Source organism: Salmo salar, chromosome 26 (assembly GCF_965601325.2).
Source record: "Salmo salar chromosome 26, fSalSal1, whole genome shotgun sequence".
Classification (NCBI taxonomy): Eukaryota; Metazoa; Chordata; class Actinopteri; order Salmoniformes; family Salmonidae; genus Salmo; species Salmo salar.
The window spans coordinates 40,651,077-40,767,006 of NC_138316.1; the positions used below are offsets into that span (position 1 = coordinate 40,651,077).

Sequence of the window (115,930 nt, forward strand, 5' to 3'; positions counted from 1 at the left end):
TTTAGTCTCCTCAACTTGTTCAACAGCCACACCATTCATTACCAGATTCAGCTGAGGTCTAGAACTTAGGGAATGATTTGTACCAAATACAATGCTCTTAATTTTATAGATGTTCAGGACCAGTTTATTATTGGCCATCCATTCCAAAACAGACTGCAACTCTTTGTTAAGGGTTTCAGCGGCTTCATTAGCAGTTGCTGATGCATATATATATGGAGCACCACTGTGCTAAATGTAATCAATCCATCCATACCCATTCTGCCATGTCCTTTCTATGTGCACTGAGCTATAATAAGAACGGCTATTACTCCAGTACAGCAGGTGGCGGTGCAATGTCGGGTACGACGTTTCAGCCAATGAATGAACCATGAAAGAACAGAGGCAGTGTTTACGACTTTTTTACGACAAAATGTTCTTACTTTTCTCTGTTTACGTCCTAGTCCTGTTCAACAGATATATCCCCAATCTTTGCCGTGGCTCAATGTTATTACTTTATTCAACCTAAAATGTCTAAACTACATTCGTTGAATGCGTTTCTTACTGCCAGATTAACTGCGGCAGCTGTGGATATATTTGGGGCAGTGGAGAAGACTATAACAGCGTACCAGGAAGAAGTCTCCAGATCAAAAGTGGAGAACGACCATCTACGGAAGCTGTTGCTAGATTTCGGTTTCAAACCTGATAGAGAATCACAAAGAGCAGGTGTGTAAGATGAATCAGCAACCTATGGTTCTGTAAATATTATTACGATTATTAGCTAGCTAGTTAGACAACTGTGCCAACCATAGGACAAGTTAATGACAGCTGAACTGTGCTGAACCTCAGTTGTTATTAGCTAGCTAATCAGGCATCACAATTAGATAGCGATCACTTCTCACTGCACTCTGTAATGTTAGTGTGAGTCTAGTCTGTAAATGTGTTGCGAGCTAAGGGGAAGAAGTAAAACTGAAGTGTGTTGATATATCTCAATGGTAAGTAACTTCCCCATCTTTCCTTTCAGACCTCCAGCAGCTCACTGTCTCTGTCTCTGGAGAGGAGGTTCCCTCTAAGCAGGAGTGGAGTGATCAAGAGGACACAGAGTCCATATTCATTCCCCCCTGTGTGGAAAGTGCCAGTGATCAGGACTCACCCCAGAGCTCATACCTTTACCAAATTGGGAAGAACAGCAAGAGGGACTCCCTTCCCACCAACTCAACAGAACCGATCAAAACCAATCATGATGGAGAGGACTACGGGGCATTAGAATCAACCAGTAACTCTCAGATCATGTCAAAGTCAAAACATACACAGGCAAAGAAAGGACAAAGTCCTCTTGACACTGGGACAACCAGTGAGCTGAAAGCATCAATGAGGGCTCACACAGGTGATAGACCATACAAGTGCCCTGTGTGCAGGAAAAGGTTTACTAATAAGAACCATTTAAAAACGCATCAGAGAATTCACACAGGGGAAAGGCCACATTGGTGCAAAGAATGTGGCAAGTGCTTCAGCCGCAAGGGGGACCTGGGCACACACATGAGGACTCACACAGGAGAGAAACCGTACCAGTGCAGCGTTTGTGGCAAAAGCTTCAGGCGAAACCGACTGAATGAGCATATGAGGGTACACACAGGGGAAAGACCCTATCGGTGTGCCGACTGTGAGAAGGGCTTTATTTCAGTAAGTGACCTAAAACGCCACCAGCGCATTCACACGGGAGAAAAGCCGTTTAGGTGCGACAGTTGCGGAAAATGCTTCAGTCAGATGACAACCTTGAAAAAACATATGAGGACTGTTCATAAGAAGGTTCAATTGCAGAGCAGTGAGGAAAGCCCAGATCCCTAGCATTAGGGACTCCTGTTCATTTATGTGATAATGACAAACAGCACAGGACATATCTTATGTTAACCTTGGTACCATCTGCGTGTGCTTTAGACAATTTCTCTGACTATCGCTGTCATTCATTCATGCAATTTTGTGTGTTGTAAATCTATTCTACAGACCAGTTGCTTTCTTTTAGGACACTGCTCTAACACCAAGATCTACCAGATGACAATCATCATGTGTTGTTGTTACTTGACATTAAAGTGGATATACTGGGGGCTTTCAAACTCTGTGCCAACATTGATAGAATTAAATAATGATTTTTTTTTTGGGGGGGGGTCTTATTTGTCCTGTTGCACACAAGTGTGTAATGGAAACATGTTTGTTGTATATCCCAACTGCCCCTAAGACACCCTCAGTGAGTGGGGTCATGGCCAGGGTCACCATTGTCCAGCTCCCCTGGAGCAATTTGGTTAAGTGCCTTGCTCAAGGGCCCAGCAACAGATTTTTTTCACCTTGTCGGCTCCAGGATTCAACCCAGTGACCTTTCAGTTGCTGCCCAACACTCTAACCCCGAGGCTACCTGCTGCCCAATTTTGGAACAGTCACAAATCCCTCGCTAAAGCAAGTGCATAAGCCTGCAACTAACTCATTGCCATGACCAAACTCTTGGGGTTGTTTTTACAAATTCAGATTATGCCTAGTCCTGGACCATAACATACTTTCAACAATCTCTCCAACAAGAATGATTTTGAATCCAGGACTAGGTTTAACCTGTATTCTGGAAACTGGCCCCTGGTATTTTCGTTTGAGATGTTTTGCCAGGCCTAATGTTAGGCATATAAATGGGTTGTTAATCAGAGCAATGAACTAAAAGGACATACTGTCCAACACACTGTTTGTCATATCCTGTATGTACATTTAACATTTAAGTCATTTAGCAGACGCTCTTATCCAGAGCGACTTACAAATTGGTGCATTCACCTTATAATATCCAGTGGAACAACCACTTTACAATAGTGCATCTAAATCTTTTAAGGGGGGGGTTAGAAGGATTACTTTATCCTATCCCAGGTATTCCTTGAAGAGGTGGGGTTTCAGGTGTCTCCGGAAGGTGGTGATTGACTCCGCTGTCCTGGCGTCGTGAGGGAGCTTGTTCCACCATTGGGGTGCCAGAGCAGCGAACAGTTTTGACTGGGCTGAGCGGGAACTGTGCTTCCTCAGAGGTAGGGAGGCGAGCAGGCCAGAGGTGGATGAACGGAGTGCCCTTGTTTGGGTGTAGGGCCTGATCAGAGCCTGAAGGTACGGAGGTGCCGTTCCCCTCACAGCTCCGTAGGCAAGCACCATGGTCTTGTAGCGGATGCGAGCTTCGACTGGAAGCCAGTGGAGAGAGCGGAGGAGCGGGGTGACGTGAGAGAACTTGGGAAGGTTGAACACCAGACGGGCTGCGGCGTTCTGGATGAGTTGTAGGGGTTTAATGGCACAGGCAGGGAGCCCAGCCAACAGCGAGTTGCAATAATCAAGACGGGAGATGACAAGTGCCTGGATTAGGACCTGCGCCGCTTCCTGTGTGAGGCAGGGTCGTACTCTGCGAATGTTGTAGAGCATGAACCTACAGGATCGGGTCACCGCCTTGATGTTGGTGGAGAACGACAGGGTGTTGTCCAGGGTCACGCCAAGGCTCTTAGCACTCTGGGAGGAGGACACAAGGGAGTTGTCAACCGTGATGGCGAGATCATGGGACGGGCAGTCCTTCCCCGGGAGGAAGAGCAGCTCCGTCTTGCCGAGGTTCAGCTTGAGGTGGTGATCCGTCATCCACACTGATATGTCTGCCAGACATGCAGAGATGCGATTCGCCACCTGGTTGTCAGAAGGGGGAAAGGAGAAGATTAATTGTGTGTCATCTGCATAGCAGTGATATGAGAGACCATGTGAGGATATGACAGAGCCAAGTGACTTGGTGTATAGCGAGAATAGGAGTGGGCCAAGAACAGAGCCCTGGGGGACACCAGTGGTGAGAGCACGTGGTGCGGAGACAGATTCTCGCCACGCCACCTGGTAGGAGCGACCTGTCAGGTAGGACGCAATCCAAGCGTGGGCGGCGCCGGAGATGCCCAGCTCGGAGAGGGTGGAGAGGAGGATCTGATGGTTCACGGTATCAAAGGCAGCAGATAGGTCTAGAAGGATGAGAGCAGAGGAGAGAGAGTTAGCTTTAGCAGTGCGGAGAGCCTCCGTGACACAGAGAAGAGCAGTCTCAGTTGAATGCCCAGTCTTGAAACCTGACTGATTAGGATCAAGAAGGTCATTCTGAGAGAGATAGCAAGAGAGCTGGCCAAGGACGGCACGTTCAAGAGTTTTGGAGAGAAAGGAAAGAAGGGATACTGGTCTGTAGTTGTTGACATCGGAGGGATCGAGTGTAGGTTTTTTCAGAAGGGGTGCAACTCTCGCTCTCTTGAAGACGGAAGGGACGTAGCCAGCGGTCAAGGATGAGTTGATGAGCGAAGTGAGGTAGGGGAGAAGGTCTCCGGAAATGGTCTGGAGAAGAGAGGAGGGGATAGGGTCAAGTGGGCAGGTTGTTGGGCGGCCGGCCGTCACAAGACGCGAGATTTCATCTGGAGAGAGAGGGGAGAAAGAGTTCAAAGCACAGGGTAGGGCAGTGTGAGCAGGACCAGCAGTGTCGTTTGACTTAGCAAACGAGGATCGGATGTCGTCAACCTTCTTTTCAAAATGGTTGACGAAGTCATCCGCAGAGAGGGAGGAGGGGGGGGGGGGAGGGGGAGGAGGATTCAGGAGGGAGGAGAAGGTAGCAAAGAGCTTCCTAGGGTTAGAGGCAGATGCTTGGAGTTTAGAGTGGTAGAAAGTGGCTTTAGCAGCAGAGACAGAAGAGGAAAATGTAGAGAGGAGGGAGTGAAAGGATGCCAGGTCCGCAGGGAGGCGAGTTTTCCTCCATTTCCGCTCGGCTGCCCGGAGCCCTGTTCTGTGAGCTCGCAGTGAGTCGTCGAGCCACGGAGCAGGAGGGGAGGACCGAGCCGGCCTGGAGGATAGGGGACAGAGGAAATCAAAGGATGCAGAGAGGGAGGAGAGGAGGGTTGAGGAGGCAGAATCAGGAGATAGGTTGGAGAAGGTTTGAGCAGAGGGAAGAGATGATAGGATGGAAGAGGAGAGAGTAGCGGGAGAGAGAGAGCGAAGGTTGGGACGGCGCAATACCATCCGAGTAGGGGCAGAGTGAGAAGTGTTGGATGAGAGCGAGAGGGAAAAGGATACAAGGTAGTGGTCGGAGACTTGGAGGGGAGTTGCAATGAGATTAGTGGAAGAACAGCATCTAGTAAAGATGAGGTCAAGCGTATTGCCTGCCTTGTGAGTAGGGGGGGAAGGTGAGAGGGTGAGGTCGAAAGAGGAGAGGAGTGGAAAGAAGGAGGCAGAGAGGAATGAGTCGAAGGTAGACGTGGGGAGGTTAAAGTCACCCAGAACTGTGAGAGGTGAGCCATCCTCAGGAAAGGAACTTATCAAGGCGTCAAGCTCATTGATGAACTCTCCAAGGGAACCTGGAGGGCGATAAATGATAAGGATGTTAAGCTTGAAAGGGCTGGTAACTGTGACAGCATGGAATTCAAATGAGGAGATAGACAGATGGGTCAGGGGAGAAAGAGAGAATGTCCACTTGGGAGAGATGAGGATTCCAGTGCCACCACCCCGCTGGCTCGATGCTCTAGGGGTATGCGAGAACACGTAGTACCCTGAATATACATACACAAAGACATCTATCAAGGTAAAATAGTTACGTTTTTTATTATTGTTATCTTTATTATTAATGTTATCTTTTTCATTTGTTTCTGTAACCCACTTTATCATGTATGATTTACATAGATAATTGCATTCCATACTTGAATTTTATAGTCTTACTGAATGTTCCCCATTACTTCTGTGCGTGGCGCTATTGTAAACTAATATGTAGTTAATCAAGTTATGTAGGTAAGATTTTGTTCATTCATTACATATTTTATCCTACATCTATTACAGATGGACTTTGTACTACATTATATTAATGTATTCAAATACTAAGTGCATGAGCCTACAACCTCTTGACACAACCAACAATCTTGGTATTTTCCTTAGAGTTTCTTTGCTTTTAGTATGTTTTCATAATCAGAGCAATGAAAAACGACATACTGTGTACAACACCCGATGCATGTACCTTAAATATGCACAAGAGGTCTATGAACTACTTCCCCGACAAGTCATTCTATTGGTCAATTCAAGTAGCAAGACGAGGTGTGAGAGCAAGTATCGTTCTCCATTGGACGAGAGCAACTTGTTGCTTCAAACCGATTTCAAACAGCCAACGTGCGCGCCCCTGTCTCTCCAGCTTCCGAGCGCCGCCGTCCACACCGCGCTTTCGTCGATCCAAAATTCCGTCTGTCTCACGTGCTTTGTGAATATAAAAGCTCTCTTGTTTCCCTTCATCATGTGTAGTGTGTCACCAGACAAACGGCGAAAGATGGAGTCGGCGTTGGAACAGCTGAAGAAACACACCGTGGTCGTGGCGGACACCGGAGACTTCAACGGTACCAGATTGGATTGACCGCTATACACTACTAGCCAAGGCCAGGCAGGCATTAGCTAGCTAGAACAGTGATATAACATGTTGCAAGGTTTATAGTTGCGTTAATGTTATCTACTTATCGTAGTCTGCTCGAATATTAATTCCGATAAACTTCTGTTTTATCTTTTAAATTAATGTTGCTAGCTGTCGTATCATGTTGGGCTAATAATTAACTTACTGCACTTGTGGCTAGCTAGTTATGACCACGGCTCTTGCACGTTTCATGCATTGCAACTTGATCACTAATGTTAATTAACTATGGGAAGAACTATATAGTTATGGATTTCTATTTTCAGGTGTTTCATTTAGACTTTGATTGTGAGCTAACAAACAGGAATTGCAATTTTTAAAACAATGACTTCTGTCAGGGCACGTTGACGCTGTCACCCCCAACTAGTCAACATTGGTTCTCCCACGTGACACTAATGGGTTTAGTTAAATAACACTAAATGCAGAAGACAATTTAAAATGCCACATTCAGCGTAGTTTAGCTACATAGCATTTCTATAAATCATATGTTCACAGCCCTTGACTGACATTACTGTCTCCCAGATTCAGAGAACTGGTTCCTCCTCCGTTTGAATAAGGAAGTAGGAATGATGTAACCCATTAGTTAGTTCCATTGTGGTGTAAACCAAACATTTCCTCATGCTTGCTCTGCAAGTCAGGATGACAAGACAGAAACTGTCTGCCTGCCACAGGGTAATGTTAACCAGGCTGAAGTGGGGCACACTGTAAGTGGATAGGCTTTGATGACATGCTGCTACAGTCTACACAATGTTTCTTCTCAGGATAAGTGAAGGTTTTGGAGCTTCACAGGTTTTGATCCCTGAATTCAGCGGTCTTTAGGACAGGGTTTTTTCCAATGTTTTTGCTCTTTAGAAAATACACTGTTGCAGGAAGACCTGAATAATGTATCTATAGGACCAGTCACTCAGATGGCCTACTCTGATTCTGAAGGTTGACCAAGGTATCTGTGACCTTGCTTCATGCCTCAGCAGTTCAGTTTTTAGACTGGTGAGAGGAACCTCGATGTAGCCATAGGCTGATTTTCATGTTGTGAAAGGGTGCACTTGGCCAATTCCCATTGTGAAAGGACCTCACTGGCGAACTCTTGTGAGATGCAGTGCATTCATTGGTCAACTGTTTTGAAGACTGTGAAACCCTGTTGACTAAAATACTGAAGGACAGTTGAACCACACCAGTTAGTATTGTATGGTGCTACAGTCATTTTACCAGTGGGTCCTGTCAGGATTAAAACAGGAACAATCACTTTCAAACTTGATCAAGTTCAATTAGAAACTCTTGTCTGGCATATTGTGTGTGATATCATATGGATGTTTGTCTGTATTGCAAAGCTAATACCTTGGCTACATTAAGTTATTTAAGCTGATTCGTGATGGCTTTTAAGTGTGGCTTCATTGACAGTCTTTTGCTGGCATGCAGAATGGTGAACAGCTCAGTAAGTTGTACAATTCCTCAGTTATCTCAATGATGAGGAGGGTGTGTATTTAATCTTTCAATGGGATTAATGCGGCACATTACATTGGCACAGAACATGCTTTATCTTGCCAGTTGCTGTCTTTGTTCAAATGGGGTTGGTTAGTGTGTCTTATCTTAGGGTTGGTCTCTGTGTAGGCTTACATGGCTGGACTGATTTCGGATATCATAAGGTGAATGCACCAATTTGTAAGTCGCTCTGGATAAGAGCGTCTGCTAAATGACGTAAATGTCTAAGCCTTATTCCTTCAAGAAAAGACCTCACCAACAGACAAGGTTTTCTGCTATGAGAATTACTAAAAGAAACAAATGAAAAGTGCCTCAACTTTTCTCTAAGGAACACACTTTTGGCATCTTTACCTTCCTAACATGTTGTAAAACCCACACGTGTTATCTTCTATCAAATATTGACTGGTTGCAAGCACAAGCTTGTTCAAATCGAGCAACCCCTGTGAAATGTGTCAGTGCATGGTTAAAAGTGCAACCCTGTACTCTTCCTTAACCATGTGGGAAACACATGGTCACTCTAGTGTTTATGCATGGCAGTCATCTGCTGTGCATAACAAATGGAAAGGAGTATGAAAATTGCAGCAACACTTTAGCCTGAAGTTGCCCTTTTAATATGCCATGTTACTCTAACTACTTTTGTAACCTCAGTGCAATTACTGCACTGTGGTAATTGCAGATGTGGCACATAATCATTGAACTGTAGTGAAAGGACACTGCAACTTCAGTTTGTAATTGGGTGTGTTTTATTAATACATCAATTCTATATAACTACCAGGTATGTGAAGTGTAGGCCTAATCCAAATATCTGACCCCCGGGGTACACCTCAAGATCTCATTGAACAGTTACACAATCTGTCTTGACAGAAAAGTGAATCCAAAGCTCTTGATATGGAGAGGTGTCTGCATGTTTTCCACAAACCCAATATTTTCTGACTGCCTGGTTATCAAGTCTTTCTCAAAAGATCTCCAACAGATAATTCAGCTACCAGCAGTGTGTACTGTTCATCCAAACGGCTTGTTTGGATATGCTGTTTTGGATTGTTAAATCACTGGCAGTAATACATAATGGTGGTAACATGGGTGGCTGTGGGAATGGGTTGCAAATCGCTGCCTGTGACAGATCCAGCCATAAGGACTGGCTAAAAGAGTAGGGTATTTGAACAGAATGAGATGGCGAGAGCCTAGAATGTTTTAGATTTCAGAGAAACACAGAGGGCCTTTGTGCTTCATTGTGTTGCCTACTCCCTGTCAGTGGCAGAAGCTTGGCCAGCTGGTCTAAAGCCCATCGCCACAGGCTTCCCTCACTGTAGCTGACATGGCATATCACAACGAGGGAGTATACTAATCAGAACTGGAGAGTACCCTGATTTTAGGCTAACAAGGCTATAGTAACAGCCCTCCAGTGCAAAATAATTGTAACTTGAACTTTTTGCATTGGACGGGGTGGCAGGTAGCCTAGTAGTTAGCGTTGGACTAGTAACCAAAAGGTTGCGAGATCGAATCCCTGAACTGACAAGGTAAAAATCTGTCGTTCTGCCCCTAAACAAGGCAGTTAACCCACTGTTCCTAGGCTGTCATTGAAAATAAGAATTTGTTCTTAAGTGACTAGCCTAGTTAAATAAATTGCAGTGTCTGAGGAACAGGAAATTGGGTTTTTCATTTAAATTTTCACTCTTACCCCAATGTCACAATCTGTAAGGCACTCTGTATTAGACCTTCACCTAGGATGCTTCACTACTAGGCTACCTCACAGGCTAAAGGTATTTATCCATGAATGTTTAATTTGAACATCGGGTGGCATTCTTCTACTGCAGTGTTGCAGGTAGACGATGGGCTGTTTTTCCTCTTCCCTCCTAATCTTCTGCTTTAGTTGGAAACTGCAGTTGGCTTGTATGTACAGGAGAGGTCACTGTTGGTTGAGACCAGTGCCACTTGACCAGTCCAGCACGTTCTCTCTCCTGTATAAGTGACTTTATTGAAAATTGGCATAAGCAATATATGAATGGACCTTTTTACTGAATTATCAGAGCTGATAGCAGTTATTTCACAGCTAAACATCTCAGGATAAGATTGGTGAATAAAGTTGTCCTATGAAGACTTGTATGTACCTTGGCACTGAAGGTGTCCGCATGCTTCCCAGACCAAACAGTTCGGTTGACTTCCTGCTTATGTTTGTTTTTTTTATTTTATTTTTGTTTTTTTCTGGAGGCGAGCTGAAATTCACAGCCCAAGTCTACGCCCACTTGTAGGTGATTGGTCAACAGAAGGGTTTCTTTAAAGTATTTGTCATTAAACTAATGACACTTTGTCATTGAAATACTGCACCAAGCAGTTGTGAAATTGCGTGACTAAGATCTCCTCAGCAAAAACGTCACTAAGAAATCTGTCACTTAATGTTGCTCAGAGTCATTCTGATTATTTTGAGGAAGTGTACTAGCTACGGTGTCTCAATGGACACTGTACTATGGCCACTTTCTCATTTTTTTATTTTTTTTTCATGCGTAGATCTAGTGAGGATATGAACACCTAGTGTTGTGAGCTGCTCTTAACTTATGTTGTCTCTCCCACTTCTCTGAACAGCCATTGAAGAGTACAAGCCCCAGGATGCCACCACCAACCCCTCCCTCATCCTGGCTGCTGCCAAGATGGCCGCCTACCAGCATCTGGTCGACCAGGCCATCAAATATGGCATCGCCAAGGGCGGGTAAGATGGGCACTCTGAAATGTATGCAACTCTGCACTGCTTCTACACTTGTAAAGTAGTTCAGTGACTCAACTGACCTCCCCTTTAAACAATGGGATTTTGAGTGAACAAAGAACCAGCCGTTTGCCGTTTGCTCATTATTGTTGTCAATGCAGGTGCCCTGAGGGTGCTGGTCAGTCTGCCTTGCCTCGCACATGCCTGCAAATTATACACCCTGTTATGAACATTGTCTTGGAGACTGACAACTTTGAGGTGTCCATTTGCAATGGGCGCTAATCATTTAATCTAAACTACACCAGAGTAAAAAAGAATACATTTCCAAGCCACTAAAGTACATCTGAAGACATCAGTTTTGGACTTTCCTATTAATTATTTGCCTTGTTTAGAATGTTGTATTTCCAAGCATTTAATGCCCTTTAGAATATTAATCGGTGCCAAATTGAGTAGAACTGAGGTGAGAACCATGAATACTGGAAAGTGAATGAACATTTCAAGTTTATTACAGCACATAATAAACGGGGTAGTTTGAGCCCTGAATGCTGATTGGTTGACAGCTGTGGGATATCTGACTGTACCACAGGTATAATAATTTTTACTGTGCTAATTACGTTGGTTAGAGTTTAATAGCAGTAAGGCACCTCTTTGTTATTTGGCCAATATGCTAAGGTCTGTATAGACACTGTCGTGCATTAGAACAGCCCTTAGCCGTGGTGTATATTGGCCATATACCACACCCCCCCTGGGCCTTACTGCTTAAATATACACATTAACAACACCTGCTCTTTCTGTGACTGACCAGGTGAAAGCTATGATCCTGTGTTGTCGCTTGTTAAAGCCACTTCAATCAGTGTAGATGAAGGGGATGAGACGGTTTAAAGGAGGTGGGGGTGCAACTCTATTTGGCTGGTGTTCCTAATGTTTGGTGATTACTTGGTTAATAAATCCTTAGTCTACTGCTGAAAGCTATGATCACATGTTTGCTATGCTTGAGGTATTGCACCTCACCAGTATCCTGTTCTTCTGTCCATCAGACCTGAGGAGGAGCAGGTCACCAACACCATGGACAAGCTGTTTGTGAGCTTCGGCCTGGAGATCCTGAAGAAGATCCCAGGCAGGGTCTCCACGGAGGTAGACGCCAGGTACAGGAAAGCCCCCTGCGCCGCTCGGGCCTACATAAGTAGATCGTGTGCTTTGTATCTGTCGACACCAGCTATCAGAATAACATCCACTCATCAATTATGTTTAATATAAATGTCTGAACATAGCCATGTAGGCACTATCAATTTCTATGGGGAGGGGAATGGTTAATGTGAAATTGCATTTACAAATATGCTCAATTCCACGAAGTTGATGAATGGACTTGTTGCCTCAAATGCAACCTGGAGCCTTTACAGATCAGGGTAGTAAATTGAGCCTTTAACTTGACTCTAGCTCACTGAACACAAGTTCACAGCAGAGCCTCAGACTCAAATGACTGGTGTGGAGTCGACATAAAACGGCTTTACCAAATAGTAATCGTTCATAGCGCTGATATTTAGATTGACTAACTCAACCTCTCCCACTCGACATTAGGCTTTCGTACGATAAGGATGAGATGGTGGCGCGGGCCCTGCGGATCATTGCCTTGTACGAAGAGGCTGGTATCAAGAAGGACCGTGTTCTCATCAAGCTCTCCTCAACATGGGAAGGCATCCAGGCTGGCAGGTGTGAGATGGAGGGGGAGGGAAGGATATGAGTCATCTACCTTACAGGGGCATTTCTTCACCTGTCATCTGGGCCCAGTTTTTCAAAAGTTATCTAACTGGATTTTGCCCACTAGGCTTAAGTGGAATGAGTAGTGCGAGACTCCCAGTCAATGATTTGCCCTTTCTTTGCATTTAACCCTATCTGGAAGCTGAAATTCAGTTAACTTTTGAAGAAATGAATACTGTAGCTGTGTGTATATGCACGTCTTGGAATGTGGACTAAAAACAAATGTGATAATGTTTAGGCGTTCTGTTGGTACACAGTGGAATGTTTTCAAAACATGCTGTTTTGGCAACTGTAATTTGACGCAAATGGTTAAACAATTTACCTGCTATGTTCTGTGTCAATTTACCTCCAACCTAGAAATTATTTTGGTGTCAATTGGTTTTGACAGCCATGGAAGCACAGTGAAGCTCTGCTGTTAACTGTCCTTTGCTGTGCCTGTCAATGTGTGTACCTGCAGGGAACTGGAGGAGAAGCACGGGGTCCACTGCAACATGACCCTGCTGTTCTCCTTCGCCCAGGCAGTGGCCTGCGCCGAGGCCAAAGTCACCCTCATCTCACCCTTTGTGGGCCGCATCATGGACTGGTACAAGGAGAACACTGCCCAGAAGAGCTACGAGGCCCATGAGGACCCAGGTATGGGCTGACTGATCCATCATTTGATAGCATGAGTGTTGGCCTCAACAGTCCCAGACCTTACATTATCAGTATAAATAAGATACCTGGTGACTTGGATGTATTTATTGACTTCATTACTGTACTGGAGTGGCTTTATTACACAAACATCTTTATTTTGTTCTCTTCACTCAGGTGTGATCAGTGTGACCAAGATTTACAACCACTACAAGAAGTATGACTACACCACGGTGGTGATGGGAGCTTCCTTCAGGAACACTGGGGAGGTCAAGGCCCTGGCCGGCTGTGACCTGCTTACCATTTCCCCCAGCTTACTGGGAGAGCTGAGCAAAGACCACAGCACCGTCACGCCAATGCTCACGGTTCAGAAAGGTAACAACTCATTGCTACCTCCTACAGGACACTAGTATGAGCTCCCTGGAACAGTTGGGAATGAACATGATATCACATTGTGTTTGTCACATGTGCTGAATACAGCAGATGTAGACCTTACTGTGAAATGCTTACTTATAAGCTTCTAACCAACAATGCAGTTAAGAGAATATTTACTAAATAAAATAACAATGAGGCTGTATACAGGGGGTACCTGTACTGAATCAATGTGTGGGGGTACAGGTTAGTCTATGTAAATACTTCTGGTGGCCATTTGCTTGTTCAGCATTCTTACAGCTTGGGGTAGAAGCTGTTAAGGAGCCTTTTGGACCTAGACTTGGTTCCCCTGTAAAGCTTGCCGTGCGGTAGCAATGAGAACAGTATGACTTTGACTGGAGTCTGACTTTTTTGGGGGGGGGGGTGGGGCTTCATCTGACACCACCTAGTGTATAGATCCTGGATGGCAGGAAGCTTGGCCCCAGTGACATACTGGGCCATACGCAATACCCTCTGTAGTGCCTTATGATTGGATGCCGAGCAGTTGCGATACCAGGCGGTGACGCAACCGGTCAGGATGCTCTCGATGGTGCAGCTCTAAAACTTTTTGAGGATCTGGGGACCCATGCCAAATCTTCAGTCACCTCAGTGGGGGGAAAGGTGTTGTCGTGCCCTCTTCACAACTGTCTTGGTGTCTGGGCCATGATAATTTGGTGCTGTGGACACCAAGGAACTTGACGTTCTCAACCTGCTCCACTACAGCCCCGTCGACGAGAACGGGTGTGTGCCCGGTCCTTTTTCCTGTCCACAATCATCTCCTTTGTCTTGAGCATGTTGAGGGAGAGGTTGTTGTCCTGGCACCACATGGCCAGGTCTGACCTCAGCAAACTTAATGGTGTTGGAGTCGTGCTTGGCCAAGTAGTCATGGGTGAACAGGGAGTACAGGACTAAGAACACACCGCTGAGGGGTCCCTGTGTTGAGGATCAGCGTGGCAGATGTTGCCTACCATTGCCACCTGGGGGTGGCCCATCTGGAGGTCCAGGATCCAGTTGCAGAGGGAGGTGTTTAGTCCCAGGATCCTTAGCTTAGTGACAAGCTTTGTGGGCACTATGGTGTTCAACTATGAACTGTAGTCAATGAACAGCATTCTCACATAGGTGTTCCTTTTGACCAGGTTTTGCAAGGGCAGTGTGAAGTGCGATAGATTGCGTAATCTGTTGGTGTTATGTGAATTGGAGTGGGTCTGGGGCAAAGTGCGGGCACTTTAAAAAAAAAAAAAAAAAATGTTTTTATATAACCTCTTCTCCCCAATTTTGTGGTATCCAATTGGTAGTTGGTCTTGTCCCATCACTGCAACTCCCGTACGGACTCGCGAGGCGACGGTTGAGAGCTGTGCGTCCTCTGAAGCCCAGCCACGCGGCTTCTTCACACAATGCCCGCTTAAACCAGAAGCCAGCCACATCAGTGTCAGAGGAAACGCCGTACTCCTGGTGACTGTCACAGGAGTCGCTAGAGCATGATGGGACAAGGGAATCTCGACCTGCCTAACCCGGACGACACTGGGCCAATTGTGTGCCGCATCATTGGTCTCCTAGTCACGGCCACTTGTGACAGGGCTTGGGATCAAACCCAGGTCTGTAGTGACGCCTCGAGCTCTGCAACGCAGTGCCACTCGGGAGGCCCCCACAAATAGATTTAACAGACCATTGGTCCCCCAAAAAATGCAGCCCTCAATCTCAAAATCCAGACGTGGCCCTCAGGCCAAAGTTTGCCCATCCCTGGTCTAGTGTTTCTGGGATGACTGACGTGAGCCATGACTGGCCTTTTCAAAGTACTTCATGGCTACCGATGTGAGTGCTACGGGGCGGTAGTCATTTAGTCATCTTTGCTTTCTTGGGCACAGATAAGGATTTTTCTATTTATGTCAGGCCTGGTTTCAAATATGTAATTTGTGTTTGCCTGGCTTAATGAACCAATAGAATAGTCTTAACTGCAAACCCTACCCATATTGCCCCCAAGGCGGTCTAGTGCGAACTCAAAGTATTTGAAGGGTTTCAAATGGTGTTTCATCTCAGGTCTGATCCATGCAGGTGTTAACATGGGTTCATATTCTAAAGGAAATCTCACTGCATCATATGGGTTCAGTGATGCAGTAAATATACTATCAATGTTGTATTATTGTTTGTGACAGAGGGTTACATGTTATTTAAGCACATGGAAGAAGCTCTCTTCCCTTCAACTCTAGGTCATATCTTCAGGACTCCTACACAGTACTGTTTTGAATGTTAACCTGCTCAAAGTGCCAGACAGGGGAACAAGGGGCTGATGGGAGGGATGCGTGTGTCATGCACCAGACACACTGTTTCCTCTGTAATAAAGCAGAGGGTAACCATGTACTGTATGAATAAACACTAATTCAAGCCAAATATTTTGGTAACTTTTAAAAGTTGAGTTCTGCTGAATTAAACTTTATTTTAGGCACATAATTTGAATTGGTTGGAACAGTCATGCAGTTCAAGGAAACCTGGTAAAGCAGGTCTGCTTGGAAGACCCCTGTAGGTTACTGTTACACACTAGCAGGTTAAAGACCAAGTTTGTTTTTGTTAGACCCCACCTAAGGAGAACTTGCTGAGGCCCCTTCAACATTGGCTATGCAGTCTCTTATGAGTAGGAATGTGTCTCGTAACCATGTCTATTAGTCTCAACAATTTCAACCTCGGGCAATAATGGTTCACAAACCTACAGAGCAAAACAAATTCATTGCTTTGTATTTAGGAACTCCTGTGTTTCAATGTCTGGTTCATCTTTTGAGGCTCCTCGTCTTTTTAAGTGGATGCTTGTGTCTCTTACCCTGGGCCAGGTCTGCATTGAAAAGGGTATATTTATCCTGCATCCCAATGCATAGTGTTTCCTTCAATAAACACCTGAAACCATTGAGGGGGATAATGAGGTCCTCTATAGGTAAAACCATAAGCATTCTGGTTGATTGCAGCCATACTACCAGTCCTTAAAGCCTGGGGACGGGAACTACGTAATCACATTGGACCAAGGATGAATAAACTAATGTAAAGAATTGCCATCTCTCACTTTGTCCCGTTTAGCCAAGGCCTGTGATTTGGAGAAGGTTCACCTGGATGAGAAGGAATTCCGCTGGCAACACAACGAGGACCGCATGGCCGTGGAGAAGCTCTCTGACGGCATCCGCAAGTTTGCCGCCGACGCCATCAAGCTGGAGACCATGATCAAGGTGAGACTGGAGCACTGGGGTTGTAAATATTTCTGAATGACCTGTAAAGTATCAGGAGTAGTATGGTGCACATGTGAAGAAAGTCCATGTAGGAACAGCAAGAACTATTGACCCATCTTAATGTTAAGACATGTTTGGAACAAAGTAATGCTGGAAATTCAGTCGGAGTCCTGCGGGTCAAACTTTGACAATTAAGTTCCCTTGCCTTTTAATGTTTTTTCGGTTTCCTCTTTTTATACATTGCGTTGCCCCTCCACAGGAGAAGATGCTGAATGTGAAGAACGGCCAGTAAAGAGGGACCAGATGTTCAACCCTCCCCGCAGGAAACGATGACAGTTGTGCAACAACCACCACTGGGGGCCCAAGGGACCAACTCTCCCGCCTCCCCTGACCCCAAAGAGGGACCCCCCCCCCCTCAACACGAACGCCTCGCCACTATAGCCCTGGATTTACTGTATTTCTGTCTTGACTCAATGAAGAGTGGTTTCAATTGTAAATCCAGCACTGATGCAATGCTATTTTTGTTACTTGCCGCACTAGATTTGGTCAGGGGAACGAACACACAACGGTCAGGCTCAGTACAGGTTTTTTTTTTTACTCATCAGCCCTTTAGTGATCTAGAAAAACAACTTCAAACTAACAATTCTGAACATTCCTCAGGAAATCATGAAAATAATGATTTAACAGTTTCACCAATTAAACTCTTTCCTCAGTGAACCTGTGTTCTGTCCTGAATGTTTCATTAAGCCAGGAGTGGGTTGTCTGACGGTTCATGAAGCTGCTTTATGTTCTAGGTCTTCCTCTGGCTCACTTGTAGATGTTGCATAAATCTCCCCATTTTTTAGATGATTTGGGCATGAAATTTAAAACATGCTAAATGTGGGTGATTGAGTTACAAGGGATTTGGTACAAATATGCTAATTTGTTGGTAGTGGCTAGTTTACTAAAACAAAGTGTGGATTGCAGTCACTGTCCATAAACTACTTTTTTCTGAGGTAAGGAAACAATTTTTGTAATATCTGACATATTCCTTTTAATCTGTCTAGAAACCAGTCCATAATGTTACTCCTCAAACCATTTTGTTCTAGTCCTGCTGGATATCATCCTAGTGAGGCATGTTGCTTAAGCCATAATTAGACTACAAAATGCAATTTACTTGGATGAGTTTCAGTTTGTGCTGAAAATATGTCACTCATTGTAATTTAGTCAGTGCCACTGGTCCAGCCAGTTTAGCATCATTTTTCAATCTCGAGTGCTTTCCCAGCAATGTACTAGGTAACGTGAAAGCTAAGATGTAGCTTGAACTTCCTATCGGACCACTCAACTCGTTGCAGACAGCTGTCCGTCTGAATACCAAGACACCCTTGGTTGAGTGATTAAGGTTGGTATTGGAGGGAAGCAACAGATTCCTGAATGATTATTTTTAAATCAGATAAAATGTCTCTTTTGCTCTTGAGGTTGGGATTTGAGCTTCTATGGCTGTGTTTACACTGACCCTGAGAACCCAATTGTGATTTGTTTTTCTGACTGTCCACACTAAGTTGTGACCCATTTCAGATATGGGGCGGTAGAAATAAATAATTGGCTAAAGATCTGAATTGGGCTGCCGGCGTAAACGCAGCCTGTGAAGTTTCTTCATACTTGGCACAGACCTTTTAGACCAATGGTCAACACATCAGGATTCCATACATTTTCTAACGTGTCCTGGTGTTTAGGAAAGGAAAAGGGGTGGAGTGCCAATGGTATATGCTCAGTGCCTGAGTTATTTATTTATTTTTAAGGGAAATGTGCATTTCAACCATTAAAAGTTGCCACCCCATCAATGACTGGTAAATAGCTGAGGGATGGGACTGAAAGTAACCACTCAAATTCGTAGATGGCTATGAATGTGAAGACTGACCAGCTATGATATAAATTTAACCATGTTACGAAGCTATAGTGTTTAAATTCACTTGTTTTTAGAAATAAAGGGGTAAAACAAGCTTATTGGTTCTGATGGGGTAAGACGGTTGAACTAACATGATGCATTTATAAGTAATATTCAAGAATCAATGTGTTTAATTTAAAAGTACAAAAATGTATATAGCAATTGCAGATTGTCTCTAAGGGAAGTAGTTTGTTTCCCTCAGTAACATAATGTAACTATGCACAACACAATGTTCTTTCCAGTCATTGTTGGGGTGCTGAATTTTTCCTGGTCAGCTTACAAAGTTCAGGGCCTGGTGGTTGTCAGGTACTTGACCACTGGTCAGATATGTTGTGCTGGAACAAAAGCCTGCTCACACTTCTGTGACCTCCACACCTGGGCCCGTATTCACAAAGGCTCCTGGAGTAGGAGAGCTGAGAGGTATACTACAAAACACAATGAGTTAAGCAGCTAACTTGGATAAACAACTAGACAGAACTAGATTTTCTGGGTCACTACGCTAAACTTAAATGTATTTTGTGTTGTCAATTAGTCCATGCCCATTTGAAGCATATCTTACAAAAAAATGTCAAGTTATTTCAGAATATTTAGGCAATTTAGCTGGCTAACTTATTGATCCTCCTTTGTAGTATAGCTGTCTGATCTTGGATTTAGATCATAATAAATAAGATGGGGATCTGATCCTAGACCAGCACTCCTCCTCTGAGATTCCCTAATTCAATGTATCTTTACCAACTTACCATCAAGTCCCTTGAAGTGCCGTCTAACAGGTCATTTATTTCCTTACTCAGACTGCGTTTAAATCAAACCAAATGTTATTTCTCACATGCTTCATAAATAAGTGTGGACTAAAAGTGAAATGCTTACTTACAGGACCTTCCTAACAACGCAGAGAGAGAAATAATAGAAAAATAAAAACAAGGAATATATACATAATGAGTAATAATAACTTGGCTATTTACACGGGGTAAGTACTGAGTCGATGTGCAGGGGTACGAGGTAGTTGAGGTAAATATGCCTACTAGAAAGTGTGTGCCCTCAGGCCGGGAGAGAAGCAATAGTCATTCCGCTACCTAAGAATAGTAAAGCCCCCTTTACTTGCTCAAATAGCTGACCAATCAGCCTGTTACCAAACAGTGAACTTTTGGAAAAAATTGTGTTTGACCAGATCCAATGATATTTTACAATAACCAAATTGACAACAGACTTTCAGCACACTTATAGGAAAGGACATTCAACACGCACAGCACTTAAACAAATGACTGATTGGCAGCGAAATTGATGATAAAAATATTGTGGGGGCTGTTTTGTTAGACTTCAGGGCAGCTTTTGACATTATCGGTCATAGTCTGCTGCTGTAAAAAACGTATGTGTTATGGCTTTACACCCCCTGCTATATGTGGATAAAGAGTTACCTGTCTAACAGAACACAGAGTGTGTTCTTTAATGGAAGCCTCCAACATAATCAAGGTAGAATCAGGAATTCCCCAAGGCTGCTGTCTAGACCCCTTACTTTTTCAATCTGTACTAACGACATGCCAATGGCTTTGAGTAAAGCCAGTGTGTCTATGTATGCAGATGACTCAACACTATACACGTCAGCTACTATAGCGACTGAAATGACTGCAACACTTAACAAAGAGCTGCAGTTCGTTTCAGAATGGGTGGCAAGGAATATGTTAGTCCTAAATAGTTCAAAAACTAAAAGTATTGTTTTTGGGGAAAATCATTCATTAAACCCTAAACCTCCACTAAATCTTGTAATTAATAATGTGGAAATTGAGTAAATTGAGGTGACTAAACTGCTTGGAGTAACCCTGGATGGTGAACTGTCATGGTCAAAACATATTCATACAGAAGCTAAGATGGGGAGAAGTTTGTCCATAATAAAGCGCGGCCTTAACAACACTATCAACAAGGCAGGTCCTACAGGCCCTAGTTTTGCCGCACCTGGACTGCTGATCAGTCGTGTGGTCAGGAGCCACAAAGAGGGACTTTGTGGCACGCACTGCTGGCCCTTAAATATACACAGAGCTAAAATGAATGATTTGCATGTCAATCTCTCATGGATCCAAGTGGAGGAGAGACAAGCTGACAGTGTTGACAAGCTGAATGCACCGAGCTGTCTGTTTGAACTACTAGCACACAGCTCAAACACCCATACATACCCCACAAGACATGCCACCAGAGGTCTCTTCATAATCCCCAAGTCCAGAACAGACTATGAGAGGCACACAGTACTACATAGAGCCATGATTACATGGAACTCTATTCCACAGCAGGTAACTGATGCAAGCAGTAGAATGAGATGTAAAAAACAGATAAAAATACAGCTTATGGAATAGCGGGGACTGTGAAGAGACACAATAAGCACACAAATGCTAGCACACACACTTTACACACACGTACGTTGTAGTATTGTTGTCTGGTGGTATTGTACATTTTGTATTATAGATATGTAGTGGTGTAATAATGTTATATGATGTACTGTTTTATCTTTTGTTTTATATGTAATGTAAGTGCCTTAATGTGTTTGGACCCCAAGAAGAGTAGCTGCTGCCTTGGCAGGAACTAATGGGGATCCATAATAAACCCCAGGAAGAGTAGCTGCTGCCTTGGCAGGAACTAATGGGGATCCATAATAAACCCCAGGAAGAGTAGCTGCTGCCTTGGCAGGAACTAATGGGGATCCATAATAAACCCCAGGAAGAGTAGCTGCTGCCTTGGCAGGAACTAATGGGGATCACTAATAAACCCCAGAAAGAGTAGCTGCTGCCTTGGCAGGAACTAAAGGGCATCACTAATAAATACAAAATACAAATATGTACATATTGGTAGGAATCAAGTAACTAGGCAACAGGATAGATAATAAACAGCAGCAGCGTATGTGATGAGTCAAGAGTTCATGCAAAAGCGGTCAATGCAGGGGGTCTATTTAACTAACTTGGTTGTTGTCCTGGCACCACACAGCTATGTCGCTGACCTCCCTATAGGCAGTTTCAACGTCTTTGATGATCAGGCCAACCACCGTTGTGTCGTCAACAAACTTAATGATGATGTTGGAGTCGTGCGCAACCACACAGTCGTGGAGTCATGGGGGAACAGGGAGTACAGGAGGGAACTGAGCACGCACCCCTGAGGGGCCCTCGTGTTGAAGGTCAGTGTGGCAGATGGGTTGTTGCCTGCACTCACCACCTAGGGGCGGACAATTAGGAAGTTCAGGATCCTGTTGCATAGGGAGGTGTTCAGTCCCAGGGTCCTGAGCTTAGTGATGAGCTTGGAGGGCATTATGGTGTTGAACACTGGGCAATAGTCAGTGAACAGCATTCTCACGTAAGTGTTCCTCTTGTGCAAGTGGAGAGGGCATTGTTGAGTGCAATAGAAATTGTGTCATCTGTGGATCTGTTGGGGCGGTATGCAAATTGGTGTGAGTCCAGGGTGTCTGAGATGATGGTGTTGATGTAAGCCATAACCAGCTTTTCAAAGCATTTCAGATGTGAGTCCTACGGAGCGATAATCATTTAGGCAGGTTAACTTGGCATTCTTGGGCACAGGGACTATAGTTTTCTGCTTGAAACACGTAGGTATTACAGACTGGGTCAGGGAAAGGTTGAAAATGTAATTGAAGACACTTTCCAGCTGGTCAGCACATGCTCAGAGTACGCATCCTGGTAATCAGTCTGGCCTTGCAGCCTTGTGAATGTTAACCTGTTGAAAGGTCTTTACTAACATCTGCTACGGAGAGTGAGATCACCCAGTCGTCCGGAACAGCTGGTGCTCTTATGCATGGTTCAATGTTGGTTGCCTCGAAGTGAGCATAAAAGGCATTTAGCTTGTCTGGTAGGCTCACGTTCCTGGGAAGCGTCCCTGGGTTTCCCTTTGTACCCTGTGATAGTTTGTAGGCCCTGCCACATCCAACGAGTGTCAGAGCCAGTGTAGTAGGATTCGATCTTAGTCCTCTATTGATGTTTTGACTGTTTGATGGCTCATCGGAAAACGTAGAGGGATTTCTTATAAGCGTCCGGATTAGTGTCCTGCTCTTTGAAAGCGGCAGCTCTAGCCTTTAGCTCAATGAGGATGTTGCCTGTAATCCATGACTTCTGGTTGGGATATGTACGTATGGTCACTGTGGGGATGACAAGGTCGTCGATGCACTTATCAACGAAGCCGGTGACTGATGTGATAAACTCCTCAATACCATCGGATGAATCCCGGAACATATTCCAGTCTGTGCTGGTGAAACAGTCCTGTAGCTTAGTTTATAACAGGCAGCCCAATTCGACAATTTTTGCCCAATTATTGGCAAAAGATCTGATCTGATCTGATTGGTCAAAATACCAATAATTGTCCAAAAGACCAATAATTGGGCAAAAGATCAAAGTTTGGCTGTCTGTGAAAACGCAGCCTTGGGGAAGATTTCAATTGCATACACCATACACCTCTCATTTCCTTCTCAAAACCCATTGGAGGAGAATGTCAAAGGGGCAGGACATCTGGCTTTCTCATCCAATCACTTTTGATGAGGAAACGAGGAGAGAGGACACAAGGTGTATGGAATCTCCCATAGACTTTCAGGAATCTGATGTGCCCTTGAGCAAGGCCTAATTAGTCTGTCAGTCAATTGCAGCCCCACCACTTGGTTTTCTATAAAGCAGAGCGATAGGGCTGGAGAAATGTAAGATCTCATTCATTGATGGAGCTATGGATGAAATGACTGACAGTCAATAAGATCAGCATATTTAGAAGTTATACAGTACAGTGTTTGTAACTTTTAAAACTGAATTCTTAGAATAGATTTTCTTTGCACACCATCCCCACATACAAATGAACAGGTCATAGTTTTCACCCTGTAACACTGAAACCCAATGAGGGTAAATTAGGTTAATCTTGAAATTCCTCAGGCTTGGAATTACTCCTTAAAGGCTCAATGCAGTCGTTTTAATATCAATATCACATTTCTGGGTAACATTTGGTACCTTACTGTAATAGATTATCCATTAAAATGGGCAAAAATTGATTTTTATCAGAAAAATATTTCTCAAGCAGGGACTGTATGGGAGTGGTCTGAGCGGGAAGGGGAAATCTGAAAACTAGCTGTTATTGACAGAGAAGTCTCCATAACCATGTGTGTTGGAACTTTGGAAAATAATGAGACATTATGCAAAAACAACAGGGATGTCCACATTCATAACATTCTAACCTTGATGTGTTGATGTCCTGTAGACTTTTACAAAGACTACAATAATTTAAGTTGTGTTACTACTAGCACATTTACAAATGTTTGGTCATTGTCTCAATATTGATCCTGTTTTGTAAAATAAGAGTGAGTGTGTTTGTCTGTGTTTCATGTTCGTGATTGCCTTCTAACGGGCCTCCATTCCTGTCTCCAGAGGCCCAAGCTTCCTTCGACACACAGCCCTGTGTGAAAAGCTCTGATGTTGATCTGAGTTTTTCTGGGGCACCTGGTTGTGGCCCTAGGCCTGCTCCTGCCCTACCCTGTCTGTGAGGCCACCACTCTGGGTGCAGTGGTCAATGTTGTCCCTCTAGAGAAGAGTGGAGGAAATATGGTGAGGTTACACATTGTTAATTACCAATGCTGTCAGCTTTTAACACTGTGTATTAGGAATTTCAGGATTGACCTAAAATATGCACTGCGATAATGATAGGCTTTCTATGTTACGATGCACATGTGCGCAGTATTCAAATGAATTACAAATCCATGTTGATTGGTTCTTGCTCTGCCTCCCAGCTGTAAACACACAGCCCCTCCAGGTTACTTACTACACTGGTATTTTACAGTCTCTGCGATTTAGCTGTTGTTTTCATTGTTTTTGTTTGTTTCAATTTACTTTATAAAATGGTAAATAGCCAATAATTACAGTGTGGTTTAGGCACCAATAACAGGTAGACAATGATTGTGCTGAATTCCTAAAAGCAAGTTCCTCATTGTTACCATGTAATTAATTACATGACCTCCTGACCTCACATCACCTTTGACCTTTGGCAGGTGAGGGCCCACTACACCGTGATCTCTGCCCTTCCCTGTCCATCGTTCTCCGGAGTGTGTCAGACAGGGGAAGACTGTGTCGTGCATACCACCTCGTTACCCTACACAGGACAGAAGCCCACCTCAGGCTGGTGCGTCCGCCAATGGCAGAGGACCATTCCCAGCAACTACAGGGCCAACGTGAATTTGGGGTATGTGATTCGCTGAGAGACCTGTTATTATTATCACACCGTGACCATTTGATGTGCTTTTGTAGAACATCTATAGAATCAATACACACTGACTGGACATGTTCAGTGCTAGCTTCCGCAACATTGAAGACTGTAAGGTTTCATGAGTTGGTTTCATAATGGTAAAAATGTTACACAAACTTACTTTAAAGCAGTTGGACATTAGACCTCCTCAGTCCTTACAATTCAGAATTTAATGTATAATGCAGTTTCATGACTGATCATTCTTACTTTGTATCATATGCATTATGTTGTATATGTGATATAAATGTCTATGTGTTATAAAGCAACCATTTTGCAGGTTATGTCACACCACTTCAGGAAAAGTGAAAAACAAACATATTTATTTGACTCCCCTGTAACTGTGAATTAGGTCCAACGTGAATGTGTTTCTGTTCTTGTGTTTCTGTTCTTGTGGGCTGGACCCTCCAACCAGTCTAACCCATTGAGACTAAACCAGCCCCCTTACTGCAGCCTGCCTCCTCCTCTCAGGTAACTCAACTCACTGTGACCTGGACCTGAGTCTTGTACTGCACATAGAAACATTACTCTGTTTACTCTAGTCTACACATTCTCACGGTTTTGACTGTTCATATGTAGTGGGATTTATTTGGTCATGATGACTGATACATTTTGACCCTTTTCTCTCCTCTTTGTCCTTCTCTCCCTTTCTCTCCTCTTTCATTTTCTCCTTCCTTCCTTCCTTCCTCAGCACCGTTCTTCCTTTCCATACTTTTTTCTTTCTCCTCTGTATCTCATCCCAATTGTCAAGCTCTTCGGTTCCGCTACAGCCTCTTCAAGTCTCTCAAAACAGGGTCCCAGTCCTTTATCAGCAACCAACACTCCTGTGTTCCAATGGCACGTTGTGTTAGCTAATCCAAGTTTATCATTTTAAAAGGCTAATTAATCATTAGAAAACTCTTTTGCAATTATGTTAGCACAGCTGAAAACTGTTGTTCTGATTAAAGAAGCAATAAAACTGGCATTCTTTAGACTAGTTGAGTATCTGGAGCATTAGCATTTGCGGGTTCGATTACAGGCTCAAAATGGTCAGAAACAAAGAACTTTATTCTGAAACTTGTCAGTCTATTCTTGTTCTGAGAAATTAAGGCTATTCCATGCGAGAAATTGCCAAGAAACTGAAGATCTCGTACAACGCTGTGTACTACTCCTTTCTCAGAACAGCACAAACTGGCGCTAACCAGAATAAAAAGAGGAGTGGGAGGCCCCGGGGCACAACTGAGCAAGAGGACAAGTACATTAGAGTGTCTAGTTTGAGAAACAGATGCCTCAAAAGTCCTCAACTGGCAGCTTCATTAAATAGTACCCGCAAAACACCAGTCTCAACGTCAACAGTGAAGAGGCGACTCCGGGATGCTGGCCTTCTAGGCAGAGTTGCAAAGAAAAAGACATATCTCAGACTGGCCAATAAAAATAAAATATTAAGATGGGCAAAAGAACACAGACATTGGACAGAGGAACTCTGCCTAGAAGGCCAGCATCCCGAAGTCGCCTCTTCACTGTTGACGTTGAGACTGGTGTTTTGCGGGTACTATTTAATGAAGCTGCCAGGAGGAAAATATATATATATAATAAAGTGGGGAGAAAAACATATGATATTAACTGAGTGTGTATTCTTGTGTCAGGGCTTGTGTGAACTGCCCACATCACTTCCCACTGATGGTGAAGGACCTGGATGGGGACACAGTGCTCTGTCGCTTTGCCCATGCTGACCTTGGAGAATGCCTTGACTGCCCCCAGTACAACTTTCTGAAGATGGAGGAGGTGAGTCTTAACTTATTTGTGTCTTTGTGTTAGTCCACACAGCAGTGACTATTAAGATGCCCCAAACCGCCAAGAAAAGGTGCAAGAAAGAGAACCGTGTTGGATTTAATTCCTATACAGAGAAATATGAAACATGAATCGGTCATTATGGATGCATCATGCACCATCTAAATGTGCGGGGAGGTTAAACCAATTTAGAGTTATTTGTTGGACTTGTTTCTTTTGAGGGTTAGGCTTTCGGCTTCAGGCATGTGCTCTGTGGGAAACAAAGAACAATTGTTTTCAAATAAATGTTGTTGAATTTGTTTTAATTGCTACTTCATAGGAGACGTGTAGGCTGTTGTACAATGGTAAATCGTCCGCTGGCCAATACTCTGTGCAGCTGATGGTGGAGGACTTTTCACGCCAAACCCAAACCAACAAACGCAAAGCACTCAGTTCCATCCCACTGCACCTGTCCCTTACAGGTGAGACTGACACACACAAACTATTTCACGCTGTCTTCTCTTTATTGATGGGCCTGTTTCAGGGAAAAATGAATCAGGTAAATTCTGCTGGTCTGTTCTCAATAACTATACATACTGGACTCTATGATGTAGCTGTGTTGTTCAGTCTTGATCTGAGGCACCCTGGGATTGATTTATCAAGCGCTCTTGAAAAATACGATTTCAACACAGTAGTTAGTAATGGATGAATTACCCATATTTATGTACCGGTAGCAACATTTTATATTGAGATACACCCAAAGTTCTTCAAAGGGAGCAATCATATACAGTATGATACCTGAAGGAGGTTAAAAAGAAAGTTTAAAACTAAATAACCTTAACTTTTGTCTTGGTTTCAGTGGAGGAGGCGTCCTCAAGCTGCACTGCTGAGCCGGTCACTACAGGACTGACACCAACAGGGGGAGTCACTATCTATGTTCTGCCCTATGAGCAGATCAACGTGTCTGTCACCTTTCATTCTGACCTAGAGAGGTGTGTTATAGCATGGTTTCCCAAACTCACTCCTCAACGTAGAGGTGTGTTATACTACTCAACCTAGAGAGGTGTGTTATACTACTCAACCTAGAGAGGTGTGTTATACTACTCAACCTAGAGAGGTGTGTTATACTACTCAACCTAGAGAGGTGTGTTATACTACTCAACCTAGAGAGGTGTTATACTACTCAACCTAGAGAGGTGTGTTATACTACTCAACCTAGAGAGGTGTGTTATACTACTCAACCTAGAGAGGTGTGTTATACTACTCAACCTAGAGAGGTGTGTTATACTACTCAACCTAGAGGTGTGATATACTACTCAACCTAGAGAGGTGTGTTATACTACTCAACCTAGAGAGGTGTGTTATACTACTCAACCTAGACAGGTGTGTTATACTACTCAACCTAGAGAGGTGTGTTATACTACTCAACCTAGAGGTGTGTTATACTACTCAACCTAGAGAGGTGTGTTATACTACTCAACCTAGAGATGTGTTATACTACTCAACCTAGAGAGGTCTTATACTACTCAACCTAGAGAGGTGTGTTATACTACTCAACCTAGAGAGGTGTGTTATACTACTCAACCTAGAGAGGTGTGTTATACTACTCAACCTAGAGAGGTGTGTTATACTACTCAACCTAGAGAGGTGTGTTATACTACTCAACCTAGAGAGGTGTGTTATACTACTCAACCTAGAGAGGTGTGTTACACTACTCAACCTAGAGGTGTGATATACTACTCAACCTAGAGAGGTGTGTTATTCTACTCAACCTAGAGAGATGTGTTATACTACTCAACCTAGAGAGGTGTGTTATACTACTCAACCTAGAGAGGTGTGTTATACTACTCAACCTAGAGGTGTGATATACTACTCAACCTAGAGAGGTGTTATACTACTCAACCTAGAGAGGTGTTATACTACTCAACCTAGAGGTGTGTTATTCTACTCAACCTAGAGGTGTGTTATACTACTCAACCTAGACAGGTGTTATACTACTCAACCTAGAGAGGTGTTATACTACTCAACCTAGAGAGGTGTTATACTACTCAACCTAGAGGTGTGTTATACTACTCAACCTAGAGAGGTGTTATACTACTCAACCTAGTGGTGTGTTATACTACTCAACCTAGAGAGGTGTTATACTACTCAACCTAGAGGTGTGTTATTCTACTCAACCTAGAGAGGTGTTATACTACTCAACCTAGAGAGGTGTTATACTACTCAACCTAGAGAGGTGTGTTATACTACTCAACCTAGAGAGGTGTTATACTACTCAACCTAGAGGTGTGTTATTCTACTCAACCTAGAGAGGTGTTATACTACTCAACCTAGAGGTGTGTTATTCTACTCAACCTAGAGAGGTGTGTTATTCTACTAAACCTAGAGAGATGTTATTCTACTCAACCTAGAGAGGTGTTATACTACTCAACCTAGAGGTGTGTTATACTACTCAACCTAGAGGTGTGTTATACTACTCAACCTAGAGAGGTGTGTTATACTACTCAACCTAGAGAGATGTTATTCTACTCAACCTAGAGAGGTGTTATACTACTCAACCTAGAGGTGTGTTATACTACTCAACCTAGAGGTGTGTTATTCTACTCAACCTAGAGAGATGTTATACTACTCAACCTAGAGAGGTGTTATACTACTCAACCTAGAGGTGTGTTATACTACTCAACCTAGAGAGGTGTTATACTACTCAACCTAGAGGTGTTATACTACTCAACCTAGAGGTGTGTTATACTACTCAACCTAGAGAGGTGTTATACTACTCAACCTAGAGGTGTTATACTACTCAACCTAGAGGTGTGTTATACTACTCAACCTAGAGGTGTGTTATACTACTCAACCTAGAGAGGTGTTATACTACTCAACCTAGAGAGGTGTTATACTACTCAACCTAGAGGTGTGATATACTACTCAACCTAGAGGTGTGTTATACTACTCAACCTAGAGAGATGTTATACTACTCAACCTAGAGAGGTGTTATACTACTCAACCTAGAGAGGTGTTATACTACTCAACCTAGAGAGGTGTTATACTACTCAACCTAGAGGTGTGTTATACTACTCAACCTAGAGAGGTGTTATACTACTCAACCTAGAGAGGTGTTATACTACTCAACCTAGAGAGGTGTTATACTACTCAACCTAGAGGTGTGTTATACTACTCAACCTAGAGAGATGTGTTATACTACTCAACCTAGAGGTGTGATATACTACTCAACCTAGAGAGATGTGTTATACTACTCAACCTAGAGGTGTGATATACTACTCAACCTAGAGGTGTGTTATACTACTCAACCTAGAGAGATGTTATACTACTCAACCTAGAGAGGTGTTATACTACTCAACCTAGAGGTGTGTTATACTACTCAACCTAGAGAGGTGTTATACTACTCAACCTAGAGAGGTGTTATACTACTCAACCTAGAGAGGTGTTATACTACTCAACCTAGAGGTGTGTTATACTACTCAACCTAGAGAGGTGTTATACTACTCAACCTAGAGAGGTGTTATACTACTCAACCTAGAGAGGTGTTATACTACTCAACCTAGAGGTGTGTTATACTACTCAACCTAGAGAGATGTGTTATACTACTCAACCTAGAGGTGTGATATACTACTCAACCTAGAGGTGTGTTATACTACTCAACCTAGAGAGGTGTTATACTACTCAACCTAGAGAGGTGTTATACTACTCAACCTAGAGAGGTGTTATACTACTCAACCTAGAGAGGTGTTATACTACTCAACCTAGAGAGGTGTTATACTACTCAACCTAGAGAGATGTTATACTACTCAACCTAGAGAGGTGTGTTATACTACTCAACCTAGAGAGGTGTGTTATACAACTCAACCTAGAGGTGTGATATACTACTCAACCTAGAGGTGTGTTATACTACTCAACTTTTCCATGAGTGTCCCTTTTTTTGTGTCATGTTTCTCTCGTCTCTCTCTCTCTCTCTCGCTCTCTCTCTCAGTTGTGTGTAAACGTTACAAACGGGTTGTTTTCAAAACTTTCATCTGGGATTTCTATTGGAGAAGTTAGTCAGTTTCTGTGCATATTTCTACTGTGTCGACTGTGTTTGTGGTATGTCTCTTCTTCAGCGTATCAGAGATAGTGGTGGTTGGTCCCCCTGGCCTTTTCAGGACAGCGCTGGACACCAAGGGTTCCCTGGCCACCATGAATCTCACATGGATCCGGAGCCCCAATAACCTGCCTCCTCTTTTGCCCCTTTGTTTCCTGGCCAACACCAACAGGTCACTTTTTGAGGAAAGAGAACAATAAATGTTAAGTTGACATTTTGTCAGCAACCAATAATGTTTAGGCATATGTTATAACCAACCTGTCTGATGTACTTTACACAACCTTTTGTCTTCACAGTTTGCAGTCTGAACCCAGATGTGTGTGGCTTTACCAAAGTAAGGACAAGAACAATCACAGTTCTTTCTGTTTTGTGTGTGTGTGTGTCCGAGAGTAAGCATGGTGAAAGGATCGTTTCTTAGTTGTTTACAGTGGTGAAAGCGGGGTGAGGTAAAGCATAGGTGCAATATTTGGTTCAAAACATGTTCATAATATACACCTTTTTTTCTGTTCCAGGACAGATGGAGACCTTTCCCACTGGAACAGGTATAGAACACACTGTGTAGTTGATATCCACTACTGACTGTCTGTCTGTCTGTCTGTCTGTCACGATCCTCTCCTTCTGTCTGTCTGTCTGTCTGTCTGTCTGTCTGTCTGTCTGTCTGTCTGTCTGTCTGTCTGTCTGTCTGTCTGGCTGGCTGGCTGGCTGGCTGGCTGGCTGGCTGGCTGTCTTGTTCTTGATGTATCGTCTTTTTCCAACCAATATGGAAAAGACACAAACATACAAGCAAAGAAATACACTACAAAGACCCTCCTCTCTTCACCATAACCCAAAACCTTACCCTAACCCAGGTTCCTATCCAGATCCCTCCTCTCTTCACCATAACCCAAACCCTAACCCTAACCCAGGTTCCTATCCAGATCCCTCCTCTCTTCACCATAACCCAAAACCTTACCCTAACCCAGGTTCCTATCCAGATCCCTCCTCTCTTCACCATAACCCAGACCCTTACCCTAACCCAGGTTCCTATCCAGATCCCTCCTCTCTTCACCATAACCCAAACCCTAACCCTAACCCAGGTTCCTATCCAGATCCCTCCTCTCTTCACCATAACCCAAACCCTTACCCTAACCCAGGTTCCTATCCAGATCCCTCCTCTCTTCACCATAACCCAAACCCTTACCCTAACCCAGGTTCCTATCCAGATCCCTCCTCTCTTCACCATAACCCAAACTCTAACCCTAACCCAGGTTCCTATCCAGATCCCTCCTCTCTTCACCATAACCCAAACCCTAACCCAGGTTCCTATCCAGATCCCTCCTCTCTTCACCATAACCCAAACCCTTACCCTAACCCAGGTTCCTATCCAGATCCCTCCTCTCTTCACCATAACCCAAACCCTTACCCTAACCCAGGTTCCTATCCAGATCCCTCCTCTCTTCACCATAACCCAAACCCTAACCCTAACCCAGGTTCCTATCCAGATCCCTCCTCTCTTCACCATAACCCAAAACCTTACCCTAACCCAGGTTCCTATCCAGATCCCTCCTCTCTTCACCATAACCCAAACCCTAACCCTAACCCAGGTTCCTATCCAGATCCCTCCTCTCTTCACCATAACCCAAAACCTTACCCTAACCCAGGTTCCTATCCAGATCCCTCCTCTCTTCACCATAACCCAAACCCTTACCCTAACCCAGGTTCCTATCCAGATCCCTCCTCTCTTCACCATAACCCAAACCCTAACCCTAACCCAGGTTCCTATCCAGATCCCTCCTCTCTTCACCATAACCCAAACCCTAACCCTAACCCAGGTTCCTATCCAGATCCCTCCTCTCTTCACCATAACTCAAACCCTAACCCTAACCCAGGTTCCTATCCAGATCCCTCCTCTCTTCACCATAACCCAAACCCTTACCCTAAACCAGGTTCCTATCCAGATCCCTCCTCTCTTCACCATAACCCAAACCCTAACCCTAATCCAGGTTCCTATCCAGATCCCTCCTCTCTTCACCATAACCCAAACCCTAACCCTAACCCAGGTTCCTATCCAGATCCCTCCTCTCTTCACCATAACCCAAACCCTAACCCTAACCCAGGTTCCTATCCAGATCCCTCCCCTCTTCACCATAACCCAAACCCTTACCCTAACCCAGGTTCCTATCCAGATCCCTCCTCTCTTCACCATAACCCACAACCTTACCCTAACCCAGGTTCCTATCCAGATCCCTCCCCTCTTCACCATAACCCAAACCCTTACCCTAACCCAGGTTCCTATCCAGATCCCTCCTCTCTTCACCATAACCCAAACCCTTACCCTAACCCAGGTTCCTATCCAGATCCCTCCTCTCTTCACCATAACCCAAAACCTTACCCTAACCCAGGTTCCTATCCAGATCCCTCCCCTCTTCACCATAACCCAAACCCTTACCCTAACCCAGGTTCCTATCCAGATCCCTCCTCTCTTCACCATAACCCAAACCCTAACCCTAACCCAGGTTCCTATCCAGATCCCTCCTCTCTTCACCATAACCCAAACCCTTACCCTAACCCAGGTTCCTATCCAGATCCCTCCTCTCTTCACCATAACCCAAAACCTTACCCTAACCCAGGTTCCTATCCAGATCCCTCCTCTCTTCACCATAACCCAAACCCTTACCCTAACCCAGGTTCCTATCCAGATCCCTCCTCTCTTCACCATAACCCAAACCCTTACCCTAACCCAGGTTCCTATCCAGATCCCTCCTCTCTTCACCATAACCCAAACCCTAACCCTAACCCAGGTTCCTATCCAGATCCCTCCTCTCTTCACCATAACCCAAACCCTTACCCTAACCCAGGTTCCTATCCAGATCCCTCCTCTCTTCACCATAACCCAAACCCTAACCCTAACCCAGGTTCCTATCCAGATCCCTCCTCTCTTCACCATAACCCAAACCCTTACCCTAAACCAGGTTCCTATCCAGATCCCTCCTCTCTTCACCATAACCCAAACCCTTACCCTAACCCAGGTTCCTATCCAGATCCCTCCTCTCTTCACCATAACCCAAACCCTTACCCTAAACCAGGTTCCTATCCAGATCCCTCCTCTCTTCACCATAAGCCAAACCCTTACCCTAACCCAGGTTCCTATCCAGATCCCTCCCCTCCCCATACACTGATACATCACACTCTTTTCCTTCTTTATTCATGTTTTGTTTAGTCTGATATTTTGTTTGGAGTCCTGTATTTTTGTTTTTCTTTTCATTTATAAAATGTGGGTCCCTGAAAAGCGCTATAAGTCCCATGTATTATTATTATTTCTGTCTCCTTCCAGAGCTGACATGTGGGAAGACTGAGATGCATCTGGTTCTCCCCATTTCCACCCTGAAGAACCTGATTGTGTCAGAGCTCCAGCTCAACCATCCTTCCTGTAGTGTCACCTCCAACTCCACCCATGTGATGGCCAGCATCTCTCTGACTGGCTGCGGCACTAAGAGAGTGGTATGAGACTCTGCCCACTGTATCAAATGCAAAACTTACATTGGCTCCTTCCCAGTAGTGGTGCATGAGTAAAATAACTGGGGAAGCCAAGCCAGAGAAAATGCCATATTACAACCTACATGTTGTGAAAATTGCGTTGTTTGCTATATAACCTGTTAGTTCATATGCCTTGCCATCGTGATATATAAGCCTAAGACCTAGACAATAAGAAGACACAGTGGCAGTCATTGAAAATAAGAATTTGTTCTTAACTGACTTGCCTAGTTAAATAAAGGTAAAATAAATAAATGTTTCAGACATTTTCGGACTACTAAACAACTATTGATTTAGAACCACAGAGAGTTACCGCAAGTCACAAACAAAGTAGGAGCTGCCTCCACTATTACAGCACCATTTCAACATCAACATTTCCACATCGTCGAATCACCCCTGCTTAGTCTAATACAGTGACAACTTAAAGATACCAAAAACGATTTAGTCAAATCAACGTAAGCTTAATATGATGTGGCTGTCCATAGTTCTGATTTCTGTGTGTGTGTACAGTTGAAGTCGGAAGTTTACATACACTTTAGCCAAATACATTTAAACTCTGTTTTCCACAATTCCTGACATTTAATCCTAGTAAAAATTCCCTGTTTTAGGTCAGCTAGGATGACCACTTTATTTTAAGAATGTGAAATATCAGAATAATAGAAGAGAGAATTATTTATTTCAGCTTTTATTTCTTTCATCACATTCCCAGTGGGTCAGAAGTTTACATACACTCAGTTAGTATTTGGTAGCATTGCCTTTAAATTGTTTAACTTGGGTAAAACGTTTCGGGTAGCCTTCCACAAGATTCCCACAATAAGTTGGGTTCATTTTGGCCCATTCCTCCTGACATGGCTGGTGTAACTGAGTCAGATTTGTAGGCCTCCTTGCTTGCACACGCTTTTTCAGTTCTGTCCACAAATGTTCTGTAGGATTGAGGTCAGGGCTTTGTGATGGCCACTCCAATACCTTGACTTTGTTATCCTAAAGCCATTTTGCCACAACTTTGGAAGTACACTTGGGGTTATTGTCCATTTGGAAGACCCCTTTGCAACCAAGCTTTAACTTCCTGACTGAGGTCTTGAGATGTTGCTTCAATATTATCCACATCATTTTCCTACCTCATGATGCCATTTATTTTGTGAAGTGCACCAGTTCCTCCTTCAGCAAATCACACCCACAACATGATGCTGCCACCCCCGTGTTTCACGGTTGGGATGGTGTTCTTCGGCTTGCAAGGCTCCCCCTTTTTCCTCCAAACATAACGACGGTCATTATGGCCAAACAGTTCTATTTGTCCCTGGCCAGACCAGAGGACATTTCTCCAAAAAGTACGATCTTTGTCCCCATGTGCAGTTTCAAACCGTAGTCTGGCTTTTTTATGGCGGTTTTGGAGCAGTGACTTCTTCCTTGCTGAGCAGCCATTCAGGTTATGTCGATATAGGACTCGTTTTACAATGGATATAGATATTTTTGTACCTGTTTCCTCCAGCATCTTCACAAGGTCCTTTGCTGTTGTTCTGGGATTGATTTGCACTTTTCGCACCAAAGTACATTCATCTCTAGGAGACAGAACGCGTCTCCTTCCTGATCGGTATGACGGCTCCGTGGTCCCATGGTGTTTATACTTGCGTACTATTGTTTGTACAGTTAAATGTGGTACCTTCAGGCGTTTGGAAATTGCTCCCAAGGATGAACCAGACTTGTGGAGGTCTACAAATTTTTTTCTGAGGTCTTGGCTGACTTCTTTTGATTTTCCCATAATGTCAAGCAAAGAGGCACTGAGTTTGAAGGTAGGCCTTGAAATACATCCACAGGTACACCTCCAATTGACTCAAATGATGTCAATTAGCCTATCAGAAGCTTCTAAAGCCATGACATCATTTTCTTGAATTTTTCCATGCTGTTTAAAGGCCCAGTCAACTTAGTGTATGTAAACTTCTGACCCACTGGAATTGTGATACAGTGAATTATAAGTGAAATAATCTGTCTGTAAACAATTGTTGGAAAAATTATTTGTGTCATGCACAAAGTAGATGTCCTAACCGACTTGCCAAAACTATAATTTGTTAACAAGAAATTTGTGGAGTGGTTGAAAAACTAGTTTTAATGACTCCAACCTAAGTGTATGTAAACTTCCGACTTCAACTGTATGTGTTCTTGCAAGTAGAAAAAACATGTTGACCCAGCCTACTTGTAGGGAAATGTCAATGGCATCTTCCTGTCATGTTGACGAAACGGTCTATGATTCTGTCATACAGTACATGCTTTTAGGTTTTGTTGTCCTAGGCTACCTGGCTAAAATACTTGCTCGCTAGCCTAACTTTCATGTAATGATGAGCCAGCTAATTAACATTAGCCTACTACATCTAGCTACATATTGAACTTCCATCGTCTCAGGCCAGGGACACAATGTATGGTTGGTTGGATAAGAATCACTGTTATAATCATTGGCCAGTAAGGAGAATTAAGTAAAACTACAAGTCCAAATCTCTATCTCCATCTATGGCTAATTTAAGAAAGGGTCAATTTTAGCTAGCTAGCTAGCCACTGGAGGACAACAGTGCAACGAGATGCAACAAATCAAGTTTTTTCTGTCATTAACGTTTTGCTCTCGATGTGATGTGATTGGTGTGAAGCCAATTCCAAACTGGCCTCTCTGGACCTTTTTTTTGGTGTGCCAGGACCATTCACAGTTTTGAGCTCACTCAGTTTAGCTCAATGCTGATTGGCTATTATTTTATACTTTTTTTATCAAGGGAGACCAAATGCTTGCTGGATTCCCATTTGCGTTTAATACTATGGGCGGCAACAATGTCACACTCTTTTTAACCAGACAGCATCAGGTAGATGGCTACACATACAGTCAGAGGAGTACAGTTTCGCTCGCTCGGATGCTTTCACCTGTGAGATACAGTACATTCAGCCTCTTGCGAATTGAAGGAAAATTATGAAACTCAGAGAGATGAAAGATAAATAATTGTATATGTTTTTTTCTTAGTCAATTTTCTGAGGAAGCCTGGCTTCCCTTTGCATACATGAATGCACGCCACTGCTCCTTCCATAAATCAGTTTTAACAGACTGTCTGCTGTGATGTGTGAATGAACCAGAATATCCACACATGATATCCTGTTTCTTTTCTCCTCAGCACTCTGGTTCAGAGATGGTGTACACCAACACCCTGCGAAGCGTACGCAACACTGTCATCAGTCGGCAGCCCACCCTGATTATGCCGATAGCCTGCCGTTTCCCTGGCGTCGAGGCCAAGGGCCCGCGGTACGCCATCAACATGCCGTCGGAGCAGGAGACCTTCAGCATCGTTAAGTTCTGGTTGGAGTTCTACTGGCCTGGGGAGGGGCCCATGGCTAACAGAACCAAAATCCCCAAGTTCCGCCACCTCCTCCCTTCCTCGCAGCGTGTCCGCCGAGAGACGTCGGTCCGCACCGCGAGCAGGCTGGACACACTGGACCTGCATGTGTTCTCCAACACCTCTCTGGACAGGGCAGAGCTGATGGTGGGCAAGTGCATGGAGTCTGAGACAGAAGACATGGCTGACAGCCTCTGTATCCTGGATCAGGGGTCAGGGATCGTTTTCTAACATTTTTACCCAATCTTAATTATTTTTTATTACCCCAAATGGAGTACTTGGGTTTTTAAAACAAGCTCTACGATAAGCCATATGAACTAAACAATGCATGAAATTTCAGAAAACTGTCCATTTAAACTCAGTTGAGATGGTAGCAATTTGTCACGTCGCTATGAAATGGATAGTTTACTGAGATTGCCTCTGTTTTGAAACCGCTTCTCTCACATACATTAAAAACATTCAATGTCTTCCTTCTTTCTCAGGTGTTCGGCTGGAAATGGAACCCTGGAGATTCTGACGTCAATCTCCACTGTCAGGGTATACCGAATCAACCTGAGCACTATCAAAACTAAAGGAACCATGGTGTGTCTTTCTGGCCATGAATCACTCTTCAGGGGTATGAAGGGTGCTCCCATTGTCTCTCAGGCATCCGGAACCTGCCAACATGACTATCCAGTTGAGCTAAAGCCCAGGGACTAAAAATAGAAATAGACTAACTAGCGCCTATATCCCATACTTAAGCAATAAGGCACGAGGGGTTGTGGTATATGGCCAATATACCAAGGCTAAGGGCTGTTCTTATGCACGACGCATAATACGACTGGATACAGTCGTTAGCTGTGGTATATTGGCCATATACCACAAACCCCAGAGGTTCCTTATTGCTATTATAAACTGGTTACCAATGTAATTAGAGCAGTAAAAATAAATGTTTTGTCATACCTATGGTATTCGGTCTGATATACCACGGCTGTCAGGCAATCAGCATTCAGGGCTCGAACCACCCAGTTTATAATGTCTGATATACCACGGCTGTCAGCCAATCAGCATTCAGCGCTCGAACCACCCAGTTTATAATATTTAATTTAAAACATGTTTTATTATTGTTATTACTGATTGATTGATTACATCAATCAATGTGTCAGTCTGCCACTATGTGTTTGTCCCTTTCAGCTCTGTTTGAATAACAGTATATGTCCATCTGAAAGGCCATCAAATGTGTTTAATGCTTATTTCAAATTCTCACAATATGTTTGGACTTGGTAGGACTTGTAGACAGGCTCAGCTCTTACTCAGTCCTGTAGCTTAAATGTATCTTTGGGGGCTGTAGCCCGGCAGTAGTCCAACCGATAGGGAAAAGATGACCAGCACTCACCAATAAAGTAGAACTAACCAGTGATATTTACCCTCAATTGGATTCTCTCCTCTACTTTCTCCTGCTCTAGCTCCTGCTGAGGACTCAAACATGACAGTGGGCGTGGTCTTGGCTGTCATTCATGTCTTACTTCAAGGCCTGCTTCATCACTGAAGAGAGAAAGGCTTATAATTCCTATGTTGTTAAATTGTAGCCCTCATGTGAATTACTGTATACTAATTTACATCATAAGAAGCCAATGGAATTAATGATATGACACACTTCTTACATTGAATGGGTCGTTTTTCAAGATAATTATTTTGTACAGTATACTCCCCATGATGGTTTCTACATTTTCCCTGAGGACATTGGTAGACTTACATTGCGTCAAAACTCGAAATTTGTCCATGTAAAGCACGAAACACCGAGAATCACACTGCCGAAAGGTACTTATCACAGCGGGTGGCGTTCCTTCGCTTGCTAGAGCAAAAGCGGTACCTGCTGCGACGAACCTACGGCTTCTAGTCAGTGGCCAACTTGATTTTGAGCCAATCAGAGGTTCGTCATTAGTTACCACAGCCACAAAGTCATAAACCTAAAATGTGATTTTAAACCTAAACTTAACCACACTGCTAACATTATGCCTAACCATAACCTTAAATTAAGACCAGAAAGCAAATGTTTGTTTTCATTAATTTTTATGCTATAGACAATTTTGAACTTTGCGGTAGCTAGTGGAAACCCAATCAGAGAGCACCAACCCCCACAACGGAAAAAAGGAAATAAGAGGGCAGTTTTCCGCACATCCTCGGATGAGCCAGTCACACTTCATATGCAATGTAGGCTATGGGATGGAAACTAACTAAGTGCACAGACACAATACTCAATTATTCCTCCAAGCTAGCTAACCACTGTAGATAGTATTGACAATGTATGTAAATAACAATGGATTCGCTAGTGTCCATGAAACAGCTGCCTGTGTTAGTTGCCGAGTTGTGCAGTTTCCTTAGCTACCTAACGTTAGCTAGCTAAACATTTGGCTATGGGCTGGTACTTTGGGATTATGGAGAGTGAATAAAATTGTTTCTTCTTCACCTTGCTAGGTAGTTATCTAGCTGTGGCCATCTGGCTAGTAGCAACATAAACAGATGTCTGGTAATCTAGAACATAAACAAGACGCACGGATATGCATTGCCAAACAAAGCTACTGCCACCTTCTGGTTTGGAGTATTTTAAAAGTCTGAGTGGGTGACGACTTCCAAGGTCTTTGTTGTGTGATCACAAAGAAGTGACTGCCGACACTGTTCGGAGTTGCTAAATACTGTCGGCAGGCAAATGTTTGACAATTTTACCAGGCAAACGTTTGACAATCTTAATGGTGTGTCTGAGCTGTAACTATTTTTAACTGCTGTTTATAACTATTTTCGTCCAAAAATCCTGTTCAAAATGTAATCCTGGATATGAACATAAAGTAATTGTTTCAAATTTGTCCTGGTCATGCATGCACTGTAAAACAAAATATATATAAATAAAATCTAGTTTCAACTAATTATTATTAAGTAACTGGTTCCACAGACTTTTTTTTGTTTACTCAACTTTTAGGTCCAAGTGTTACCTGAACAAAAGAAATTACTCAAACTTAGCTCCAATTTGACAAGAATTCAGTCAATTTAAAATGTGTTTTCTCAACTTGTCTCATATATTCATTCAGCTATAAATTATTATTTGGGCAACCATATTTGACACATTTTGAAATACAAAAGTGCTGTTTGTGTGTGTAACTAGTTCCACAATCTTTTTTAGGTAAGATGCCCAAATAACATTTGAGAACACACATCATAAAGACTGACTTGAAGTAGTATATCTTAATTGGATGTTGGCATGCACACTTTTGTGGGAATGTATCAAAAGTGGACTAATGAATATGTGGGGGTTGAGTAAAATTATCCTGCAATTAGCAAATTATACTCGATTTTATATTTTTTTTAACTGCCGTTGACACATATTTACAAGAGTTTCCTCCACTGTTAACTGAAATTGAAAGGTTTTCAACGTTTTTTAACAACCATTCTAATAACTCCCAATGACTTATTCAACATTGAATCAATCAAATGTATTTATAAAGCCACCAACAGTTGTCACATCATTACAGTAACCCGGCCTTAACGAATCAATATTATTGACACTACTCCCGCTCCACGTTTACTACAAACATAGATCGTGCTTATGTAAGCACAAAGACGACTCCTGCTGGGGCTTTAGTTCATCTGGCTATCAGTCTTCAGGTGCAAGGACAAACCAGGTATGATACGCAATTGGTCACAAAAAGGCGTATTGGTCTCCCACTACCGCTAAAATAGTGTTAATCCTCATGAACTTCACTTAATTCAAACATTTTATACCCATTAAACATAAACCCTCTGACTGATTCTCCGAAGTCATTCATAAGAACATGTAATTTACCTTTTGGAAAAGCACCAGAAGTAAGCACCTTTTATAGTATTGCTTAGGTTATAACTGATTTGTGAAGCATCTATAGTCTGGTTCATAAATACTATATGTTGTGTTTATGAAGTCGTTGAGCACTATAATACCTATGTATGAATTGGTGTGTTTATGCGGTTGTGTTGTATCCCTGTGTCTAGATACAAAGCACAAAGTAGCGTATTATGTTCATACAGGTACAGTAGCTATATTTCTTACATTATCATCGAGTTTATGGTTCTATAGATGATATTTTGTATTCAATGGTAAAAAGTTTGCGGAGGTCTAAAAATGCCTGTAAGTAACAATTATTTTCCTGATCTGAGTGATTGGAAATCTGACCAATGAAGTTCAGTTGCTATTGTTTCCTCTGTTGAAGAGTTGCCAATAGTCATTTAGAATGGGAGGAGACTAACCGCCCTCATTGGAACCACGCCTCTGTTCAAGGAACGTACTAGCCACAGGGATTGTTGTTAGCGGGTTTGCTAGCAGGGACAGTTCTTCTTTGACATTTGAATTGGAATATGCACCCTCAATCTTGATACTGTTTAACTGGCGAATCTTTGTCATTTGACTGAGAAAATCCAAATTTGGTTCGACAGGTTGTTATTGGTCTCAGTCAGTTGAGGTGAGTTTTATCTCGCAAGCTAACGTTAGCTAGCTAACTAAGCCCATTTGAAGCAAAACTAAATGGCGCTAGCTAGGTGCTGTTACAGCAAGTTGCTACATAACGTTAGCTACATAACCTTGTCAGACCGATGCATTAATACATCTCAGAAAATGTTATCTTTCTGCTGGCAGACTGAGTCTTTAAACATTAACGATGCTTGCTTTAGCATGTCGAAAATGTCGCTAATGTGTTTTTGACGATTAGCTAGCTACAGTAGTTCCATGAGCTAGTGAACAGCATCGTACAGCAGTAGTTGGCTAGCTAAACATTTTTGATAGGATTCGGACAAATTAACGACTGTAACTAGCTAATCGTCAAAACACACTATCCAGCGAAAAACAGTATTTGCTACAGTATTGAAATAATGGTAGCAAGGACAGTTGTTGTGCTAGCTAACGTTAGTCGAATCACTGGGTTTCATGATGATGACGTTCGAACATGGCTGGTTAGCGTAAGCCACAATGTGTTGCTAGCAGTAGCTTACTAAAAAGACCACCGGGAAGTCAACCATCCTTGTTAGCTAACGTTAACTGAAATCTATTTTTAATTAAACATTTTGTTACAACGACAGCTAAGGCTAACGTGTTAGTTAAAAAAATAAAATGCTAATAGTTAACAGTGCTCTATACATATTTGACCTGACACGCTCGTACATTTAGCCACACAAGTTCGGGCGCGCACGACTCCGCTAGCAGTGGATGGCGTCAGGCCCTCTCTTGGCAGAGGGGGAGGGGAATGGGCAGGTCTTATTGCTGGTTTAGAAGCTAACCGCTAGCCAGTTAACATCTCACCATTAGCTTGTGGATCGTCTTTGGGACGTGTCGCCACCGCTAAATAAGAAACTTGGATTAGACTTGTGGATGTGTTCCCTAGCCATATTCCATATGTTGGTTTACCATGTTGAGTGATGAGAGTAACGTTACTTCCTAGTTATCTTAGCAAGCACGCTAGCTAGATAAATGGTTGAATAACGTTGTCCAGTCGGTATCTTGCCAATGCGTCCCTCGTCCCTACACACGATAGCTAGCTACATAGTTATCTATGTATTGTCCACTAAAGCAGTCAATGTGAATTCTAGCTCATATTCTGGCCAAACATCCTTCTTTGTGACGTACTGAATTCTCCAGCCTTGTTGGGGGGGGGGGGCTACCACTCTCCCTCCAAAGTGATCACAATAACGTTCATATCACATTTTTGGAAATATAGCCACTAGTTGTGGGTGAGACAGATACTGGAGAATGCCATAAATGTGTGCCACAGAGTCTGAAATGATCTAAATTAATGTATCCATCTTGAAATTCGCAGTTGTGTCAGGGTGACTATCGATTATCAATCAAATATGCCTAAATGTTAATTGTGTTGTACCTGTGCATCCTAGCTCTTTTGAGTATGAGTATACAATGAAGCGGCGTGCGGAGGATCAGGAACCAGTATTTGCGTCCCAGCAGCAGCGTCGCCCCCCAGTCCCGGGTACTGCGGAGGGCTTCCAGCACCGCGTCCTAGCCCCAGCCGTGTACGAGGCCGTCACCGACAACATGCAGCCTTCCCCCGGCATCCAATACTCCATCCCCCAGGGTTACCAGGTATGGGAACTGTTGCCATATCTCTTTAATCTAGATGAGAGCATGTTGCACAGAAAATAATAATTTTGCTAGTTTCTACAATGCATTAATTTATAAGTACCAATTAACCAGCAACCTGTAGTTTCTGTATTTGCCTTTTTCAAGGCTTTGTTTACTATTTTACCACAGGCAGAATACTGATATTTGACTGAATATGGTCCTCCAGGTTCCCACAATGCCCCAGAACTCCAGTGGCCATGGACATGCCTCTAGTCCCGCTGCACTTGTCGGGCCCCACCCCCACAGTCCAGCTGTCCAATCACAGGGGTCTGCGGTGGTCCAGAACCATGCCCATCCTTTGGCCCCTATGGCCCCCTCACAGGGTGCCCAGTTCCAGCGACTCAAGGTGGATTTTTCATATGTATATATTTTATTGAATGTACAAGAGATAAAAATAAGCACATGTACTAAATACAGAATAAAGTGGAGGTATGATGGACTCAATTAGGACCTGTTGATTTCAAAGCATGGTAGATAATAGGGCTGGGAGTTGCCAGGTATACGATATCATCACCATACTTAGGTACCAATATGTATTGCAATTCTATATGCATTCTGTCATTGTATTGCTATTCCACGTTACAAACATTGCTCACTGTATGACTGCTGCAGAGGGACGAGAGCCATGGGGAAATTAGTTTTCATCAGTCATGGAAATAAAAGTGCTGATAATAAGCTATGAAGGAGAAGTACTGGATAATATGGGGTCCAGAGTGGAGCAGCGGTCTAAGGCACTTCATCTCTCCTTGCCCACTTCATCTCCTTATACCTTTGAAAACATTGTTTGACTGGCATAACTGTGTTTGTAGGTTGAAGATGCTCTGTCCTACCTGGACCAAGTGAAACTGCAGTTTGGGAATCAGCCTCAAGTCTACAACGACTTCCTTGACATCATGAAAGAGTTCAAGTCACAGAGGTCAGTTACAATTTAGTTTGTTTTTCTAAGCAAACACTGTAAACATCCATGTAAGCTGTGAACTCTTGCTGCAGGAAGATATTCCATGTGTTTGAGGGGATCAGTTTGAGCAAGGCGAGCCAGGGAATCACTACTCTTGATCACCTAATTAGTAGTTATTTGAGAAGCAAGGTGATTTGTAGATCAGTGATTCTGCACAGTCTAACTACCATGTAGTCAATCTTAAACACGCACATTTACTTTCACAGCATCGACACTCCGGGCGTGATCAGCCGTGTCTCCCAGCTCTTCAAGGGCCACCCAGACCTCATCATGGGATTCAACACCTTCCTGCCGCCCGGCTACAAGATCGAGGTCCAGACCAACGAGCAGGTCAACGTGACCACGCCAGGTCAGATCCACTACATCACCCCGCACGGAATTTCGGTCCAGAATCTCCCCGTTACGGGGCCACCCAGCCAGCCGGTGCCCCATCATCACCAGGCCCTGCAGCCGCCCAGTGGACCCCCCACCAGCACCGCCACAGCCAGCACCACTCTACCCACCCAGCCTACACCGGCCAAGACCAGCAAGGTTCCAGCTCACTAAGACCCCTTTCCTTTGTTGTGTCATTCTGTGCAAGAACCTCTTCTCAAGTTCTTTGTTTTTGCATGTTTAGTTTTCTATTGGAGATTTGAACCACAAGTCATTGGCTTATTTCTTAATTTGTTATGTAAACGTGTATTAATTTACTTATTACTGTATAGTTGCGTATGTAAATATATTATTGAACTGTTTTATCCTTGTTATGTGCTGACACTACCATTCAAAAGTTGGGGGTCACTTAGACATTTCCTTGGTTTTGAAAGAAAAGCACTTTCTTTTGTCCATTAAAATAACATAAAATTGATCAGAAACAGTGTAGACATTGTTAATGTCCTATATGACTATTGTAGCTGGAAATTGCAATTTTTTTTATGGAATATCTACATAGAGATATCTATACAGAGATCCATTATCAGCAACCATCACTCCTGTGTTCCAATGGCACGTTGTGTTAGCTAATCCAATTTATAATTTTAAAAGGTTAATTGATCATTAGAAAACCCTTTTGCAATTATGTTAGCACAGCTGAAAACTGTTCTGATTAAAGAAGCAATTAAACTGGCCTGGAGCATCAGCATTTGTGTGCTCAAAATGGCCAGAAACAAAGTACTTTATTCTGAATCTCGTCAGTCTATTCTTGTTCTGAGAAATGAAGGCTATTCCATGCGAGAAATTGTCAAGAAACTGAAGATCTCGTACAACGCTGTACTACTCCCTTCACAGAACAGCGCAAACTGGCTCTAACCAGAATATAAATAGGAGTGGGAGGCCCCGGTGCACAACTGAGCAAGAGGACAAGTACATTAGGGTGTCTTGTTTGAGAAACAGATGCCTCACAAGTCCTCAACTGGCAGCGTCATTAAATAGTACCTGCAAAACACCACTCTCTACGTCAACAGAAGAGGCTACTCTGGGATGCTGGCCTTCTAGGCAGAGTTCCAGTGTCTGTGTTCTTTTGCCCAGCTTCATCTTTTATTTTTATTGGCCAGTCTGAGATATGGCTTTTTCTTTGCAACTCTGCCTAGAATGCCAGCATCCCGGAGTCGCCTCTTCGCTGTTGACGTTGACTAGAGTTTTGCGGGTACTATTTAATGAAGCTGCCAGTTGAGGACTTGAGGTGTCTGTTTCTCAAACTAGACACTAATGTCCTCTTGCTCAGTTGTGCCCCGGGGCCTCCCACTCCTTCTATTCTGGTTAGGGCCATTTTGCGCTGTTAAGTGAAAGGAGTAGTACATAGCGTTGTACGAGATCTTCAGTATCTTGGCAATTTCTCACATGGAATAGCCTTCATTTCTCAGAACAAGAATAGACTGACGAGTTTCAGAAGAAAGGTCTTTGTTTCTGGCCATTTTGAGCCTGTAATCAAGCCCACAAATGCTGATGCTCCAAATACTCAACTAGTCTAAAGAAGGTTTTATTGGTTCTTTAATCAGAACAACAGTTTTCAGCTGTGCTAACATAATTGCAAAAGGGTTTTCTAATGATTAATTAGCCTTTTTTTAAATGATTAACTTGGATTAGATAACACAACGTGCCATTGGAACACAGGAGTGATGGTTGCTGATAATGGACCTATGTAGATATTCCATTAAAAATCAGCTGTTTCCAGCTACAATAGTCATTTACAACATTAACAATGTCTACACTGTATTTCGGCTTAATTTGATGTTATTTTAATGGACAATTCTTTTAGCTTTTCTGTAAAAACAAAGACATTTCTAAGTGACCCCAAACTTTTGAACGGTAGTGTATATTTGGTATTTGGAGGCAACTCATTGTCCTTCTCATTTTCCCCCCACAGCCGATGCAGTCTCCTGCCCTGACCCCGACTAGCCAACCCAACCCGTCAATCCCATCCTACGCCTCCCCACGGTCCCCCTCGGTCCAGTCCCACGCCCCGGTGAGCAGCACCCCTTCCAGCGGGCCTCCCCTGCAGAACAACCAGCCCGTGGAGTTCAACCACGCCATCAACTACGTCAACAAGATCAAGAACCGCTTCCAGGGGCAGCCCGACATCTACAAAGCCTTCTTGGAGATCCTGCACACTTACCAGGTATAAACACAGCGCGGGAGCTGCCCCACACAAAGCATTGCATTCGATAAATCTGGCTTCTTTCTGAAGGGTGATTTATTTGCAGTATAAACAACAAGCTATACAAAAGACAGTGTACACACAGAGATCTGTTCGTAACCTGGGTCACCAGTCAATATGAACTTGAGGTTCCATTCCAGTGCTACAATGAAACTGCCGACGGGGCAGTGGTGCCCTTTGTGTGGTCTCCCTGGTCACTTTCTGGGAACAGGGCTACAAGAACCAGATATGTACTGGATAATAATTGCAGAAAGAAACTTTAGAGGAAGGAAATTCAGATAATTCTGATTGTGCGCCGTCCTGGTTAGGGTTTGCCGGTGTAGGCCATCACTGTAAATAAGAATGTGTTCTTGACTGACTTGCCTTGTTAAATAAATACATATATGTAATGTTATTTACATTGACCCTATTATGTCATCCATGGTTAATTCTTGGTATAGTCTATGACCAGTGGTCTGAAGTTCTTGGTGTAGTCTGTAACCAGTTGTCTGATTGTTGCTTTTGCAGAAGGAGCAGCGAAACGCGAAGGAGGCGGGGGGCAACTACACCCCAGCATTGACAGAGCAGGAGGTGTACGCTCAGGTGGCACGGCTCTTCAAGAACCAGGAGGACCTGCTCTCGGAGTTCGGCCAGTTCTTACCGGACGCCAACAGTTCAGTGGTGAGTGATTCACGTCCACGCCAAAATAGTCCTCTATTGCAAGGGATAATGCTTCCTTCACCTGAGATGTTATTTCAGAATGATAGAAGTTGAGTTTAAACTATGTGAGGACATTGAAATACAAACTTGGCCACTGTCATATCATATTGTTATTATGACTAATACCACCTGTTTTATTTACTACATCATATGACAGACAGGGTGCATGATCAAGATGCACTGATAATGCCTTGCAGTTTGATGTAATAGTTGTATGTTTTGTGCAGATCTACACAGATGTTGCCTATCTTAAACTCTCATGTTTATCTCTGATCCAGAGTTGTCCCCCTTTTCTCCAGCTGCTGAGCAAGACCACGGCCGACCGGGCGGAGTCGGTGCGCAACGACCACGGCACCACGGTCAAGAGGCCCCTGATGAACAACAAGCAGCGGCTTAACCAGAACGGCTGTCCAATCCGGAGGCATTCTGGAGCGGGCGCCACGCCTCCCGTCAAGGTAAACTAGCGCCCTCTCGTTGACAGTGTCAAGTCTTTGTATGTAAACGTTTTGTCGCCAAACCGGTGGCAGTTGTGATAGGCTATTTTCTCTTGAACCATATGGTCTATCCACTAGAAACTCATGGACAATATGGACACAGATATAACAAATTAATACTATATATTACTGCTTTATAAAAAAAGTTATTCAAGTATAAATTACCCAAATTACCATAGATTACCAGTTAATTACCAAAATTACTGAAGATTCTGGTCAAATTACCGGTAGCTTTGCAACCATAGTTGTCAGACACGTGGCTATTAAGAAACTAGTTAGCAGTAGTAACAGTTGTAATACTGTTCAGACAGCTTAGAATGGTATACTTTTGACTAGAGCGTCCCATAGATCTGTCAACTCTTTAAATGTGGGATTTTTGGTCTACCATGTCAGTGGTAATGTAGTCCTTATTTACGCTCAATTCATCTCTTTCCCACCCTTGCAGAAGAAACCCAAGATGCTGGTGAAAGACCATGCCATGTCTGAGGCCAGCAAACATAGCATCGGCACAGAATCTCTCTTCTTTGAAAAGGTCCGTCTACATTTTTGTTTTAAACCTAATGTGAATGTTATACAATAACATAAAATGTGATCTATACGAATGACACCTATAGAAATGATTTATTCTGTTCCAACTGAACATGATTTGAATTAATGAATTGCCTGGTTGTGATTAAATGCTGTCCCCCTAACCCAATTGTAAAGTCATTCAGTGTGTGTTGTAGTGTGTATTTACAGAGCTGCTTTCTTATCACAGGTGAGGAAAGCCCTCCGGAGCTCTGAGGCCTATGACAACTTCCTGCGGTGTCTGCTCATCTTTAACCAGGAAGTGATTTCTCGTGCAGAGCTTGTGCAGCTAGTGCTACCGTTCCTGGGGTAAGCTTTAAGGAACTATCACCTGCGCCAAACAACCATTTAAAAACTTTGCACAATTTATCAGCCAGACTACAGGACGCGCTGCATAGCTGTTGCAACTACCTTCTCTGCTGTGAGGAGTGTAGACAATTCAGTCATGCTACAGCAGACGAGTAGAGTTAACAGGGCCACCAGCCTCTCAAGATCAGGCTGAGTTGGTAGTATACAACTCTGACACTCTGAGCATGTCAAAAAGGTGTTGCTAATATGTCTGTTGTTAGGCAAAATGAATGTCCATGTTCATGATCTAAAAAGCTTTAGGCATTCTTCTCTATTCCTATTATTGGCCTCCTATACATTGTCAGCTCGGGGAAGGCAGGTAGCCTCGTGGTTAGAGGCAGGTAGCCTCGTGGTTAGAGGCAGGTAGCCTCGTGGTTAGAGGCAGGTAGCCTCGTGGTTAGAGGCAGGTAGCCTCGTGGTTAGAGGCAGGTAGCCTCGTGGTTAGAGGCAGGTAGCCTCGTGGTTAGAGGCAGGTAGCCTCGTGGTTAGAGCGTTGGGCCAGTAACCGAAAGGTTGCTGGATCGAATCCCCGAGCTGACAAGGTAAAAATATGTCGTTCTGCCCATGAACAAGGCAGTTAACCCACTGTTCCCTGGTAGGCTGTCATTGTAAATAAGAATTTGTTTTTACCTCACTTGCCTAGTTAAATAAAGGTTAAAATAAAATAGTTACATTAAAATAGATGGCCTTGTTCGTTAACGGCATGTGAAAATACAAGCTTTGTTATTCATCCTGATATTTTGCCGCCCATCTAACACCCATTCTGGAATGTGATCTGCAGAAAATTCCCAGAGCTGTTCTCCTGGTTCAAAAACTTCCTGGGCTACAGAGAGTCCAGCCACATCGAGAGCTTTCCCAAGGAGAGGACCACAGAGGGCATGGCCATGGAGATTGACTACGCTTCCTGTAAGAGGTTGGGCTCCAGCTACAGGGCGCTACCCAAGAGCTACACACAGCCCAAGTGTACAGGGAGGACCCCACTGTGTAAAGAGGTGAGCTTAGCCGTTATTCACAGTCAAATGTTACCCTTCAAAGTCAACCAAATGGAATCATAGGATCAATAAAAACCTGAGGAATTAGTCAAATACATGTTTGTGTATAGGAAAATTAAAGAGCAATGAAAATAGAATTTTAGTCACTTTTTTTGCATGCATCATCCAGCCAGTGAAGTCGATTACAGGGGTTTAATTGGTTAGTACGGAGATGTTGTTCAAGTACTCATCTTGGCAAGTGAATCAGTTAGAGCAGAGTTTTAACAGTATGGTCCATTTCAGGTCCTAAATGACACGTGGGTATCGTTCCCTTCGTGGTCAGAGGATTCCACCTTTGTCAGCTCCAAGAAGACCCAGTATGAGGAGCATATTTACAGATGTGAGGACGAGCGTTTCGAGGTGAGACTTTCCCCCCTCTCATGGTAGTTATATTCTAATAGTACAAACCAAAGTATGGTGATGTCCTGTCTGAAGTGATGTACTGACATTTTCCATACTCTTCTTCACCCTGCAGCTGGACGTGGTGCTGGAGACCAACCTGGCCACCATAAGAGCTCTGGAGGCGGTACAGAGGAGGCTGTCGCGCTTGACGGCCGAGGAGCAGGTCAAGTTCCGGCTGGACAACACCATGGGCGGCTGCTCCGAGGTCATCCACCGCAAGGCCATCCAGAGGATATACGGCGACAAGGCCGCCGACATCATCGACGGACTCAAGAGGAACCCGGCTGTGTCCGTCCCTATAGTACTCAAGAGGTGTGATATGAAGAGGTTGTGTGATGAACAATAAATGTACATTTGAGAACTGTAAAGTGGCCTAAGCAACAGCTTCCAGAGAACATGTTGCTGTCCCATGTTAACCACGGTATGTGTTCTGATTGGCCTCGTTCCAGGTTAAAGATGAAAGAAGAAGAATGGAGGGAAGCCCAGAGAGGATTCAACAAGATCTGGAGGGAGCAGAATGAGAAGTATTACCTCAAGTCCCTCGACCACCAAGGTATCAACTTCAAGCAGAATGACACCAAGGTGTTCCGCTCAAAGACCTTGCTCAATGAGATTGAGACCATATACGATGAGGTAAGAGGCAGTGATATACCACTTACTTGATGTGATCTATGTGTCAACGTCTCCAAGTATTGATGAAAGCTGTTTTTTCTTTTTTTTAAAGCTACTCTAACCTGTTGTTTTTTTTGCCTACATTTAGCGACAGGAACAGGCTTCCGAGGACACGACCACCGTGCCTGGCGGGCCCCACATGACCCTGACCTACCAGGACAGCCAGATCCTGGAGGACGCCGCAGCGCTCATCATCCACCACGTCAAGAGGCAGGCCGGCATCCAGAAGGAGGACAAGTACAAGATCAAACAGGTCATCCACCACTTTATCCCAGACATGCTGTTCGCCCGGCGCGGGGAGCTGTCGGATGTGGAGGAAGAGGAAGACGAGGAGGAGGAGGAGGAAGAAGACGAAACCGGGCCAGATGAAGACGGGTCAAAGAAGCATAACGGGTTGGCCGGCAGTGGCGGCTCCGCTAAGTCTAAGCTGCTTTTCGGCAACACGGGGGCGCAGAAACTGCGTGGCCTAGACGAAGTCTACAACCTCTACTACGTCAACAACAACTGGTACATCTTCCAGCGCCTGCACCAGATCCTCTGTTTGCGGTTGTTGCGCATCTATGGGCAGGCAGAGAGGCAGATCGAGGAGGACTGCAGGGAACGGGAGTGGGAGAGGGAGGTGCTGGGCGTCAAACGGGATAAGAGTGAGAATCCTGCCGTCCAGCTGAGACTAAAGGAGCCCAGTAAGTCCAGACAACCTTTCAAACCAAACTGCAGTACGCTGTGTACCCACTGACCATTAAGGTTTAGATCAAAGGATCACACATTTTTTTTTGCTCCCTGTGTAACATTTTTCCATGGAGAAAATGTACTTTACCTTCATCATGCAATTTTATATCTACAAAGCTTTACCTCTGAAGAAGTCTAGTCTGTCACATTGTTTTTTACTTTCATATCTTTAAAAAAAATTGCCGTGTACATGCTAACATCTCCAGGAGAATGTTTTTTTTTGACAACGTCAATGGTTCCAACACAGACCTTTGGTGTTCCAATTGCACATAGATGCCCTTCCTATCATTTACACCACAACCAGGGGGAGATTTTCCCTCCAAATGTTTTCCTAATCACTTCAATAGGCTGTATTTTTAAACCTTCTGATTTCGACACGTTTTTCCAATGTATGGCTCATTCATGCATATGATACCATCTGTAACCTTCTCCTAGCGGAGAAAGCCACACAATCCTTACATTCAATGCTTCAAATATTTCATGCGTGTGAGCTGCGCTCGTTTGTTTCATAGTGGACGGGCACTTGTGAAGCAACACAGGTTAACTGTAAATGCTTAGTTATTTTGATAACTGAGAATAAATCAAATACATCGGTCAAATCAATGCATCAGATCAGACGTTAGTCAGACTTTCTCCTACTAATAACATATGAGGGTGAGACATTAATCCTTATAGCCCATAGTGTCATACTATGAAGTGGATGTTGTACACTCACTATCTCATTTCAGTAGGCTATGTTTTGCCATAATGATCTGATCACACTGTGCTACAAGGGATGTAGATTAAGTAGCCTACAGCAACCTTACCTGGGCCACATTCTGTAGCCAAACGTTGCCGAAAGAAATGCCACCAATAGTCCGTTGCATCCTTATTCTAATCTAGGCTACATGTCAGAAAGGCATGTTTGTTCCACATAGAGTATATCTGAACTTTTCAAAATGTTGCATCTTGCTGAACGCACCTCTGATGTTGATTGGCAGGTGGAATGATGTCTAATCGGGTTGCAAGGTAAAAGTGGGAGGTGGGATCACTTGTAACTTACACAATTTTCCAGGACCTGCTTTGGCTGGTGAACGCTACTTTCAAAAACTACTTGCTGAAATTATACAAAACATTTGTACTATCACTTTAAATCCTGGCCTTTTCCTTTCCCAGTGGACATTGAAGTGGAGGACTACTACTCTGCCTTCCTGGAGATGGTGCGGAACCTCCTGGACGGTAACATGGAGCCCACCCAGTACGAGGACTCCCTCAGGGAGATGTTCACCATCCACGCCTACACTGCCTTCACCATGGACAAGCTCATCCAGAGCATTGTCAGACAGGTCAGTACAGTCTTTTCCCTCCGGTAGGTCCCAGACAGCAAGAAAAAGCAAACCTTGAGGAACATCTAGGCACCAAAATTGTCAAATGAGCTAAATGGGGGCCCACCCTGCCTAAACAATGATAACTTTGATGGCTGACTTAATGACTGTGCTCACACCTGGCATTGTGGTTCCTATCACCAGCTCCAGCACATTGTGAGTGATGAGCTCTGCGTGCGCGTGACAGACCTCTACCTGAGCCAGAGCACCAACAAGGCCACCGGCGGTGCCCTGTCCACCCAGGCCTCCAGAGCGACCGCCGAGGGGGCATACCAGCGCAAGGCGGAGCAGCTCATGTCCGACGAAAACTGCTTCAAGGTATAGTGTGGGAGTATGGGGGGGGGTGGTTGGCTGTCCCACCTGGGATGTTATGGTGTCTCAGCAAAATACTTTGAGTTGCATTTGAACTTTCATGTGTTCTCTGTCTGGTTTTCTCTCTTGCTTTCATTTTGTTCTTCTGTCCCCTTTCTCTCATGATGGTACGTTCTCTCTGACCTTTGCTGTCTGTCTTGTTGGTTGTCTTCTTGTTTGACTGGTTTGTTTGTGGTCCAGCTGATGTTTGTGAAGAGCCAAGGCAGCGTGACCCTGACCCTGGAGCTGCTTGACACGGAGGAGGAGAACTCAGACGAACCCGCTGAGACAGAGGTGTGTGTGTGTGTGTGTGTGTGTGTGTGTGTGTGTGTGTGTGTGTGTGTGGCAGGCAGGTGGTGACATCAGTCTAATGCATCGCCACATGACATTTAGAACAGATTCAGATGAGTCAGATTCTTGTGTAGTGATGGTAGTTCCCTTCTGGTTCTTTAAACAGCGGTGGTGCGACTACGTGGGACGCTACCTGAACTCGGACTCAGCGTCTCCAGAGCTGCGCGAGCACCTGGCCCAAAAGCCTGTGTTCCTCCCCAGGTGAGGCCTCTGGCTGTGTCTCCCCCGTCTGCACAGCTAACAGCATCTACCCCTAAAGGCTCTCTCTAAGACAGGCAATGGCACTGTTTCACAAGCCAAAACCAGCTGACAAAAAAAACAAAAGGCTCATTTTGAGAATGAGTACAAGCCCATCTCCCTCTCCACGTGCAGGTCAGTTCCAGGTCAGTGTTTTTTGCACAAACCAAACTTTCAGGGCTTTCTCCCCGTAGCCTCAAACTAAATGGGGCCCCGAGACTTCTCCACGAAGCACTTGTTTTGAAAAACTCTGCCAATAGTGATGAACACACACCAGTTGAACTACAAGTGCACTAGGTCATTTTTGTGTTTGCTTTCCTCAGAAAAGTAGGCCTAAGTGCTAAAAAAATCAGATGTTTAGTAGAAATGCTGACGGTGCCTGTCCTGTTTTTGTTAGAGAGAATGTAATTGGCTGTCTACTCGAAAAGCAACTTGTTTCTCCATTTCTTCCCCCCTACCTTTATCTCCGAAAGATTGCACTTTACCCTGCCATCTTTTTAAATAGACTCATTATTTATCCATTTATTCACTCTCTTTTTTTTCTTTTTTACAGGGCCCTTTTATTTATGAATATTGCAATTTTTATATTATATTAGTAGGATAGTATTTATTTCAACTTTCCCACTCAACAAACTAGTATTCAAATCATTGGGTAAAAAAAAAAAATGTATTTCGTTAGATTTTTTTTATTGTGAGAATAAGGCTACAATAGCGGTTTGATATAAACTGAAAGGAGGAAAAAAAGCAATGAACAGGAGTTTACTTTTCACATTGCTTATGTATGTAAGGGAAGGAAGTATTTTTATACCATCGCGCATATTAGTGTTCAATTGTACAATAACTTTCTCTGTTGGAGGATAACCATTTGGTTGAGCAGAAATTCTATATGTACAATGTCCTTAATTGCATTGTCACGACGGCCATTTTTTTTGTTGTGGCATTGGTGACAGGCAAAAGGCCCCATTTTGTCGGTCTAGAGAAAAGGATTCAGATAAAATCATTTTTCTTTTTTATCAGCTGCCCTGTGTTTCCTGTAATTGTATTCATAGGAAAAACATTCTGTATGTGACTTCTTCTAATCACTGTTTAGATACATGTAAATGTTGTACGGATTGAGATTTGGGGTGTTCAGCATACTCTATTATAATGTGTAAAACAATTTAAGGATACAGTGCACTCCCGTTGCAATCTTTTTGTTGTGGGTGAGGTTTTTATACGAGTTGACCAAGACTAGTGCTGATAACTCATGAAAACCTGGTCAAGCACGGCATCTGCAACACTTGTACAAAAGAGAAGGGGCTTGTGAATAAAATGGTCTGAATTGTATGCTCAAATGTTGGTGTATTTCTTTCCAGACTTCTCTCTGAGCATTGCATGGAAGGGTGGTTGGGTCCTCTATTAAGCCCTGAGATGAGTGTTGCACATCAAGCCTGTCTGTCTTTGGTTTTCAGTGCTTGTTGCCATTTTTCAAAATGGCTGTCCATAATGTATCATATACATTTCAATGGGCTGGAAGGACCCATGCAAAACAGGGGGAAAAAATTGGCGTCAGTCCCCCCCCCCCCCCCCCCTTTTGTTTTATTTTACCCATTGCATATATTTGCTACTTGTCTTGACTGGATATGATTTATCCGTGATCTCACCCACATTTTGTCTGTTTCTCATATCAAGAATATGAGAGGTTGGTACAAAAGTCAATAGGCATGATTCTCTTATTTTACACCCGAAAAAGTACCTTTTAAACAGCAGTGACAACCAGCAGGTTGTCTTCTCAGTTAAATGTTATCCTCATTGCATGGTCATAACTGCTCTGTACATTGTCAGTGGAAGTACTGTATGTGCACATCAAAGTATCTTTCAACCCATATCCTGGCTTGTTAACCCTTTTGGCGGCAATGTGTAAAAAAACGAATGAAATGTCCTTTCTCCCATTTCTATTGGAAATTGGCTACTCTAACTGCAATGTCCTAAGTGGCATTGACAAAATATGCTTCACGGTTTCAGTCCTCGCTCACCTCTACCCTGTGTGGTAAGTACACATTTAAACCTTTCATTAAAGCGGGGTGAATAATAATTGCATTTTTAATGCTTGCAAAATAAATTTTTTAATCTGGATTCAATTTGATTGACCAAAATATTTTTTTTGCCAAGGATATTAAAGACTAACAAGAGAATCAACATATGAATGTCAAACGGAAGTGCACTGTACAGGAATACTGCTGCTACTGCAATAGAGCCTACCCTTCCCCTAATAATTTGTGTCCCAGTTAAACTTATTATTGGGTGAGTTGCTATGCATGGGTATATCAAGACAAATCTTTACAGGGACGGCCCGCTCAAATTTCACACATTTTCTGATCTATTAGACTTTGAGTCGGAAATAGAAAACATTGACCTGAATGACTGCGTATTTTGACCTCTAAATAGCATTAGCGTTGGTCTGTTATTTTGGAACCATGTGTCCTGTCATTTAGCCATAAGTTACACATGTTGTGCTCAACCAATGTTACAAATGGTATGGATATAGTGCATTGCAGTCTAAGTACTTGCATGATTTGACCGAAATTTGCGTAAACTGTCCTTGTAAACTGAATTGCTATGTGGGTAGAGGGCACAGGTAAGCAAGGCGTTGTTACTGGCTCTGGTCTAATGCCAATCTTTCTCCTCTTCCAATCAGGAACCTCCGGCGGATACGGAAGTGCCAGAGAGGGTGGGAGCAGCTGCAGCAGGCGAAGGCGGCTACGGGGACGTTGGAGAAGTCCCACAGCGCTGAGGACCTGAAGATGGAGTGCATGTTCAAACTCAACTCCTACAAGATGGTGTACGTCTTCAAGTCGGAGGACTACATGTACAGACGCACTGCGTTGACGCGGGCTCACCAGGTAGGCAACACCACCAACCAATGGTCCCTAAAAAAAATGTGGGGCACTGAGCAAATTTCAGGTCTGCTGAGCACAAACTTGAACATTTATGAAAATTCTGTGCAACTTCCAGCGCATGTTTACTGTGAACACTGAGGCTGTACTCCCTTTAAGTTTTAACAGTGGCCAAGTAGGCTACTGTGGCTATTTGATCAATGGCTAAAATGGATCCCATAACATTTTAACATGGAAATAGCTGTTCTATCATTCAGCCTACAGTAGCAGCCAATGTGTGGTGTTCAATGTAGGCCTACATTCCATGAGGCTTTAAAAAAAAAAACATGTGGGCTTGACATTAACCTGTTAATACACTTGACTGAAAATGTTGTTTGATGCAAGAAACCACTTTACAAAATAAAATGCATTATTATTCCCATACCATTACTACAGAGAATCAGACTAATGCTACCCTCTGCCTATTGGCTACTTAGCTTATTCAAGCCCGTCTCAAAATACAACACTGCCCCTTTAAGACAGTCTCTTTACCTGACTTGCTTTTAAAAGATTTCTAGAAATGCACCCATTTTGTGCTCTTGTAAGAAGTAATCACTCCCCCCTGACTACAAATGATCTCTAACAGCTAATAACTCACTAACTAGCAAAGGATATGAACAAAATGTGCACACGTGGCTACATGCAGCTCTCGCTGCTTCATGCAGGGAATACTCTAGAACAGTGGTCACCAACCTTTTCTGAGTCCCGGTCACTTTCTGAGTCGAGATGCAATCCGAGATCTACTGCTCAGAATGTTTTTAAACATGACTTAACCGTAAGTCTCTGCAACATTAACCAACATGAGCCAATTGAAAGACAATATGCAAAACAACTAACAATACACTGAATTCATCAATGTTCACTATTTTAAATTGTAAAGTCATGTCTTTCTACAACAACCTTTTGCATTTTGGGCGGTAAACTCGATAAAGTATTCAATAATCAAGGCATTAGAATGTACCATAGGCCACCTAAATAGAGCTCCTTCCGCAAAAAAAAATTGCCCATGGGGACCTGGCTACTATTTCTATTTGGCTGGCTACTTAATGTACTTGTGGAAAACACTGAAGATATTGGAATATGTCATATTTTGAAATAATTTAGAGAAACATAATGGCCGCTTACTGATGTTTCAACCAACATGGTGTTGGTCAGAGTGCTGATATGATCTTCACTACAGCTAACCCCGATGTCCCTCCCTTCCCCAGTCCCACCAGAGAGTCCACACTCGCCTGCACCGCCGCTTCCAAGGCTTGGTGGACACCTGGGCCAAGGAACACGTGACCAGCGACATGGCCACCGACACCCGCAAGTGGCTGATGGGAGAGCGTCGCGAGGGTCTGCTGCCGTGCACCACCACCCGGGATCCCCAGGTCCTCTATTACCTGAACATCAACAGATACCATGTGACGTATCATGGCAGCTCAACCGGATGACGAGATGACGGAAGGGTATTACTTAACGTCGTTTTAATAAATCAGCTTGGCAGCAAATTGCTGGATTCTGGAAACTGCCGGAGATTACTTTATATTTGTTTTTATAAGGACTTTTTAAATGGACCCTCCCTATCTTTGCAGCACAAAAAAAAGCCAAATTTCCTATGTGGCCACCAACCAGTTCTCCATCAGTCCCCTAAACCCCCACCCACCCCTACCGGCCTGTCTTATGCCACCTTTGAATACAGCAGAAAAGATATGCTGCGACGGAATACGCTATGAGTGCAAGAAAGGAAGCCGTTGTAGTTAAACAGCTATTGATCCTTGGCTGGACTGATCCTCAGACTGATGGATACTGTTGAGAGCCACGCAGAAAGAGCACGCCATACAGAATGCTTGGTCTTTTTCCCCCGTTTTGAAGCAATATACACCCATTGAAGTGGTTGAGGAGCACCACACCATCCGGTGTGCAGGTCTCTAGGTTACCAGCTAAGGGGAACCACAGAAGTCTCTCACAACCACTGTGAGTAGGAAGATTAGCATACAGGCATGTACTATGAACATGTATTTTATCCAGGCCACAAGATGGGTTTTGGATTTTGTATAATTGTATAGCCTGTGAATGTTTCTTTTTGTCAGTGGTACAGGTATGTATGCTATGTGTCCACAAACATCTCTGGCAGCCGTGGTGTAGATATTGGGCAGATTAATGCGAAAATACCAGGTTTTCCCCCAGTCAGTCAAGTATAGTAACATCAGACTACCCACATACTGCTGATTTGTAAATAGCTTGTTGATAGTTGTCCTTTTTGTCAGAGATGTGCATTGATGTGTACCCTAACAGACTTAGTTTAGACCTCGGGTCAAAAGTTGCTGAAGAGAAATAGCCTATATTGAAAATGCTCAAATTTTAACAACTGTTTTTACCAAAGGAACTTTATTAGAGCCTTTTTCCTTTGTGTTCTGTTTCTTTCGTGTTATGTCATGTAAGCCTTCATTTAGCAAAGTATAACATTTTCATTGTCTTGAAATTGATAATTTTATACAAAATGTTTCAAGGCATTATTTGTCTATCTGGTTTTTCACTCAAGTCATTGGCACCAGTTCCCATTCGGAATTTCTGAACAATGAATGTAGCCTAGAAACTATTTACCGCTTTCCCTGTACATAATGTAAACGGTTTGTACCCCCTAAACCAATTCCCCATTAATATATCCATCAGAATGTCTGGATCAGTCATCAATGGTAACGGGCAGGGTGTTGCGTGTTAAGATTCCCACTTGGATCACAGGTTCCTCCTCCAGGGCTACAGTAGAGGGATCAGTCATGCCACATGCAGCATCCCCATCTCTACTTTCTGGTAAATGTCACTTTAAAGATGACTCAAGAGACATAAGACTCCCGAGTCCGTTTCTGAAGCACAATCATGCTCCATTAAAATCAGTCCAGATGAGATGTAGTTCTGCCTACTTTACAAGGTATTGATAATGTCTCAATATAAAAGAACGCTGGTAAAGGCCCCCCAATTATAAACAGCACTGTTTTATAGTGTCATGTTGTACACTTTCAGAAGGTGCAGGTGTAGACACATGTACAATGATTTGTGAAATTGTATTCTGATCGCCAAATCTGGTCCATGTCCATAATAAGATCCACATTGACAACCATCTGAGTATATGTGAATGTATACCATTCAACCGCTACAGTTTAATCATCATCAACAACCAAGCACACTGCATTTGACATGCTCTTCCTTTGTCTTTTTTTTGTAAGAAATCCTGTCCCCAGAAAGGTCGAGCCTGTAGTGTTTTGGGTTGGTGGTAATAATACTTCCATTTTCCCAGTGTTTCATCATCGTCGTATATGAATTTGAGTTTAATTTTGTGTAACCACATGTCCCACCACTCGGTACCTCTTCACGCCTGACCAGAACCTTGTCATCTGGCTCTGTTTCTGTCCAGCAAAGCCTGTCAATTCTGGATGTTAATTCTGATCTCACATGAGAACCTGGGCATTCCCATTTACATGAACAAATGTAAACAGAAACACTTTTGGCTATGGACATCAACCAGATCCTCAGATCCACTTGACTGAAGTCTTGCTCCTACACTACCGATGGAACGATCTCATGGAATAGATCCAAGCCACTACACCAGGGAATACTTTGGGGAGAGTTGTAGTCATGGGAGTGTGTGAAGTTTAACTGCCACCAATTGATCTGGAAGGAGGACATTTTAACAACCCAAATAGGACAAGTTTCCCCATCAACATTTGGCCCCACAAGGCTACTCTGTCAGTGCTGTAACCAGCTAAAGACAATCTCTGGACTGTTTCTATCTTTAGACTGATTTTCATTTTTCTATTTACTGTGTTGAACATATGGAGTACAGGAGGACTACCGGGCAGCTGAATTGTATATACAAACTACAAAGACTACATTTGTAGCCCATTTTCTGTGTCCCTTTGTCACCTCTTCTTTGACTTCTATGATGTTGTGTAGTATGGTGTTTGGCATTAAACTCTTATTTGAATAGACTGAAGTCTTGTCCATAGTTTAATTTATTTTAAACCTCTAGGTGGCGTTCAAGTTGCTTGAACAAGAGAAACATCGTCTGCATCTGTTCTGATTGGGCAAATCTCTGATGCTCCTTTTTGGTTCCTTGTTGTTGCCGTGACTTTCTGCATGTTAAGCAATAGGTCACCTAAACTTAGAATGAAATGAATCATTTTCCTTCCTGACGTTTGTCTTGATACAGGCAGATGTATTTCTTTAGACATTTCCTTGACACCAGACAAATAATACAATATATTGAAATGATATGTATATTGTCTCTTATTGCCAATAGTGTCAAAACACTGTAAATACAAAAAGGACAAAACATTGTTTTATTAAAGTGGCAGTTGGCATGAGAAACAACGTTGTCTAAATACAATTGCATGTTTGGTCTAGTTACATGAAGCATGGTAAATGTCTGTTTAATCCGATATATGTTATGAAATATTTCTCTGAAGATGGGTGTATTGGGGAGTTACTGCAGCTGGACCAAGGGGGATGGAGCCCATTATGATGGTCCTGGTCCGTCCTGAAGCTACGTTATTTATTTTCTCGTACGTAAATCCGTGTGCAAACCACGTCGTCTGCCCCAAAGGTCTGAAAAAGAAGGGAGAGGGACAAAGGATTCCAGTTATCTCATCAACAGAAGTGTTTCCTGCTGTTGTAGATCAGATTTTGAACCTTCAGATAAGAACACAGGACCATTTTGTGTTCATCTCAAATATGACAACTGGTGTCAAGTGAGATAAATAAAAAATATATACACTGCTCAAAAAAATAAAGGGAACACTTAAACAACACAATGTAACTCCAAGTCAATCACACTTCTGTGAAATCAAACTGTCCACTTAGGAAGCAACACTGATTGACAATAAATTTCACATGCTGTTGTGCAAATGGAATAGACAACAGGTGGAAATTATAGGCAATTAGCAAGACACCCCCAATAAAGGAGTGGTTCTGCAGGTGGGGACCACAGACCACTTCTCAGTTCCTATGCTTCCTGGCTGATGTTTTGGTCACTTTTGAATGCTGGCAATGCTTTCACTCTAGTGGTAGCATGAGACGGAGTCTACAACCCACACAAGTGGCTCAGGTAGTGCAGCTCATCCAGGATGGCACATCAATGCGAGCTGTGGTAAGAAAGTTTGCTGTGTCTGTCAGCGTAGTGTCCAGAGCATGGAGGCGCTACCAGGAGACAGGCCAGTACATCAGGAGACGTGGAGGAGGCCGTAGGAGGGCAACAACCCAGTAGCAGGACCGCTACCGCCGCCTTTGTGCAAGGAGGACCAGGAGAAGCACTGCCAGACCCCTGCAAAATTACCTCCAGCAGGCCACAAATGTGCATGTGTCTGCTCAAACGGTCAGAAACAGACTCCATGAGGGTGGTATGAGGGCCCGACGTCCACAGGTGGGGGTTGTGCTTACAGCCCAACACTGTGCAGGACGTTTGGCATTTGCCAGAGAACACCAAGATTGGCAAATTCGCCACTGGCGCCCTGTGCTCTTCACAGATGAAAGCAGGTTCACACTGAGCACGTGACAGACGTGACAGAGTCTGGAGACGCCGTGGAGAACTTCTGCTGCCTGCAACATCCTCCAGCATGACCGGTTTGGCGGTGGGTCAGTCATGGTGTGGGGTGGCATTTCTTTGGGGGGCCGCACAGCCCTCCATGTGCTCGCCAGAGGTAGCCTGACTGCCGTTAGGTACCGAGATAAGATCCTCAGACCCCTTGTGAGACCATATGCTGGTGCGGTTGGCCCTGGGTTCCTCCTAATGCAAGACAATGCTAGACCTCATGTGGCTGGAGTGTGTCAGCAGTTCCTGCAAGAGGAAGGCATTGATGCTATGGACTGGCCCGCCCGTTCCCCAGACCTGAATCCAATTGAGCACATCTGGGACATCATGTCTCGCTCCATCCACCAACGCCACGTTGCACCACAGACTGTCCAGGAGTTGGCGGATGCTTTAGTCCAGGTCTGGGAGGAGATCCCTGAGGAGACCATCCGCCACCTCATCAGGAGCATGACCAGGCGTTGTAGAGAGGTCATACAGGCACGTGGAGGCCACACACACTACTGAGCCTCATTTTGACTTGTTTTAAGGACATTACATCAAAGTTGGATCAGCCTGTAGTGTGGTTTTCCACTTTAATTTTGAGTGTGACTCCAAATCCAGACCTCCTCCAATTGGATTTCCATTGATTATTTTTGTGTGATTTTGTTGTCAGCACATTCAACTATGTAAAGAAAAAAGTATTTAATAAGATTATTTCTTTCATTCAGATCTAGGATGTGTTGTTTAAGTGTTCCCTTTATTTTTTTGAGCAGTATATATACTTCTTGTTCAAACTCTCATTGTGACAGAATGGAAGACTGCTTTAGCACACAACTGGTTGAGATTTCCTGTCCAAAAACAGTCAATTTGGCACATGGCAGCTGCTACAGTATCAGTGAATTAATGAGGGAAGAGGGGAAATGATCGAGATGTGTGGGTGGCAGAGGCGCATCAAGCCCCCAAAGATTTATGGTACTTTAAGAGGTGCAGCAAGCCTGCAACCGAACTTGTCAGCACCACAGATCATCATTACCCCAGCACCCAGGGAGGGAGGGAGGAAAGTAAGTATCATTCGGGTTTAAAGAATGGCGCTAAGATGGAGCCATCTGCAGTGTGCAGCAAGTGTCCAGGGAGACATTAACGTGAGATGCGTCATGGTCCACTGGCGTTTTCTAACACAACATGATCAATGAGGCACATTATTGCGGGCAGGCAGACAGCCAGTAGCTTTTAACCCTCCACACACACCGTTGGAGGTAAAGGTCTGTATCAGGCACTGGAGAAGGAAATGCCCCTCCCCCCCTCTTACATTGGGGCTTCGATACTTTACAGGACAACAGCATGGTAGATAACGTGAACAGTGTGTCAGTCAGGAACACATGCAGTATCAGTAACTACAGGACAACAGCATGGTAGATAATGTGAACAGTGTGTCAGTCAGGAACACATGCAGTATCAGTAACTACAGGAAAACAGCATGGTAGATAATGTGAACAGTGTGTCAGTCAGGAACACATGCAGTATCAGTAACTACAGGACAACAGCATGGTAGATAATGTGAACAGTGTGTCAGTCAGGAACACATGCAGTATCAGTAACTACAGGACAACAGCATGGTAGATAACGTGAACAGTGTGTCAGTCAGGAACACATGCAGTATCAGAGTAACTACAGGACAACAGCATGGTAGATAACGTGAACAGTGTGTCAGTCAGGAACACATGCAGTATCAGTAACTACAGGAAAACAGCATGGTAGATAATGTGAACAGTGTGTCAGTCAGGAACACATGCAGTATCAGTAACTACAGGACAACAGCATGGTAGATAACGTGAACAGTGTGTCAGTCAGGAACACATGCAGTATCAGAGTAACTACAGGACAACAGCATGGTAGATAACGTGAACAGTGTGTCAGTCAGGAACACATGCAGTATCAGTAACTACAGGACAACAGCATGGTAGATAACGTGAACAGTGTGTCAGTCAGGAACACATGCAGTATCAGTAACTACAGGACAACAGCATGGTAGATAATGTGAACAGTGTGTCAGTCAGGAACACATGCAGTATCAGTAACTACAGGACAACAGCATGGTAGATAACGTGAACAGTGTGTCAGTCAGGAACACATGCAGTATCAGTAACTACAGGACAACAGCATGGTAGATAACGTGAACAGTGTGTCAGTCAGGAACACATGCAGTATCAGAGTAACTACAGGCACATCCCCTGCTGCCCGTCCTATTAAACTAAACTAGTCCCCCGAGATTTCTCCATGCTAATGAACACATCCTGGACTCCATCCGTCTTACATCACTGGATACAGTAAAGCCAGTACATACGGTCTTCATTACTTCCTTCCCCCAACCCCCCTCCATCCCTCTTCCCCTCCATCCCTCCTTCCCTTCCTCCTTCAAAGCTTAATTTCCTCATCAGCTCATAGATGCTTTGACATGAGCCACCTGCATTTCCGTTTTCCTGGCCAGGTCCAGATTCCTTTGTCACCGGAAGGAGAGGAGGCTTGTTTTAGTGGAGGATGAGGCGCTGCCCATTAGCTCCCTGGAATTAATAAACAAATTGTTTAAATTGTTCAAATTTAGATCCATTGCTTGTGAGAACAAAATTCTGGAGTTATGTGGGGGATCAACCTTTCAAGAGGTTTGTTTTTCCATGTGTGGGACCTGGGAAGAAGTGTATCGTGGCACCTTGTTTGTCATCAAATGGGTTTTGCTGCATGTGGATGGGCAGATGCAGTGGTGACTTTTGTCACATCCTGACCAGCAGATGGAGCTATTGTATTAGTTTTGGGGTCAGGACGTGGCAGTTTTTGTATGTGAATGATTGTGTTGTTGATTGGGACTTGCAATTGAAGGCAGGTGTGTTGAGTTGCCTTTGATTGGAAGTCCTATATAGGTGTGTGTGTTTTTCTTTGGGGTTGTGGGTGGTTGTTTTTGCACTGCGTTTCATAGCCTGCAGAACTGTTGCTGTTGTCACCTTTATTGTTTTGTCAAGTGGATGCTTTACTCCTTTTTTTAAATTAAATATGAGTATTCACATACCTGCTGCGCCTTGGTCTTCTCTCCATGACAACTTCTGTTACAACTTTCTCCATATTGCGGTAATTCAATAAGAAAAAGTCATGGTTCCCACCTTTTGAGACCCTACCGAGTTGAGCATTTAGTGAAAAAGTATTTTCCTCCACAGTAAAACACAAGATTGTGTGCCTAGCGGGAAAAATGTTTGACATCAAAAAACAACAGGTGTTACACTGACCTCTCCCTCTAATATTGGACAAAACTCTGAGCCAACCTCATGATCCCTTCTCTAAACAATCAGACAGTTGTCCAACAACGGCCTCACAGACCTATCATATGGCTCAATATGCACAGAACTACACACCCTTGAGTTGAAACACACACGTCATGAGTGTTGCAAAGTCCAAGCATGCTATCCAGAAAGGAGTCCCTTACATAGAGGCTTTCCTCTTGATTTCCCTCTGGGCTTTGTAAGAGTCAATAAAGAGGTTATCCTCATCACTTAGAAACTGGAATCTAAGGTTATTGGCCCCATTTATTGTTGTCAATCTGGTCTATAAAATTAAAACAGGCCAGAAGTTTCCAGAAAGCACATTTATTTTTTAATATGAAAGCCAGTGTCGTGAAGAAGTCAAGAAGTGTTTTTGATGGATGTAAGGACCTGGTATGTGAGGAGCTTAACAGCCAACATATATTTTTGTGCAGTATAATATCAGCCTGTACCAATACATCAAAGAGCAAGCTTTGAAATCCCTTAGGAACCCTTTTAGAGGTGTTCGTAACAGTGACAATAGTTTCTGAGTTAGGCTGTGCAGAGCAAAATCCATCATATGGAGTGTTCTGGTGGAAAAGCTTGTCTTAGCTTTGATGTCAAGCGTCTGTTTGAACCTACAGTATAATCTCTTGGGGCATAGTATGAAGTGCAGGCCTACTCTCTTTAGGGTTCAGAATGAAGTGTTAACACTAACAGTGTGGGGTACCAGTACACCAAGTCTGGAACCAACAGGATGCACTTCTACCCCCAAGCCATTAGACTGCTAAATAGCTAATCAAATGGCTACCCAGACTACCTGCATTGACCCTTTATTTTTGCACCAACTCTCTTGCACTGACTCTATGCACACACACTGGACTCCACACACACTGTTCTCTACACACACACTGGACTCTACACACACACTGGACTCTACACACACACACACTGGACTCTACACACACTGTTCTCTACACACACACTGGACTCTACACACACACTGTTCTCTACACACACACACTGGACTCTAAACACAAACTGGACTCTACACACACACACTGGAGTCTACCACACACACTGGACTCTACACACACACTGTTCTCTACACACACACTGGACTCTACACACACACTGGACTCTACACACACACTGGACTCTACACACACACACTGGACTCTACACACACACTGGACTCTACACACACACTGTTCTCTACACACACACTGGACTCTACACACACACTGTTCTCTAAACACACACTGTTCTCTAAACACACACTGGACTCTACACACACACTGGACTCTACACACACACTGTTCTCTACACACACACTGGACTCTACACACACACTGGACTCTACCACACACACTGGACTCTACACACACACTGTTCTGTACACACACACTGGACTCTACACACACACTGGACTCTACACACACACACTGGACTCTACCACACACACTGGACTCTACACACACACTGGACTCTACACACACACTGGACTCTACACACACACTGGACTCTGCCACACACACTGGACTCTACACACACACTGGACTCTACACACACACACACACTGGACTCTACACAGACACTGGACTCTACACACACACACTGGACTCTACACACACACTGTTCTCTACACACACACTGGACTATACACACACACTGGACTCTACACACACACTGTTCTCTACACACACACTGGACTCTACACACACACTGGACTCTACACACACACTGGACTCTACACACACACTGGACTCTACCACACTGGACTCTACCACACACATTGTTCTCTACACACACACTGGACTCTACACACACACACTGGACTCTACACACACACTGGACTCTACACACACACTGGACTCTACACACACACTGGACTCTACACACACACTGTTCTCTACACACACACTGGACTCTACACACACACTGGACTCTACACACACACTGTTCTCTACACACACACTGGACTCTACACACACACTGGACTCTACACACACACTGGACTCTACCACACACTGGACTCTACCACACACTGGACTCTACACACACACTGGACTCTACACACACACTGGACTCTACCACACACTGGACTCTACCACACACACTGGACTCTACACACACACTGGACTCTACACACACACTGGACTCTACACACACACTGGACTCTACACACACACTGGACTCTACACACACACTGTTCTCTACACACACACTGGACTCTGCCACACACACTGGACTCTACCACACACACTGGACTCTACCCACACACTGGACTCTACACACACACTGGACTCTGCCACACACACTGGACTCTACACACACACTGGACTCTACACACACACTGGACTCTACCACACACTGGACTCTACCACACACTGGACTCTACCACACACTGGACTCTACACACACACTGGACTCTACCACACACTGGACTCTACCACACACTGGACTCTACACACACACTGGACTCTACCACACACTGGACTCTACCACACACTGGACTCTACCACACACTGGACTCTACACACACACTGGACTCTACCACACACTGGACTCTACCACACACTGGACTCTACACACACACTGGACTCTACACACACACTGGACTCTACACACACACTGGACTCCACACACACACTGGACTCCACACACACACTGGACTCTACACACACACTGGACTCTACCACACACTGGGCTCTACACACACACTGGACTCTACACACACACTGGACTCTACCACACACTGGGCTCTACACACACACTGGACTCTACACACACACTGGACTCTACCACACACACTGGACTCTACACACACACTGGACTCTACCACACACTGGGCTCTACACACACACTGGACTCTACACACACACTGGACTCTACCACACACACTGGGCTCTACACACACACTGGACTCTACACACACACTGGACTCTACCACACACACTGGACTCTACACACACACTGGACTCTACACACACACTGGACTCTACACACACACTGTTCTCTACACACACACTGCACTCTACACACACACTGGACTCTACCACACACACTGGGCTCTACACACACACTGGACTCTACACACACACTGGACTGTACCACACACACTGTTCTCTACACACACACTGGACTATACACACACACTGGACTCTACACACACACTGTTCTCTACACACACACTGCACTCTACACACACACTGGACTCTACACACACACTGGACTCTACACACACACTGGACTCTACCACACACACTGGACTCTACACACACACTGGACTCTACACACACACACACACTGGACTCTACACACACACTGGACTCTACCACACTGGACTCTACCACACACATTGTTCTCTACACACACACTGGACTCTACACACACACACTGGACTCTACACACACACTGGACACTGGACTCTACACACACACTGGACTCTACACACACACTGTTCTCTACACACACACTGGACTCTACACACACACTGGACTCTACACACACACTGTTCTCTACACACACACTGGACTCTACACACACACTGGACTCTACACACACACTGGACTCTACCACACACTGGACTCTACCACACACTGGTCTCTACACACACACTGGACTCTACACACACACTGGACTCTACACACACACACTGGACTCTACCACACACACTGGACTCTACACACACACTGGACTCTACACACACACTGGACTCTACACACACACTGGACTCTACACACACACTGGACTCTACACACACACTGTTCTCTACACACACACTGGACTATACACACACACTGGACTCTACACACACACTGTTCTCTACACACACACTGGACTCTACACACACACTGGACTCTACACACACACTGGACTCTACCACACTGGACTCTACCACACACATTGTTCTCTACACACACACTGGACTCTACACACACACACTGGACTCTACACACACACTGGACTCTACACACACACTGTTCTCTACACACACACTGGACTCTACACACACACTGGACTCTACACACACACTGGACTCTACACACACACTGTTCTCTACACACACACTGGACTCTACACACACACTGGACTCTACACACACACTGGACTCTACCACACACTGGACTCTACCACACACTGGACTCTACACACACACTGGACTCTACACACACACTGGACTCTACACACACACTGGACTCTACCACACACTGGACTCTACCACACACACTGGACTCTACACACACACTGGACTCTACACACACACTGGACTCTACACACACACTGGACTCTACACACACACTGTTCTCTACACACACACTGCACTCTACACACACACTGGACTCTACACACACACTGGACTCTACACACACACTGGACTCTACCACACACACTGGACTCTACCCACACACTGGACTCTACACACACACACACACTGGACTCTACACACACACTGGACTCTACCACACTGGACTCTACCACACACATTGTTCTCTACACACACACTGGACTCTACACACACACACTGGACTCTACACACACACTGGACTCTACACACACACTGGACTCTACACACACACTGTTCTCTACACACACACTGGACTCTACACACACACTGGACTCTACACACACACTGTTCTCTACACACACACTGGACTCTACACACACACTGGACTCTACACACACACTGGACTCTACCACACACTGGACTCTACCACACACTGGACTCTACACACACACTGGACTCTACACACACACTGGACTCTACCACACACACTGGACTCTACACACACACTGGACTCTACACACACACTGGACTCTACACACACACTGGACTCTGCCACACACACTGGACTCTACACACACACTGGACTCTACACACACACACACACTGGACTCTACACAGACACTGGACTCTACACACACACTGGACTCTACACACACACTGTTCTCTACACACACACTGGACTATACACACACACTGGACTCTACACACACACTGTTCTCTACACACACACTGGACTCTACACACACACTGGACTCTACACACACACTGGACTCTACACACACACTGGACTCTACCACACTGGACTCTACCACACACATTGTTCTCTACACACACACTGGACTCTACACACACACACTGGACTCTACACACACACTGGACTCTACACACACACTGGACTCTACACACACACTGTTCTCTACACACACACTGGACTCTACACACACACTGGACTCTACACACACACTGTTCTCTACACACACACTGGACTCTACACACACACTGGACTCTACACACACACTGGACTCTACCACACACTGGACTCTACCACACACTGGACTCTACACACACACTGGACTCTACACACACACTGGACTCTACACACACACTGGACTCTACCACACACTGGACTCTACCACACACACTGGACTCTACACACACACTGGACTCTACACACACACTGGACTCTACACACACACTGGACTCTACACACACACTGGACTCTACACACACACTGTTCTCTACACACACACTGGACTCTGCCACACACACTGGACTCTACCACACACACTGGACTCTACACACACACTGGACTCTACACACACACTGGACTCTGCCACACACACTGGACTCTACACACACAGTGGACTCTACACACACACTGGACTCTACCACACACTGGACTCTACCACACACTGGACTCTACCACACACTGGACTCTACACACACACTGGACTCTACCACACACTGGACTCTACCACACACTGGACTCTACACACACACTGGACTCTACCACACACTGGACTCTACCACACACTGGACTCTACCACACACTGGACTCTACCACACACTGGACTCTACACACACAATGGACTCTACCACACACTGGACTCTACCACACACTGGACTCTACACACACACTGGACTCTACACACACACTGGACTCTACACACACACTGGACTCCACACACACACTGGACTCTACACACACACTGGACTCTACACACACACTGGACTCTACCACACACTGGGCTCTACACACACACTGGACTCTACACACACACTGGACTCTACCACACACTGGGCTCTACACACACACTGGACTCTACACACACACTGGACTCTACCACACACACTGGACTCTACACACACACTGGACTCTACCACACACTGGGCTCTACACACACACTGGACTCTACACACACACTGGACTCTACCACACACACTGGGCTCTACACACACACTGGACTCTACACACACACTGGACTCTACCACACACACTGGACTCTACACACACACTGGACTCTACACACACACTGGACTCTACACACACACTGTTCTCTACACACACACTGGACTATACACACACACTGGACTCTACACACACACTGGACTCTACCACACACTGGGCTCTACACACACACTGGACTCTACACACACACTGGACTCTACCACACACTGGGCTCTACACACACACTGGACTCTACACACACACTGGACTCTACCACACACACTGGACTCTACACACACACTGGACTCTACCACACACTGGGCTCTACACACACACTGGACTCTACACACACACTGGACTCTACACACACACTGGACTCTGCCACACACACTGGACTCTACACACACAGTGGACTCTACACACACACTGGACTCTACCACACACTGGACTCTACCACACACTGGACTCTACCACACACTGGACTCTACACACACACTGGACTCTACCACACACTGGACTCTACCACACACTGGACTCTACACACACACTGGACTCTACCACACACTGGACTCTACCACACACTGGACTCTACCACACACTGGACTCTACCACACACTGGACTCTACACACACAATGGACTCTACCACACACTGGACTCTACCACACACTGGACTCTACACACACACTGGACTCTACACACACACTGGACTCTACACACACACTGGACTCCACACACACACTGGACTCTACACACACACTGGACTCTACACACACACTGGACTCTACCACACACTGGGCTCTACACACACACTGGACTCTACACACACACTGGACTCTACCACACACTGGGCTCTACACACACACTGGACTCTACACACACACTGGACTCTACCACACACACTGGACTCTACACACACACTGGACTCTACCACACACTGGGCTCTACACACACACTGGACTCTACACACACACTGGACTCTACCACACACACTGGGCTCTACACACACACTGGACTCTACACACACACTGGACTCTACCACACACACTGGACTCTACACACACACTGGACTCTACACACACACTGGACTCTACACACACACTGTTCTCTACACACACACTGGACTATACACACACACTGGACTCTACACACACACTGTTCTCTACACACACACTGGACTATACACACACACTGGACTCTACACACACACTGTTCTCTACACACACACTGCACTCTACACACACACTGGACTCTACACACACACTGGACTCTACACACACACTGGACTCTACCACACACACTGGACTCTACACACACACTGGACTCTACACACACACACACACTGGACTCTACACACACACTGGACTCTACCACACTGGACTCTACCACACACATTGTTCTCTACACACACACTGGACTCTACACACACACACTGGACTCTACACACACACTGGACTCTACACACACACTGGACTCTACACACACACTGTTCTCTACACACACACTGGACTCTACACACACACTGGACTCTACACACACACTGTTCTCTACACACACACTGGACTCTACACACACACTGGACTCTACACACACACTGGACTCTACCACACACTGGACTCTACCACACACTGGACTCTACACACACACTGGACTCTACACACACACTGGACTCTACCACACACACTGGGCTCTACACACACACTGGACTCTACACACACACTGGACTCTACCACACACACTGGACTCTACACACACACTGGACTCTACACACACACTGGACTCTACACACACACTGTTCTCTACACACACACTGCACTCTACACACACACTGGACTCTACCACACACACTGGGCTCTACACACACACTGGACTCTACACACACACTGGACTGTACCACACACACTGTTCTCTACACACACACTGGACTATACACACACACTGGACTCTACACACACACTGTTCTCTACACACACACTGCACTCTACACACACACTGGACTCTACACACACACTGGACTCTACACACACACTGGACTCTACCACACACACTGGACTCTACACACACACTGGACTCTACACACACACACACACTGGACTCTACACACACACTGGACTCTACCACACTGGACTCTACCACACACATTGTTCTCTACACACACACTGGACTCTACACACACACACTGGACTCTACACACACACTGGACTCTACACACACACTGGACTCTACACACACACTGTTCTCTACACACACACTGGACTCTACACACACACTGGACTCTACACACACACTGTTCTCTACACACACACTGGACTCTACACACACACTGGACTCTACACACACACTGGACTCTACCACACACTGGACTCTACCACACACTGGACTCTACACACACACTGGACTCTACACACACACTGGACTCTACACACACACACTGGACTCTACCACACACACTGGACTCTACACACACACTGGACTCTACACACACACTGGACTCTACACACACACTGGACTCTGCCACACACACTGGACTCTACACACACACTGGACTCTACACACACACACACACTGGACTCTACACAGACACTGGACTCTACACACACACTGGACTCTACACACACACTGTTCTCTACACACACACTGGACTATACACACACACTGGACTCTACACACACACTGTTCTCTACACACACACTGGACTCTACACACACACTGGACTCTACACACACACTGGACTCTACCACACTGGACTCTACCACACACATTGTTCTCTACACACACACTGGACTCTACACACACACACTGGACTCTACACACACACTGGACTCTACACACACACTGTTCTCTACACACACACTGGACTCTACACACACACTGGACTCTACACACACACTGGACTCTACACACACACTGTTCTCTACACACACACTGGACTCTACACACACACTGGACTCTACACACACACTGGACTCTACCACACACTGGACTCTACCACACACTGGACTCTACACACACACTGGACTCTACACACACACTGGACTCTACACACACACTGGACTCTACCACACACTGGACTCTACCACACACACTGGACTCTACACACACACTGGACTCTACACACACACTGGACTCTACACACACACTGGACTCTACACACACACTGTTCTCTACACACACACTGCACTCTACACACACACTGGACTCTACACACACACTGGACTCTACACACACACTGGACTCTACCACACACACTGGACTCTACACACACACTGGACTCTACACACACACACACACTGGACTCTACACACACACTGGACTCTACCACACTGGACTCTACCACACACATTGTTCTCTACACACACACTGGACTCTACACACACACACTGGACTCTACACACACACTGGACTCTACACACACACTGGACTCTACACACACACTGTTCTCTACACACACACTGGACTCTACACACACACTGGACTCTACACACACACTGTTCTCTACACACACACTGGACTCTACACACACACTGGACTCTACACACACACTGGACTCTACCACACACTGGACTCTACCACACACTGGACTCTACACACACACTGGACTCTACACACACACTGGACTCTACCACACACACTGGACTCTACACACACACTGGACTCTACACACACACTGGACTCTACACACACACTGGACTCTGCCACACACACTGGACTCTACACACACACTGGACTCTACACACACACACACACTGGACTCTACACAGACACTGGACTCTACACACACACTGGACTCTACACACACACTGTTCTCTACACACACACTGGACTATACACACACACTGGACTCTACACACACACTGTTCTCTACACACACACTGGACTCTACACACACACTGGACTCTACACACACACTGGACTCTACACACACACTGGACTCTACCACACTGGACTCTACCACACACATTGTTCTCTACACACACACTGGACTCTACACACACACACTGGACTCTACACACACACTGGACTCTACACACACACTGGACTCTACACACACACTGTTCTCTACACACACACTGGACTCTACACACACACTGGACTCTACACACACACTGTTCTCTACACACACACTGGACTCTACACACACACTGGACTCTACACACACACTGGACTCTACCACACACTGGACTCTATCACACACTGGACTCTACACACACACTGGACTCTACACACACACTGGACTCTACACACACACTGGACTCTACCACACACTGGACTCTACCACACACACTGGACTCTACACACACACTGGACTCTACACACACACTGGACTCTACACACACACTGGACTCTACACACACACTGGACTCTACACACACACTGTTCTCTACACACACACTGGACTCTGCCACACACACTGGACTCTACCACACACACTGGACTCTACACACACACTGGACTCTACACACACACTGGACTCTGCCACACACACTGGACTCTACACACACAGTGGACTCTACACACACACTGGACTCTACCACACACTGGACTCTACCACACACTGGACTCTACCACACACTGGACTCTACACACACACTGGACTCTACCACACACTGGACTCTACCACACACTGGACTCTACACACACACTGGACTCTACCACACACTGGACTCTACCACACACTGGACTCTACCACACACTGGACTCTACCACACACTGGACTCTACCACACACTGGACTCTACACACACAATGGACTCTACCACACACTGGACTCTACCACACACTGGACTCTACACACACACTGGACTCTACACACACACTGGACTCTACACACACACTGGACTCCACACACACACTGGACTCCACACACACACTGGACTCTACACACACACTGGACTCTACCACACACTGGGCTCTACACACACACTGGACTCTACACACACACTGGACTCTACCACACACTGGGCTCTACACACACACTGGACTCTACACACACACTGGACTCTACCACACACACTGGACTCTACACACACACTGGACTCTACCACACACTGGGCTCTACACACACACTGGACTCTACACACACACTGGACTCTACCACACACACTGGGCTCTACACACACACTGGACTCTACACACACACTGGACTCTACCACACACACTGGACTCTACACACACACTGGACTCTACACACACACTGGACTCTACACACACACTGTTCTCTACACACACACTGGACTATACACACACACTGGACTCTACACACACACTGTTCTCTACACACACACTGGACTATACACACACACTGGACTCTACACACACACTGTTCTCTACACACACACTGCACTCTACACACACACTGGACTCTACACACACACTGGACTCTACACACACACTGGACTCTACCACACACACTGGACTCTACACACACACTGGACTCTACACACACACACACACTGGACTCTACACACACACTGGACTCTACCACACTGGACTCTACCACACACATTGTTCTCTACACACACACTGGACTCTACACACACACACTGGACTCTACACACACACTGGACTCTACACACACACTGGACTCTACACACACACTGTTCTCTACACACACACTGGACTCTACACACACACTGGACTCTACACACACACTGTTCTCTACACACACACTGGACTCTACACACACACTGGACTCTACACACACACTGGACTCTACCACACACTGGACTCTACCACACACTGGACTCTACACACACACTGGACTCTACACACACACTGGACTCTACACACACACACTGGACTCTACCACACACACTGGACTCTACACACACACTGGACTCTACACACACACTGGACTCTACACACACACTGGACTCTGCCACACACACTGGACTCTACACACACACTGGACTCTACACACACACACACACTGGACTCTACACAGACACTGGACTCTACACACACACTGGACTCTACACACACACTGTTCTCTACACACACACTGGACTATACACACACACTGGACTCTACACACACACTGTTCTCTACACACACACTGGACTCTACACACACACTGGACTCTACACACACACTGGACTCTACACACACACTGGACTCTACCACACTGGACTCTACCACACACATTGTTCTCTACACACACACTGGACTCTACACACACACACTGGACTCTACACACACACTGGACTCTACACACACACTGGACTCTACACACACACTGTTCTCTACACACACACTGGACTCTACACACACACTGGACTCTACACACACACTGTTCTCTACACACACACTGGACTCTACACACACACTGGACTCTACACACACACTGGACTCTACCACACACTGGACTCTACCACACACTGGACTCTACACACACACTGGACTCTACACACACACTGGACTCTACACACACACTGGACTCTACAACACACTGGACTCTACACACACACTGGACTCTACACACACACTGGACTCTACACACACACTGGACTCTACACACACACTGGACTCTACACACACACTGTTCTCTACACACACACTGCACTCTACACACACACTGGACTCTACACACACACTGGACTCTACACACACACTGGACTCTACCACACACACTGGACTCTACACACACACTGGACTCTACACACACACACACACTGGACTCTACACACACACTGGACTCTACCACACTGGACTCTACCACACACATTGTTCTCTACACACACACTGGACTCTACACACACACACTGGACTCTACACACACACTGGACTCTACACACACACTGGACTCTACACACACACTGTTCTCTACACACACACTGGACTCTACACACACACTGGACTCTACACACACACTGTTCTCTACACACACACTGGACTCTACACACACACTGGACTCTACCACACACTGGACTCTACCACACACTGGACTCTACACACACACTGGACTCTACACACACACTGGACTCTACACACACACACTGGACTCTACCACACACACTGGACTCTACACACACACTGGACTCTACACACACACTGGACTCTACACACACACTGGACTCTGCCACACACACTGGACTCTACACACACACTGGACTCTACACACACACACACACTGGACTCTACACAGACACTGGACTCTACACACACACTGGACTCTACACACACACTGTTCTCTACACACACACTGGACTATACACACACACTGGACTCTACACACACACTGTTCTCTACACACACACTGGACTCTACACACACACTGGACTCTACACACACACTGGACTCTACACACACACTGGACTCTACCACACTGGACTCTACCACACACATTGTTCTCTACACACACACTGGACTCTACACACACACACTGGACTCTACACACACACTGGACTCTACACACACACTGGACTCTACACATACACTGTTCTCTACACACACACTGGACTCTACACACACACTGGACTCTACACACACACTGTTCTCTACACACACACTGGACTCTACACACACACTGGACTCTACACACACACTGGACTCTACCACACACTGGACTCTACCACACACTGGACTCTACACACACACTGGACTCTACACACACACTGGACTCTACACACACACTGGACTCTACCACACACTGGACTCTACCACACACACTGGACTCTACACACACACTGGACTCTACACACACACTGGACTCTACACACACACTGGACTCTACACACACACTGGACTCTACACACTGGACTCTACACACACACTGTTCTCTACACACACACTGGACTCTGCCACACACACTGGACTCTACCACACACACTGGACTCTACACACACACTGGACTCTACACACACACTGGACTCTGCCACACACACTGGACTCTACACACACACTGGACTCTACACACACACTGGACTCTACCACACACTGGACTCTACCACACACTGGACTCTACACACACACTGGACTCTACCACACACTGGAATCTACCACACACTGGACTCTACCACACACTGGACTCTACACACACACTGGACTCTACCACACACTGGACTCTACCACACACTGGACTCTACCACACACTGGACTCTACACACACACTGGACTCTACACACACACTGGACTCTACCACACACTGGACTCTACACACACACTGGACTCTACACACACACTGGACTCTACACACACACTGGACTCTACACACACACTGGATTCCACACACACACTGGACTCCACACACACACTGGACTCTACACACACACTGGACTCTACACACACACTGGACTCTACACACACACTGGACTCCACACACACACTGGACTCTACACACACACTGGACTCTACCACACACTGGGCTCTACACACACACTGGACTCTACACACACACTGGACTCTACCACACACACTGGACTCTACACACACACTGGACTCTACCACACACTGGGCTCTACACACACACTGGACTCTACACACACACTGTTCTCTACACACACACTGGACTCTACACACACACTGGACTCTACACACACACTGTTCTCTACACACACACTGGACTCTACAACACACTGGACTCTACACACACACTGGACTCTACACACACACTGGACTCTACACACACACTGGACTCTACACACACACTGGACTCTACACACACACTGTTCTCTACACACACACTGCACTCTACACACACACTGGACTCTACACACACACTGGACTCTACACACACACTGGACTCTACCACACACACTGGACTCTACACACACACTGGACTCTACACACACACACACACTGGACTCTACACACACACTGGACTCTACCACACTGGACTCTACCACACACATTGTTCTCTACACACACACTGGACTCTACACACACACACTGGACTCTACACACACACTGGACTCTACACACACACTGGACTCTACACACACACTGTTCTCTACACACACACTGGACTCTACACACACACTGGACTCTACACACACACTGTTCTCTACACACACACTGGACTCTACACACACACTGGACTCTACCACACACTGGACTCTACCACACACTGGACTCTACACACACACTGGACTCTACACACACACTGGACTCTACACACACACACTGGACTCTACCACACACACTGGACTCTACACACACACTGGACTCTACACACACACTGGACTCTACACACACACTGGACTCTGCCACACACACTGGACTCTACACACACACTGGACTCTACACACACACACACACTGGACTCTACACAGACACTGGACTCTACACACACACTGGACTCTACACACACACTGTTCTCTACACACACACTGGACTATACACACACACTGGACTCTACACACACACTGTTCTCTACACACACACTGGACTCTACACACACACTGGACTCTACACACACACTGGACTCTACACACACACTGGACTCTACCACACTGGACTCTACCACACACATTGTTCTCTACACACACACTGGACTCTACACACACACACTGGACTCTACACACACACTGGACTCTACACACACACTGGACTCTACACACACACTGTTCTCTACACACACACTGGACTCTACACACACACTGGACTCTACACACACACTGTTCTCTACACACACACTGGACTCTACACACACACTGGACTCTACACACACACTGGACTCTACCACACACTGGACTCTACCACACACTGGACTCTACACACACACTGGACTCTACACACACACTGGACTCTACACACACACTGGACTCTACCACACACTGGACTCTACCACACACACTGGACTCTACACACACACTGGACTCTACACACACACTGGACTCTACACACACACTGGACTCTACACACACACTGGACTCTACACACTGGACTCTACACACACACTGTTCTCTACACACACACTGGACTCTGCCACACACACTGGACTCTACCACACACACTGGACTCTACACACACACTGGACTCTACACACACACTGGACTCTGCCACACACACTGGACTCTACACACACACTGGACTCTACACACACACTGGACTCTACCACACACTGGACTCTACCACACACTGGACTCTACACACACACTGGACTCTACCACACACTGGAATCTACCACACACTGGACTCTACCACACACTGGACTCTACACACACACTGGACTCTACCACACACTGGACTCTACCACACACTGGACTCTACCACACACTGGACTCTACACACACACTGGACTCTACACACACACTGGACTCTACCACACACTGGACTCTACACACACACTGGACTCTACACACACACTGGACTCTACACACACACTGGACTCTACACACACACTGGATTCCACACACACACTGGACTCCACACACACACTGGACTCTACACACACACTGGACTCTACACACACACTGGACTCCACACACACACTGGACTCTACACACACACTGGACTCTACCACACACTGGGCTCTACACACACACTGGACTCTACACACACACTGGACTCTACCACACACACTGGACTCTACACACACACTGGACTCTACCACACACTGGGCTCTACACACACACTGGACTCTACACACACACTGTTCTCTACACACACACTGGACTCTACACACACACTGGACTCTACACACACACTGTTCTCTACACACACACTGGACTCTACAACACACTGGACTCTACACACACACTGGACTCTACACACACACTGGACTCTACACACACACTGGACTCTACACACACACTGGACTCTACACACACACTGTTCTCTACACACACACTGCACTCTACACACACACTGGACTCTACACACACACTGGACTCTACACACACACTGGACTCTACCACACACACTGGACTCTACACACACACTGGACTCTACACACACACACACACTGGACTCTACACACACACTGGACTCTACCACACTGGACTCTACCACACACATTGTTCTCTACACACACACTGGACTCTACACACACACACTGGACTCTACACACACACTGGACTCTACACACACACTGGACTCTACACACACACTGTTCTCTACACACACACTGGACTCTACACACACACTGGACTCTACACACACACTGTTCTCTACACACACACTGGACTCTACACACACACTGGACTCTACCACACACTGGACTCTACCACACACTGGACTCTACACACACACTGGACTCTACACACACACTGGACTCTACACACACACACTGGACTCTACCACACACACTGGACTCTACACACACACTGGACTCTACACACACACTGGACTCTACACACACACTGGACTCTGCCACACACACTGGACTCTACACACACACTGGACTCTACACACACACACACACTGGACTCTACACAGACACTGGACTCTACACACACACTGGACTCTACACACACACTGTTCTCTACACACACACTGGACTATACACACACACTGGACTCTACACACACACTGTTCTCTACACACACACTGGACTCTACACACACACTGGACTCTACACACACACTGGACTCTACACACACACTGGACTCTACCACACTGGACTCTACCACACACATTGTTCTCTACACACACACTGGACTCTACACACACACACTGGACTCTACACACACACTGGACTCTACACACACACTGGACTCTACACACACACTGTTCTCTACACACACACTGGACTCTACACACACACTGGACTCTACACACACACTGTTCTCTACACACACACTGGACTCTACACACACACTGGACTCTACACACACACTGGACTCTACCACACACTGGACTCTACCACACACTGGACTCTACACACACACTGGACTCTACACACACACTGGACTCTACACACACACTGGACTCTACCACACACTGGACTCTACCACACACACTGGACTCTACACACACACTGGACTCTACACACACACTGGACTCTACACACACACTGGACTCTACACACACACTGGACTCTACACACTGGACTCTACACACACACTGTTCTCTACACACACACTGGACTCTGCCACACACACTGGACTCTACCACACACACTGGACTCTACACACACACTGGACTCTACACACACACTGGACTCTGCCACACACACTGGACTCTACACACACACTGGACTCTACACACACACTGGACTCTACCACACACTGGACTCTACCACACACTGGACTCTACACACACACTGGACTCTACCACACACTGGAATCTACCACACACTGGACTCTACCACACACTGGACTCTACACACACACTGGACTCTACCACACACTGGACTCTACCACACACTGGACTCTACCACACACTGGACTCTACACACACACTGGACTCTACACACACACTGGACTCTACCACACACTGGACTCTACACACACACTGGACTCTACACACACACTGGACTCTACACACACACTGGACTCTACACACACACTGGATTCCACACACACACTGGACTCCACACACACACTGGACTCTACACACACACTGGACTCTACACACACACTGGACTCTACACACACACTGGACTCCACACACACACTGGACTCTACACACACACTGGACTCTACCACACACTGGGCTCTACACACACACTGGACTCTACACACACACTGGACTCTACCACACACACTGGACTCTACACACACACTGGACTCTACCACACACTGGGCTCTACACACACACTGGACTCTACACACACACTGTTCTCTACACACACACTGGACTCTACACACACACTGGACTCTACACACACACTGTTCTCTACACACACACTGGACTCTACACACACACTGGACTCTACACACACACTGGACTCTACCACACACTGGACTCTACCACACACTGGACTCTACACACACACTGGACTCTACACACACACTGGACTCTACACACACACACTGGACTCTACCACACACACTGGACTCTACACACACACTGGACTCTACACACACACTGGACTCTACACACACACTGGACTCTGCCACACACACTGGACTCTACACACACACTGGACTCTACACACACACACACACTGGACTCTACACAGACACTGGACTCTACACACACACTGGACTCTACACACACACTGTTCTCTACACACACACTGGACTATACACACACACTGGACTCTACACACACACTGTTCTCTACACACACACTGGACTCTACACACACACTGGACTCTACACACACACTGGACTCTACACACACACTGGACTCTACCACACTGGACTCTACCACACACATTGTTCTCTACACACACACTGGACTCTACACACACACACTGGACTCTACACACACACTGGACTCTACACACACACTGGACTCTACACACACACTGTTCTCTACACACACACTGGACTCTACACACACACTGGACTCTACACACACACTGTTCTCTACACACACACTGGACTCTACACACACACTGGACTCTACACACACACTGGACTCTACCACACACTGGACTCTACCACACACTGGACTCTACACACACACTGGACTCTACACACACACTGGACTCTACACACACACTGGACTCTACCACACACTGGACTCTACCACACACTGGACTCTACACACACACTGGACTCTACCACACACTGGACTCTACCACACACTGGACTCTACACACACACTGGACTCTACCACACACTGGACTCTACCACACACTGGACTCTACCACACACTGGACTCTACCACACACTGGACTCTACCACACACTGGACTCTACCACACACTGGACTCTACACACACACTGGACTCTACACACACACTGGACTCTACACACACACTGGACTCTACACACACACTGGACTCCACACACACACTGGACTCCACACACACACTGGACTCTACACACACACTGGACTCTACCACACACTGGGCTCTACACACACACTGGACTCTACACACACACTGGACTCTACCACACACTGGGCTCTACACACACACTGGACTCTACACACACACTGGACTCTACCACACACACTGGACTCTACACACACACTGGACTCTACCACACACTGGGCTCTACACACACACTGGACTCTACACACACACTGGACTCTACCACACACACTGGGCTCTACACACACACTGGACTCTACACACACACTGGACTCTACCACACACACTGGACTCTACACACACACTGGACTCTACACACACACTGGACTCTACACACACACTGTTCTCTACACACACACTGGACTATACACACACACTGGACTCTACACACACACTGTTCTCTACACACACACTGGACTATACACACACACTGGACTCTACACACACACTGTTCTCTACACACACACTGCACTCTACACACACACTGGACTCTACACACACACTGGACTCTACACACACACTGGACTCTACCACACACACTGGACTCTACACACACACTTGACTCTACACACACACACACACTGGACTCTACACACACACTGGACTCTACCACACTGGACTCTACCACACACATTGTTCTCTACACACACACTGGACTCTACACACACACACTGGACTCTACACACACACTGGACTCTACACACACACTGGACTCTACACACACACTGTTCTCTACACACACACTGGACTCTACACACACACTGGACTCTACACACACACTGTTCTCTACACACACACTGGACTCTACACACACACTGGACTCTACCACACACTGGACTCTACCACACACTGGACTCTACACACACACTGGACTCTACACACACACTGGACTCTACACACACACTGGACTCTACACACACACTGGACTCTACCACACACACTGGACTCTACACACACACTGGACTCTACACACACACTGGACTCTACACACACACTGGACTCTACCACACACTGGACTCTACCACACACTGGACTCTACCACACACTGGACTCTACACACACACTGGACTCTACCACACACACTGTTCTCTACACACACACTGGACTCTACACACACACTGGACTCTACCACACACACTGTTCTCTACACACACACTGGACTCTACACACACACTGGACTCTACACACACACTGTTCTCTACACACACACTGGACTCTACACACACACTGGACTCTACACACACACTGGACTCTACACATACACTGGACTCTACCACACACACTGGACTCTACACACACACTGGACTCTACACACACACTGGACTCTACACACACACTGGACTCTACACACACACTGGACTCTACACACACACTGGACTCTACACATACACTGGACTCTACCACACACACTGGACTCTACACACACACTGGACTCTACACACACACTGTTCTCTACACACACACTGGACTCTACACACACACTGGACTCTACACATACACTGGACTCTACCACACACACTGGACTCTACACACACACTGGACTCTACACACCTACACATACACTGGACTCTACCACACACACTGGACTCTACACACACACTGGACTCTACACACACACACACACTGGACTCTACACACACACTGGACTCTACCACACACATTGTTCTCTACACACACACTGGACTCTACACACACACACTGGACTCTACACACACACTGGACTCTACCACACACTGGACTCTACCACACACACTGGACTCTACACACACACTGGACTCTACACACACACTGGACTCTACACACACACTGGACTCTACCACACACTGGACTCTACCACACACTGGACTCTACACACACACTGGACTCTACACACACACTGGACTCTACACACACACACACTGGACTCTACACACACACTGGACTCTACACACACACTGGACTCTACACACACACTGGACTCTACACACACACTGGACTCTACCACACACTGGACTCTACCACACACTGGACTCTACACACACACTGGACTCTACACACACACTGTTCTCTACACACACACTGGACTCTACACACACACTGGACTCTACACACACTGGACTCTACACACACACACTGTTCTCTACACACACACTGGACTCTACCACACACACTGGACTCTACACACACACTGGACTCTACACACACACTGGACTCTACACACACACTGGACTCTACACACACACTGGACTCTACACACACACTGGACTCTAAACACACACTGGACTCTACACACACACTGGACTCTACCACACACACTGGACTCTACACACACACTGGACTCTACACACACTGGACTCTACCACACACACTGTTCTCTACACACACACTGGACTCTACACACACACTGGACTCTACACACACACTGGACTCTACCACACACACTGGACTCTTCCACACACACTGGACTCTACACACACACTGGACTCTACACACACACTGGACTCTACACACACACTGGACTCTACACACACACTGGACTCTACACACACACTGGACTCTACACACACACTGGACTGGACTCTACACACACACTGGACTGGACTCTACACACACACTGGACTGGACTCTAAACACACACTGGACTCTACACACACACTGGACTCTACACACACACTGGACTCTACACACACACTGGACTCTACACACACACACACACTGGACTCTACACAGACACTGGACTCTACACACACACTGGACTCTACACACACACTGGACTGGACTCTACACACACACTGGACTGGACTCTACACACACACTGGACTGGACTCTACACACACACTGGACTCTACACACACACTGGACTCTACACACACACTGGACTCTACACACACACTGGACTCTACACACACACACACACTGGACTCTACACACACACTGGACTCTACACACACACACTGGACTCTATAGCCATGTTTATTTCTACTCCCTGTATAAAGCCATGTTATTTTCTACTCCCTGTATAAAGCCATGTTAGTTTCTACTCCCTGTATAAAGCCATGTTATTTTCTACTCCATGTATAAAGCCATGTTAGTTTCTACTCCCTGTATAAAGCCATGTTAGTTTCTACTCCCTGTATAAAGCCATGTTAGTTTCTACTCCCTGTATAAAGCCATGTTAATTTCTACTCCCTGTATAAAGCCATGTTATTTTCTACTCCCTGTATAAAGCCATGTTAGTTTCTACTCCCTGTATAAAGCCATGTTAGTTTCTACTCCCTGTATAAAGCCATGTTCGTTTCTACTCCCTGTATAAAGCCATGTTAATTTCTACTCCCTGTATAAAGCCATGTTAGTTTCTACTCCCTGTATAAAGCCATGTTAGTTTCTACTCCCTGTATAAAGCCATGTTAGTTTCTACTCCCTGTATAAAGCCATGTTAATTTCTACTCCCTGTATAAAGCCATGTTAATTTCTACTCCCTGTATAAAGCCATGTTAGTTTATACTCCCTGTATAAAGCCATGTTAGTTTCTACTCCCTGTATAAAGCCATGTTAGTTTCTACTCCCTGTATAAAGCCATGTTAGTTTCTACTCCCTGTATAAAGCCATGTTAATTTCTACTCCCTGTATAAAGCCATGTTAGTTTCTACTCCCTGTATAAAGCCATGTTAGTTTCTACTCCCTGTATAAAGCCATGTTAGTTTCTACTCCCTGTACAAAGCCATGTTAGTTTCTACTCCCTGTACAAAGCCATGTTAGTTTCTACTCCCTGTATAAAGCCATGTTAGTTTCTACTCCCTGTATAAAGCCATGTTAGTTTCTACTCCCTGTACAAAGCCATGTTAGTTTCTACTCCCTGTACAAAGCCATGTTAGTTTCTACTCCCTGTATAAAGCCATGTTAGTTTCTACTCCCTGTATAAAGCCATGTTATTTTCTACTCCCTGTATAAAGCCATGTTAATTTCTACTCCCTGTATAAAGCCATGTTATTTTCTACTCGTTATTGTTATTCAGTGTGTATTTTACCTCATGCCACTATTTATTATTTTAATCTTTATCTTTCTCTCTGCATTGTTGGAAAAGGACCCATAAGCAAGCATTTCACTGTTTAGTCTACACCTGTTTACGAAGCATGTGAAAAATACAATTTGATTTGATTTGTATACATCATAAATGTAATTTAATTTGAGCTCTTTGAATGAATTATTTGTGAAAGGAACGCTGTTCTATATTTTCAGTGTACAAATGGATAAAACTGAGTGGGCCTGACATGACAGCCTTGCCTACTACCTTTCTTTAGTCACAAACTTCCTCACCAGTATGAGTTCATCTCCCCTCAGCTCTCTGGTCCAGAAGGTCCTTGGGCCGTTGCCATCCAGGAGAGTCTGCCTGCAGTACATTTTGCTCTCTGTCTCCCATGTGGCCAGGCTCTGTTGATATGAGTGTAATGCAATGAAGAGGGTCCATGTCAGTACATCCATGTACTTTCCTGTCCTCACTTATCTGAAGGGGATCTGATCTGAATGAGTGAACATGGGCTGCATCTCAATGTAGCTTCCTCTGCTTGTCTCCTTTCCTTCATCCGTACAAAGGCTATCTGAATAGGATTGGGACATTACCTTTACATTGTATGGGGGCAGAGACTACCTTTACATTGTATGGGGCAGAGACTACCTTTACATTGTATGGGGCAGAGACTACCTTTACATTGTATGGGGGCAGAGACTACCTTTACATTGTATGGGGCAGAGGCTACCTTACATTGTATGGGGCAGAGACTACCTTACATTGTATGGGGGCAGAAACTACCTTTACATTGTATGGGGCAGAGACTACCTTTACATTGTATGGGGCAGAGACTACCTTTACATTGTATGGGGGCAGAGACTACCTTTACATTGTATGGGGCAGAGACTATCTTTACATTGTATGGGGCAGAGACTACCTTACATTGTATGGGGGCAGAGACTACCTTTACATTGTATGGGGCAGAGACTACCTTTACATTGTATGGGGCAGAGACTACCTTACATTGTATGGGGGCAGAGACTACCTTTACATTGTATGGGGCAGAGACTACCTTACATTGTATGTGGGCAGAGACTACCTTTACATTATATGGGGCAGACTCAGAGACTTTACCTTGCACTTCCTGCCATCTACTGTCTCCTCATTGAACTCCTGGCCTATGAGGAAGTTGATCTCGGTGGTGCGCACGGTGGTGGAGGTCTTGATGTAGAACTGCTCCCCATTCTGCCTGATCTCCACGTGAGGTTTGGACGCCGCGGCACCAGCCACCTTCCTTAACATAGCATTGACGCCTGTGGGCAAATAACACCTGTCATTATGCTTACTTTAACAGTCATAAGTGCTGCATAACCAATTGCATGTCAGAATGTGTGATTGATCAGTTTTGACTTTGTCAGGTTATGACAACTGACTGGACACAACCTTGACATGTCACTGGGTTGAACCCATGGTGACAATACGGCTTCACGGGGCTATCGTTTGACTTGTACTGACATCTGGTATGTCATGTTTGCTCCTATCCTCACCTGATTCAAAGATGAGTACAGTTACATTTCTGTCTCCTCCTGGCGACATTGATAGAAGGAAAACAATCCTGAATTCCACTTGCAAAGGTGTAGGTTGTGCTTATTTACAAGAGGAATGCATAGTGGCAGTGTTACCTATTTGTGGTAAAGTCATGGTAGACAGAAGGTTCTTGGAGTGTGAGAAGATATCAATGGTGCACTGTAGGTATTCAAGTTGTTATATACAGAGTTCTCAAGGCAAGCAACTGCAAATGAGATGGTTATTAGCAGATGTTGCAAATATGGGTGGACGCTATGACAAGGTGATGAAAACAAGGAATGCTGGAGTCATTAGCTTTGTTTAGCTCTCCTGCAGACTGATGGATTCCTCCAAGAAGTTATTATGGCGCTAGTTGGCTGTGTCACACAGTTGCAATATAACCAATTGGATGAGAAAATGTCTTGATGTTTCCATTCATTCCCCTCTGCATATGTTTTCAGAGCTGCTCTGTCTCTCTCAAATACTGTATCCTTCAGTACTAGTCTTATTGTTCTCATTTAAAACTACAATCTGTGTACTTGAGTTCCCCAGAGGAGAGGAGTTCAATCTTTTCACCTTTTTTTCTCCTCTCATCACTTTGTTCCACGATGAAAAAAAACAAACTATGGCACCAAAAGCCAAAGTTTTGTCCAACCCAATACCTAGAGCTCAGATTAAGTGAGATCTCAGTGCAGTCACAGGAGACGTATTTGAGAAAACATACACAGTGGATTGTCTCATCTATTCCACACCAGCTGGGCTCAATAGTGCAGCTTTGGGATGATCCACCCTCACTGCTTTCACTGAAAAGATGACTATTCTATGGCAGGAAACAACATGCAAGATCAAGCTTAAGTGATTTGTAATATGTATATTACATGTGCACCTTGTGTACATTTTCTATTCTTTTTTTTATACATGCCCAACTCAATTGACTTTTGGAATATCAACAAATGACAACATCAAATGCATCTCAAATGAACAAGGTACATGGATTAATACATGCTGGGATGATCCTAAAACTGATGATATATGTAAAAGTCAAAGATGATCAAGATGTCAGGCAGCCTGTGGTCTCTCCCAATTATTGTTTTCTCAAATATTACCCCAATAATAGAACACAGATAAAAATAATGATGGGTTTGGTAGTCGGACACAATAGAGAAAGAACAGTTAGGATTTTGATAGTATATGGTTAAGTATGTATTCTTTCAAATAGCTCTTAATGATAGAAGGTAAGAACTATAGACATCTTACCAAGTGCTTTGAGTAGTTCATCAAAATTCTCACTGCTTCTCATTTTCCAAGTGCCTGCGAAATTGGTCATTTTCTTGGGAAGGCTCGACGTGTACCGATCTCTCTCTGCTGATCTCTCTCTGCCTCTTGATATGCTCTGTATCTCATCAGCTCACTGTCCCACTATCCCTCCCCTACGCGCTCCCTTTCACCCTCCCTCCCTTTCTCTCTCTCTGTAATAACCCCTCACAGCATGCTCCTCTCTCTCTCTCTGTAATAACCCCTCACAGCATGCTCCTCTCTCTCTAGTCCTGTAGTGAGTGAAATGTCCTCCTCTTAATGACCATTTTAAATGACAGATGGACAGGGGTTCAGGTGGTCTCATTTCAAGCCTGCAATATAAATAGGACAAATAGGACATTTAAATGGAATGAATTCCATAGAAAAGAACCATGGATGTCACCATCACAGCAATATAATAAAGCGTTGAATGCAATTATGGTTTCCAATATAAACCAATATTGTAGTTGTGATAAGATCTAAGATCTTTCTTTGATAAACGATGGGAGTCAATGTCCATCTAACGTTCATCCCATTGACAAGCACTCTCTCCCTGGCTACAGCTAAGGATCAGACTAAACATGCATTCAATACATTTCCCATTAAGTCCAATTCAACCCAAGCACCCCCCCCCCCCAACTCACCAACTCACTGAAACAGCCCCCCAACACAGAATGAGAGGCCCCGATAGCTTCACTCACTCCCCCTCCCATCAAGTCTGATTTGTTCTCTTTCTGATGGCTCTTCATCAATCTCTTTGACAAAGTGGCTTCCAGACAGCAGTTGATAATTAATGTATAGAGCAGAGCAGGGAGCACTCTGTCATCCCTCCAGGAAGTGTCACGTTAAAAAGGCTCCCATCTATTTCTCTATGCATGCTGGTCCACCACAGTTTGTCTCATCAATCAATAGATTTGTCTTTAGTCTTTGGGTGCTGTTTTTCTTTGAACACACAGAGAGCAGTAGGGGAAAGAAAAACAGAGAAATGGTTAGATTTTTTGTGTTAAGCGTTGAATGAATTACCCTTTCACGAGGTTCGTGCAGCTTTGTTTTAGTTTTTTAGTGAGTGGACTTATTTAATTATTAGTATCATGCTGTGAGGGGAGAAATACACAAAGGGATAATTCACTGATTTGATAAACATTTTCTAACTTTGAAAGTATTCTGCTGGTTGTGATGAGACAATCCATAGACATTTAAATTACAAAATATTTCAAACAAATGAATGGGTGACAGCTTAGTCAAGATATTCATCCTCCCTGAAATCTGTATGCACACTTGGGACTATGACGTAGTTTTTATTTAACTAGGCAAGTCAGTTAAGAACAAACTCTTATTTAGAATGACAGCCTACCTCGGCCTCCCCTAACCCGGACGACACTGGGCCAATTGTGCGCCGCCCTATGGGACTCTCGATCACGGCCGGTTGTGATACAGTCCCGGGATTGAACCAGGGTCTGCAGTGACGCCTCTAGCACTGAGATGCAGTGCCTTAGAACGCTGCGCCACTAGTTAACCATACACTCTTAAAAACATTTTTTTTTAAGAACCAAAAAGGGTTCTATCGCTTGCTTCACTTTTAGGGGCGAAATTTATGAAATAAGCGATAGAACACTTTTTGGTTCTATATAGAACCCTTTTCCCCCTAAGACTGTATATTGGATTTAAATTAAATGGACTCCTTCTAATGGATCCTAATAACTAGCAACACAGATACATGACCTTGTGTGTCAGAACGTCACTTCCAAATAGACATACTAAGGCCCCCCAGTCACAAGAACATCTAGGAGACATTAGCCATTCAGAGCAGCGAATTGCATTGTGCTCTCCCAAAATGTCTGCTAGCCCAATGCGGACCCTTTCAAAGCCCTGGGGCTTTTTCTATGGACTCCTAAAGGACTAGCTTAAAGACCCCGTCTATCATTCTCTTAATGGTCATTTGTCATGCTTAACCTTAGTCATGGCAGAACAACCAAGGTGAGTCTGCCATCCAATCGTGATGTTTTAATGACCCAAGTTAGTGAAACAAAACTGCCACACAAACCCATCAAAGAAACCTGGGTCCTATTCATTAGTGCAAGTATAGTCTCTCCCCATTTCTCTCCTTTTTCTTCCGTTTGGTTTCTAGTGAATCTCCATTATGTTGGAGCCATGTGATGTGACTGACCATAGCAGACGTTTTAAACGAGCCACTCGGTTGTCACTGTGTAGACAACAGAACACACTTTGTTAAACAGCAAGCCTGTGTGCTGCCTGGATTGCTTTTTCTTTAATTATTGTTTTTTGGGTCAAGTTTGATATTAAAATTCCAGGCAGTAGTCTATATATTTTGAATGTGCTTGCTTATTGTCTTCTTTGAAGTCAAATTACAGTCCCTACTCACCCTAGGGGAGCATGGATTTACAAAACAAGCCTCGAAAGAGGGCCTTGTTGCCCATAAGAAGTGCCCTTTCCAATACATGACAGAGTATTTGAGACAGAAATACTAATGTACATAAATGAACCTAGAAGGCAAGTAAGATGTAAACTACACTGAAGAAAAATATAAATGCAACATGTAAAGTGTTGGTCCCATTTCATATGCCCAAAAAGCTTATTCCTTTAAAATGTTGTGCACACATTTCTTTACATCCCTGTTAGTGAGCATTTCTGCTTTGCCAAGATAATCCATCCACCTGACAGGTGTGCCATATCATGAAGCTGATTAAACAGCATGATCATTACACAGGTGCACCTTGTGCTGGGGGACAATAAAAGGCCACTATAAAATGTGCCATTTTGTCACACAACACAATGCCACAGATGTCTCAAGTTGAGGGAGTGTGTATTTGGCATGCTGTCAGCAAGAATGTCCACCAGAGCTGTTGCCAGAGACTTTAATGTTCATTTCTCTACAAAAAACCTTCAACATCCTTTTAGAGAATTTGGCAGTACGTCCAATTGACCTCACAACCGCAGACCATGTGTATGGCGTGGTGTAGGCGAGCGGTTTGCTGATGTCAACGTTATGAACAGAGTGCCCCATGGTGGTGGTGAGGTTATGGTATGGGCAGGCATAAGGTACGGACAACGAACACAATTGCATTTTATCGATGGCAATTTGAATACACAGAAATACCGTGATGAGATCCTGAGGCACATTGTGAGACCCATTTATTTTAAGGTATCTGTGACCAACAGATGCATATCTGTATTTCCAGTCATGTCACTCAGTAAAATCTTTGAAATTGTTGCGTTTATATTTTTCTTCAGTATAGTTTGAACATTTGCTTTGCTATTGTCCAGAAAAATATGAAAATACAAATATTTTTTCAATAAATAACTTCAGAACATTTTCTTTTAAGACAATATATTGATAAATTCAATGAAATGTACATTGTGCAACCACACGTTTGAGCTGGAAGTGATTAAGTTAATACATAGATTGCACTCAGAGGTTTACTGCCACAATACACAAAGGGACATGCCTCATCTCGTTCTCTGCCTGGAGTCCTTTAAAGAGAACTTCACTGGTGGTCCAGCACACTAACAACAAATCCCTCCCAAAGTACCAACCCTGAAACCATCAGAGAAGTCATTTACTGAACATTTTAAACTACAACAGTTAGCATTTCACAATTGGCCAACAATCTTGATGGTTCAGTACAACATTCGTTGAATATTGCTAATATTGCCACAGCAGCAATGGTAAATACCAGGGTCAAACTATTGAATATTGGAGTTGAGGTGAAGACAATTGGAAACAATGTGCTTTAACAGTATCATATAACATCTTTTTTTCATTCACAATAAGATGACTGCCCTAAACACCCCAAAGTTATATGTACTACTTCTAATATAATAACTGTATCATTTACATCTACCCTCCATAGCCTAGATTTCTGTTAAATAATGTGACTCTACTGACTTCTTTATTTTGTGCTGGGAGTAACCTTGTCCGACCCCAGGCTCAATTGCTAGAGAGCTGGCTGGGTGGACGAGATTAGGTTGGGAGGACTAAAGGGGAGGGTCTTTGCAAGTGAAAAGTCAAAGAAGAAGAGGAACATGTGCCCTAATTGGTTGTTTTGTCCTGTGTGTTTGAGCTGAACTTGTGTATGCAATTTGCTGTTGCTACCTCCTAGGACTAAACCTGATAAAGGCTACAGAGGGCAGCTATAAACAGATTTAAGAGCATCTATCCTATTACTAAGACAGTAGAAATACATTAGAAGTGATGGATCAGTTCAGTGTTTATACCGAAGGAACCAACTAGTGCTGAGCAATTACTTTTTGAGGTCGGTTTGATTATTAAAAAAATTATCGTTTTCTTTAATTATAATTTTTTTTACATGAAATGCACTGCGCATTATGCGGTTTGAATACTGTAACACAGAGTAAAACAATTAAACGTCCCATGACAGTAGTGACTGCCCATTTCTGCTTATCACTTATTAAGCATCATTTATTCAATATTTCATTTGTTTTAAGCTTATTTCATAACTTTATTTCATTCCAAGTCATCTCATCTTTACAGAGCTGCTGCCCATGCTGTCTGACAAAATCACTATTTGAGTAGTTCTTCAAAGTAAACAGGGCATGCTTTTATGACTGCTGAATACCAACTATCAATCTTGGATCATTTATTTTCAGGTAGATACCTCACTATGCCACTGTTTTCTATCCCTCCTGATCACGTTCTTCTGTCTCAGACCAGACAAGTTGTCACGCAATGGATTATGGTCATTGTAGTTGACTACCGTGTTTTCTGCGCTAAACTATGTAGAATATTAGCCTGTTGGAAACTACAACTCCATTGGACAGTTCGGGCTTGATCTGATTTAGCGCTAGAAAAACTGTGCATAGCGCTCAGACAAAAAAAACAACTACATGGAATTCAAATAATTCAACAGACATTGGTCAATTAGTTGTTTAAAAAACAAAAAATAACCAACATTTCGGTTAATCGCTCAGCACCGGTCACAAATTACACATTGTAATGACATCAAATCTCAAACTACTGTTCCTTCATTCACTTACAACTTAAGATAAAAATCCCCACTAAAAGGCAGCAGTAGTTTAAAAGGCAAACAAAATGATAAGGACAAGGAAGCCATTAAGGAATAGAAGCAGGCAGAGCTTGTTGGCCCAATTCCATTTCAGTCCCTGGGCCAATATTAGGCTCTATTGCTATCACCTATGCAGTGGTGAGGTCAGGGGAGCTCTAGAGGCCAAATTGGAATCAGGGCCACAACAACAATTTCCAATCCCAAATCAATCTGTGTCCCTTACCCCCTATGATTGTATATACAATGTAAAAATTCAAGTGAGAAATTTGTAGCTATTTCCATATTGGTAAAACCTATCCCCTAACCCCCTCACCTGGGCATAGAGGGTTTGGGCTAGGGGTTGATTTGGGATTGGATGCTAATGTCCTCTACCAGTGTCTGGAGTCGACCAGCTCCGGTCTCAAGCTCACTCTCTTGAGGGTTTCGTAGCCCACGACCATAACGATGGCGGTGGGAATGGAGGATATGATGCGTGCAGACAGCCCTTTGGTCATCCCCCAGAATCCCTCCTCTGCCAGCAGGTGCCTGAGCGTCTGGATGACGGAGGTCCTTCCTTCAACCTGCCACCCACACAAGGCTGTTGTTACAAAGGTATTTATTCATGTACATTTTTTGTGTAAAATTCGATTTGCAATGCCAGGATTTAGACCCGGGGTAGTAAACTCTGGTCGTGGAGTGCAACAGCCACTGTAGGATTTTGTTGAATAAAAAAATATAAGAAATATAATTTTTTTTTGCCTGTGGCACTCCAGGACCAGGGTTGCCTATCCCTGACTATCCAAACAGACCCTTTACCCCATTACATTCCACTAGTGCATTTAGCTGAAGTTGCACTCTACCTGCACTCTAGCTCTGACCACATCCATGGGGTTGGTGACAGTGGATGCAGTCGCAGCAGCTAGTGGTCCGGCCATGGCTTGGAGTAGTAGATGAGGGCAGTCACTGGGCGCCATTTTGGATAGCTGTTCTGTGAAACGTTGTGGAAGATTTGTGCTTTGAAATGCTACTTATAGACAATGTATGTTGACTATATGAACTATAAAGATATAAGACATTATTCATCTCCGGCCCTTCTTGAAGAAAATAGTAATAATAACATTAAGGGCCGGTTTCCTGGATTAAGCCTACTCCAGGACTCAAAGCTCAATGAAGCGCTTTGTCCAGAACCAGGCTTAACCTGTGTCTGGGAACTCGATCCTTGGATAAATATCCTTGTAAACAAACACTCCTTTTTACCTGCGTAAAAGTGATAAAAAGGCCACCAGACCGCGCTATTTGGGATGTATGTTAGAAGGGAGGCCACATATCCCCTGTAGAAGCCTCGGAAACCGTCGGCCGCAAAGATCTGAGCAATCATGTTCCTGGTTTGGCCAAATGCCATTTTGGTCTTCCCGTCGGCCTCCGTTTTGAGCTTGACCCGGAAGCGAGTCAGGTGCTTCCCTTGGCCCTGCATCATCAGCTGCTGGGAAATCACGTCTATGGGGACAGTGATGGTTTGTGCAACCAGGGACGCCGCGCCACCCGCCACCAGAGACTTGACGGTATTGTCCTTGGAATAGTTGGAGACGTATTTCCTCACCAGCTCGTAGGTGGTGATGTAAGCCTGGCCCGATATGAGAGTGAAGGTGTTGACCATGAAGCCGCGGTAGAGGCCCCGCACGCCCTCGGCCCGCAGGATCTTGAAGAAGGCATCAAAGGTCCCGTTGTAGAGCGACTTGCCCTTCTGCACTTGCAGCCTGGTGCGGATGAGGGTGGCCGGGTAGACGGTGGCCCGGATGGTCATGGTCATGAATACCCCGAAGGAGTAGAACTTCCTCTTGTCCAGGTCCTCCCATTCAATGATCTGGATGTTCCTGTTCTGTTGCATCCTGCCTTTCTGGAGAGCCCCCTCATCAGACTAGCCGCTACCTGGGGAAATACAGACCACACAACACTGTCAACGGTTTCCTCCACCAGGTAGCACAACATTGGAAGTCTTGAATGCATCATCTTTGAATGAATTAAAGATGGCAGTAGGTCTGAAGGTTGTACCAGTATCATGACAATGATTCACAAACTACTACATCAGAAAACAAGGCCCGTGTTGTGTCATTCATTATCTCGCAAGTCTCCTTGGGAAATGAGCGATGTCTAAACTGACTGGGTTTGTGTTAGGAAGAATCAAAGGTCATACACACACTGTACTGCTTCGTAGCAGTCATGACCATGTTATCAAAAACCTGATAAGGTAAAAACAGATCGCGAATTGATGGAGAGCTTCAATGTGCTTTCTAGCTGAAGTAGTTATGCGCTAACATTACAAACTACTGCTAGTTGTAGGTCACAGGACACAATGTTTCCTAAACCAAAGAGCCTATTGTCAATCGCGCAATCCGGAAATAACACTGAAATAGTAGCTAACTAACAATGCATAGGTTGAATACTTGTGCATGTGTAAACAGACTGTATGTAACCACAAATTGGCTAGCTAGCTGGCTAATAATAATGCATCCAGTCACTAGCTATTGCTAGCTAGCCAGCTATGCGTTGGTTGATTTCCTTGCTAGCAAGCAGGCTAACTAACAGTTAACTATTTGAAACAAGCAAACGTTAACTTACCTCGTTGGACAAATGTATATCAAAATATTATGTACATTGTCAGAATAGCAATGTCATATCAGCAGGTGAGGAAAGCGATACCGAATTTAGAGATATCTGTCCGGGTTATGATTTGATGTTATGTTGGAGAACTAAACCAGAGAGGAAGAGGCAACGCGAGAGGGTTAACTGGGAAAAACATTTGTGGTTTCCAGCAGGTGGCGTTTTTTCGTAGTTTTTTTTGCTCAGCAAGCGTGGGGGTTTTGTAATAATTGAACTTTTCTCCTCCACTGTACTGCGCTACCACAGAGAGACACCACCTTGACGATAGATGGCGCTATACAGTATTTTCTTAGACTGGTTCTTTGCCATGAGATAGCTTTTTCTAAACTCTATGCCCCGTGTCCCGACCTCCGTTCAGCCAACAATTATAAGCAAAACCTAGCAAGAATAAGGCCGTAACCTCGGCGATTTTCCTTCAAAATGAAAGTCCCGAAATAAAAAAGAATACAAATGGTTGAAATCCGTAACATTATATGAGGAAATGTTAGCAGACTTAGAATTTTGTTTAACAATATGAAAAATGTAATAAAGTTAATCGCCTTCATAGCACACATACATGTTTAGAATTTACATTATTGTTAACAGCATAAAAAAAATAATTGAATGTGCTTTGTGTCGCAGTAAAAGGGGGTCCATTCTACTCTGGAACACTTTTAGTTTCCAAATCCGCAATTTGTGCCGCGTTCAAAACAACTGGGAACTCGGAAATCAATTAAATTCAAGGGGCTTCATTGGCATATGTTAACATTTCCAACGCAAGTGAAGTAGATAATATACAAAAGTGAAATCTCCGACTTCAGTGGGTTCAAAATAAATGGGACTTGATTTGACCTCGTATTTTTCAGAGTTCCCAGTTCTGAACGCGGCATTACACGAGAGGAGCGTCGCTGCTAATCAGCCCTTAAAGTGGCCAATCAGTTTGAATCCAATCGTTTTTTCATACTGGGAATACATATTGCACCGAAAACAATTATCTGTACGTTGTGTTGCACTAAAAAGGAGGTCTATTCTACTCACTTTTAGTTTCCAAATCAACACAGTTTACCTTTAAGATGAGGGAAAACTTATTTTTTTATGAGCATGGCCTTATTTCTATTACAGCATATTGGATGACTGTCATTCATATTCCATTCACCCAGCTCAATGTAACATCGATAGGTTTAGGTTACTACATTATACTCACATTTTCCCTATACCCATCATGAGGTTGCTTCAACCTAGCCTACGAATTAAAGTGTAGGCGAACTGTCGAGAGAAATTAGAGTAATCAAGGAGACAGACAGTACCCAGATTCAATAACGCCCTGCACACTCTTGCCTCTGTAACGGTGTAATTAAATTGTTAATTTCCTGCATAAAATGGGTATTATGCCACCTCCTGGTAGATTAGTGTGTTTACATTGTATAATACACTGAGTGATAAAGGTATGGGATTCTGGGTAATCCACAGCAGATTTATGGAGAATTGCTGTGGGTGAGTTGGAAATTGAATGGTCCCGGGATATAAATGTATAAAGTTGACGTTACATCATAAAACCCACATGGAAAACTGAGATTCGGCAAATAACACATAACGAGTGGCTTATTTGACGCCAAACCAACAACAGTAGTTACTAATAACATCAATTGCTTATGTACGATTGCTAACTACTCAGAACATTTTATGCACTGCAGTGCTAGCTTGCTGTATTTTATGCTTTCAGAACTAGATTCATTCTCTGATCCTGACAACATGTCAGTTCATGCTGCAAGAGATCTGATAGGTTGGAGGACATCGTTCAGAAGTTGTCATAATTACTGTGTAAGTCTATGGAAGGGGGTGAGAACCATGAGCCTCCAAGGTTTTGTATTGAAGTCAATGTACCCAGAGGAGGACAGAAGCTAGCTGTCCTCTGGCTACACCATGGTGCTACCCTGCAGAGTGCTGCTGAGGCTACTGTAGACCTTCATTGCAAAACAGTGTGTTTTCATAGATTATTTGGTGACGTGAATATATTTAGTATAGTTCTTTCTAAAAAGGGTACCTTTTTTAATATTTCACAATTTTTATTTTGTTGAAATTCATTGAGGAAGATGGTCCTTCCCTTCCTCCTCTGAATAGCCTCCACTGGTTTACACCCAGAGGAAACTAGAAGTGTTATTGAATAGAATGGACCCCCCCCCCCCCCCCCCCATTCTACTTTGACACAACCTACAGATAATTCTTTATTGTGCAATATGTATGTACAATATAAAACATATATTGTTTTTAAGTTGATGGGCCACTCTATAGGGCCCGCAAAATGAGCAGTGGCGCTCCTCTGGGTGTAAACTCTGTGGATTTGGAAACTATAAGTGCTCCTGAGTAGAATGGACCCCCTATTACTGCGACACAAAGTACAAATAATTTGGTGCGGTGCAATAAATGATAGGAGTACACACACAAAAACATTGTTGACTATTTAGGCATGAAAAAATAAATAAATGACATATCTTATAGAAATACTTTACATTTTTCTTTGTATGATAACTACTATAAAATATATTGATAATTGTGCACATTTTCACCATAATTATTAATTTACAAAGTATATAGGACAGAACTTTTATTCTGAAGGACTCCAAAAAATACGGGACCCGGAAGTTCTTAGTTATTCTTGCTTGCTTCACAGCGGTGTGTCAGCAACAAACTACAACATCAGGCTAGCTAAGGTAAATAGCTGTTTTATATTCCTGTCTGTTTAGCCACATGTTTACTATAAAAATCTCATACATTGCCAAAACGTGACTTCTTGTTAAAACGGCGCCAAAAGTCAGCTAGCCTCTCCAGTCATTGTGAAGATAGCTAGCTAAGGGTTAGCATGCTAGCTAGCAATCATATTTCTGTTTAACACATTTGCCTTGTATGAATGAACTAACGATAACGTTACTTCGCTAACGTTTGCTGACTACTCTAACTACTACTGTAGCTATATGTTAACTTTCTAATTGGCTAACTAACTATACTTTAATCAAATATAGTTCGCTAACTTACCAGCCCCTGTCTAATGAACAGTAGTCATGATTTGCCATGCCCTCAGTTGACAGCAGCACTTATTGTTTTGAGCTTTGCATTATGGAACTTCATTAATATTATTGGAATTATTTGTTTTGCAGGCTTTATTTTACAGGCAGGCTGAATCATGGTAAGTAGCTAGTTACGTTAACGTCGCTATCTGTAATGTACAAGTAACTTCAAAAATAAAGGAAACGCCAACATAGTGTCTTAAAGTGGCAATATGTAACTTTTTGGGCGACCCAACCAAATTCACAGAAATGTGAGTTATAGATTTATCATTCTACTTCAAAGTCTAAGAAGCAGTAGAGCTGTTCTATGTGCACTATTTCAATGCTTTTTTTTTCGTTAAGTTTTGTTTTTGCATCTTTTACTTTCTGTTTTGTACCAGTTTCAAAGAGCTGAAAATACAATATTTTTGGTTATGGAAATATATTTCAGTGGTTTAGATGGTACAATGATTCTCTACACCAGGGATATTCAACTCTTACCCTACGAGGTCTGGAGCCTGCTGGTTTTCTGTTCTACCTGATAATTAACTGCTCCCATCTGGTGTCCCAGGTCTAAATCAGTCCCTGACCAGAGAGCAACAATGGAAAAAATAGTAGTGGAACTGGCGTCGAGGTCCAGAGTTGAGTTTGAGGGCTCTACGCTATACTAGCTTATTTTGTCAAACTAAAATTAGGCAAACGATTAGACTTTTAGCAACCAGGAAATGGCAGAGCAATTTCTTCATAGTGCAACTTTAATAGGGCGCTGGATCACCACAAGCTGCCAGAACAGCAGCAATGCGCCATGGCATAGATTCTACAAGTGTCTGGAGCTCTATTGGAGGGATGTGACACCATACTTCTCTGAGAACTTCCATCATTTGGTGTTTTGTTTAATGGTGGTCTCAGGCACTTCTCCAGAATCTCCCGTAAGAATCTCCCATAAATCTTCAATTGGGTTCAGATCTGGTGACTGAGACACACACACACCCCCTATGCTCCTTTGAGACCTCTCTTTCAGTCACTGAAATCTCTTCTTCTAGTCATGGTAGCCAAAAAAACTGGGTACTTTTTTATTTTATTTGCTTAATTAACTCGGAAACCACATCTGTGTTGAAGCACCTGCTTTCAATATACCTTGTATCTCTCATTTACTCAAGTGTTTCCTTTATTTTGGCACTTACCTGTACATGTTTAATATGATGCAAGTGACTACCTTGCACCTTTTACTTGGGTGCTGTCTTGGGAAATTGATAACACTTATTTGTTTTTGTAGTCTCGTAGATATGATTCCCGGACTACCATTTTCTCACCTGAAGGCAAGTGTTATCTTTCTAATAAAGATTTACTGTCCATAATCAATGTTACCATCACATTCAAGACTATACTGTCAAGTGTTCTCCTCTGACCAACCATGTCAGACATAACAATTCATTGTTGCTGTTTTACAGGACGCTTATATCAGGTGGAGTATGCCATGGAGGCTATTGGCCACGCCGGCTCATGTCTTGGGATTTTAGCCAATGATGGAGTGCTGTTGGCTGCAGAGAGGCGGAACATCCACAAGCTGCTTGATGAGGTTTTCTTCTCAGAGAAGATCTACAAGCTCAATGAGTGAGTATGACCATAGTCTCTCTTGCCAGGCTTATATGTAGCACTGCTATAAGCATGCCAACAAGACAGATCAGGATCTTCTCATAAAGCGTCTCAAGACTAGGAGTGCTGATCTAGGATCAGGTCTGCATTATTATTATTATGATCAGAAAGGCTGAACTGATCCTAGATCAGCACGCCTACTCTGAAGCTGGGGTGATGTCAGACATGCTGCTACATTATACCCATGGGCTGCTCTGTGATTTGGTGTCGTAACCTTTATCCTTTCAGAGACATGGCTTGCAGTGTTGCCGGAATCACCTCCGATGCTAACGTTCTAACCAATGAGCTGAGGCTAATAGCACAGAGGTACGTTGGGTAGTAAAGTCCACGGTCTCTACCTGTGACCCATTTGTTCATTAATTTGTATTCAAGCCATGTACAGTGTTAGTGCAAGACCAACAAGGCACCTCCAGTGATCTAGCAGTGTGTCTGTTTATCTGACAGATTATGTGTTATTTAAATCACACAGATATCTACTGCAGTACCAGGAGCCAATCCCCTGTGAGCAGTTGGTGACAGCGTTGTGTGACATCAAACAGGCCTACACACAGTTTGGAGGTTAGCTATAAGACAAATGCCACAAACACCTCAGTTGGGTTCTCTAGTAAACACCACCTTGGTTACACTGTTGCTGAAACCATACTGGACCAAAGGGCTGTGTGGAAAATAACATGCCAGAGTCATTAGAGTGCAGTTAGGGTAAGCACAGGTTTGATTGTATTTGATGTGTTATGTGTCTTCAGGGAAGAGGCCGTTTGGAGTGTCTCTGCTGTACATGGGCTGGGACAAACACTACGGCTTCCAGCTGTACCAGAGTGACCCCAGTGGGAACTATGGAGGCTGGAAGGCTACTTGCATCGGCAACAACAGTGCGGTAAGCCTGTTTGCTGTCATCAACATTGGCACAATGCACATGTTTTGGCAGCAGCATTGCCACAAAGTAAAGATGTGAAAAGTCACAGATGGTGCTACATTGTTGACTGGGAATTAACATATAGCTGATACTTTTATGGCATAATATTTCAATAATTCAGCCCCTTTGCTGGATTTCAGACTTATAGTTGCCTAAATGGCATACTCCCTCCCAATGAAAATAGACACAATTATCTCATCGAGTGATACTGAGGTTTTAGCCTGTGGTAACTTGTGGAATAGACACCGGCTGGAGAACGATTTTTAAGCAATCAGGATTAGACCCACCCGTTTGCATAAATCATCATGTTGTCTTCTCTGCCCCCAGGCTGCAGTGTCCATGTTGAAGCAGGATTTCAAAGAGGGTGAGATGTCGCTGTCCTCTGCCCTGGCGTTGGCCGTCAAAGTCCTGAACAAGACCATGGACGTCAGCAAGCTCTCGGCGGAGAAAGGTAAAATCTACACCTGACATCACCGTTCTATACAACTACTGAGCCCATCCTGCCTTGGAGAACACTGAGTAAACACAGACTGGAGATGTTGTATAGAGTGGGACAGTGTTATCCTAATTCACAGCTGTTCTATGGGGAGTAGGCAGTGATGATGTCTAAAACAGACATCATCAGCTGTTGTACATCATGTACACATACTGTATATAATACATATGTTGTGTCTAGAGATATGCATATTAAGTGATACGTCTGTAATACAGCATGAGATATGAACATATCCATGAGTCATACAGTCTATCTTGACCTCCCCAGTGGAAATAGCCACCCTGACGCGAGAAGACGGAAAGACCAAGATCAAGGTGCTGAAACAGAAAGATGTGGAGGAGCTGATCAAACGACACGAGGCTGAAGAGGCCAAGGCCGAGAAGGACAAGAAAGACAAAGAACAGAAGGAGAAGGACAAATAAACACGTATTTTCAATTCAAACTTTCCTAAAAGTCCCGTAATGTGTTACGTGCTTGTTTGTCTTTTTCTTTATTAAAACATTGAAACCAAATGTGCTGATAGAATCTCTAGTTTCATTATGGTGTGATAACTATTGTGTATCCAGGCAGACTTCTCAGAAATACTTTGAAGACTGCAATAACCCCCCCCCCCCCCAAAAGGCAAGGGAAAGATTAATGCCACAGGGTATGTCCTGATTGTTTAGAGAATTTCACTGTTGTGAACTGGGTCATGTTCAGTAGGGCACACAGTAGCAAAATGTGTTAAAGCACTTAAGTTCAGCTTGTTTCACTTAACAACCAATATACTTATGTAATATAATTGGATTCACATTACACATGGGCTGTTAACTAGTGTTAAGTGCCAAAACACAATACTGACAAGAATACAGGAATTTTATTCCATCTTTAGTGTCATTACATGAACATGGAAATCTAAAATGTATATAGCAATTCTAGGACACAATAGTATAAAAAGTAGGAAGAGTGTGTGCATAGTACGTAAGTTGAATCAGCTTTAGTGGAATGTAGGTTCTTGCTTTCACACGTGCAGCCTAATCATCTCAACGGAATGCACAAGCAGAATGGAAAGTGAGTCCAGTACACAGTATGTATTAAGTGCCCCCCTGACCTCCGCTAAACCTGTAAGTGTGAGCAACATTACAGGTAAGGGATGTATTGTCACTGACTTAACTAGTCTTGAAGTCTGCATGTCAATAATGGGAGTTTACATGGATCAATCAGTCAATTCAAGACAATGGAGACATTTGCACTTTAAAATATACTGCTCAAAAAAATAAAGGGAACACTTAAACAACACATCCTAGATCTGAATGAAAGAAATAATCTTATTAAATACTTTTTTCTTTACATAGTTGAATGTGCTGACAACAAAATTACACAAAAATAATCAATGGAAATCCAATTTATCAACCCATGGCGGTCTGGATTTGGAGTCACACTCAAAATTAAAGTGGAAAACCACACTACAGGCTGATCCAACTTTGATGTAATGTCCTTAAAACAAGTCAAAATGAGGCTCAGTAGTGTGTGTGGCCTCCACGTGCCTGTATGACCTCCCTACAACGCCTGGGCATGCTTCTGATGAGGTGGCGGATGGTCTCCTGGAGGGATCTCCTCCCAGACCTGGACTAAACCATCCGCCAACTCCTGGACAGTCTGTGGTGCAACGTGGCTTTGGTGGATGGAGCGAGACTCAGGTCTGGGGAACGGGCGGGCCAGTCCATAGCATCAATGCCTTCCTCTTGCAGGAACTGCTGACACACTCCAGCCACATGAGGTCTAGCATTGTCTTGCATTAGGAGGAACCCAGGGCCAACTGCACCAGCATATGGTCTCACAAGGGGTCTGAGGATCTCATCTCGCTACCTCTGGCGAGCACATGGAGGGCTGTGCGGCCCCCCCAAAGAAATGCCACCCCACACCATGACTGACCCACCGCCAAACCGGTCATGCTGGAGGATGTTGCAGGCAGCAGAACGTTCTCCACGGCATCTCCAGACTCTGTCACGTCTGTCACGTGCTCAGTGTGAACCTGCTTTCATCTGTGAAGAGCACAGGGCGCCAGTGGCGAATTTGCCAATCTTGGTGTTCTCTGGCAAATGCCAAATGCCCTGCACGGTGTTGGGCTGTAAGCACAACCCCCACCGGTGGACGTCGGGCCCTCATACCACCCTCATGGAGTCTGTTTCTGACCGTTTGAGCAGACACATGCACATTTGTGGCCTGCGGAGGTCATTTTGCAGGGCTCTGGCAGTGCTTCTCCTGCTCCTCCTTGCACAAAGGCGGAGGAAGCGGTCCTGCTGCTGGGTTGTTGCCCTCCTACGGCCTCCTCCACGTCTCCTGATGTACTGGCCTGTCTCATGGTAGCGCCTCCATGCTCTGGCCACTACGCTGACAGACACAGCAAACCTTCTTGCCACAGCTCGGATTGATGTGCCATCCTAGATGAGCTGCACTGCCTGAGCCATTTGTGTGGGTTGTAGACTCCGTCTCATGCTACCACTAGAGTGAAAGCACCGCCAGCATTCAAAAGTGACCAAAACATCAGCCAGGAAGCATAGGAACTGAGAAGTGGTCTGTGGTCCCCACCTGCAGAACCACTCCTTTATTGGGGGTGTCTTGCTAATTGCCTATAATTTCCACCTATTGTCTATTCCATTTGCACAACAGCATGTGAAATTTGTCAATCAGTGTTGCTTCCTAAGTGGACAGTTTGATTTCACAGAAGTGTGATTGACTTGGAGTTACATTGTGTTGTTTAAGTGTTCCCTTTATTTTTTTGAGCAGTGTACATTTGTTGCAGCGATTCAGTCAAAAAAATAGTCCTGAAAGCGTACCCATAATTTAATTATCCAGACATCTAGATTCCAATATTATGTGCCATATTGCCCTTAGCCCCCTCTTCCAGTACACTAGTTTTATATTGTTACAGTCCCTCACCTTTAGCTGCACTGTGGAGTTTAAGTTAATATTTTTAGGACTGAGTGTCCCACTTGTACTAGAAGCTGTGGCAACATTTACAGTTTAGTCATTTAGCAGATGCTTTTATCCAGAGAGACTTACAGTAGTGAGTGCATATTTTTTCATACTGTTCCCCTGGGGGAATTGAACCCACAACCCTGCTCTACCAATTGAGCCATACAGGCGACAACATGCAAGATGTCAAGAACGCAGCCGCCTAATAGGATCAATCTTTTCGGTTATCTCCTTGAAGGTTCTATCACCAAAGAGGTCTTCAGAATGAATGGCTTTCTCTTTGTCATGACTACAGCAGTACATATGAGAAGTGCAGAAAGGAACAGAGAGGTCTTGTCCCAATATGCTTAAATAGCTTCCTTTCCTTGTTTCCTATCACCACCACAGGAAAAAAACAAAGGTCAGGTAGGCATGGAAAAGAGACTATTGGGTCAGAGCAACAGATGAGTGATCCCCTCCTGATCAACCCAAACATCAATCTTCCTCTGACTCCGGGCATGTTGGACTCATGGAGTAGCCCAAAAACGCAAGGTCTGCTCGGGGTGGTATCAGAGGGTGGCCTGGTTTCACAATCTCAAACCCTATGTAGTGGAAAGTCCTGGTAAGGAGTGCTGGAAAGACGTAGAAAACATAGGATTGTTAACGCGACTGTTCAGACAGTCTCTAAATTCAGTTTCCCCTTTTTCAATGTTAGTGTGCACTTTGCATTATTCCTGATGTTTTTTTTAACACCAGTAAGGTTAGAGGTCACTAACGTGACATTCATTTTTATCAATAAATCATTCAACTAATTGAATGTGTCTAATATAAAGCACATAAAACATTTGTATTTTTTATTTCACCTTTATTTAACCAGGTGGGCTAGTTGAGAACAAGTTCTCATTTACAACTGCGACCTGGCCAAGATAAAGCAAAGCAGTGCGACACAAACAACACATGGAATAAACAGGCGTACAGTCAATAACACAATAGAAAAAAAGAAAGTCTATATACAGTGTGTGCAAATGGCGTGAGGACTTAAGGCAATAAATAGGCCATAGTAGCGAAGTAATTACAATTTAGCAAATTAACACTGGAGTGATATATGTGCAGCTGATGATGTGCAAGTAGAAATACTGGTGTGCAAAAGAGCAGAAAAGTAAATAAAAACAATATGGGGATGAGGTAGGTAGATTGGATGGGCTATTTACAGATGGACTATGTACAGCTGCAGTGATCGGTTAGCTGCTCAGATAGCTGATGTTTAAAGTTAGTGAGGTAAATATAAGTCTCCAACTTCGTTCTAGTCACTGGCAGCAGAGAACTGGAAGGAAAGGCAGCCAAAGGAGGTGTTGGCTTTGGGGATGACCAGTGAGATATACCTGTTGTAGCGCGTGCTACGGGTGGGTGTTGTTATCGTGACCAGTGAGCTGAGATAAGGAAGAGCTTTACCTAGCATAGACTTATAGATGACTTGGAGCCAGTGGGTCTGGCGATGAATATGTAGCGAGGGCCAGCCGACGAGAGCATACAGGTCGCAGTGGTGGGTGGTATATGGGGCTTTGGTGACAAAACGGATGGCACTGTGATAGACTGCATCCAGTTTGCTGAGTAGAGTGTTGGAGGCTATTTTGTAAATGACAAATGACAGATTTACATGGGTATGTTTGGCGGCGTGAGTGAAGGAGGCTTTGTTGCGAAATAGGAAGCCAATTCTAGATTTAATTTTGGATTGGAGATGTTTAATATGAGTCTGGAAGGAGAGTTTACAGTCTAGCCAGACACCTAGGTATTTGTAGTTGTCCACATATTCTAAGTCAGAACCGTCCAGAGTAGTGATGCTAGTCGGGCGGGCTGGTGCGGCAGCGAACGGTTGAAGAGCATGCATTTAGTTTTACTAGTATTTAAGAGCAGTTGGAGGCCACAGACGGAGTGTTGTATGGCATTGAAGCTCGTTTGGAGGTTTGTTAACAGTGTCCAAAGAAGGGCCAGATGTATACAGTACACATGAAAGAAAATGTGTCTAGACTTCGACATACCTTGATCCACTCTGCTTTTGGAGAACCACAGAAACACATGGCTGACTCCTAACTTTTCTTCCGAGAACATGAGGAGACTGGTGAGTCTGATAAGAGAGAAGAGGGGAAAGAAGATAGGTGTGTATCTCAAATGTAAGTGTTGCTCCTTTGTGTTCCCTTCCATACTCATGTACACTGTAATATACAGGATTCTCCCAAAGTAGTCCTCTGGGGCTCCACCCAGTACAGCACATATCCAAGCTGCAGGATAAGGTTAAATCTAGACTTGGTTTCCTCTATTGCAATCGCTCCTCACCCCAGCTGCCAAACTAACCCTGATTCAGATGACCATCCTACCCATGCTAGATTACGGAGACGTAATTTATAGATCGGCAGGTAAGGTTGCTCTCGAGCGGCTAGATGTTTTGTACCATTTGGAACGAGCTGCAAAAAACACTCAAACTGGATCGTTTTATCTCCATCACTACATTTGAAGACTCAATCATGGACACTCTTACTGACACTTGTGGCTGCTTCAGGTGCTGTATTGTTGTCTCTACCTTTTTGCCCTATGTGCTGTTTGTGCAATGTTTGTACCATGTTTGTGCTGCCACCGTGTTGTGCTACTACCATGTTGTGTTGCTACCGTGCTGTGTTTTCATGTTGTGTTGCTACCATGCTGTGTTGTCATGTGTTGCTGCCATGCTGTGTTGTCATGTTGTGTTGTTGTCTTAGGTCTCTTTATGTAGTGGTGTCTCTTGTCGTGATGCGTGTTTTGTCCTACATTTTTATTTCTAATCCCAGCCCCCGTCCCCGCAGGAGGCCTTTTGTCTCTTGAAAGGCCGTCATTGTAAATAAGAATTTGTTGTTTGTTTGTTGTTGTTTGAAAGTGCATGTTTTTTCATTTAAAATCTTTAAAATGTATTTTTTTAGACTTAATTCCAGCCTTACTGATGGCATAATGCATGGTTATAACAGGTGTATGTATGCATGACTATAAAGCCAGCGAGGATAGATGGCAGTTCCTCCTCACCCCTCTTTGCTGCCCTCAGGGAGTGACCCCTCTGGGATCTCCAGGAAGAGGCTGTCTGGGGTGAACATAGTCTCCCAGCATGCATTGCGTTGCTCGCTCAGCTGGTAGTGAAAGTGCAGGATGGGGAGAGATCCACGCACAGAGGTCACCTGGGTCACTGTCAGCCTTCCATCCTGAGAGAGGGATGCAAAACGTGTTGGCACACTGTTCGATACAGAACTTCCACAGTTATTAGATGGACAAGGTTTCAACCCATAACATATGTCTTTGTCAGCTTTCTATCTAGGAACTAGGTAGGTTACACTTTAGCCTGATCTAGCATCTATCTCAAATAAGGATTCTTGTTGTTACGATTATTGCCTATGAGCGTAATATTTTCTAACCAATGGACCTCCAGCAGAATTACTCTCTTCACCATTGCTGTTTGATTGACACAGTGACTGACATTAACCTATACACATAGCGACATTCACCTGTACACATAGTGACATTAACATGTACACATAGCGACATTAACATGTACACATAGCGATATTAGCCTGTACACATAGCGATATTAACCTGTAAATTACACATAGCGATATTCAAGCCATTCTCTGCTTGTTGTCCTATTTTGAGTCATTCCAGGCAGTCTAGGATGAAACTTGTCCTTGTGTACAAGGGTCACTTGTTCACTACTAAAAGTAGCAAGGATTAACCTAACTTTAAGAGCATGCTTTTGGGTGTGTGTAGGAATGCTGAGTGTCTTTGGGCTCGTGTCATTTTGTGGTTCACTAGCTTTCTGGGTTAATGAGAGTGGGTTTTGGTGTCTGACACAGTGACCCACATCCCTGAACATGTTAACAAGTAGCTAAACAGACCATGTAAACCGACTGCAGTCTCTCAAATGGTAGATGGAGCATAGATCAAGTGAAGGGCCTGTGGGCTTATGGCTATAAAGCTAAACAGTAAGATGCAATGTATCTTTTGACAAAATGTGCAAATTTTTAACATTCATCTTTGGAAAATCCTCATGGTTATTAAAACAGACATCCTTCCTAATTTCTTCCCTTATGACCTATGTGTTTGGATTAGTGAAATTCAGTATCTAACCCCATTGCTTTAACCAACCCAATTCTCTCAGATCTTTGATTGATAACTTCAATGGAGGAAGAATATATTGTTTGGCTATTGGGATGGGGCCCTATAGGGACTCACTTTGTGAAGGAGCACATGGAGAGGGGGATCCCTGCCAGTCCCTCGCCCACCTGGGATCTTCAGCGGTGGGTGAGGGGCATCAGGAGCACCACAGAGGCCCTGGAGCCTGGCGTTTGGAGCAGCCCATATACGACACCAACATGGGACTGGCGGTACACAGAGCAACAAGGTGAGGTTGGGTAAGTCATGCTAAAGTTATTGTAATATAAGTGGCTTTGGATAGGATGGTCAGTTAGCATAGGGTACCAGTTCAAATAAAAACAGTAGAGACACTAGCCTGACCAAAAAAAGCCTTTCACCTCAGAGTGCTATTGTACTGTATATGCAGGCTGGGATTAAAGCTACGTAGCCTATTGTACTTCCAATTCAAAATGTAATGAAGAATGTCAGCAGAGTTTGTTCACTCAAAACACCCCACATTTGGCATGCACACTCAAAACTATAACATGTTTCTATTATTGTACTAAACCAACCTTTAAAAAACTCATTATTTACAGCTCACTGGCAGAGAGGGAATTAGGTCAGGAATTAAGAGCCTGGCTAGGAAACCATGACCTAGTGTGTGCTAGTGGACATGTAACCTCTAACCTGACCTATATACCAGTGGAGGCTGCTGATGGGGAGGAAGGCTCATAATAATGTCTGGAACGGAGCAAATGGAATGGCATCAAACAAATGTATTTGATACCATTCCACTGACTCCGCTCCAGCCATTACCACGAGCCTGTCCTTCCCAATTAAGGTGCCACCAACCTCCTGTGCTGTATACTGAAAACACATCATAACAAGACACCTATAGAACTTTCTAGAAAAGTAGGGCTCAGGTCCATCTAGCTATCTAACTGACCACCCACATATTATTAACAGCATCTTAGTGTGCTGCACTGTGGGAGGAGAGTCTACTATCCATTCAAGCAAGGGTACTATTTCTGAGTGGCTTATCTAATTCTCTAGGGGGGAGGAGTCTGCATAAAGGAGCGGTTGTGTAACAGGGACAGATCCGGTGGCTGGAATTGCGCTGTGGCAGAGATTCTCATAGCCCTACTATGTGCTGTGAATCAAATCAAATTGTATTGGCCACATACACATGTTTAACAGATGTTATTGCGGGTGTAGCGAAATGTTTGTAACGTTTAAAAAAGGAGACTGAAGGGGAAAAAATTATGCAAAGAAACTGCTCTATGCAAAGAACAAAACTATGTTACAGTGATGTAAAATGGAGATGGATTTGCTATTGATATTTTGTCATTGGATAGTGGTTCATTAATCATTCAAATGAAGCTGTTGAGCCAGTAGTCAATAAAAGTGATTCCTGAGGCATGCATGATGCACTGTTTTGAGGAACACTGGGCAACACGGGTTTCAGACTGTCTTCAGATGTTGGCCTTATCCCTGTTTTGAATGCATGTACGTTTCACAAATTGGATATTATACCTGGTGACCTACACGAGTCATTATCAGATACACAGGTCACAGGATATATAGATTTTTTAAACTTCAAATAACAATCACTTTAAGTAGCTAGCGATCTGTAATAGAACAATCTGTTGAAGAAGTGCACAATCTCACCCTTAAAAAAAAACAGCATTAATTATTGTAGGAATTACACCAACAGAATAGCTGCAAAAGTGTTGTTGCTCTGTAGAAAGTAAGATATTCCTGTTTTTAGACAGCAGCATATTTCACCATACATTACGTTTGCAATATGAATTAATATATTTGCTAAATGTTGTCCAAATCATGTAATCAATCTGCTCCGCAAATTATACCATC

General features: G+C 44.5%; 8 protein-coding genes, 1 non-coding gene and 1 pseudogene across 12 annotated transcripts; 7 read left to right on the forward strand and 3 right to left on the reverse strand.

Annotated features, from left to right (window-relative positions):
- Positions 1-400: 400 nt before the first annotated feature.
- LOC106592958 (uncharacterized) lies at positions 401-2,699 on the forward strand. Its single transcript, XM_014184310.3, has 2 exons — positions 401-702; positions 1,001-2,699. Exons 1-2 carry the CDS (start codon positions 507-509, stop codon positions 1,822-1,824), a joined length of 1,020 nt encoding a protein of 339 aa, XP_014039785.1. The 5' UTR covers positions 401-506; the 3' UTR covers positions 1,825-2,699.
- A 3,363-nt stretch (positions 2,700-6,062) lies between these two features.
- On the forward strand, positions 6,063-17,338 carry LOC106587773 (transaldolase). Its single transcript, XM_045708519.2, has 8 exons — positions 6,063-6,368; positions 10,496-10,619; positions 11,651-11,758; positions 12,192-12,323; positions 12,829-13,004; positions 13,179-13,376; positions 16,476-16,621; positions 16,881-17,338. Exons 1-8 carry the CDS (start codon positions 6,269-6,271, stop codon positions 16,911-16,913), a joined length of 1,017 nt encoding a protein of 338 aa, XP_045564475.1. The 5' UTR covers positions 6,063-6,268; the 3' UTR covers positions 16,914-17,338.
- A 7,360-nt stretch (positions 17,339-24,698) lies between these two features.
- LOC145850309 (uncharacterized) lies at positions 24,699-30,684 on the forward strand. Its single transcript, XM_082969900.1, has 6 exons — positions 24,699-24,746; positions 25,159-25,277; positions 26,432-26,570; positions 26,896-27,037; positions 27,415-27,585; positions 30,671-30,684. The coding sequence occupies exons 1-6, from the start codon at positions 24,699-24,701 to the stop codon at positions 30,682-30,684; spliced, it is 633 nt and encodes a 210-aa protein (XP_082826026.1).
- On the forward strand, positions 30,309-40,446 carry LOC106587650 (uncharacterized). The gene is made up of 5 exons (XM_082969708.1): positions 30,309-30,823; positions 30,948-30,985; positions 31,164-31,193; positions 33,965-34,131; positions 37,311-40,446. Exons 1-5 carry the CDS (start codon positions 30,747-30,749, stop codon positions 37,758-37,760), a joined length of 762 nt encoding a protein of 253 aa, XP_082825834.1. The 5' UTR covers positions 30,309-30,746; the 3' UTR covers positions 37,761-40,446.
- Positions 40,447-41,795: 1,349 nt separating this feature from the next.
- Positions 41,796-61,388, forward strand: LOC106587652 (paired amphipathic helix protein Sin3a). Of its 2 annotated transcripts, none has more exons than XM_014176230.3 (21): positions 41,796-41,995; positions 43,416-43,620; positions 43,826-44,005; positions 44,469-44,575; positions 44,824-45,148; positions 46,962-47,213; positions 47,760-47,912; positions 48,230-48,406; positions 48,891-48,977; positions 49,203-49,321; positions 50,142-50,352; positions 50,635-50,751; positions 50,867-51,105; positions 51,243-51,426; positions 51,554-52,148; positions 53,350-53,519; positions 53,703-53,876; positions 54,111-54,203; positions 54,367-54,461; positions 57,175-57,379; positions 58,621-61,388. In XM_014176230.3, the coding sequence occupies exons 2-21, from the start codon at positions 43,438-43,440 to the stop codon at positions 58,846-58,848; spliced, it is 3,894 nt and encodes a 1,297-aa protein (XP_014031705.2). In that variant the 5' UTR covers positions 41,796-41,995; positions 43,416-43,437; the 3' UTR covers positions 58,849-61,388. The 2 variants fall into 2 exon arrangements, with proteins under 2 accessions (XP_014031705.2, XP_014031706.2); XM_014176231.3 differs by having other exon boundaries at positions 48,251-48,406.
- On the forward strand, positions 49,403-49,540 carry LOC123730868 (small nucleolar RNA U109). The gene has a single exon (XR_006762319.1). It is a non-coding gene; the product is annotated as a small nucleolar RNA U109 (small nucleolar RNA).
- A 332-nt stretch (positions 61,389-61,720) lies between the features above and the next one.
- On the reverse strand, positions 61,721-93,496 carry LOC123730765 (cellular retinoic acid-binding protein 1). Of its 2 annotated transcripts, XR_014382857.1 has the most exons (5): positions 93,161-93,496; positions 91,472-91,650; positions 90,646-90,759; positions 65,425-65,521; positions 61,721-61,999 (listed from the first exon to the last, which is right to left on the reverse strand). XR_014382857.1 is itself a non-coding variant. In XM_045708520.2 (4 exons), exons 1-4 carry the CDS (start codon positions 93,228-93,230, stop codon positions 61,943-61,945), a joined length of 420 nt encoding a protein of 139 aa, XP_045564476.1. In that variant the 5' UTR covers positions 93,231-93,486; the 3' UTR covers positions 61,721-61,942. The 2 variants fall into 2 exon arrangements, 1 of the variants encoding a protein (XP_045564476.1); XM_045708520.2 differs by lacking the exon at positions 65,425-65,521 and having other exon boundaries at positions 93,161-93,486.
- Positions 93,497-96,335: 2,839 nt separating this feature from the next.
- Positions 96,336-101,040, reverse strand: slc25a44b (solute carrier family 25 member 44b). Its single transcript, XM_014176234.3, has 4 exons — positions 100,843-101,040; positions 99,481-100,152; positions 99,084-99,211; positions 96,336-98,804 (listed from the first exon to the last, which is right to left on the reverse strand). The coding sequence occupies exons 2-4, from the start codon at positions 100,109-100,111 to the stop codon at positions 98,613-98,615; spliced, it is 951 nt and encodes a 316-aa protein (XP_014031709.1). The 5' UTR covers positions 100,112-100,152; positions 100,843-101,040; the 3' UTR covers positions 96,336-98,612.
- A 2,475-nt stretch (positions 101,041-103,515) lies between these two features.
- psa4 (Proteasome subunit alpha type-4) lies at positions 103,516-107,481 on the forward strand. Its single transcript, NM_001141043.1, is given in 9 exon segments — positions 103,516-103,574; positions 104,019-104,047; positions 105,184-105,226; positions 105,359-105,521; positions 105,792-105,869; positions 106,033-106,121; positions 106,307-106,437; positions 106,804-106,927; positions 107,240-107,481. Coding segments are annotated over 8 exon segments (786 nt in total). The 5' UTR covers positions 103,516-103,574; positions 104,019-104,044; the 3' UTR covers positions 107,395-107,481.
- A 332-nt stretch (positions 107,482-107,813) lies between these two features.
- Positions 107,814-114,284, reverse strand: LOC106587656 (ornithine decarboxylase antizyme 2-like; annotated as a pseudogene). Its single transcript, XR_014382882.1, has 4 exons — positions 114,158-114,284; positions 112,961-113,133; positions 111,949-112,034; positions 107,814-110,541 (listed from the first exon to the last, which is right to left on the reverse strand). The product of XR_014382882.1 is annotated as an ornithine decarboxylase antizyme 2-like (transcript).
- Positions 114,285-115,930: the final 1,646 nt, after the last annotated feature.

Excerpts from the sequence above, each read along its gene's own strand:
- LOC106592958 (XM_014184310.3), top strand. The coding sequence starts at position 507 with ATGTCTAAACTACATTCGTTGAATGCGTTTCTTACTGCCAGATTAACT. Across the intron at positions 703-1,000 it reads TAGAGAATCACAAAGAGCAG|ACCTCCAGCAGCTCACTGTC; the intron begins GTGTGTAAGATG and ends CTTTCCTTTCAG.
- LOC106587773 (XM_045708519.2), top strand. The coding sequence starts at position 6,269 with ATGTGTAGTGTGTCACCAGACAAACGGCGAAAGATGGAGTCGGCGTTG. Across the intron at positions 12,324-12,828 it reads GAAGGCATCCAGGCTGGCAG|GGAACTGGAGGAGAAGCACG; the intron begins GTGTGAGATGGA and ends GTGTACCTGCAG. Across the intron at positions 13,377-16,475 it reads AATGCTCACGGTTCAGAAAG|CCAAGGCCTGTGATTTGGAG; the intron begins GTAACAACTCAT and ends TGTCCCGTTTAG.
- LOC145850309 (XM_082969900.1), top strand. The coding sequence starts at position 24,699 with ATGGCAGAGGACCATTCCCAGCAACTACAGGGCCAACGTGAATTTGGG. Across the intron at positions 24,747-25,158 it reads AGGGCCAACGTGAATTTGGG|GTCCAACGTGAATGTGTTTC; the intron begins GTATGTGATTCG and ends ACTGTGAATTAG. Across the intron at positions 25,278-26,431 it reads AGCCTGCCTCCTCCTCTCAG|GGCTTGTGTGAACTGCCCAC; the intron begins GTAACTCAACTC and ends TTCTTGTGTCAG.
- LOC106587650 (XM_082969708.1), top strand. The coding sequence starts at position 30,747 with ATGAATCTCACATGGATCCGGAGCCCCAATAACCTGCCTCCTCTTTTG. Across the intron at positions 30,986-31,163 it reads ATGTGTGTGGCTTTACCAAA|GACAGATGGAGACCTTTCCC; the intron begins GTAAGGACAAGA and ends TTTCTGTTCCAG. Across the intron at positions 34,132-37,310 it reads GCTGCGGCACTAAGAGAGTG|CACTCTGGTTCAGAGATGGT; the intron begins GTATGAGACTCT and ends TTTTCTCCTCAG.
- LOC106587652 (XM_014176230.3), top strand. The coding sequence starts at position 43,438 with ATGAAGCGGCGTGCGGAGGATCAGGAACCAGTATTTGCGTCCCAGCAG. Across the intron at positions 44,006-44,468 it reads CCCAGTTCCAGCGACTCAAG|GTTGAAGATGCTCTGTCCTA; the intron begins GTGGATTTTTCA and ends CTGTGTTTGTAG. Across the intron at positions 45,149-46,961 it reads CACCGGCCAAGACCAGCAAG|CCGATGCAGTCTCCTGCCCT; the intron begins GTTCCAGCTCAC and ends TTCCCCCCACAG.
- LOC123730765 (XM_045708520.2), bottom strand. The coding sequence starts at position 93,230 with ATGACCAATTTCGCAGGCACTTGGAAAATGAGAAGCAGTGAGAATTTT. Across the intron at positions 91,651-93,160 it reads TGAACTACTCAAAGCACTTG|GCGTCAATGCTATGTTAAGG; the intron begins GTAAGATGTCTA and ends ATTTGCCCACAG. Across the intron at positions 62,000-90,645 it reads GGGGAGATGAACTCATACTG|ACCTTTGGGGCAGACGACGT; the intron begins GTGAGGAAGTTT and ends CTTCTTTTTCAG.
- slc25a44b (XM_014176234.3), bottom strand. The coding sequence starts at position 100,111 with ATGCAACAGAACAGGAACATCCAGATCATTGAATGGGAGGACCTGGAC. Across the intron at positions 99,212-99,480 it reads TTTTTATCACTTTTACGCAG|AACAGCTATCCAAAATGGCG; the intron begins GTAAAAAGGAGT and ends AACGTTTCACAG. Across the intron at positions 98,805-99,083 it reads TGGTCAGAGCTAGAGTGCAG|GTTGAAGGAAGGACCTCCGT; the intron begins GTAGAGTGCAAC and ends TGTGGGTGGCAG.